Source organism: Mytilus edulis, chromosome 5 (genome assembly GCF_963676685.1).
Source record: "Mytilus edulis chromosome 5, xbMytEdul2.2, whole genome shotgun sequence".
Taxonomy (NCBI): Eukaryota; Metazoa; Mollusca; class Bivalvia; order Mytilida; family Mytilidae; genus Mytilus; species Mytilus edulis.
Genome location: NC_092348.1, coordinates 59,597,062 through 59,741,240, shown reverse-complemented (window position 1 = coordinate 59,741,240; position 144,179 = coordinate 59,597,062). Strand labels below are relative to the sequence as shown.

The following is a 144,179-nucleotide window of genomic DNA, read 5'->3' as shown; positions in this document are numbered from 1 at the left end:
TAAAATTAACGGTACCAATTTTCTTGCACCAGATGCGCATTTCGACAATACATGTCTCTTCAGTGATGCTCGTGGCCAAAATATTTGAAATCCAAATATAAGGTTTCTACAAAATATTTGTATTTCGTGCTTTTGCTCTGATTGGAAAAACAAACATTTTTTCTGTAAATAGTCTTTTTAAAGGGGCACTAGCTACGAGATATAAAAAAAGTATAACATATATATATTTTTTTGTTGAATCAATAACAAAAGTGAAATAGTGAAATCATATATAAAAAATATAAGCGATATATCGCTTTTAGCAGGCAGTATGGTTCAATTTAGTCAAAATAAGCTAAAAACATTGATGATGGATTATTCACCTGCAAGTGAATAATTCGATCTTATTGAATCCGCATTCATGTGAACTTTAATTTAACCCCTTAGCTAGAGATAAGCACCGCATGCATTGTGCGTGTTGAATTATTTAAAGGAAAATAATGTCAACAATGAAAGTGAGACAAAGGTAAATCATTTGATTGAATGATTCGATCCACAAAAGATCATTCTTATACAGGTAACAACGATGAATAAAATATATTTGTAATCTGTAATATGTAATAAATAAGAAAAAAGAAAAATTCAAATGTACGAGTCTGATATCTATTTATATCTATATTCATGTTTAAATTGCTAATATGGCAATCAAGTTAAAGGTTAACTTGATAGACAATTAGATGGCGTCTAGGCTTAAATACACACGAAACGAAGCTACATATTATCAAGCCCATGTCCGGTATATTGTTTATTTTAGACTTTTTATAATCTTGATAAATGTTTTACATTGTTTTAAATCAAATTTGAGAAATTGAGTCAAATCGTGAGCATAAATTTGACAGCTACTGCCCCTTTAATAAATATTTTCCAAAAGACAGTTCGTTTTAATTAAAACTAGAATACATGATTAAAAAAATAACGGATTTCATTTTTGCTTACTTTGATTTAAACTGCTATTTATTACATTCGAATCACTTATCAATTTATCAATAACGGAAATCTATATTTTATACTTGATATAAAGACGTAAACATTTTTATTTAACACAATTCATGGAATTCATTAAAGATCATTTACTATTATCTTTGTAACTAAAAATCGCAGATTATTAAGCATCCATAAGTAACTTATATTTTTTCTTCACATTTTTTCCTATGATTTGCAGATCCACCTGAACCTCTCCCATTAATTACACAGACACCAAGTGGACCAATTGTTGAAGACAACAAGGCTCTGTTAACATGTGAAATCATTGGAGGCAATCCTTTAGCTACTTTATTCTTGCAATGCGATGGGTTCACACCTGTTCCATCAACTGGAATCCTCCCTACAAATAAAGTAGTGTCTAGCATAGAGAAGATTGTTACCAAGGAAGATCGTGGTAAAATATGTACATGTTCAGGACAACATCAGCTCTGGATACCTACCCGAAAGAACTGGAGTTACGATTTGTTTGTCACAGGTATTTCTTTTAGAATAATAATAAGAAAATGCAGCAAATATGTTGCATTTCGTCTAAACTAGTGTATTGTAGCGATGCAAAAAAAATCTGAGGATTTTCTGGTTTCCTTCTTTATTTTTCATAGTGTTCATCATCAAATAAATATGATGCTGAATGTTTTGTATTTGTTTATTGATACATGTTCTGCATTGTGAATATATATGAACTGATAGAAAGTAAAATAAGAAAAATTACAGACAAAGTCAGAATACAACTTAACGCTATTGTTATGCCCCACCTACGATAGTAGAGGGGCATTATGTTTTCTGGTCTGTGGCTCTGTTCGTTCGTTCGTCCGTTCGTTCGTTCAGGTTAAAGTTTTTGGTCAAGGTAGTTTTTGATGAAGCTGAAGTCCAATCAACTTATAACTTGGTACACTTGTTGCTTATGATATGATCTTTCTAATTTTAAAGCCAAATTATACTTTTGACCCCAATTGCACGGTCCATTGGACATAGAAAATGAAAGAGGGAGTTTCAGGTTAAAGTTTTTGGTCAAGGTAGTTTTTGATGAAGCTGAAGTCCAATCAACTTATAACTTGGTACACTTGTTGCTTATGGTATGATCTTTCTAATTTTAAAGCCAAATTATACTTTTTACCACAATTTCACGGTCCATTGGACATAGAAAATGAAAGAGGGAGTTTTAAAGTTTTTGGTCAAGGTAGTTTTTGATGAAGCTGAAGTCCAATCAACTTATAACTTAGTACACTTGTTGCTTATGATATGATCTTTCTAATTTTAAAGCCAAATTAGACTTTTGACCCCAATTTCATGGTCCACTGCACATAGAAAATGAAAGTGGGAGTTTCAGGTTAAAGTTTTTGGTCAAGGTATTTTATAATAAGTTTTTGATGACACTGAAGAACAATCAACTTGAAACTTAGTACACTTGTTGCTTATGGTATGATCTTTCTAATTTTAAAGCCAAATTAGACTTTTGACCCCAATTTCACGCTCCACTTAACATAGAAAATGAAAATAGAAGTTTCAGGTTCAAGTTTATGGTCAAGGTAGTTTTTGATGAAATTGAAGTCAAATTAACTTGAAACTTAGTACACATGTTCCCTATAGTACAATCCTTCTAATCTTAATGCCAAATTAGATTTTTACCCTATTTCATGGTCCATGGAACATGGAAAATGATTGAGTGGGGCATCCGTGTACTTTGGACACATTCTTGTTTATTCTGACTTGACAATTTTACAGTAATGGCGGCCTAATAGCGAAAAGGTGAATGGATCAGTGGCAATATAATTACCAATTATAGAAAAGACACTATACAAAATCGTGAGATTAGATTACATTTACAAACCGCTTTGATTCAAATAGGCATAAAAGTAAACTATATACAAATATACGAAGCTAAATGATGGATAGAAGAAAGGAGTTCTTTTCTCGCAAATGTATTAAATAGATAAAGTAAAGGCTTAGAGAAAATTACGTGCAAAATTGTATATTCAAATTACTGTGCATTATGTAAATATTCATTCACTTTAAGACTCTTCAACCATTCAAATTGCGAATACACAGCCAATTATATTGGTGGAAAATAAGACCATCGTCTTGATTTGTACAGAAGTGGATGGAATTCCAATGAATGTCTCATTTGTATGGTATAAATCAAACACTATCGTTGGGACGGTGGCGAACTATTCCATAAGGGAAGCCAAGGCAACAGACGCTGGAAATTACACCTGTAAAGGATCAAGTGGTTTTGGAAGGAAAAGTGAAGCAATAATAGAGGTGTATGTTTTATGTGAGTATATTAAAGGATTTATTGTCATCCTGTTCACCATGCTACTATGGATGTAGCACCATAATAGGAAAGAGTCTCTTCGATTTGCATGACGGGTTATTGATGCATAGAAGTAGACGCTTTCAATTTCGTAGCATTTTGTCTCTCTCCTTTTGAGGAGAATATGATAAATGAGTTCTTGTTTTTTTAACTGGAGTTGTATCTGCAGTCAGTGCAAAAGCACTGCTGACACGCTTTGACAAGCTAGCTCTTATCAGAATATTCAATTGCCAATATTCGGATCAATCATTCAATTGCAAGACAAGACATGAAGAGAAAACTGATTACAAACAAAGCACACGTATGGTGCTACAAGAGGATAACATTATACATTTGCAATTACGTAATCATACACTTGAAAAAAACATACAAACAATGTCAAACTATAAACGATATTATTCAGATAATAGATAATAATTAGTGATAATTTCCCCCTATTTTATAGATTCACCAAAAGTTTCTGTATCATCTGTTACGAATCGAAACACGATAGCGGAGGATAATACAGCTGTGTTACAGTGTACTGTACAAAGTAACCCACCTCCAAATATAGTATGGACCAAACATGGAAGCAATGCAATATTACATAGGACAAACAATGTGTTTCATAGCAACTTAACTATTGATAATGCTAACTGTTTGGACACGGGTAACTACACGTGCAAGGCAATGAACATTATTAACAACGACGAATACACCAATATGAAAGATATTGAGTTGTTTGTCAAGTGTAAGTTTTGTTTTTAATTTGTTTAATTATTCAAATTTCATTGTTTACATTTATTAGTCAAACATTCATCAAACAATGCTTCAGAATTAAAAATGGAAACCGGGAATGTTCACAAAAACAACGACTTGACCAAAATGCGGAAAACAGGACAAGGACAGATAAACAATGAATCAAGAAATGAAAATCAAAACTAAATGTTGAAAGCTGGTATCGTTGCAACGCTTTTTTCAAGTTTTATGTCTTTATCCTATACATTCTGTCAGCTATGGGTAGGATCTCACCATCAACGGAATACCAATGCTAATAAATCCGTAAATGGTGAATGAGGAACTAATATAATGAGAAAATGCGATGTAATCGACCATGTGGAAACTATCCCCATGATCTATGATGAGTTTATTTAGTAGCAATTGATATCACTATAGTTCACCTTTTAGCCTTTAACAATTAGAAAAATCCACACCACATATATAGTATGCTGTAAAAGCTTCGAAATAACAAATGTAAAACAAAAATTTTAGTACATAACAATAATTGAAAAACAAATATGTCATGAACCATTAAACGACAACCATGTTGTTTTAACATGTGTTCATAATTAAAAAAAAAAAAAAAAAGGTATTTTCAAATTTCACATTTTGTACTTATTGTTTGAAAGCACTATACTTTCAATGTTTCGTCTTACCGAAGTCTCTATACGTTTTTTTTCTAAATAGTTGAAATAATGAAATTTTGCATGTTTCAGAATCCAATACATTTAAAAACCATTGATTCTTTCACTTTGTATATTGCAGGTTCCCCAAGGCGATACAATGGTGACGATCAATCCCAAAATCCGATAGTAATTGCAATCGGGGAAACCCTTACGATATCACAACACATTATTGCATTTCCGATAGCCATTACTTCATGGATATTTAAGCGTAATGAAAATTCACCAGAAACAACTGTGTCTTCGACTTCCAACTGCAGTACATATAATGTTATCGATCAGCATATTTGCTTTTCGAGACATAAGTTAACTGCAACTGATTTTGGGTTGTATTCAGTAGTAATTGTTAATGATGTAGGTAAAGCCAGATTTACTTATAATGTTATTCCAGAAGGTATGTTATATCAAATGAACTTTTATTGCTTTATTGAATGTGTGATGGACGCTTTTTGAAAATTGCAATTCCTTTTTTCACAGATAATCAAAACTACTGAACGAGCGTTGCACAATTAATCAATGTTTTGACATCATTTCATTTCTTTTAAAGACAAAATAATAACTTGAAAAGAGGAATCTGAAATATAAATAGAAGCGAATATGGTATATTGCAAAAAGACATTGATCCTTCAATAACGAGAAACAAAGACGTTTAATAATATAAGAATTAGTTATGACTCGTAACATAAAATGACAATAGCGTTGTAGCAATCGAACCTTTTTCATTACTTATATACTAAAATTACATTGTTTCAGCAGTTACGAAATGAGATTAGTAATACCTTCCAATTTTGTTTCACCTCGGTATCAAATATATATATTTTAAACAATAAAGTATGGTAGAAGTCGGGGAAAATGTATATACATTAGAAATTAACGTTTTTGTGTGTATCCAATCTAGAGGGTACTTTTTCTTTTAACTTATAAACGGCGGTTAAATTCAGAAAGTGTCTGTCACCCGTATGCATCATTGATTTACAAAAAAATGATACATTGGTGTAAATATGATTTTATAATCTCCAAATAGCCTCGATTGAATCAACATCATCATTTCTCAATGACAAAACCTTCAAAAAATAGTTTTGAGTAAGCAATTGATATTTTTAAAACATTCTCTTGAAAGAATGTAATATGTCTACGATACGTATTACTAGATTTATTTCACTCGACTTGGTGGAGTTTAACCAGTACGCTCATTGTAGAACAGTCATTTTAGAGACATCTGAGTGTTCAGTTATGGTCATTGATCCGGTAAAAATATGTAAACACTATATGTGTATTCGCAAAATAAATAATTGGACACAGCCGTTGATTTACCTGAAAGGCGAGGTTTAAAAACATGTAAAAATTGTCACAATTTGGAATTTGTGGATATGACAGTAAAACTATAGCGACTGCAGTTGCAAATTCTGCATTTGTCGTTTTTTCTATAATGTGTTGACGACACTGACAGGTCACTAGAAATAAGTTATAACAGAAGTCCATTACTAGTAATAATGGACGTCTGGTAATGATTATAACGACAATAATCCTTAGCACACACATCTTTAAATAGACTGGCCTTATGCAAATTGAAACATAAGCTCCGCCCGATCAGTTGAAAATCATTGGTAATATCCAGCTATCAAAATAACATTTTATACATAAAACATCTCTTTACTAGGTCAACCAATGCAACCAACAAACATTTTAGTGGCATGTGAAACAACATCAATGATTGTCTCATGGCGACCAGGATTCAACGGAGGGGTCAAACAATCATTTAATGTGGTATTGTTGAATAACAAGACACAACAAACACAATATTCATCTGATATTATGGATTCCAACCATGAATCAAGTAAACAGTATATAGTTAAGTTGTTGACGCCAGACACGACGTACATCATATATGTAGAGGCTACCAATAGTTATGGTACTGTCAGATCAACAGACAATGATAACTGTACGACCGGATCAAGTACGTAAAGTTGTCAAATTATTCCTTAAAAAAGATTTGTTGACAGACAAAATAAATCATCAAATAGTTATCAAAGGTACCAGGATTATAGTTTTGTACGCCAGACGCGGGTTTCGTCTACATAAGACTCATCAGTGACGCTCATATCAAAATTTTTATAAAGCCAAACAAGTACAAAGTTGAATAGCATTGAGGATTCAAAATTCCAAAAAGTGGTGCCAAATACTACGGCTAAGGTAATCTATGCCTGGGATAAGAAAATCCTTAGTTTTTCGTAAAATTCAAAGTTTTGTTAACCGGAAATTTACTAAAATGACCACATTCTTGATATTCATGTCAACACCGAAATATTGACTACTGGGCTGGTGATACCCTCGGGGACGAAACTTCCACCAGCAGTGGCATCGACCCAACTAGGTAACTGTTGATAGTATGGACTTTAATTCTATGTTAGTGTTGAAGCCATATGGTGCGGAGGTTTACCACAAAAATCACTGAACCAACATAACAAAAGGAGCTACGGAATGATTACCAATGAGGCAACTTTACAAAAAAAGAGTTCCAAAGTCGTAGATGTAAGCCACCACATGTCATCGTACGGCATAAACAATGAAAAACAAACACATACCGTATAGTTATCTATGAAGGCCTCGAAATGAAAAGTGCAACATATTTTGAACTAGAAAACCAGTAGCTTGATTTATTAATTGGCTTGACAAATGCTGGATAAAAATCTTTTCTAAAACTTTCCTAGGCCAACAAAGGTCTCTATACTACCAGCTTGAGCAATATCCTTCATCATAAATCAGTTCAATCGAAAATACCTCCATCTTGTAAGGATCAATTATTATTTTGCCTATACCAAACCAATCACAACTAAATTTTAACTTTGTTGCATGATGGCAACATTGACGACATTAAGTCTTCACCTCCTGATTGCACCTGTGGTAATTCCACTTTTCGCTAGCTACGCTATTACTGGTTACATAAACATTATCCATAATGTAATGTGCAAATAACACAACATAACTGCTTAAAAACGAATAAGGTATAAAAATTCACTTGGAAAGTAAACATAAACCCAAATGACAAGTAGGAAATCCTTCATAATAATATGTCTGTTTTATGTTCCCTTAGATTTTAAACAAAACTGGATCTTCCTTCACTTGATTTGATTACGGAACTACATTAGTGTCCTTACAAACAACATTATACTGCTAGGACTTTTAAGTACCACAAACACTTTCTATTTAAATTATCATCATCAATTGTATCAGCAATCAAAGCCGGGCTTCATAGTAATTGTGAAATTAACTCTTCTAGATGTGGCGTGAACCTGACGTGGATATTGAAAAAAAATCTTTTAAGAGTACATACAACCTTAGACTATTTTATCTTGCAATAGTATTAAACTAGTGGACTTTTCTACACATTATTCAAATGTGCCCTATTCCTAACTAAAAGATAAATTGAAAGAGTTAGTCATGCTTTATTTCATAAAAAATACTTACGTAGATATAAGTTTCTTGTATAAAAGTGGATGATATCGTACTTTGTAAAAAATCAACCCGTCTCTAATATGCTAAAAATATCTAAGCTTATTTGGTTTATTGATAATATATTTGTTACGTTTTGAGGACGTGTTTTTCAACAACTAATCGGCATTATAATGGTAACGAACTGGGCTCCTCTTCTTGTTACTTGTTTTTTTATTCATATGAGGCTTAGTTCATACAGGAACGTGTTAGAAAGAAAGAAAATATGTTAGCAGTATCCTTTAACTTAATTTACCGCTATATAGATGATGTACTCTCACTAAATAATTCCAAACTTAATGACAGCTACCTGCGTCTATTGAATCGAATTTGAGATAAAGGATACTAAAAGTGGGACGAGAGATACCAAAGGGACAGTCAAACTCATAAATCTAAAACAAACTGACAACGCCATGAAAAAATGAAAAAGACAAACAAACAACAGCACACATTACACCACATAGAAAACCAAAGAATAAAAAACACGAACCCCACCAAAAAACTAGGGGTTATCTCAGGTGCTCCGAAAGGGTAAGCAGATCCTACTCCCCATGTGGCATCCGTCGTGTTGCTTATGTGATAACAAATCCGGTAAATAGTCTAATTCGGTAGGTCACATTCATGAAGGGGAAGGGGATTGTTGTTGCGACGTAAGGAACATATCCGATATCATTTGTGAAACGGTTATTCCATAACGGTCAACCAACTCGTGATGGCGTCCGTAAAATTTACGAAGGGATGATTTCAACTTCACCATTTGGAACTCTTGGTTTAATAGCTTCCTTGTGAGCAGCAACCCTCTATCAAGAAAATCATGATAGGAAATGCAAGCACGGGAATATCGTATCAGTTGGGAGATATATACCCCGTATGCAGGTGCTGCTGGAATGATGCTACTTAGAAATGGAAAGTTCACAATTGGAAAGCTGAAATCATCTCTTTTGTCAGATACAGGTACAGTTATGTGAGCATCCTATTGTGGCTTACATCTATAAAATGATGGTCGATTGAAAACAAAACTATACAACATGCAAAAGGCTCAAAATTGTTAACTTTACCTTTCTATGAAGCAACATTCCAGCAATGTCTGCATACGGAAATGTATCTCCCAGATGATACGATATTTCAGAGCTTATATTACCTATCACGATTGTCTTGATAATGTTGATAGAGGGTTGCTTCTCAAACGATAGTTATAAAATCAAAAGTTCCAAGTCGTGAAGTTGAAATAATCCAAACGTAAATTTAACAGATGTCATGACAGGTTGTTAAACTGTTATTGAATATCTGTTTCAAATATGATGACGCACATGTTCTTATTTTCATAACGACAATCTCGTTGTTTTTCCTGTGAATGTGACCTACATAAGGAGAACTATAACCGGGTTTCTACGTCCTGTAGCAACACGACATATGCCACATTTAGAATAGAATCTGCTGACCCTTCCAGAGCACCTGAGATTACCCCTCAGATTTGGTGTGGTTTGTGTTGCTTAGTTTTTGGTTTCCTATGTTGTTTTGTATACTGTTGTTTGTCTGTTTTAAAAAAAATCTAAAACGATTGATAAAAACAAGAAGCATGATTGATACTACAGAAATAAAGAAAGAAAAACAGAAACCCCCACTTTTGTAAACAGACGTGAAAGGCACATACAGACAGGGAAACAAATTTTTGAATGCCAATACTAACACTGTGTGTTATACAATTATATAGAAAGAAGTGTTTCCAATGGCATTGACTCGGTATGCTATAAATTCTCATATTATATGCATTAGAGTTGCAAAATATTGACGGTAAAGGTGGTGGGTGATATGTGTTACATCAAAAGCAATAACGAATATAGCAATTTTTCAGGTTTATTTAACAGTCAAGCGAGCAATTCTTTGGGCACAAGTGTTGCTGCAGCCATAGGAACATCGGTATTCATACTTCTAGTCACAAGTCTTGTAGTTTTTGTTTTGAGGAGGAGGCGGATGAAAAATAAAAAAGGTAAATCTGCCTAAAAGATATAAAAGTACAATGATTTTTATTGGTAATTTTTCTCTATCTTCTCTAGTAAAACTTTTTTTTCTCATTTTGCATAATTTGTTTTGTTTGAATAATTAAGGGCCTATGCTACAACAACATGCTATTTTGATAATCATTTCTCTGCTTGAAAATGTATCAAACCTGTCAGAGATAGCAAACAATCAGAATTTATCATATCTTTGTTATTGTAAAGACTATGTTGGGAAGTTGACAAGGTGAGAACTTTTCCTTATGTATAGATTCCATAATGTTATGTATATAAATATTTTCTTTTGTTTCCTTCAACCTGAAATACATTTTATGTGCAGGTTCTTTTCCTGTTCTACAGTTTATAGGGTTTAAAACGATTAATGAGATATTATGTCTTTATCGAGCCATCAGGCTAAACATAATTCCCTTTAAAATTTGTTTTCGGATTTCAGAAGACAACAACCTGTATCAATCAACCCAACCTGGAACAAGGTATGCATACACTAATAAATCAAAATATATACATCAATTAAATACTTTTCCTTGAAGGACAATACATGATATTTTCATAAAATATGTTTGACGTCTTTATGTGCAATTTTCAAGTACATGTTCAATCGCCGATGTAATTTAATACATTGCGTTATTTCTTATCATGAGTTTTATTTTTTGGAATATATAAACTTGAGAGTGAAAATAATGAATATGCCAACGAGACAACAACCAGACCAAAGAGCAGGCAACAGCCGAAGACAACCAATTGGTCTTCAACGCAAGGTGGTCCTCAGCTGGTCTCTAAATAAAAAGTGTACTAGTTCAGTGAAAATGGACATCACACTTAATTTTAAAACAAATAGATGAACTAGAATTTAAAAAAAAAACCATTAATCATATATACTAGAAGATCAAGTGAGCTTTACTCGTCACTCTTCAGTCACTTTTACCAATTTAACGAAACTTGGCCACAATCATCATAAGTGTTTTTAGTTTTGAAAATGTGTCCGATGACCCTGATTGCCATCAAGCATATATCAAAACATTGAACATAAGGGTAAACTTAAAGTTTTGTCTGTTATATTTAAATCACTTTTAATATAGAACATCTGACAAGGCAAAATTGTTATGTAATATGAGATTTACATATTCTCTATGTATTTCAAATTATCAGAAGATGTCTTATTTTGGGTTATTGTTCTTAAATTCATGTCTCATATTTGAAAACACTATTACAGATCGGTAGAAATCATAAGCAAATGGAATCAGTAAGACGAGAACTACAAATAAATTAAAAGTCTTGAAATCATCTGAACACCCCTTTTTCGAGTTATTGCCTTTTTTTTTTACGAAATATGATAAACAGAACAATATCTACAAAGATGTTTACATCTTCGAAATCATCAGACGATACCTTTTTGTAATTATTGCCCTCAAAAACGACTTTGATAATTTTTTGCGTTTTTTGTCTAATGTCTGAAAAAATCAAAACTATTGTAGATAGATAGAAACATTATAAGCAAAAAAGATCACCAGAACAAAACTCTACCATTATTTCAACTATCCGAAATTATTTCGGAGAACTTGTTTTTTAATGACGATTTTTTATCTTTTTTGCCCACTATCTTGAAAAAGAGTGACGAATTATACCAGAGGGACAGTCATAAATCGAAAATAAACTGACAACGCCATGGTTAAAATGAAAAAGACAAACAGACAAACAATAGTACACATGACTCAACATAGAAAACTAAAGAATAAGCAACACGAACCCCACCAAAAACTAGGGGTGATCTCAGGTGCTCGGGAAGGGTAAGCAGATCCTGCTCCACATGTGGCACACGTCGTGTTACTTATGTGATACCAAATCCGGTAAATAATCTAATTCGGTTGGTAACATTCATGAAAGGGAAGGGGATTGTAGTTACAATGTAAGGAACATATCCGATATCATTTGTGAAACGGTTATTCAATAACGGTCAACCAACTCGTGATGGCGTCCGTAAAATTACGAAGGGATGATTTCAACTTCACCATTTGAAACTCTTGGTTTAATAGCTTCCTTGTGAGCAGCAACCCTCTCTCTATCAAGAAAATCATGATAGGAAATGCAAGCACGGGAATATCGTATCAATTAGGAGATATATACCCCGTGTGCAGGTGCTGCTGGAATGTTTCTACTTAGAAATGGAACGTTCACAATTGGAAAGCTTAAATCATCTCTTTTGTCATAAAGTTTTGTTTTCAACTGACCCTCATTGTCAATTTCTAGATGTTAGTCAAGATATGAGGCCGACTTAACTGTATCTGTAGTATCCTTTATCTCTAGTTTGATGGGATAGATACGTTCAACAAAGTCACCAAATTTTGAATTATTTAGTGAAAGAACATCTATATAGTGGAAAGTAGAGTTAAAGGATATTGCTAACTTCTTATCTTTATTCCTAAGAAGTTCCTAAAAACTACACACAAAAGAAAGATATGCAGTTAAAATAGCCAAAGTGATCTATAAATTAGTTAAATTTTGCACTAATTGTTGGTTTACTTTTTATAGGAAAGATTGCCTTAATTGTTAATTTTCTATTATTTAATGGTGTTTTGGGAAAAAACTATAGAAAATAGAGAAAAAAGTAAAATCACAAAAATACTGAACTCAGAGGAAAATTCAATCGGGAAGTCCCTTATCACATGGCAAAATCAAATGAGACAAAACACATAAAAAACGAATGGACAACGACTGTCATATTCCTGACTTGGCACAGGCATTTTCAAATGTAGAAAATGGTGGATTGAACCTGGTTTTATAGCGCTTTAAAAGCTCTAACTTGCATGACAGTCTCATCAAATTCCGTTATATTTACAACGACGCGTGAACAAAACAGACATAACAAAATAGAATAGTCAAAATATGGGTAGAGATACTGTAAACAGAAGTAATACAATATAAAAAAAAATCATTTTGTCGTGAATTCAAATCTAGTCCATAATGTTGGCGAAAGTCCATTATTGAAGATATGCTCATGGCCCTAGGTGGGCGACATAGGCCTTGAGTGCATGTTGCGTTGCCACTGGTTTTAAAACTCTTGTTTATGTTGCTGATAGACAGGTGTTTTTATAATACCTTTAAGATTTATTCCAAGCTCAGCGTAATGTAAAGAATATGTACCAATAATTTCGTATACCTATACCAAACCTATTGCAACTAAAATTTTCAATTACAAACGCGTTTTGCAGAATCTCGATATTGACGACTTCAAGTCTAAACCTCCTGATTGCACTTGTGCTAGTTCCCGATTCATATATAATCCTGCTGGCCACGTTATTACCGGTGACCCTAACATTGTTTGTAACACTTCTCTACGAAATGTGTTATCGAAAGGTCTGAAATATCGTGAATCTAAATCCATCAATTGGAAATACTTTAAAATTTTGATGGACTCAGTCGAGGATTATGCCAGGCAATGGGCTTAACGTGAAAAGGAAGACGTAGACACTCTATCCGAATGGATTTAGGCAGTGAGGTCGTTAATACAAATCAGAATCAAGAAACTGAATGGGTCCATCAATGCCCATGCTACGTCAATCTTTAAAGACCCAAATGTTGCTAAACACTTATCCGACCTCCATGATAAATATGTTGTTGTCCCCGCAGACAAAGCCCCAAATAACATCGTTTTTGTCTGTAAAAGTCACTACATTAATTGCTTGATAAACGAATTAGGTATAGACAATTCACTTGGAAACTCAACATATACCCTCACGACACTTACCAAAGAGGAAATCCTGGATAATCATAGGTCTGTTCTTTGTTACTTTGGTATTTCAACCAAAGATGAAGAAATGGATCTTCCATCACTGTATTGGATACCTAAACTACATAAGTGTCCGTACAAACAACGGTATATTGCTGGGTCTTCCAAGTGCTCCACGAAACCTCTTTCTAAATTATTAACATCTATTTTATCAGCAATCAAAGACGGGCTTCAAAGTTATTGTTGAAACTGCCTATTCTAGAGGTGGCGTGAATCAGATGTGGATACTTAAAAATTCCAAAGATCTTTTAGAGTACATACAATCTAACTCTCTTTCATCTTGTAACAGTATTAAAACATTTGACTTTTCTACTCTTTACACAAGTATTCCACATTCCAAACTAAAAGACAAATTTAAAGAGTTGGTATTACTTTCCTTCATAAAAAAGAATGGCCAACGTAGATACAAGTATCTTGTCTTAGGGAGGGATAAATCATACTTTGTAAAGAATCACTCTGATTCAAACAAAAAATTATCTGAAACCGATATTATCAAGATGCTTGATTTCTTGATTGACAACATATTTGTAACGTTCGGAGGACGTGTTTTTCAACAGACTGTCGGCATCCCAATGGAAACAAACTGTGCCCCTCTACTTGCCGACTTGTTTCTTTATTATTATGAGGCTGACTTCATGCAGGAACTTCTTAGGAAAAAAGATAAGAAGTTAGCAATATCCTTTAACTCTACTTTCCGCTATATAGATGACGTTCTTTCACTAAACAATTCAAAATTTGGTGACTATGTGGAACGCATCTATCCCATCGAATTGGAGATAATAAAATCAACGGTACCAATTTTGTTGCACCAGATGCGCATTTCGACAATACATGTCTCTTCAGAGATGCTCGTGGCCAAAATATTTGAAATCCAAAGCTTATATAAAACATGAAGAGCTATAATCCAAAAGGTCCAAAAAGTATAGCCAAATTCGTGAAAGGAATCAGAGCTTTGCATGAGGGAGATACATTCCTTAATTTATAATAATTTCTAATATTTTGTAACAGCAAATTTTAATAACACAAAAAATCCGTATTTTCATGCCAGTACCGAAGTTCTGGCTACTGGGCTGGTGATACCCTCGGGGACTAATAGTCCACCAGCAGAGGCATCGACCCAGTCGTAGTAATAAAATCAACGGTACCAATTTTGTTGCACCAGATGCGCCAGATAAAGGATACTACAGATACAGTTAAGTCGGCTTCATATCTTGACTTACATCTAAAAATTGACAATGAGGGTCGGTTGAAAACAAAACTTTCAGACAAAAGAGATGATTTCAGCTTTCCAATTGTGAACTTTCCATTTCTAAGTAGCAACATTCCAGCAGCACCTGCATACGGGGTATATATCTCCCAATTGATACGATATTCCCGTGCTTGCATTTCCTATCATGATTTTCTTGATAGAGGGTTACTGCTCACAAGGAAGCTATTAAACCACGAGTTCCAAATGGTGAAGTTGAAATCATCCCTTCGTAAATTTTACGGGCGCCATCACGAGTTGGTTGACCGTTATGGAATAACCGTTTCACAAATGATATCGGATATGTTCCTTACGTCGTAACTACAATCCCCTTCCCTTTCATGAATGTGACCTACCGAATTAGACTATTTACCGGATTTGTAATCACATAAGCAACACGACGGGTGCCACATGTGGAGCAGGATCTGCTTACCCTTTCGGAGCACCTGAGATCACCCCTAGTTTTTGGTGGGGTTCGTGTTGTTTATTCTTTAGTTTTCTATGTTGTGTCATGTGTACTATTGTTTTTCTGTTTGTCTTTTTCATTTTTAGCCATGGCGTTGTCAGTTTGTTTTAGATTAATGAGTTTGACTGTCCCTTTGGTATCTTTCGTCTCTCTTTTGTCTATAGTTTTGATTTTTTAATAATCCAATCATGATTACTTATTCCATGTCTAATTTTGCTTGATAATTGGTTTTGTAGTCGGCAAAGGGCAAATAACGATGAACATGATTATAGTGAACTCCAAACAAAAAGAATGGGTAAGTTATAACTGATACTTATTCGCTCGCCTGGCTCCACCACACAAAACAAGAGCATTGGACGCAGAATTTAAAACAACAGACGAGCTATCGGTTCGAAAAGTAATCTACTCAAGCAAGCGGATATTATAAAACCAATTGACTTTTTAACTAAAAAAAACCAAAATGTTCAAAATAATCGGAACGTCGTCAACATGTTAATAAGAAAAACAAACGGAACACATATCGACTCTTTCATCGAAAATATACTGTCAAACATCTTTAAAGAAGATACAAAATATGTTAAATATTTGCATAACAAAAATAAAGTAGTATAAACAACTTCGAAACATATTATACTATAACTATAATTAGTTATAATTAAGTTCGCCAGACGCGCGTTTCGTCTACATAAGACTGATCAGTGACGCTCATATCAAAATATTTATAAATATAAAAAAAGTACAAAGTTGAAGAGCATTGAGGATCCAAAAGTCCAAAAAAGTTGTGCCAAATACGGCTAAGGTAATCTTTTCCTGGGATAAATGTGTCTGTTTGTAACAAAACTTTACGACAGCGATCGATGTTAACTGTTAAAAGCTCGAATATTATAAAAGAAGTGCAAATTTAATACTGTCTGCCGAAATTAGTTTACTTCTATTGTAAATCCACAATTAAAAATTGTGAATGGAAATTGAGAATATGTCAAAGTGACAACAACCCAACCAAAAAGTAGAAAACAGACGAAGGACACACATAGGGTGTCAACACATCGAGAAAATCCCGCACATGGAAACGGGCTCCTATTAGCCCCATAACAAAAGAGGGACGAAAGATACCAAAGGGACAGTCAAACTCATAAATCTAAAACAAACTGACAACGCCATGGCTAAAAATGAAAAAGACAAACAGAAAAACAATAGAACACATGACACAACATAGAAAACTAAAGAATAAACAACACGAACCCCACCAAAAACTAGGGGTGATCTTAGGTGCTCCGGAAGGGTAAGCAAATCCTGCAATATGTACTAAGTCAATGAAAATGGACGTCATTCAAACTCAAAATATATCAATAAAATAAACATACATGAATAACAAAGGCCACAGCTCCTGGCTTTGGACAAGCGCAACAGTGCGGCGGGGTTAAACATTTTTTAGTAAGATCTCATGAACTCTTTTTAAAAATCGTTATGCGACCCATTCATTTATCTATTTTCTTGATCAACTAGATTTCCACGTTATTTGCACCATTGTCCATTCCAATCATTAATTCAATGCTTATACCAATTAACTTTTACAGACTGTAATCCCGATGGCATGCAAGCAAATAGGTAATTATGCTAAAGGAAAATCCAATAATATCTGAACAAAAGTTGTATGCTAGTACTATGAATGAATCCGTTTATATATAAGGAACATATAGATTTCATTACTTCAACACATGTGTGACGATATTTCACTTTTCTTGGCAATAAAATTGAAACATCTTCTTTTACTCATCGGTGACCTATATTTTTTATTATAGTTTACAAATAAGCTGTACTTAAACTAAACTTTTATAAAATTTGAGCGATTTCTGTAATTTTGTTCTTTTTTTATTTCGATATAACCTCTATTTCTCCGTTTAGTTCCACAGAAAAAAGTACCAAATACAAAAATTTATGCTTCTTTTGGAGGCAGATTGTGAGTCTAAATGAGTGGTGACCAAATTGTTTTATTTTTGTTTTCTATTTAGTATAAGATGAAGTTTGTTTGTAGAAAAGTATAGCAAAATCCTATATTAAAAGAACAATTTCATTCAGACCCGCGAGCCACTTTTAAGTATAGAAAGAGGAAACATGTCTAACATTATTTTTGAGACATTTATACCACGCATATAATTCGTATTTTATAATTATAGCATGTAATAAAATTTCGAATTTTTGTTTTATAGTCTTATTAACGTTCAAATATCAATGTATCAATTAATTTTTCTTCTGATAACCTTGTATTTTATCAATCTATAATCTAAACCAAGTTTTTGTAATTGATGTGTTTTCTCATTTTTAAGCTCAACTACTTATGAAGAAATTGGAAGAATAAACGACGGACAAATTTATCAAAATGTTAGCAAAAACAAAAAAGGTATAAACTTATTTTTATTTTGTGTAAAAACATGTAAGGGATTTGTGATTTTGAAACCTTTCAAGGATGATTTAGTATCCATCCACATTACATATATCTATTTTCATGCATTTGATTCGGAATCAGAGGTCATAAAAAGCTGCTTTTGCTTCAGCTTACTTATGCTGAATGTAAAGGACTTTCGTTTAGTATAGGCGTAAGATAAAACCATATTGATCACAGAAAATTTCCTAGTTCCTCGATTTCGATTGTAAATTTGGACGGTTTGCAAGTCTGAGCTATATGAAAGACATTATTGAAAGAGCCGCGATACAGGTTCGTAAACAACATGATACTATTTTCACGATAAAGGGCTCTCTAGATGACTTATAACAATTAAAGCTAATTAAACATCCCCTATTTTACATTGGCAATCCAATGAGGTGATCTCAGGTGCTTTGAAAGGCATGTTTAACAGGAGGCATACGACGTCTTGCTCATGTTAGTACACACGCAGTGATAAGCCTAATTAGGTAGGTATCACATGGGATTTTAGTTAAGACATTTGGAGAATTTCCGTTAAAATCTGTGAAATGGATATCTAAATGGGTCAGCAAATTTGTGATGGCGTCCCTAACATTTACAAACGTATCATTTCAAGGTCACCACCGGGAATTCTGTGTTTAGTAGCTTCATTGTGAGCAGAAACTCTCTATGAACGGAAACATGATAAAAATACAAGCCCTAGAATATCGTTGTTAACCATTTATCAAATGCATGAATTGTTAACCATTCATTGAGTTTCATCAAAGGTTTCTTAAATTGTCTCATCCATTTTGTTTATATTATAAGAAATAACGGAAGTAATCATAATACATAAACATTATGTTTTGGTGATAAGAACAGACACCAAATTCATGACAGTATAGTCTGATAGTTTCAGCAGTTGATTAACAAATAGATCTAAATCATTCGTATGCCTTTCTGGTCGTATATGTCAAATTCACAAAATGAGAATGTGTTTGTGTCTTGTGGAAATCTACATGTTAATTCAATTTTGTTTTATACTTGAAGAATTCCAATTAAAACTAATGTTAAATATGTTCTTTTGTATCTAAGTATAAGACAAAATTATTGTTTCAAAAGAGGACAGAAAGCCTAAATAAAGTAAATTAAAGAGAATTCTTGTTAACATTTCATGAAGCATTGCATGAAATATTTAACAGATGAGCAATATGAACACTGTGAAAATTGTCATCTCCACCGTTGGGGTTGTTTGTACCTGTTCCGATAGTTATTCATGTCGTGGTTATTATAGACAAGTGATTTTTCATTTTTTATACGAGTAAAAATGTTGCAAGAGAAAATACGAAAGGGTAACATTGATAACGGCAAAAAGGTAAAAAGTTTGAGATAAATATTCGATAGGCATATAATGTCGCAATGTTGGGTAAGATAGTTATCAAAAGTACCAGGATTATAATTGTATACGCCAGACGCGCGTTTCGTCTACATAAGACTCATCAGTGACGCTCAGATCAAAATAGTTAAAAATCCAAAGAAAGACAAAGTTGAAGAGCATTGAGGATCCAAAATTCCAAAAAATTGTGCCAAATACGGCTAAGGTAATCTACTCCTGGGGTAAGAAAATCCTTAGTATTTCGAAAAATTCAAAGTTTTGTAAACAGAAAATTTATAAAAATGACCATATAATTGATATTCATGTCAACACCGAAGTGCTGACTACTGGGCTGGTGATACCCTCGGGGACGAAACGTCCACCAGCAGTGGCATCGACCCAGTGGTGTAAAATAGTTTTGAATTATTCAAGTTTTAACATTTGAAACAGTAGTCCTGTTAAAATAGAAGAGAAAGATACCAGAGGGACATGCAGGTGGCAGTTAGGTCCGCTGCTGTATGCCATGAGGTAATCGGTGCCCTCAGGTAATCTTGGCAATAGTGCCCATTATGCGTAGTAATAACATGATCTAAAAATAGAATAAACTAAAAATACATCATTGTACTTTCTATTTCGACTGACAGTATATGTGCGAAAAATAGGAGAAAACAGGAACACATACAACTTTTGACAATAGGTTACGACAAATAATTCACGAAAAAAACCCAGATATTTGGTTAATTTGTGATCTTTGCAACGTGAACAGATATTTATTTAGTGAAACGTAAATGACTTAAAATAATTAAAAAGAAAACCCTTTTGAATGGCGATTTAAACTTTTATAATAATAGTTGTCAAAAACTGGTTTCATAAAGATTTATGTAAATAAATGTATACAATTATTTAAACTAACTATTAAAGAATAAAAGTTATCCACACATGCCTAAGGCAGCACACATTTGATATTCCGGGGGGAGGGGTGGAGGGGGGGATTGGGGGTCTATGGATTTTTTTCCTTCGGCAAAAGACAATATTTTTTGGAGACCAGTCGAAAACATTTTTTTCTTTCATTTCAATTTTAGCATTACATATAGTGGCAGCTGAGGGTGAAACAAACATTTTTGTTTCCTCAGGGTCAAAAACAAATTATTTGTTTCTCAAACAATTAGAAACAAACTTTTAAAAAAATCCACATCATGGGTTGTATTTGTTGTTATTATTAGGTTACCTGAGGTAACCCTGTCTCAGGTAACCCTGTAATGAATGAATTCTTCGTAGATACTTTGCTAGTGTTTACATTAATTGTAATAAACAAACTTCTTTATTTCAAATGTAGGACTTCATGAAAGTTGTATTGTTTATGTGATGTACATGTAAAGGTGACCTCAGTTAACTTCAGTTAGTTGTTAGTGGGTTATATTTGTAATTATGTCTGGGGTTACCTCAGGTACCCATGACATGAAGAATGCTTTTTAGATAGTTTGCTAGTGTATGCATTTATGGTGTAATAAACCAACTTCTTCATTATTAATGTAGGAATTCATTGAAGTTATATTGTTTATGTGATGTATATGTAAAGGTGATCTGAATTAACTTGAGTTAATTAAGTTTTATTTGTTGTTTTTGTATTGGTTACCTCAGGTAACCCTGCTATGAAAGAATTCTTAGTATATATTTTGTAAGTGTATACATTTATATTTTAATTACACAATTTCTTAATTTAAAAATGTAGGACTTCATAGATTTGTATTGTTTATGTGATGCATATATATTTAAAGGTGATACCTGAGTTAACTTGAGTTAAATGGGTTGTATTTGTTGTTATTATTGGGTTACCAGAGGTAACCCTGTAATGAATGAATTCTTCATAAATACTTTGCTAGGGTTTACATAAATTGTAATAAACAAACGTCTTTATTTCAAATGTAGGACTTCATGAAAGTTGTATTGTTTATGTGATGCACATGTAAAGGTGACCTCAGTTAACTTCAGTTAAGTGGGTTATATTTGTAATTATGTCGGGGGCTACCTCAGGTACCCATGTTATGAAGAATGCTTTTTAGATAGTTTGCTAGTGTAAACATTTATGTTGTAATCGGATAATTTCTTTATTTCAAATGTAGGACTTCATAGATGTGTATTGTTTGTGTGATATATTTAAAAGGCGACTTAAGTGAACTTGATATGAATGGATAATACTTGTTGCTATTTCATGGGTTACCTGAGGTAACCCTCTCATGACAGAATATTTAGTAGATACTTTGCTAGTATAAGCATTTATGGTGTAATAAAACAAACTTCGTCATTTATAATGTAGGAATTCATTGAAGTTATATTGTTTATGTGATGTATATGTAAAGGTGATCTGAATTAATTTGAGTTAAATAGGTTTTATTTGTTGTTTTTGTATTGGTTACCTCAGGTAACCCTGCTATGAAAGGATACTTTAGATCATTAATTGAACTTTTATAAAAAAAAAAGTTTATAATTTTACCAGCCATCCCCAACCTACACGTACATACGAAATGAATGATCGGTGAATACAAATAATAAAATCATTTGGGAAGATTGTTGACATCTTTGGTATTTTGTCACATTTAAATTTGGTATTAAGATCTATCTAAATAAGAACTATATTTTCGTGCGTATTTAATCAATGACGCATTACCACGATTACCTCAGGGCACCGATTACCTCAGGGCATACAGCAGCGGACCTAACTTCCACCTGCGAGGGACATTCAAACTCATAAATCGAAAATAAAAAAAAGGAAAGTAACAACAGACAAACAAAACACACCATAAAAAACTAAAGACTGAGCAACACGAACCACACCTTAAACTCGAGGTGATCTCAGGTGCTCCGGTAAGGTAAGCAAATCCTGCTCCAACATTTCCACATGCTGAACCCGTGATATGACATGGTAATTTAAAATATTTTACATTTTGTAGTTCTCATTCATATTAATAGTTAATATAAGATTACTTTCTTATCATTCTTTATAATCATGACGTATTTTATCTTTTTGTTGTAAATTTCAGATCCACTGGAGATACAAAATGTTTCAATGATATATGCAAATATGAACATTTGAATGGGAAAGGTGTTCTTTATTTAAAACAGGTTACTTGTCATATTAAATTGATTACTTACATTATGATTAACAAACTGATACCACTGTAAAGATATATTTGATTTGATATACATTTGTAATGCCAAAACAGTGAGGTATATGTTTTGTAAAAAGTAGATGATTTAGCTGGCTGTAGTACCAGAGAAAATAATATAACACATGACCATGTACACATTCGCAGTCAAAACAACTTAGGCTCAAATTGCAAATGCTTCGCTTTGTAAATACGCAAACACGAAAGAGAATTATTCATAAAAACACATCTCATATGTCACGATCAAAATTTCAAGTTTCTACAAGTTAATTGAATGTAAGTATAATTCAAAACTTTCCGTTAAACCATCCATCTGTAAATGATCTTGTTTATTACTGTATCCTTGTAAACGATATGTGCAATTAATTAATAAACTTGGTGTAAAATATTCTTAGAACATCTTTTATGTAAAAGAAAACAAAGTGAATAAGCAGTAAATGGAAACACCAAGGTTGCAATTTTTTGAAGGTCTTGTAAAAGTGTTGTGTAATAAAAAGACATAGAAAAGAGTGATTATAGACATGGATATGATAACTTGTATACTGTTCAGAGCGCTAGAAAGTTTTTTTATGAATCGTTTCGCAAATATAAGTCCATTTATAGATACTACATGTTTTGTATACTGCTTTAGCTAACACGTTATTATCACAATACATTGCGTTTTGTAAAAGTTATGTAATAGTCATTTGATCATACAACTATTTCGAAAATTTAAAGGACATCATAATGATTAGGTTGACGTAAACATGAATCTGTATAACAGATGACCACGTATATGTTCCTCTTATCTTAGCCACAATTCAATCTTACTTTCCTTTCCATTGTGACATTGTAATATCTAACTTGTTGCATTTCAGCTTCTTATAATTTATTTTCCATTTTAATGATGCAACATTCCAGTAGAGTTTGCATAAGGGGAATATGTTTCTAAGTTGATAAGATAATCTTGAGCTTACATTTCCTATAATGATAACAGATATGTGAAGTCTGACACCACAGTTTATCTTGAACAAAAGGAAAGCAGAAAACAATCGAAAACACGTTATTTTTCTAACCTCACACACGATGAACAATTATTTTGAGAATTTCATTTATTAAATGATAAGACTAGTAAACTTGGACAACCTTTCTATTTTATTGCATTTTGAGTGTTTAGTATATGAATTTACTATTTTAACAGTTAGAGAATATATCATGCACTGTTTGATAATTCAGCATGTGGGTATCTTCATTTTCACCTCCTCAATGTTTGATCTGCTTTGTAAGAATCCAGGAGGTCTGTTCTTTAGCAACTGAAAAGAACAGAAATACGATTGGCTTAATTGTATAGGTGTTTAAAGAAATAAATTCAGTTCTAAACTCCGTCAAGATTAGTTTTACTTACAGTGTTTGACCGGATCATAACTCGAATGTTAACTAAATTTTTCATGTACCATAACACTTTAATCCATTAAAGATTATACAAGTAAGTCCAATTGATTATACAAAAAAATAGACTATAAAAATGAGCTCGTATCAAAGCACGGATATGAAAATGGTTGCATGATGCCGTCAAAATGTGACGTATTTTTAGCCAGTTCTTGTCCATTTTTTTATGTGTTTTGTCATTTGATTTTGCCATGTGACTATGGACATTCCGATTGAATTTTCCTCTGAGTTCAGTATTTTTGTGAGCTTATTTTTTGATAAAACAAAACATGCAGTTCAACAATGTTCAATATAAACGTCTCTATCACACCCTTGCAATTGAATACCAGAACGTAACCTTCCGTTTCTCTGTCCTATATTTGCTCCTATTTATTTGTTTTGTAGTCCTGTTATGTAATGTTGTCATTTTAATGTTATATTTAACATTGCCATTAAAGCCGGAGGTTTGGCATGCCACAAAACCAGATTCAACCGATCATTTTTCTTCTTAAAATGTCCTGTTGCAAGGCAGGAGAGTGGCCATTGTTATATTTTAGTTCGTTTCTCTGTGTGTTACATTTAAATGTTGTGATTCTGTTGTGTCGTAGTTCTCCTCTTAAATTTCATGCGTTTCCCTTAATTTTAGTTTGTTACCCGCAGTTTGATAAATAATATTTGTAAATAAATAAATCAAACCAATCTTGACAAAAAGTCTGAATTTAAAAGAAAAATACGTCAAATATCAAAACAAACTTACATTGAAAAATGAGACTGGAAGATACACTCACCAAACACAAGTTCAATACTTTTAGTTAGCCTGTAGGGATATTTTGGGAAAGTTATATAGTAGTTGAAGAGAGAACGATTCGATGTTGTATTCAAATCTAAAGTGTCTGGTTTTGGAAAAATAGGATCAATACATACAAGTTTATTGTTCAATATGCATTTTTTCCAGCTGAGATAGAAATATTGACGATTTACCTGGAATAGTCCTCATCTGACCCTTCTGGACAATCAACAATACCATTACATAGGTTCTTTGGGGGAATACAGTGTATTCCATTCTTACATTTTATTTCCCCATCAGCACATTCTTTGGAGTTAGCTGTAATCGGATGTTATAACATTAAACAAAGTAATCTAACAATATAAAAAAGTCTAGTTGGCAGTTCTGTAATGTACCCTATAATTAGAAATTATTTATTGTTCTGGTTTGTCTCCCCTTAGAAGGACTTACATTTTAAGTGGGGACGGATAGCTAGATAAAAGAATAATTGTATCTGTGTGTAATGTTTGTTAAGGATGTTCACTCCTCTGTTTCAAAACAATTACCCTTTGAAAAGACTGTAATAAGTTGCATAGGTAGTATCAAAAAAAAGAAACTGAACAATCGAAAAAAATGTTCAAGATCTGGGTTCTTGCTCTGCAGATATAACCAATTGACAATTTGGCGGTAAATGAGTATCTGTTGATTTTTATATGCCTAACATTGTCATTGACATTGATTTAGTAAACCCTGAAGGTGGTATGGTAATCATGACATATAACGTCAAACAGATAAAGGAACAATGTCGAGAGCGCAATAGTTTTATATTGTAAAAACCTAAATGGTTATTAAAGATTATAAAGGTGTTTTTTTAGTTCAAATTTCCAAAAACGATAACCAACATAACTAGGTACACAAAAAAAAAAATAGATTTTTAATTTCTACATAAAGAGCCAATTACCTCTACAAAACTCAGGATTGATATCCGAACGATCTAAACAGAAGGCAGTGTCTGTTTCGGCACAAAGGTACTCAATGGGAAAACATTGCACGTTGTTTCTGCATTTGATATAACCACTTTGACACTTGAAATCTGAAATTCAGTATTCACAATATATTAATAAAAAAGTTTTATAATGGCTTAATACGAAGAAATTTTAAAGGAAAACGTTTTGCCTTTTTTATTGGTTTATATAAGCTAATTCTGAAATATATTTGTTTCCAAAAAGGTAATATCGATATATGTTTTATATGTATTGTCGACATAAAACATAAAACATAAGCCCTGAGCTTTAATGCGAATTACTAGATGACAGTGCAATGTTGTGTAATAATATATACATATAAAACTATGAACACATGGAAACAATCGGTTGAGGAATTAAAATACTGTTCATGATCTTATCTTATAATTTATAATAAAGGTGGTACCCAACACTTGCACTCAAATTAATTTGGCTCGTTTAATTTTCATAAAATTGTTGTCAAAGTACTTACTTTGACCCTTTAACAAAAATATAAAAAATTCTAAAATTTTGAACCAACCGTTTTGTTAGAAAAATTACACTGGTTATATAGCAGTTTGACAAACACCAATTTTGATCATTGAGAAGCTTAATAATCCTTTTACAACATAACGTAATTAAAACGTTTAGCTGACTTTACAGAGTTATCTCCCTGTAGTGTTAGGCACCACCTTAAGCAATATTTCATATTATATGAATCCTAAACTACAAATGCTCTTCGGATTAAACGAATGTTGATGGAACGAAGGGTCCATTGTTGTTAGAACTAACATGAATAAAAATTTTACAGGTCAAACAAACAGCAAAAATCTCAAAATATTTTTAAGTTGTATATCCAAATTTTTGAGTGCAAGATTTACCAAAAAAAATACTAAAAATTAAACTGCAATTTTTGTGTTTTTTGAATAAGACAATTGCAGTGTATTATATCATTTTGATATCTTCTAAATTTCTAATAAATGTTAGTATCTATGATGAGTTTATAATCTAGCCGTTTTCTATTAAACTAAACAAAATTCCATTTTGTAAACATTTCCAACTAGTAGTCTTGATGTCCCTATATATATTTTGACTACATTTTATTGTCCATATAAAAGATGGGCAAGTGCTGATAAGATAAATATGAGTACATATGGCTGAGAAGAGAAAGAAAATGGCATAAATCAGTTTTTTTTGTCAGTAATTACCACTACAGAATACTGAATCTTCATCAGATTTGTCGGTACACTGGTCATATACATCACAAAGATCATCTTGGTGTACACATTCTATGTTATTCTTACATTTTACATTATCACTTGAACATTTAAAATCTGTAATTCATTATTCATAAATAACGAAAAGAAAATTGATCCATGATTAACTTAAATGTAACATACTACTATCGAAGAAGATGAAAGGCAAGGTTTATTTCAAGTATGATTGGATAATAAGGGTTTGGTTGCTATCGCTATTTTATTACCGGTAATTTTTCACAAATGCACCAAACCTAAAGCATCAATGATATTAAACTGTTTGCTGATGATAGTCCGTCGGAAGGGGACGATAAATGGCTGACCCGTGTTAAAAGAGACACCCTTGTAGATTTCGAAAAAGAGTAGGCTAATGCCGCTACAAGGCAGCACTCGCAACTGCAAAGTGGAAAGGGATTTATATAATTTACAAAACTGTGTGCTAAACATTTTTATTATTACACTTTTTCTTATTTATTTGGATTAAGAAAAAATAATACATGCACTTTATAAGAACTTTGATGCAGAGTTATCTCATTGGAAATGTTACCATATCTCTATTTTTATATTCTCATGTTTAAAAAGACGGGTCAATATAAAGAGCCCAAACTATGCCGTTCATACAAAGTAATATTTTCCTTTTTGTCTTTCTGAATCATATTTTGTGGGCTCTGAGGGACATAATGCTTCAATTAAGAGTGGGAATGAATGTATCCTACTACATTTTATCACAATAAGATTGTCCATATCATTAGAACAGTACGAATATAAACACATAATCTCTGCAAAAAATCAGGGTCTTCATCAGAACGATCTTTACAACTGGTGCGTCCATTACATATTTCATTCCTTGGAATACATTGCATATTATCCTTACATTTTGTCCAACCGTTATTGCATTTAAATTCTGTAATTGAATATTGTTGAGTTGAAATGCCTGTCATAAAAAATCACGATGTTCATATATTTAAAACAAGTGAAACAAACACCTGATAAATGGTATTCGTCCATATCACTTGTCTGTGTTTGCTACACTGGTGACGCCCAAAGCTTAATATTTGAAAGCCAAGGTTGTATAAGAACCTAATCAACTGAATAGCTAAATAACCAAAAAAAAAAGACCCAAAAAAATGAGTCATATGTATCCAAGGTCGACTTGTCTGAAGGAGTATAAACTTTATAATTTCAAAATTTATAAACGAAACCAAATGTTTTCAAACTCAGATCTAATTTATTTTTCTGACTTAGTCTGTTACATGTATATATAATATCTTCTGCTGCATAATAGGTTTACAATCATTTCTGATAAGGTATATGTGTCCTCTTCATCAACGTTTATTTATTACCTGCACATGTGTCCTCTACGTCACCTTTTTTTATTACCTTTACATGTGTCTGATGCTGGCTCAACAGAACCGTCGTAACAGTCGATACTCCCATCATAATAATTTTCTTTGGGAAAACATTGAAGACCATCTGCACATTTTGCCATTTCAGAAGTACACTCATAAACTTTAAATCATAATAAAATGAAGCATTTTGGTTTGATATAAGAAGACATGTCTGTATATAAATATGGATACATATTATAAAGTATTACTTTTTTGAACGCTACAAGCTTAACAATAAAACGTGGAAAGTTTGGTTGACTTATCTTTTACTTTGTACTTTGATGTTATGGGATAAGACCTTGTATCGAAATACGCTTAGTCAATCAAAATGAGACTTTCAAAATGCGTTTCACCTATTTTGAAAACATTACCAAATATTGTATTGAAGCAATGTTTCTGTCTATTTTTTAAGTGTAGTTAACTCATAAACTGAAAGCTTCTTGTTAACATATTTTTAATAAATCTAACGTATTTAGATATAACATTTAAGTATACAGATAACACAAAAAATTGCTGCTTAGTTCTTTTAAATTTTTCTGTATCTGAGTGCATTTCAACGTGACATGTATCCAGATAGGACAATCGTCGATTTTTTTCCCAATGATGATCGCTGAACTAAATCATGTCAATTTCTTGAATCTAAACTATGGATTATTTCAATGCAATTTTTTTAAAGACATTAAAAGGATACTCTATATGTTTTTTGGACTGTAAAATTTCACAAACTAATGTGTTTTAATTTATTGAGAAACTCAAACGTTGTTTTCCTCGGCGGTTGATTTGTATTGCACACATTAATCCTTGATAGGAAGCTCAGGCTCTTGGAAATCATTTCAAATTTGAAATAGTTATTCCGTATAGTACAGCTTCTATTCTGCTAAAGAAGGCTATCAATTTTTATTATTTTCAATTTTAATTAACATGATTAAAATGAAACGTTGTCACCAAGGGGTTATATGAAAAGATATCATCTTGTGAACATTTGTCTAGCTGTATATATACTATATACATGTATAAACAATGCTTCAAAGTAACACATTATCGTTTGATGAAGTGTATTGAAACGATGTCAGTCTCCACTGCACATTAACTGATATAAAATATCACTTTCAATTTTAAGGATACAACCGCTTGACTTGTTTGTATAAAACACCAATCTCTACACATCGTGTGGTCTTCGTCGGACGCATCATGACAGTCGTTTACACCATCGCAAAAGTCATATTCCGAAATGCACTTTTCTTCGTTATAACATTTTAACATATTCAGACACTGTAGTGTTTCTAGATAAAATAAAGAAAACAAAATCAAATAAACCATAAATTGTGAAAGAGGTGCACATTTATAAAGACTGCAACTAAAATCAGCCAAAAAAAACTTTCCTCAAATTCTGAAATATTCTATGAGAGTCCATACTAGATTTAAAATTTTTGTTGAAAATTTTATGGACCTGCCCTGTTTTTTAAAAGAAGGACGAAAGATACCAGAGGGACAGTGAAACTCATAAATCGAAAATAAACATACAACGCCATGGCTAAAAATGAAAAAGACAAATAGACAAACAATAGTACACATGACACAAATTAGAAAACTAAAGAATAAGCAACACGAACCCCACCAAAAACTATGGGTGATCTCAGGTGCTACGGAAGGGTAAGCAGACCCTGCTCCACATTTGGCAACCGTCGTGTTGCTTATGTGATAACAAATCCGGTACATGGTCTAATTCGGTAGGTCACATTCCCGAAAGGGAAGGGGATTGTAGTTATGACGTAAGGAACATATCCGATATCATTTGTGAAACGTTTATTCCATAACGGTCAACCAACTTGTAATGGCTTCCGTAAAATTTACGCATTTGGAACTCTTGGTTTAATAGCTTCCTTGCGAGCAGCAATTATGATAGAAAACGCAAGCACGGGAATATCGTATCAATTAAAAGATATATACATCGTATGCAGGTGCTGCTTGAATGTTTCTGCTTAGAAATTGAAAGTTCACAATTGGAAAGCTATTAGCATCTCTTTTGTCTTAAAGTTTTGTTTTTCAACCGACCCTCATTGTCAATATCTAGATGTAAGTCAAGATATGGGGCCGACTTAACTGTATCTATTGTATCTGTTATCTCTAGTTCGATGGGATAGCTGCGTTCAACATAGTCACCAAATATTGTATTATTTAGTGAAAGAACATCATCTATATAGCGGAAAGTAGAGTTAAAGGATATTGCTAACTTCTTATCTTTCTTCCTAAAAAGGTCCTGTATAAAGTCAGCCTCATAATAATAAAGAAACAACTCGGCAAGAAGAGTGACACAATTTGTTCCCATTGGAATGTCGACAGTCTATTGAAAAACTCTCCACAAGAGACCAAAATGACACAGAGATTAACAACTATAGGTCACCGTACTGCCTTCAACAATGAACAAAGTCCATACTGCATAGTCAAATATAAAAGGCCCCGAAATGACAATGTAAAACAATTTAAACGAGAAAACTAACGGCATAATTTATGTAAAAATGAACAAAAAAAAATTGTGTCCAAAGTACACGGATGCCCCACTCGCACTATCATTTTCCATGTTCAATGGACCGTAAAACTGGTTATAAAATCTAATTTGGAATTAAAATTAGAAAGATCATACCAGAGGGAGCATGTGTACTAAGTTACAAGTTGATTGGACTTCAACTTCATCATAAACTACCTTGACCAAAAACTTTAACCTCAAACTCCCATTTTCATTTTATATGTTCAGTAGACTGTGAAATTTGGGTCAAAAGTCTAACTTAGCTTTAAAATTAGAGAGATCATATCATAAGCAACAAGTGTACTAAGTTTCAAGTTGATTGGACTTCAGCTTCATCAAAAACTACCTTGACCAAAAACTTTAACCTGAAGCGGGACGAACGGACGGACGAACGGACGGACGGACGCACAGACAAGAAAACACAATGCCCCTCTTCTATTGTAGGTGGGGCATAACAATTATGTAACATATAAACAAACGACATCCACTGAATTACAGGCTCCTGACTTGGGACAGGCGCATACATAGAGAATGTAACGGGTTTAACATGTAAGCTGGAAAACACAAACACACTTAATACCCTCCCCCTAACCTGGGACAGTGGTATTACAGTACAACATAAAAACGAACTAAAAAAAAATTCAGTTGAAAAAGGCTTAACTCATCAGATGGATAAAAATACAAATGAACGTGGAACATGTTTCTTTGAGATCACCACCCTCCCCTATACCTCTAGCCAATGTAGAAAAAACAAACTCAGAACAATACCCACAATAAACCTCAGTTCAAAAGAAGTCATTGTCCGATGTCAGAATAGATAACAAAAGAAACTAAAAAAAAAGGACAATGAAACATAAATTAACAAAGAACTACTAGCAGTTACAGACATGTCACCTCTACAGCTCAATTAAATGTGCCTGTCTTAAGGTAGCACAATACACAGATTTGTTTACTTCCAATCTCCGACCTTTAAAATGCTGCTACTTTCTTCGAACTGCATATAAATTAATAAAAGTGGTATTTAAAGATGGATAAACAATTAATCTTTTAAATTAATGCAATATTTTTGTTATGAAATCATTAAGTAATCAATTGTTATGCAATCAATTGCAACATCTTGGTCAGCTCACTTGAATGCATTTGGCTCCTTCATCTCTTTAGCTATACACGAAATCCTAATGAAATCTTAATCAACACAACAGGAGCTACAAAAGGGTGTCTCAAATTATCGCTATCGTATTCCATTCTCTCATATATCTCTAGTTAGTGTAAACATCTTTAACACAAAAAGTAGATAATATTTGATTAGGTGTCAAATTTGATCTATTCGTTCTATCCAAAATCTGAGACACCCATTTGTAAATAATGGCTCAAGGAACAACATGTAATAAAACCAACACTCTCGGAATATCCATGAAGAAGCTAATTTCAATTGAAAGTAGAAATTTCTTGTAATTTTTTTTAGACACAGTTAACATTATAATTAGTGTTGTCAAATCGTACACTTTTGCCTAACCGGTTACTCGGACAATCGTTCGACCGATTAACCGGTTAACCGGTATAGTTCAGATTGGGGTTTGAAAGCCTTATCAATAGTACCCTACACATAGATATAAGATGTAGTATGAGTGTCAATTTGACAACCTTTCATCCAAGTCATAAATTTACGCTTTTAAAATTTAATATTGTCCTTTTGGCATTATACGGCTTGCTTTGAGGATTCCTGGCGAAGTTTGATCTTTAATAATCAGATGCACCGTATCAACTATAGCGTCTGTACCAACTTAAGATTGAAAAATAAAATAAAACTTCTATATCTCGTAGGATTGAATATGTCTGAAACCGATTATTCTTTTCTTTTCACTTGTTGTCTCCAAAAATAATGTGGAGTGTTTCAATTTGAAATGATTAATTATAAAAAAGAAGATGTGGTATGATTGCCAATGAGACAATTTTCCACAAGAGACCAAAATGACACAGAAATTAACAACTATAAGTCACCGTACGACCTGTTTCTGAGCTTTGTTTGCTTGTTTCTTTAAGCATGTTTCCGTACTATCACGTATTCATTGAGAACATTCACATTGGTTTGCATTTCACAATTTTTGGTAAGCAATTCGTTTCAGCCTTGCACGACGGAGGTTGCACATTTAGATGTAGGTCTACACAAAAATAGATGAAAAACGAACTTATGAAGTAAATCATAAAATTTAATCGCATTACTGATTTAAAGTTACTGTTAAAAAAACATGTAAACTAATTATGTTTCTTTAAGATCCTGCCCCAAGCTGAGAGATAAGTATTTCTTCTTTTCTTCGTAAATTCCTCCGCAACGGAGCACCCGTGTCACACGGTAGTAAAATATAGTTCTTATATTTTTATATTAAAAGAGGAGTAGGTGAAGGGATATATTTACAGGCCATTATTTATCTTTATTAGTAAACAAGTTCTAATTAATTTTATGGTTTTAGGATTAACAATAACAATCAATATACTGGATAATTGATCTGTCTAATTAATTAACACAACGAAAATTTTTAAATAAAACATAACTATTTAATGATTTCTATACAAATATATCAAATCTTCCAACATTGAAAAAAGTCCGGTTAACCGGTTAGCAATTTTGGTATTCGGTATTCGGTCGTTCGAACGGTTAACCGGTTAACCGGTTAACCGTTGACAACACTAATTATAATTGATTACATAACTGTTTTGTACAATACTAACACTGCATTAATTTATAAGAGTAATCTGTTTGCTATCCATAAATACCCCTATTATAAATTTTCAAGCATTATGAAGAAAGTTACAGCATTTCAAAACTGGGGAATCGCGGTATAAAATCTTTGTATTGTGCTACCTTATGTAAAATCACATGCTTCCTGTTCCTGTCGACTACAGCAAGCTAAATACCAGTTGTTGAAATTGTTTGAAGTCGATTGGAATTGGTTGGTTTGTTTCTGTATCTCGATTATTATGTAGTAAACGTCATACCTTTGTCACGGTGGGTATGGTTGTCCTGCGAGAGAACGTTCTGTTCTGGTGATTCGGTCCTGACGGGTGCTGGTGATCAATGAAAAAATGTAAACAAAGACGAAAATGATGATTTTTGACGTTTTCACTCATAAAAAATGGAAGAAAACAGTTGAGATTTTCAATTTTGTTTCTTATGGGTTCATATGTAAACCAATAAAAAGTTGACCCTCTAAACTGTTTCAGTAACACAAAAATGCTCATTTTCAGAAAATCGAGAATTGAAAAAAATAAAACAAAAATGCTCATAGAGTCCGCTTTCTATACTGCAATCCACACGACAAAACTATTTTGTGAAAAAACATTGCAATTTATTAAAATTTAGCATTTTCTCAATTTATTCATGTCCTGATACTGTGCTGGTGGGGTCCTGTCATTGTGCTGGTGGGTCCTGATACGGTGCTGGTGATTTTGGATAAGAAGTTGGTCATATTTGAAACAAATGTTAAAAAATCAATAAAATTGGGCAGATAATTGTTGTCAATAGGATCTATGACTCCTATTTTAGCTCTTGTGCATCCATTTGGCTGTTTAATATGTGTTTTAAAATGATCGTAACTTGTATTACATAATTACATAAAAGGGCAACATCTTTTGTCCAATATCAGATAACAATATAAAGTATCTGAAATAAGAATAGTTTTATTAAGATATTAAATGTCCCTTACATTGATGCTTCAACAATGATCAAAGCCCATGCCGCATAGACATGCTTGTTAGCGCTCCGCATACCCCTCCCCACTTCCACCCAACCAACCCTCCTCATTTCCTCCTTCATTGTTACAGTGGTGTACCAACACAACAATTTATCACATAAAATAATAACACAAAGACACATTATTGAACAACGAATGCTCGCAGGTACTGAAAGCTAGTACAAAGCCGCATTTTCAACTAATAGATAAACCATGTTCTCATATACAAAAAATCCAATCGTGTCGATTAAAAAGTCTCAAGACTTAAGTTCGCATTTTAATGTTTGATGAAGCTGAACTTTAAAAGTGTGCAGTGAATCTTGTGCTCACATCAGTTATTGTCATAATTATGTTTATATAAGACTTATAAAGGAATTAAGTAGGTACCAAGAAATATTTTACAGTTCAATTTAATGATCATGAATGGAAGGAAATGGTACGGAAGTTTACATAGGACAAAAAGAAATTGATAGTATTTTTTGGCGAAAGACTTAAACGCTTCTTTGCATTATATAGTACAGCTCTTCTATAAAAGCATGCAAAAAAAAAAATTTGATTGACTTGCTTGCTATGTTTGCTTGGATGTTTTCAAACAATAGGTAGGCGGAGTTTCAATACATACTGGGATTTGATTGGACAAATACAAACTGACAGGAATTGAAGTTCATGTTTATTGTCCAAACAAATTCTATTATATAGTAAACAGACTACTTACCTGTCGTTTACAAACATCCAACTAAAAACTCGAAAACATTTTAACAGACAGTGGTCATGTTTGTTGATGAATATTGTTTTTCCTAGATTCACTCTTGAAAAATCATTTGGTAACATTTGGTCAAGTAATTTCAGAAAAGATCTTTTTGTAATTGCGGACGCCAAGACAATACATGAACATGTGTAGATTTGTATTGTTTTAAACTGGTATGACCTTTTAAAGTTAAATGTAGGTGTTTAATCTAAGAATTTCTTTTTTAAACTTATATACTTGTTTTATACTCAATTGGTAGTATGAAGCTACGAGATATTTTAATTTTTGAAATTGAAGGCACAATTAACAAAGCAAACGGTAGTTTCAAATACTTTTAAATAGATCTTTAAAGATAATGTACCCTTGTGTTGGTCCCATGCTAAACATAACAAAAATCTCTGTACAAAGGTTATCTCGTCTTCATTCTCTGACATATTCTAGTCTGTCCTTTCATAAAATAGTGATTTTTTTAGTGTTATATCGAAAAATACCTGATAACCGTTCAGACAAAAAAAAATATGTTGAAAAAATCTTACAGATACAGCAAGTGATTCTTAATAGCTATAAGATACATTTTTCTTTTCAAATACAACTTTTAAATCTGACGGGAAACTATTCCAAGCTTAAAACTTTCACTGTAAAATCCATATCATTGTGAAAGATACACGTAAGCTTTAATAAAAAAAATTGCTACTTTTGTAGTAGGATCTGCTTAAAATTCCGGAGCACACGAAATCATTCATGATTTTAAGTGGGATTTGTGATTCTCATGTCTTTAGTTTTCTAATTTGTCTTTAATTGGTCTTGTTGGTTTTTTTTTATTTTGTTTTTACAATGACATTGTCAGTTTGTTTTTCGACTTACACAAATAATTTATGAAAAGCTTATTGTTATCATCAGTAATTTTGTATCTTTCATAAAAGGACGAACACACGGATTTAAAAAAAAAATCCATATCATTGTGAAAGATACACGTAAGCTTTAATCCAAAAAATAAGCTGGTAGAGTTGTATTTCAATAACTGAATAGGATCACGTTATCTTGAGATTTTCGTTTAGGAATTATTTTACTCATGAGTCATTTGCCATTGTGCAGTTACTATTGACATTTATTTAAAAGATTATGAACATATTAAACTAGTTATATCAAGTATTTTGTCCTCCAACACTACTGAAGAGACATATTTATACATTAATTATCGAAAAACGCATCTGGTGCAGTAAATTTCTATTTTGTGTGTTACTTACGTAGCTGTTACAAAGACTATTGAACGATTTAAAAGACAGAACTCTTCTTAACCGAGCAAGGACAGCACTATGATCACAAAAGCATATACATAACTAGTGTATTATTATAATGATCGTTAGAAGCTTGAATCCTCGGAACTTAAACAATTTCAATTTCATATTAACTACCTAGCTTTGCAATTATATATTATTTGTAATATTCCTTTATTAGTGTTTAAAATAACTCCATTTGAAACTTTTTATCAAATAATGATAATCGTAAATACAATTTTAAAATGACCATCGAAAGAGATTCTTAAAATTATCTCATAAAAGTGAATTTTGACAAATTGAAAGATCGAGTTACTACATATATAGCGTTTGTATAGCAATCGAAAGGTATGGTATATAAAAAACTTATTATTTTAGTTTACAACTCCTTTTTTTTTTGATATTTTCATTGATAAGCAATTGTTGATACTACTGCTTCTGTCTATACATATTTAAACATTCAAAACACACATACAGTAACGTCAATTAGAACTATAAAGAAACTAAAATTCCAACTGCTTGACATTTTGGCAAATGATTAAGCTGTAGGAGCGTTTACCTATAGATCGGCATTCATATTTGAAAATAAAGTTCAGTGGAAACGTTTATTTTTCATTCAAAATATACATTGTTAAGACTGACTGGCTTAGTAAATAGATATTTAGACAAATAACAAAAAGAAAACACATATACTAGTATAATCAATTAATGCCAGATACATAAACCGTTGTTTAAAATACACAAACAAGATGATATACATAACTTATTACTTCTTATAGGAATAAACAATTAAGACATTTTATGAAACAAACTGAATCAATGAAATTTAAAATATATCTCATTTGATAAACAATTCCTGATTAAAACTGCTGAATCAATGTACAAAATGTTTGGTTGATGGCCATTCTGATAGGAGAAACATCACATTCTGCATTCGATTAAGAATTCTTTATTTTTTGTTTATGTTTTGAAAACTGGTATACATATCCACAATTTTATTTTCAGTTGTTGTGTTCGTCTCTGTAATAAATAAATAAGTCACACATGCAGTACATACTCAATTGATGGAAATAAATATGCTAAAAAGTTATATTTCTGGGGAGCCGACTTTTTCTCATAACTTTTTTTTACCTGATTTTTGGGTGTATATGACTATAAAAAAGTAATTAATGACGCAGACATCTTTCTCAGTTTCAAACTAGACAAATCTTTATAAATTAAACATTAAACAACTACAGGTAAGAGTAAATAAAAGAAAGTTTAGAAATATGTGTCGCTTTTTTTGTTATGTCAAATAGGTGATGCTGTAAATTCCGTGAATTTGTGAATTGTTTTTTGGCAGAACAAAAAGCATATTTTACCAACTTCTTTGTCATGAATGATTGAAAAAAACATGTCTAAGAAATTTGAAAAGAAAAAATTGATATGGGATGTACATAATTTTGGTAAAATCATTTCTTTGAACACTTCACTTATTGTCACAACATTACGATTGCATGATGGCACTGACCGGATTGCTTGAATAATTCCAAAAAAATAATAAAACTGAAACCAATTATTAATACATAGTTTTACAATAAGCGTTGCAATAATCGTTTGAAACAAAACTATGTATATTTTGCTTAGAGGGATTTATTAAAACAATGTCATGTCCAGTTTGTGTTGTTTTATTGGTTTTCTGTGTTTTTTAACTGATTTTAATAGAATTTGGAATGAAAACGGGGAATGAGGAAAGGAGACCACAATTCGGCCAAAGTGCAAAAATAACACACCATGACGTGTTTAAACTGACTCCTAAACAATAATGTTTACTGTTCGGCAAAATGGACGCAACACTAAATTTCAAAACATTTAGATATGCTTTGTTTTGAACCATCCCCCTATACTTCTTCACAGTGTCATGTGGAATAAATTAAACAAACACTCAGAAAAACGCAGTACAACTCAGTTTAAAAGATTATGCATTCGACATATGTAAATCAAGCCCAATCAATCCCATGAGGTGTTAGGTATCATGTCATTATAACTTATACAACAAGAACATAACTCATCACTCGACACCAGTATCATAATTATACTTTTCAACCAACGCACCGATACACATATTTGATCTCAAATTTATAGGAAAAAAGAACAAAAACGAAAAACTGTTAAAGTATCCAATGAAACATTCACTTGCAAAACAGATGTATATAATTGAAAGAATGTGACCAAAGTGGAAAGTGAGAAAATACCGTGTTATTTAACACAGTCAAACTCATTTTGCATTAATAGATGAAAAAAGTCGAAACTTCATATTTAAGATGAGAATTAAAGTACTATAATAACTGCAAAGGTTTTTAAAATTTTAAGCAGACCATGTTTAAGTTTAAAATTTTAATTTCCAATTTGTTCTTTTGAATACATAAATTGAACGACAACGTTCGATGAACTGTTGTCAAACAATAACGATTATCTCACCTTGTAAAGACTTCTTCACAGTTTCAGCGTGTTGATCTATACTTTCGGAGGAATTCTCAACTTTAATTTCCCTGTTCCAATGTACAATATTTATAAAAAGAATTCTAATATCAGTTTCAAATAATTCATTTTTCATGATACTATATTTTGTAAAATACACAAAATTTGTTTATTACAGATTTATATATGACAGACTCATTAATAAAACTTGATTTTCAAAACAAAATGATATATGCTCTCATACTTTCCATACATAACCCTAAATAATACGTAAACACTGATGGTGATACACTTGTTTTTTTTCTTTAAAACTTTTGTAAAATAAAAAAAAATAAAAAAAATGGAGTTTATTCATATTTACCTCCCTAGGTTTGACGTTTGTGTATTATCTGAAAATAAATTCTGATGATACACGTATGTATGTGCCTGTTCTTATAAAAAAAAATATTCAGTAGCTGTTGTTAGAAAAAGTAGTAGATGAAGAAAAAGAAGTAATTTTTTTGAATGATCGTTTAAAGCATTATTCGTGTAATTTATCTTATTCAGAAGTAATGCAATACATCCTATATCTATTTTTTATGTGTATGTTCTAATTAAAGTAATTCAGTGGCTGTCGTAAGTTAATTGCTATTTCCGTTATTTGCATTTTATCATTTATGCTTTAACCCCTCCTTGCTTTGGTTAACATTGTTGAGGACCTTTATTTGTCATTGTAGAAGGTCTTTCTGTAACTAATATCTACTAACATTAACGTCATTGTAACTCTGGCTAAAGTTGACTCATTTATAATTATATTATGTCTCCTTATTTTTATATTAATTGAATGTTTGACTCATCAGTGTGGTAATAAAGGCAAATGATATAGCAAATATACCTCACATATAAATTGCTCGTATCTATTTGTAAAAAAATGTCATTTTAGGTCAAGTATGTCAATGCCTGCACGTGAATGACATCATAATAAAACCACATTTGACAATTATGCACTAAAGTGTCCAGCTAATATTCAGCTGTTTATGATCATTTGTCAATTAAATGTAAAGGGCTTGAGAAATTTAACTTTTTTGCAATTTCAGGAGCCTTGTAATGACTTTGATTAAAAAATCTATCTTTATCCGAATTATTAAGATTTTCCAATTATGAATTTAGTTGGCAATTAAGTAGTATTACATGATGTGTACTTAGTTTTCTGTGTTATTTTATATGAGCTATTGTTTGTCTGTTGGTCTTTTTCCCTTTTATACATGGCGTTGTCAGTTTAATGTGTATGTCCCTCTGGCATCGTTCGCCTCTTTTTATACCTTTTTTTCTAGAACCGCGATGCCTTTTGAATTCTGAAATAAAATTCTATAACAAATATTGAAAGTAATACCCCATATACTATTGTCAAACATTGTATATTTTCTTACCTTGTGTAGACATCTTCATAGATTCGTAAAGTCCAGTCTTACTTTCTGCTGGATTTTTAAGTTGTATGTCCCTGCTGTTGAAAGATTAGCACAAAAACTCATGAAATAACAAATATCCACTTCTTTGAACGTTAGATTCTTCAATGACATGAAAAACGAATCATTTGAAGCAAAATACCACTAAGGATGTAAAAGCTTTCAATTTTAAACAAGTATTTGAAGTTCTCAAAAGAACCTTATATATAAGGACTGTTTTCGCTGATAAGTTATAAAACCGTTATTCATGAGCCTTTGTTTCTTTTCATGTTTGTGCAGTTATTTTCTTTTATGGACTGATATACCACATCTTTCTTCCGTTTTCCCCTAATATCGTTGTTTTCAATTCTATGTAATATGTAGTAAGTTACGTAAATCTAGTATGTATATAAAGTTATTTTTATGTCAGCATATGGATGGGGATACAAAATGTTGCAATTGACTGTTTTTGTTAAATCAGTAAATTAAACACCCGTAGTTTTTACTACTCCTTGTTAATTTGGCATATAATTACCTCAGTGGGTCTTCCATTGATGTATTTCCTGAAAATATAAACAAAAGACATTGATTATTTTGACATTTTTGTTGTTAATTTTAACTGTCAAGATATAGCTAGGGTGCCGATAAAATATATTTTAATGCAAGCTTTGAAAATAAATGGCCCTTTATATTGAACTACGGGAGGTTGATTTAGTATAAGAGTTGAAATACTAGAACAAAAATGGATTTGTTTTTAATCCCGTTGTACCAATTTCTTCACTACTATCAGCTACATCACAAGTTGCTATTAGATAATCGTCTGTTTTAATGTGTTCGTTGCACTATTTGGTATTATAGGTATTAATATTTGATTGTAAGTAAGACATTTAATTACGTTTGTTATGTTTAATGTGACAATTTACTTACCACATGCTTGTTCCTTCATCGATTCGTAAATATTAATATTACTGTCTATTACGTTTTTCTCTGTTGTTTTTCTGTTGAGGAAAAGAAATTATATTTACACAAAGAGAGGATTCATCATACATAATGTATTTCCAATTATGTTAAAAACTACATCATAGATTTAATCGACACGTTAAAGCATCAAAGAACCCAATCAAAAGTCTATTGGGTTGGAAATGCGTTTTTTTAAAACTTTTTTTGTTTAGCTGAATTATGTAGAAAATGGTGGATTAAACCTAGTTGTATACGTAGCTAAACCGTCTTTTGTATGGCAGTCGCATCAATTTTTTATTAGATTATTAACATGAACTTACTTATTTGATTCTTCAACTGAAAAGAAAACAAATATGTTAATGAAGAATACGACCCCAAACTAAAAATGAAAATTTGATACGTACAATACTGTGTACTTTTGAGTTGAAAAATTCTGTTTAACGTAGAAGATACATTGAATTCGTAGTTCGCCAATTTTAAAATGATAAGTCTTCTTAAAGGAATATAGTTAACTCAGATTGTAACAATACCATGGCGCATGTAAAACAAGAACATATTTAGGTAACTATTAGTTAGTATATAATATAAAATATAAAGTGTATTTCAATATAATTAATAAATTGTTTTACTTTCGAATAAACAAAAGTCTACTCCTTTGATTGCAATATCTATTTCTAGCATTTTCCAATATCCATTTACGTACTATGATAATACGTAGCTAGTAAGAAAATATTGTTTATGAGTGGCTTTTATTATAAATTCTAATATGACGTCCTTATTACGCTTTGTAAACAAAGCCGTGTTCTAATGAGCACAAGATATGTTTGACACATGCGCACAAACTTATTGTTTAAATTAACGTTATTTCCATCGGTATCCTTTAAAATATATACATTTAGGCAGCTAACATAAACTTTCATAATATATTTTTATGAAACAACATATATTTATCCTGCTCGTAGTTTTTAAACTTATCAAATATGAAATGCAATGCACAGACTCCTGGAGGAGGAAACGGGAACAGCCAAACATTTTTACGGTAATTTCGTACGCTTCGAACGCTCAGTGTAAAATATCGACAAATATAATACCTACCCATGTTAAAATGAGCATAGAGCATGACATGAAGGAATTATTTCTTAAATAAATTCATGTTCCTTTTCTTTTCAAGCCTTTATTTTTACAATGTAGTAAGTTAAGGTAGATGTCACAATATAAAGAAGAATAAACATAGTTACCTTTTAATTTCTTGTCCATATCTTCGTATGCATTTGTTTTAGAAAGGTGTATTGAATCTATACTGATAAAGAAAATGATATCATTTGATAATTTGAAAGATCTAGTTGGAAATATAACATGCATATTTTATCAATCATATGGAAGGAATTGTCAAAATTAATCGCCCGGAAATGAAATTGATAAACTTGAACATAATTGTAAAAAAAGGAACCAGAAACTTTACTTAAAACAGGTCACTACAAGGTTTTAAAAACATGTGCTACAGGACACTTTGTGTTCTACTAACACATGATTGTATTTTATAGACGGTATAGTTTCCGATATTTACGTCAAAGTATTATAAAATACCATTACAATAGCATACTTAGTTGAACTACTTGTTGTCTCTTATAATAGTCCATGTCTTTTTAAAAATTTAAATATTTCTACTACATAATAATATCAGAATTATTCATACATATATACTTATAATTTATTTGAAAAGATCTTTAATTATATAAATATCAGTATTATTCTGATAAGCAATTGTCATGTTGAATATGAGTATCGAATGACTCTTTAATGGACAATAATTTCACAGTATACTATTAATTTATCATCACAGCAAAGAAACAATTTTGTCTGTTTTACAATTTTATATCTAAATTGACAATTTAGAAGTTCATTTCAAGCCAAATATAAAATATCGCTGTAGATTTCAAGTAATTTTAAAAATAAAAGAGATTATCAGATCACTTACTCTATTAAACAATTATAGAGGTGAATATTTTGTGAAAAACAAAACATTTTTTACACCTTAAATTGATATCAATGATTATGCATGTCGTCCAGCTTTTTGTTATATTACGATAAGTATATTTGATGTTGCTAATTATTCATATAAAGTTTATTTTGTCATTTATATTTGTTTATTCGAACTTTACATTTGTTCGAGATTCATAATGTACAGGTACCGTATCCCGGCCGAATTAACGTTAGTATGTACAATATCAGTGGTAAGGTTAGTACTTGTTAGTGCAAAATATATGCCATATGTAATACCGCAGTCTCACTAGGCCACGATCACACTACGATCTGTGAAAAAATGAAAATTTTGATGATCGTAGTACGACCGTGTAGATAGCAGTAAGGTCGTATCACGGTCGTGATGAGGTCTTCAAGATCGTGATGAGCGTGGCCAACTTTGAACATGTTCAAAACAATCGTGGTGCGGTCGTGGCAATATCAGGTCGTAGTAGAATCGTAGTGAGAGCGAACTAAGATCGTAGTAAGATCGCAAAGGTCACTGTACCATCGTAGCGAGAGCTGTTTGTCTGTAGGTAATTATCCATTTGCTCTAACAGATCAACCACGCTTCTCGTTTGTTTTAGGCCCTTTATAGCTTGCTGTTCGATGCGAGGCAAGGCTCCGTGTTGAAGGCCGTACCTTGGCCTATAACGGTTTACTTTTTTAAATAGTTACTTGGATGGAAAGTTGTCTCATTGGCACTCATACTACAGCTTCCTATATATATTGACACATCTGTGTTATCTCTGCTATCGTTCACTAAAATATCGTCATTTGAGCTTTATGGATCAGCAATAGGTTGTAATTCAGGTTGGATTGGTCAGTCCGACATATCTGCTTATTCATGATTCGCAACTTTGTTCCCTCTGCCTCTACATCAATCCCTACCACCACGCCCACGTGTTCTAGTAGATGTTGGTGGCATGACTGTATTGTTTCCGAGATATCTACGTATTAATCAGAAATAGAAGGAATGGAACTGTATTGATATGGAACACGATGTTGACGTTATTGTTGAGAACGTAGTAAGGAATGACATCAAAAGTTCAATGAAGGATACAAAACTTAATTCACATAAGTTTTTTCACTCCCCCTCCCCAGCCCTTCTTATTTCAATTTGTGAAAAATTGATTGACCAATACGGATATATGTAAAAATCAATCTCGGATAAACAGAACTTGCAGCAGTTTAACCCCCCCCCCCCCCCAAAAAAAAAAAAAAAATGATTTAAGTTTTTTTTTGTTTATCCCACATAGATCTTTTGATGTCGTCCCTTTAAAGATCGCGGTATGAACGTAGTATAGTCGTGGTAAGAACGTGCTATGATCGCAGTAGAAACATGAGAAGATAGTGTTGCAATCGGATAACTCGGTATGGTCGTAGTGAGAACGTGAAGAGCGCAGAAAGATCTTGATAACCGTAGTAAGGTCGCAGAATAAGCGCGGTAAAAACGTGTAATAATCGTAGCGGGATCTTTGTAAAAGCGTAATGAGGACGTAGTAGCATCGTGAAGGCAACGAAAATTTACATTTTCATGCCGCTCATACCGCGACCTCTCCACGATCTGAATTTATTTTAGATCGCGGTGAGCGTGGTGCGATCGTGGTCTAGTGGGACTGGGGCTTAAGCTAAGGACATATATGCAACTTATTAAAAATAAGAAAACATGATATATTATCAATTCTAGTTCAAGAAACTTTTTATATAAACTTACTTAATTGGTTCCACATCTGAAATAAAATCCAATATTTCAATTTAACCTAAGACACACACTACACGCTGGGTGGATACTTTTTTTTTTAGATAAAAATGCTTAAGTGTTTGGATAGAACGAGTAGACATACAATTATGTTTTTTAAAGAGGATATTCAACAACAACAAAAGAACAACAACATAAATAACATTTATTAAATGACTTAAATGCAAGTGTCTTTGCTTATCAATTTACCTACAATTATAACATGAATACACAGTTGGAATTTTATGTTTTTTCTTTCATGAACATTGGATTAACTTATTTCTTGAAACTATTTATACCAACCAATAGAGGTCGGTCTATTAAAAATGTATGCAATCGCATCATAAACGCGGACGTATATGTATCTTGAGATGTACCCAAAAAACATATGATCCCAAGTTTGGAATCTTTATTGAACACTAATATTTTTTTTAGATGTCTCATTTGAAAAGTTAAAAAAAAGTCTTGTTCGGACGGTGGCGTTGATTTGTAAAAAGGAGGGCTCTTTCACTCAATAACTTGGGAAAATTATATTTGGCCAATATATTATATCTCAGAACGATTTCAGACGACTGAAAGGTAACGGGAGACAGTAGAAAAATAATCATCCAATGGAATTTAGAAACAAAACATACAAAGCATGCTTATATGTTTGTGCAATATGTGAAAAAAGGTCAAATGTACGTTTCACGTCAAACCTATGAAAAAAATTCAGTTAAGTTCTTATTACAAATAAATAATTATTTTTTTCAAAATATGAAATATGTTAATGTTTTATTTAAACTCAATTTTTTTTTTTTTATCTCCATTAGTTAGCAAAATGTATTCCAAATAGTCACTTATTTGTTACAACAATGCATGATTTCAATGATATGGTACTCAAAGATGCCGACACATACCATTTGAAGTTAAGAAATTCATGGCTGTGCTCTAAAATTAAGTGAGGGATTTAAGAAGTAGCAGATGCAAACTAATCTTCCACCAAAATTTTCATAAATGCAGAACATCAAGTTTTTTCTTTGGAGGGGATTCATAACATTTCAGTATATATCTCTTGATACGTATAGGCGGGCAACGTTTTTGATACGATTAAATAATTTTATATTGACTGACCTCTCACAGCTAGTAGCATTTTAAAATGATGTAAATGTTGATATAAAATATATTGATGCCGTTTCTTGAACTTCTTGATATTTCAAATTTGTATACTTCAAAGTAAAATGTATTTAATTACCTTTCGGGAACGTTGGCATTTCATCGTATGTATTTGCTTCAGTAATATTTTCTGAATCTATTCTATGTAGAAATGTAAAAAAAACAAGTTGTTTAAATACAATCTAGCAGTCCATTTTATATGCATATTCCATTAATCAAATGTTAAAGATTTCCTAAGTTGATAGATCGAAATTTATGTGGCGAAATTTGAACATCCCTGAAGATTGAGACACAGAACATTAACCTAAAAGACTTGTAATAATTCATACAAGAACTTCAGAGGCGCCAAACTTTTTAATCGTTTCTGTCATTTGGTCGTGCAGAAAAAATTGAATTCTCCCACCACGGTAACTTCTAATTACAGTCCCTATTTAGACATTTATCTCATGTTTATAATTCTTTGTAATATGTGACACTTACCGCAATTTTAACATCAATGCACATTAACAAAGGATCTGCCAACAAGTGGAAGCGATATCCTAGTGTCAATAACAATACATGTAACTCTTCATCCAGAAACAAAAACAGTTTCGATGCAAAGTAAGTGAATCAATATTAACGCCAAAATATGCAATCTTTAATGACCTGACAACAGTATCGTAACTATATCCCTTCTTAATAAGTCTATTTAAAGGTTTTGTTAGTATTGTTGATGATTTTAACTTAATGAACGTGTTTTGGTCTTCATTCAAACAATAACAAATGATGTCAATTAATTTGTTTTCTTATGAATATCCGATTGTGACGTCTTGAAATAAGGCGACCATGCCTGATCAAGTTACATAGCAAGAACACATCTTGTTGAAGATCATTGACAAAAGGAATGGTTTAATATGTTTTCATATTGTCTAAAAAAAACAAATCATCAGAAAAGCAAATTCTACTACCAAATCTAGTGAAATACTATATGTATAGGCAGTTTAATTTCAAACATGCAAGACGGTCCTTGCCTTTTTATTGAAATTTCGCTAAAAGAAAAATATCGTATGAAACTTGATAAGAAATTAGACTATTTATGTATTTATGTGTGTGTTTCACTTCAAATTTAATCTGTTATCATTACCCCCTCTCCACATAAAAATCTTTGTTTCAAGTTTCTAGATGATCAACCGAATGCGATAGCTTACGAAATATGCGTACACAACCTATACAAGTCGACCCAATTAGTAATTATAATACCTGAGCTTGAATTTAGATTTACGATGACTGAGTTAGTTTGCACACCCGTTTTTTGTAAGCACAATATAGTTTTTTACTTATATTGAAACAAATTTATAATGGTTCATATGTATCTTAGCTTTTATATATACCTTTGCTCTTGAGATGGTCTTGAATCTGAAAAAAAATATCATCTTTTTTAAAACAACTTGTTTCTTATTCTTTTTCACAATGCCTTAATCTTATCGCGGCAATTTGCTCCAATGAGAAATAAAAATCGACATTGATACATGTATCTAGGCTAGATTAAACAAAGAGACATAAGAAATCTATGAATTTTTAGATAATAACTAACAGACAAGCAATTTAAATTATCATGTTCTTAGTTTGAAAAATCATTTGTCACCTTTCCTCCGAAAACATGTGCATAGTTTTTCCGTTATAATTGTCGCATCTAATTTATGCATGAAGTTTTTGGGGCTTGTACCTGCACAATTTGATCTATCTTTTAATAAAATTGAGAATGGAAATGGGGAATATGTCAAAGCGACAACAACCGGACCATAGAGCAAACAAAAGGCCACAAATTGGTCTTCAATGTAAAGAGAAACTCTCTCACCCGGAGTCATCCTTCATACATGTTTAATCTTAATGCATTGTTGTTCTTCATTCATTACGCGAAAAAAACATAAAACACTTGCGGTTTTCCGCACTGTGTTATCGGTTTCGTCAAACGCAGCCGTAACAAATTTCTGGGATTGCAAGCAGTTGCGTGTGATAAACGTCACGAAAAATAATGGAAGGCCATGTGATACCATTCCAGAAGCAGTCAATAATGGTTCGTTTATCGGCCCGCCTAGGAAATTCTTAGGACACTGGTAAATAAATTTCATGTTATAAAACTTTGAACATTTTGTAAAACTAAGGATTTTTTGGTATCCCAGGAATAGATTACTTTAGCTGTATTTGGCACAACGTTTTGGTATTTTAGGTCTTCAATGCTTTTCAATTTTGTAATTGTTTGGTTTAATAACTTTTTTTTATCTGAGCGTCAAGCACGACGTGGCCTCAATGATTATCAACATCGTGCTTTATTTTATTATATTTTTTTTTATTTCGAGCATCACTGATGAGTCTTGTGTAGACGAAACGCGAGTCTTGCGTTATTAAATCATAATCCTGGTACTTTTGATAACTAAATAAACATAGTTATCCTTAAAGTTTCCTAACCTATTGATATTTTTAAATGTTGTTGAACTGTAAAATTTAAACAATATTTTATACAAATATATGATATAACAATTTACTGATAATATTGTAGGTACATACCAAACTCAGGCATGTTTTCTACACTTCTTAAGATAGTATTACTTGTCTGTTCATTATTATCATCAGATCTGAAAAAGTCATTTATTAACTTTCTCAAACGGTCATTAAAAAATGAATTTTGTAGAAAGAATCAATATATCTGATAAATTATCATATTATGTTGTTACCATATTTACTTGATTATTACAAATATTATATTTCAGGTCAATTTTTGTTATACGTGTAAAACGTGAATTTTTGTTTTATCATACTTGTTGCAAACAGGAATTTTAACTTTATTTTGAATATATGCTAATTTCTTGTGCTGAAGATTCTTTACCTGTTAATTTCTATACGTTCTTTTTTCCCTCAAAGATCTAATAAATGGTTTTCAATAACACAATTGTTATATTTTAATGAGTTATTCACAAAATAATGATACATGCTTTTAAACTATGGCATTTAATACATACGTAGGTGGTCCACTGTGCCTGAAACCTTAAATAAATGTGTAAATAAATATCAATTAGAATATCTAAGTGCAAAAGGTTTATTTTGATTTCTAGTCACATATTTGGAACAAGAAATAAATAATGTATCTGTTTTCGACTGTTGCACACATACATTTTTGTACCGAAAGATAAATATGAAAAAAATATCAAATAAAATATCTAAGTGTAAAAGGTTTATTCTGATTTCCAACCATATATTTTGAAGAAATAAAAAAATGAAAAATGTCTCTTTTCGACTGTTTTAAATTTACCAATAAACATATTATGAGCACATACTTGGATACACACAAATATAAAAAGTAAATCGTTACAATTTATGTCCGTGTATTGAAATTCAAGTAATAGAAACAGCCATTATCTAGAAAACAATCACGAAGAAGACAAAAACACTATCGAGGTTAAGATTCTTTTTATTTCAGTTAGAAAAAAGATCGGTTTAATCTATAACTCTGAATTTATTTCAATTCAGGATCATTTAAAAAAATCCATATCAGGAAATTTTCATTATCACATCGTATCCCTGCACTTTTAAGCAAATTATTAATGCTTTGCTACATTGAAGACCCATTGGTTGCCTTCGGCTGTTGTCTGCTCTATGGTCGAGTTGTTGTCGCTTTGACACATTCCCCATTCCCTTTCTCAATTTTATATTTGACATGCTTGAGTCAGATATTAGATTAAGGACCTTTTTATTCTTACACCTTAATTTAATGACCATTCTGATCTTTTTTTTAATTTGATGGATATATCTTATAGTGTTCTATCATTATTTACGTCTCATTGACATTCTTTAATTTCAGATTATAAAACTTTCATAAAAACAAGTGTTGGCAACCTTTATTATTTTTTTGTCCATGATGTCCATAGAAAAACTAAGATTTTTATTTTGAATAATGCTAGCATACTAGACACACGAAGTCGTAATGGAACTGCAAAGTCAGAACATGTAATAAAATTCTGAAAATAACTCTATTACATTGAGTAATAACTTCCTGAAACGTATGCAGTTAAACGTTTAACAAATATCGTTAGCAAAATAAAAAAGTAGATATATCACGAATATTTGTGAAATTCTTGTTTGTGGGATGTTCCATAGGCAAAGAAAACTCGCACATCTTTTTTTATCAACATACTACCGTAAAACGATATACTTACTGTTACAAACAACAAAAACTGTCACGAAAGTAAGGAACAACAATCCAACAACTAACATTGATAGTCCTACTTGAAACATTACAGGATGTTCTTTTACGGGATCGCACGTCTCTTTATTTGAGCATGCTACAAAACATTCACTGTATGTATATTCATAATACACAAAGTATATACATTATATCCCTTAATGCCATTTGACGTCATACATTCAGGACACGATTGATCTTCTTATATAATATGTGTGTTAAGCCATATCAGTGTATGTACTTCTTGCAATAATATTGAGTCACTCACAACAAAAACACATTGACAAACATTTTCAGCGTTAAAACGTTCACACTATCTGCAGCTGTCGAATTTACGTTTTGTAACCTGTACTTAATATTAAAATGACAAAAGCTTTAGATGTGCAGTTATGTCTGCACACAATCTTTTTGTGCATATACTCAAGCGTAATTAATAACCGTTAGTTAAGGTTTACGAGTGTTAAAATTGACCCTTAGATTTTAATGGGATCATGGTTGCCACTTTAAACTTTTGCTCATTTGTATTATTGTCATTCGGTGCCAATATTTTCGAAGCCTTAAAGTATGAGCATGGCTTAATATTCATGATATATATAATTGTGTTGTGCAAACATATTCTAAATGTGGACTTTGAAGCGTTTAAAATACTATTATGAAGAAATATGTTTTAATAATTAAAATGTCAATTGTTCTTGAACAATTGAGAGGTCTTTCCTTTTGTAATGTAAAATACATGTTCCAATAGAGGTAGAATGTATTGAAAAGTTCTTAAACACGCAAACAACTGTTAAAATATGATACAAATCAACAAATTTGCTTTTTAGGAGATGACATTGACTTTTGCCTTGTGACTTTTGTGAAGATCATCATTGCACAATGTGATTGCAAAAGACCCCATATCTCTAGGACCTTTGGTTCAAGAGTAAAAGCTAATTTTACCTTTTCAGAACCGTTAACGGGGGTTATGCCCCTTAAGAATATGTCGAATCTCTTCGGTCAAAATGTAAAAAAGTTGTTCCTCAGTCACCTAAACATTTTCCACTGTTTACTATTTCTATAAGATTAACCGTTTTTGAGATATCGACCAAAAAGTTGAAAGTTCAAAGGTCAAGGTCAACTTTAAAAACCTTTAAAACACTCTTTAAAATTCTTTAAATAAGTTCAAAAACACATAATTCGCTATCTGGTACATGACCTTGACCTTGGACCTTTTGACCTTTGTGAAAGTCATTAGTAACAATGTCATTGCTGAAGACCACATGGGTCTAGGACCTTTGGTTATATAGTAAAATCTGATTTTGTCTTTTCAGAAACCTAAAACAGGGATTATGCCCCTTAGAGAAAGGTCAAACCTCTTCGATCAAATGTAACGAAATTGCACATTAATGATCCAGACATTTTCCACTATTCAACACTTCTGTGAGTATTAAGGTTGCTGAAATTATCCCATAACAAGGTGTTAGGTCAAAGGTCAAGGTCAACATACACATTTGACCTTGAGGTATTTTTCAATGTCACATGAATTGATGATGAATGGTGGAGATCCTATGTGTCTACGACTTACAGTTTCTGAGCTTTTGTGGACAACCGACAACGGTTAATTTTCATAGGGGCATAACATTACCAATAAGTCGTTGAATCTATTTGATCCAAATGTAACGAAGAACCTGCTGGTTCTTAACACATTTCACCCTTCGGTTTTTTTCTTCCTATTACAGTTACGGTGTTGGAACGATAACAAGGTTTTTTGGTTTCGGAGGGATTACTCCGAACCGACACAATTTTCCGACTCAAAGGGTGAGTAGGTATTCATGACACCGATACAAAGTGTGAACATGAAAGCGACACGTCTTACGGTTAATGCGGATAACTTCATAGAATTTTGACTGAAAAGGAATAATAATTATTAAAAACCAATTCTTCAGGGAACAATTGAAGGTCTTTCCACCTCGACAATAAGAATGAAATTTAAAAAAACGATGTTAGAAAATGTCACTCCGTGTTGATGTAATATGATAAATCAAACTGATATAAACAAAAATAAGATTAATAAGTGTATGCAGTAGACTTAATTGTTTTATAATGAACTAGAAAGAAGTTTTAGCAACGGTCAAAATCTAGAACGTCAAATTGACCTTTGACCTTGACCTCAATTTTGAGGTCATAGGTCAGTGATCTCAAATCAAAAGACCCGAGGTCAATCACTTGTATGGCTGTGGAGAAATACTGATTTCAAATACATAAGGGGAGAAAACTCCTATAAGGGTTAACCAAAACTCTTTGACTTAAACAGGTTGAAGTTGCGCCTTATTGTAAACTGTTATTTGGCAAACACATTATATCATTTACTGTAACAGTTTCTTTTGAATAACGATAACAATCTAAATTTAAAATTCATAACATGACCTTGACCTTTGACATTGACCTCAATTTCCTTCAGGATGACCAAGGACTTCATATCAAAAGACTGTAGACCTCTCCTCTGGCGTATAAAATTATATACCTTTGATAACTAAATATATAAAGATGAAACGAAAAACCACATAAGAGAACCAAATCGTTTACCATTTATTTCTCGTATCAGCACTCACAATGAAAGACGGTGCAATTTACAATGCTGATAAAGAAAAGAGAGTGTCATTTGTTTTCAAATTCATGCCATGTAAAAAGAAAAATACTAAAAATTCCCACCTCAAATTCAAAACGGAAAGTCCATAATCAAATGCCAAAACCAAGAGCTCAACCTACCAAACGAATGAGGAACAACTGTAATATACCTGACCCGGTACAAGCATTTTCTATGTAGAAACCTAGTGTTATAGCTAGCCCAAACCTCTCACTTGTATGCCACTACATTGACAACAATGTGCGAAAAAATCACCATCACATTCTTGTTAATAATATAGGGTTATTGCATGAATATTGGGGAATATTTTCCCCGAGTAGAATTTTATATTGCACGAGCTTGCGAGTGCAATATATGTTTTACGAGGGACAATATTCCCCAATATTTGTGCAATAACCCTTTTATTGTATAGCAATTTAATAGTTGAACGTAACAATTGGTATAAACTAAGATTTTGTCGTTGATGACGTCATGAATTTTGAAGATTTATTGCACTAGTGCAATATTGGAATTTATTGCACGCTAATTTTTGGTTACTTTCTGTGGGAAATATTATATTGCTACATGTATATGCAATAATATATGTTTCAAGTAACAAGTACAACTTACCTACATCAGTTAAACATTCGACAGTTCGGGACTTAGACTCAGACAATAAATTAACAGCACGGATCGAGAATATATATTTTCTATTGGGATTTAAGCCATTCACTTTATATGTCATCAGTTGGTTTGTGTTACCGTGTTGTAATTTTTCTGATTTCATGTTTCGTCCATTTTCACCATACTGTACATAAAATTCCCAGGATCTATCTCCGTTTGAAATCTGTTTCCACATTACAATTGCTGTAGTGCTCTTGCATACAACATATTCTAATGAGGGTGGAATGACATTGTCTGTAAGAAAACCAGATATATATATTTTAACGAACTGTTATTATTTGATGTGAAATGTAGTTTGCAAATTTTAAAATATTATTATATACATTCTGTACACCGTGTTTATTTACTTTTGCTATATATATATATATACTATATATATAAATGTTTTTTTTTTTTATAAAAGACGCCATCTCTATTAAATTGTAATCTATTAGTATGATATTTATTCGTACAACACGGGATTTTAAATATTAAAAAAACAAATTTTCGTTCTACTGAACTACTGAAATTGAAAGCAATATCAATTTTAAAAATAAAAATAATTACTATAATGGTTGACTCTGACACTTCTAGCATCAGAATAAATTGAACTTAATTTGCCGTCGAAATGTCCTTATATACAATACCAATCTTTTGACCAGTCACTTTTATTCTATTTAAAAAAGAAGTTGTTGATGTTCGCTGACTTGCTCCAATAAAATTTAAGCAAAATATAACCAAAACTCAACATTGAAATATACTGCAAATTTAAAATCGAAAATATCCTATACTGTTAGATAGATTTTGTTTTCATTCTAATGAAGACAGAGTTTCACAATGCTAGGTAACATATACATGATATAATGGAAAAAACAAAAAAACACACGTACACGAACAACAACGAGAATTAAAAAAAATAAGATTATATAAAGTAAGAAAAATAAACAAATAAGTACCTAAAAAATATTTTGTTAAATAAGTTTTATATATATTCTAGTTAACAAAAAGTGTTGCTTTTTTTTTTCTTATCTATTCATTTTCTGATAATAAAAGAAGATAACACTAACCAGATATTACTTTCAAATTATTTAAATAATAAGAATTTCACGCGATGAGATAAAAATAGCTATTGTAGTACAATAAAGATATATAAATGACGATAAAAATTAAACATATACATTAAGTTACTAACCATAACTTACCTTCTTCCGTGACGAAAAATCTGCGAACGAAATTCCCAGCTAAATTTTTAGCTGTAAAAGTATAATCGCCAAAGTTGCTTATATGTACACTATCGAAGGCTGTGATTGATGAAGTACGGAATCCATTGGTTGTTGTGTTTGATAATAATGAGCTGAAATTGCAGGAACCAAACTCCGACTCAGCCTGGAATCTCCATTCTATATTTGGGGTAGGGTTAGCTGTGATTGTGACTGTTAAAAGAAGGGTACCGCCTTCTTTTGCAGTTATATGCAATGATGAATATTGACTGTTATAGTCAGCAAATGGTTTAACTAAAAGACACATGAAATCAAAGTTTTTTTTTTAATCAAACATAAAAGACTAAAAGAAATACACAACCTTTACTAAACTCAAAAGTAGAACACATTTATTCATTTGATGAACACTATTACTGGAAGATTTTGCCAAATCAATATATTTAATTGACAAACATTTTACTCGAGGCTATTTTTCTTTGTTGTACAGTTCCAATCTTAAATAAAAGTATTACGAAAAGGCAGTGCACAGATGTTGAGTTTTTGTATTTTTTTCGGTAAAAACGTACTACGAATGATGGTATCAATCGGAATCTTAAGAAATCATATAAGGGACTATAGAATGAAATTCAAAACAGTGTGGCTGTGGCCATTGATTGACACATTAAATTCATCCATTGACTGGGACAATTTACGTGAACGTTTGTCTGTAACGACCACTGTTCACGACGTACCTACGATAGACATTTAAACTGTGGGGCCACCAAGGTTTCTTAACGCCTTTAATTATAAAATAATTCGAAAAATTTATTAGAAATAACCTTTATGTTTTGATTTATATAATTGATATAAATCAAAACATCGTGTTATTTCTGATTAATTTTTTCGAATTACTTTAGTAAGGTGTTGAGAACCTTTGGTGGCCCCATAGTTTAAGTGTCTTTAAAAAGTACACAGTGAGCAATGGTCGTTACATACAAACGTTCACCTCAATTGTCCCAGTCAATGGATGAATTTAATATGTCAATCAATGGCCACAGCCACACTGTTTTGAATTTCATTCTATATCATAAACATGCTTACATCCGTCCAATCTAACGCATGTATCCTGTCGACATTGAGATATAGGATACAACAGGTACATTTGCCTCATATCCTGACTTACATCTAATTATTGACAAAAAAATTCGATTGAAAAAAAACTTTTCAACAAAAGAGATGACATTACCTTCTCAATTGTAAACTTTGAAACATATGTCTCCAAGTTGATACGATATTCCATGTCTTGACAGAGGGTTGCTGCTCAGAAGAAAATTTTAGCAAATGAGTACTTAGTTTAGCCATGGCGTTGTCTTTTTTTTCGACTTATGCCTAAGAATGTCCCTTTTCAATAATTAACATATAATTTCAATGTACATGTATCATAGGCAGTCAGTGGCAAAGCAAGGAATAAAAAAGAGACAAAAAATTCCTTAATTATTTTGAAGGAACACTTACATTGCACACTCACATAGAACGTCTTTTGAGTAGTTTTGTTCATTTCAGCCATCCCCGAAGGAGTTATAGTATTCATTACGTAACAGGTGTAGGTGTCACTTGATGTTCTATTTATTTGGTTGATTTTAAGTACAAAACTGTCATGTCTGAAGTTTGTATCATTCTGTCTTGTCCACCATGTCAATCCATGTACTGGCTTAGAATCTACCATTGGAGACACGATTAAGTTGTCTCCTTCTATAATATCATACTGGTTGACAATGTTTGATAGCTGTGGCCCATCTGAAAATATGTTATTATGAATAATATAAACAATTCAAATTTACTAGTACTATATGCAAAACATACATCAATCTACATATATTTTCAACTCACTTTTTTGGAACAAAAATTAACTTTTAGCTGATCTGTTGGTGCATTGAGCACATTGATTTAAATTTTTATTTAAGAACTCCAGGAAATCAGATAAATAAGCATGCTTAAATCGCGTCAAGGCATAAAAGTGAAAATCTTACCTAAACAGATCGGAACATACGATAAAATATATTACATTTGTATTATTGGGATATAATCGTTCGTCCTGTTGCCAGTGTTTTGGTTATGTTACATTTCTTTTTTAAAAGAGGGACGAAAGATACCAAAGGGACAGTCAAACTCATAAATCTAAAACAAACTGACAACGCCATGGCTAAAAATGAATAAGACAAACAGAAAAACAATAGTACACATGACACAACATAGAAAACTAAAGAATAAACAACACGAACCCCACCAAAAACTAGGGGTGATCTTAGGTGCTCCGGAAGGGTAAGCAGATCCTGCTCCACATGTGGCACCCGTCGTGTTAATTAAACATATTTTCTGAATAGTTTCTGTTATTTTTTTCAACAATCCTATTTATGAAGTTCTTAGTGTTTAGCCTATTTATCTATAAGTCCATGAAATTATAATATGCAACGGTAGTTATTGGTTTAATTAAAGGGGCACTAGCTACGAGATATATGAAAAACCTAATATATTATTGTTTTTTGCTCAATCAGTAATGAAATACAAATAGTGAAATAATAATTCCTTTTTAGCAGCTAATAAGGTTCAATTTTGTCAAAATAAGCATAAAACATTGATTATGAATAATTCGACCTCATTAAATCCGTACTCATGTGAACTTTAATGTAGCCCCTTAGCTTGAGATAGATAACACGTCAATTGTATGTGTATAGTTATTTAAGGGAAGAGAATGTCAACATTGAAAGTGAAACAAAGGTTAATCATTTGATTGACTGATTCGATCTACAAATAAACATTCTAATACAGGTAAAAACGATGATAAATAGACCTAAAATAATTCAACAGCACGTGTTTGCTTCATCTACATGTATTTATATCTATATTTACATCGCTTATATGGTCATCGGATGACTATAGAGGTCAACTCGATAAATAATTAGATAGTGTCTAGACTCAAATACACACGAAACGTAGCTTCGTGTTTTCATGTCTGTGCCTGTGCATGTGCCTGTGCCTGTGCATGTGCCTTGTTTATTGTTTTATTTAAACTTTTAATAGTTTGGATAAATGTTTTACATTGTTATATATCAAATATGAGAATTTGATTAGAATCGGTGAACATAAATTTGACAGCTAGTGCCCATCTAAGGCATACTTAGAATTATGCATTCAGTTTCTCTGTTTTCAGTTAAATACTATTGTGAACGCACAAGAACTAAATGTTCAACTCTGTAATGTAAGGTTAACATAAAATATGGTATATTTGGTGTTCTTTCCATTCTTATGCTACTCAAACGTTAGATTTCGAAAATATCTGATGAGTAATATAAATAACATATAACGAGAAGGCCTTTATGAATCAGTTGAGAATTTTGGCATATTTACATTCAACATATTGATTTATCAAGATGCTGTCAAAAGTTCAATTATATATAGTATATTGACTATTGTCAAATAAATAACTATTAGACCTAAAAACTGATACTATTTTCCGCTAACAAGCGTTTGTATCAGTACAGGTTTGGTCAATTTTTATGTAGCTATTACACTATTTTTGTCATTTGCGCTTGTTTAGGTAAATTTATATAGATGATTATATAGATGAAAGACATTTTTTCGTTTAAAACTTAGGCTTTCCCGATTTTGTCCGTTTTGGATCTTTTCATCTTTTGCTTTTAATAAACAATTTAATACTGTAAGTTCTCAAAACTTTTGAGCCAGATCGTACTTGATGAAGGTGATCTAACGGTACGTACCACACACATTGGTATTATATAATTTCTCATTGTGGGTGCAGTGTGGCTTTATCCTTTATAACTTTATCGTTTCAATGTTAGTTACTTACAATGCACTTCAATCTGCTTAGTCGAAACATTCGATGCTACTGCTTTATTTGTAGCAGTACATGAGTACTGTCCACTGTGTGATGTTTTTACAGTTGCTATAGTAATATTTTGACTTTGAATTTTTGACAAATTTAATTCAAGTTCCCTTACATTAATATCACAATGTACAAATGTATTCACTACATCTCTTTTTGATGACAATATCTCTCTTTGGCGTAATTACTTGTCGTGTATTTACTTACATTGTACCTTCAATAGCTTAGAGCTAACACTAGAATTGCCTACTTTATTCTCAGCTTTACATCTATATTCTCCGCTATGTTTGTTCGAAATATTTGCTAGTATAATGGTTTGATCAGATGAAATACCAACAAGATTAGTCCATTGAAAATTTATACTATCTGCAGGATTTGCATCATCTACTACGCATGCCAATGTTACGTTTTGTTGTCCTGCATACACAATATACGGGTTGAAACCAGGATCAATGTGTACTGTAGGAACATATGTAATACAAATCATCAAATAAATATAGTGAGAGAAAGTTTGGTGGTCAAAATGATTCCTCGAAAGATCAAAAGACAGACAGGCTATATATTTATGATGATTTTGTTCTTATTAATTGCAAAGGGTATTTATGCGGTTTTTGGAGAGTTGTAGGTATTAAAAAGAGGTAAAGACTAAAACAGTAGGTGTTTGAATACTATTAATTCATATTAAAATCAATGCGTTTCTATTCTACATAGTTTAATCATGCTTCTGTTTATCTTCTCATGGACACGAAATGCACACGCATTTAATTAGATGCGTCAAGCATAGAGAAATATCAAAATAGATATTTTCAGAGAATTAAAAATATATGCTTGTGTTTGGACGTTTAAAACGATACAAATTTTCATTTCAATATAGTTATTCTAACATATTTTTTTTTTATAAATTGTTATAAATCTTATAATTCACCAAAAGACCATGATGATTTAACAGAGGAAATGATCACTCAACTGCCTTAAAAGCATACCGCTATATATTGTATTTCAGGGAAATCTTCAATTTATTCACACAATACAGTTGAATATAATTGAGAATGGAAATGGAGATAGTGTACACAATTAGACAACAACCTGAACATAGAGCAGACAACAGCCTAAGGCCACCATTGGTCTTTAATGCAGCGAGAAACTCCTGCACCCATTAGGCGTCCTTCAGCTGGCCCCTAAACAAATATTTATTCTAGTTCAGTAATAATGGACGTCGTACTAGACTCTGAATTATACACAAGAAACTAAATTAAAAATCATACAAGACTAACAAAGGCCAGATGCTCCTGACTTGGGACAGGCGCAACAATGCGGCGGGATTCAATCACAACCCTCCCCCTGTACCTCTATCAAATGTAGAAAAAAACAGCACAGCTGTACGCACAGTAAAACTCAGTTTAAGAAAAGTCCGAGTCCGATGTCGGAATAGGAAACAAAAGAAAATAAACAAAATGACAGTAATACATTAATAACAACAGACTACTAGCAGCAACTGACATACCAGCTCCAGACCTCAATGAACATATATTACTTTACAAGTTAAAAGTTAACTGGAGATTAAAAAACGTACGAACTCAATATCCTCATTGTTCGAGTATCTCTTATACCGTATATCTATATCCATATCCTTGAATTTACTCTATGGTTAAACAATATATCCTTTAGATCTACTTACATTCAATGTTGAGAGTAGTAGACGAAGAGTTAATCGCTGTAAAGGAATCGTTCGCATTACAAAACAGAATCTCATTATTGTGTTCCTTCTTTGCCAGGTACATAATTGTAGAAACTACTGTATTTTCCGTTGCGTTAACTGTTGTAACAGTATCATTTAGCTTCGATCCACTTATATACCATTCTATCGATGATTTAGGAATGCTTTTAGCTGTACATTTGAAGCTTGAGACCGTCCCATCTTCAATAGTACTAACTCCTCTAGGATCTATTTCTGGCGAAGTTAGCATCTCTGAAAAATAATCTACTTTGAACAAATATTTTACCTACTGTTAAAAAGTTTAAAGACAATTTTCAGTATACTAGTTTATTTATTTGACAGAAATTATGATTCAGATTGTTATAAATGATCAGTTCATAAGTTTAAATGATAACATTTGATGTTGAACAAGATCTTTCAAATTGAAGATTTGATGAAATGATCGAAGTGTTAAAGAAATGCATAACATCGATGTTTATAAGCATTTTCATACGTCAAAATTCCACATATATAATGATGTCTGCAGTCATTGGAATCGTTTTAAACCATTCATTTTTTAAAGTAAAACGAACAAGCAAGCAAATAAGCTAATCGATATAGATAAATTAGAAAATATTATTAGAAAGTCCAACATAACAATAAGAAAACTAGAAATGGAAGAAAAAACATTCAACACAGCTTTTGTCATAGATATTTAATAATAGACTTTTTAACCTCTTTTTTACCACTGACCCAGAAACTGCATACACAGTAAACCGATTGCAAAGTACGTCTATTCAAAAATATTCAGAAAATAAGTTTGACTTTTTATGCTACCGGTAACTTTTCTACTTTCAAAATAAACATAACGCCAATGGTGCTCTTAGGTCTTGTGACATGTAGTGAATACGAAAAGAATGTCACCTATATGTAAAACTATTTCATATTTTTCTACAACTTGTTCAAAAAGAGGGACGAAAGATACCAGAGGCACAGTCAAACTCATAAATCGAAAATAAACTGACAACGCCTTGCTAAAAATTAAGGATGACAAACAATAGAACACATGACACAACATATAAAAAATTAGCAACACGAACCCCATCAAAAACTAGGGGTGATCTCAGGTGCTCCGGAAGGGTAAGCATATCCTGCTCCACATGTGGCACCTGTCGTGTTGCTTATGTTATAACAAATCCGGTAATTAGTCTTATTTGGTAGGTCCCATTCATGAAAGGGAAGTTGATTGTAGACGACGTAAGGAACATACCCGATATCATTTGTGAAACGGTTATTCCATAACGGTCAACCAACTCGTGATGGCGTCCGTAAAAATTACGCTGGGATGATTTCAACTTCACCATTTGGAACTCTTGGTTTAATAGCTTTCTTGTGAGCAGCAACCCTCTATCAAGAACATCATGATAGGAAATGCAAGCACGGGAATATTGTATAAATTGGGAGATATATACCCCGTATACAGGTGCTGCTGGAATATTGCTACTTAGAAATGAAAAGTGCTGAAATCATCTCTTTTGTCGTAAAGTTTTGTTTTCAACCGACACTCATTGTCAATTTCTAGATGTAAGTCAAGATATGGGACCGATTTAACTTTATCTGTTGTATCCTTTATCTCTAGTTTAATTGGATAGATGCGTTCAACATAGTCACCAAATTTTGAATTATTAATTGAAAGAACGGCATCTTTATAGCGAAAAGTAGAGTTAATGGACATTGCTAACTTCTTATCTTTCTTACTAAGAAGTTCCTGTATGAAGTCAGCCTCATAATAATAAAGAAACAAGTCGACAAGAAGAGGGGCACAATTGGTTCCCATTGGAATGCCGACAGTCTTTTGAAAAACACACCCTCCGAACGTAAAACAAATGTTGTCAATAAAACAATCAAGCATCTTGGCAATGTCAGTTTCAGAGATTTCTTTGTTTGAATCAGAGTGATCCTTTACAAAAAAGGATTTGTCCCTCCATAAGACAAGATACTTGTATCTACGTTAGCCATTCTTTTTTATGAAACAAAGCAATACTAACTCTTTCTATTCGTCTTTTAGTTTGGAATGTAGAATACTTGTGTGATGTGTAGAACAGTCAAATATTTTAATACCATTGACAGATGAAAGAGAGTTAGATTGTATGTACTCTAAAAGATCTTTGGAATTTTTAAGTATCCACATCTGATTCACGCCACCTCTAGAATAGGCAGTTTCACAATAACTTTGAAGCCCGTCTTTGATTGGTGATAACATAGATGTTTATAATTTAGAAAGAGGTTTCGTGGAGCACTTGTAAGACCCAGCAATACACCGTTGTTTGTAAGGACACTTATGTAGTATAGGTATCCAATTAAGTGATGGAAGATCCAATTCTTCATCTTTGGTTGAAATTCCTAGGAACATAGAACAGACCTATGATTATCCAGGATTTCCTCTTTGGTATGTGTCGTGAGGGTATATGTTGAATTTCCAAGTAAAGTGTCAATACCTAATTCGTTTATCAAGCAGTTAATGTAATGAGTTTTACACTAAAAAAACGATGATATTTGGGGCTTTATCTGCAGGGACAACAACATATTTGTCATGGAGGTAGGATAAGTGTTTTGCAACCTTTGGGTCTTTAAAGATTGACGTAGCATGGGCATTAATAGACCTATTCAGTTGCCTAATTCTGATTTGTATCACCGACCTCACCGCCTTAATCCATTCGGAAAGAGTGTATACGTCTTCCTTCTCGCGCTTAGCCCATTGCCTGGCATAATCCTCGACTGAATCCATCAAAATTGTAAAGTTGTATTTCCAATTGATGGATTTAGGCTAACGATATTTGAAACCTGTCAATAACAAATTTCGCAGGTAAGTGTTATCTACAATGTTGAGGTCACCGGTAATAACGTGGCCAGCCGGATTGTATGTGAATTGGGAACTAGCACAAGTGCAATCGGAAGGTTTTGACTTGAAGTCGTCATTATTGAGATCCTGCATCACGTGTTTGTAATTGAAAATTTAAGTTGCAATAGGTTTGGTATAGGTATGAGAAATGATTGGTATATACTGATCTTTGAAATAAAGAGGTATTTTCGATTGAACTGATTTATGATTAAGGATATTGCCTAAGTTGACGCCATCGAGACCTTTTTTTGCAAAGGAAAGATTAAGAAAAAATATTTTCTCTTTATCATCTTTTCCAGTGCGGACTCATCTTGGAACATATATTTAGTATATGTTGTATTACTTGTCCTTATCACAGTAATCCAAAACACTGACCTACATGTAAGTATAGGAATATAATTAGTTACATATTGTGATGGTGACCTAATACGATATTCATACTTACCCCTTATGGAATATACTGACCACATTAGGTTACTAGCACACTATGTAACGAGTTTATCTTACCGACTGTCTTAACATGTCGTATTTAGACAGGTAGTTTATTAAAGGGATCAAGCCCTTAATTCCGTTTGTATTACGAATCTACTTTACACAAAAAAGCAAATGCCAACAATAACAACTTGTTAGCTTTAAATGTATTTATTTGATTCATTCATCAAAGTTTTGTACGTCTGTTGAAAACTTTCAGATTTTCACTCAACACTGTGTTGTTTTATTTTGAAGGGACGTCACACCATTACTAACCGTTTATTGATATGGAATATACACGGTCTCCACGCGTTTGTTTTTAGCCAATCATATTCATAGAAATGCATAGGAAATAAGTTGAAAAAGAATGACCTAGGTCACGGACAGTAAATACAATTAAGCTACTTTAAACACGATTTAACCTGTGTAGTTAATAAGAACATGTGTATGGTTGTGATAAGTTATATATGATCCCTAAAATGAGGTACTTGTGGGTCTTCCTCGAAATATATTAGTAGATGTGCTTGTGGTAAGGGTGGAGGGTAATTTAGGGCTGGTGTACAAGATATATGTTTGAGAAGTAACAAAAGTACATGTTTTTGGCTTTATGCAACGGATAACGCATTTAATTAACTCGAACATTTTTTATGCTTACTTCTTGTAAATGTAATCAACCAATTACGTTAGCCTAGCATTACTTGCCACACCCTTTACCCATATAAAGAGTAATAATAAGCAATTAATTATAGTCAATAACGCTTGGTTTGCCCGCAGTCTAAAAGTTTGTCGTATTTTCAACGGAATAGGAAAGCAGTGTTAGACAAGTAACATTATACAAATGTGAAAGTAATACGTAATATCAATGAAAAGAACCCGGCCTTTTACGAGCTTGGTTCGTCTTAAGTTTTTTTTTTTTTTAAATTATTTCACCTTTACCAGAACACTCCAACCCAAACGACTTTAAACTATGAATGTATAGCACTTACCTCGAATTTTGACAGTTGTAGTTATCAGTTTTCCTTGGTCAGGTCTACAAGCTATAGTTTTATTATGATATGATGAATTAATGTATCGAATTGTAATGCTGACTGACTGACCAACAGAGCATGGTAAAGCAGTATATTTGTCTTCACCGATATGAGTGTCTATAAACAATGGCCTGCAAATTGTACTGTTTCTCTGATATATAACTCTTGCAAAGTTTTCTTCCATAAGTCCATAATCATAGAAGTACGTTAAATTCCAATCATTACTAGTGATACACGTGAATGTTACATTACTGCCACTTATTAAATATGCTATAGGTCCTGGCGACAAAGAATCCTGAGCTAAAATAGCTGAAAAATAAGTACATAATGAAGATTCAAGCCTTTTTGATATGACCCTGTTGTGAAAATTCTTTGTTGTTTTACTAGAACTAATACAATCCGAAACTGTTATGGTAGTAACCTAACGTTAAATAACATGCTGGGACAAAAATATCATTTCAAACAAAGGAAAAAATTATTGTCAACTTGGACAATCTGTTTAAGGTAGCACAATACAAAAGCAACTAAATTTTATAAAAAAATCATGTTCAGTTGATTTTGTTACTCCTTGATATTCAAAACTACAGAAGAAAAATGTATTTATATATTTTGCACTGTTAATGAGTTTTGATAACAATTAGTTTTATTAACAAATACACTTATCTGACTATTACAAGATAAGAACATGTGGGCAGTACTTTGTGGTTAATCAATAGAATCATTTGATAGCTTTGTTACCACTGACCAGCAATAAAAATAACATTTATGAAAAAGGGGTAGATTAGGGATTAATAGAATAATGCAGAAAATGATTTCAAATAAAAATACATTTTTATATTAGAGAAAAAACAAAACAAAAATTTGGAGATATAGTCGGAATCAAAATATAAATATACATCTATTAAACAAATGTAGTTATACAACAACTAATGTTTCTGTTTTTTTTTTTAAACTAGAATTGTTTTCTGAGAATATTTAAACATGAATTATTTTTAATAGAAAATACACAAATATAATATTTCATTTTCAAGCTTCAGAAAAGAAAAACACCTCTACTTCGTGTAGAACACCATATTGTCATTGTATACAATTATTCCCAAATGGTCCTCTAGACTGACCAACTGCTCATTTTGTGAACACATGCATAACTTACTTTTTGTAACAATAAAAAACACAATATGTTATTTTATGAACTAAATGAATTAAATCAATATTGAAAAAAAGTAAACAATAAAGGCGTATCATTGTGGCCTGAGTTTTTATCATATCAGTAGCAACTGACTTACAACAAGGTCAATAATGATATAACATCTCTCGCCGCCTAATCTGATTTTTGATGCATAGGGTGTGTATTTTCTTAATATATTTGGAATTGCTGAAATGGCATGAAAAATGAAATGTGATAAAAGGCTTATACTGAAGTATCCTCATGATACATGTCTCAATTATGTTGCGGTAAATGGTGTAGAAGTACGCAATCCTTATTTATTCAATTGTGACACATTAATTTTTGCCATGCAAATGTAGTTTTAAATAAATTCAGCTCCTAGATGGGTGCCCCTATATGCCTGATTTTCAATATGTTGTTCATTGAACAGTCATCTCCAAAAGAGTGTCTCAGATTTTCACAAATTTTCAATAAAACATAAAAAATATACCCATTTAAATTGAGTGATCTCCTATGAATTTAGGTTGAAAACTTCATTAAAGGTTTACAAGAGAATGAAATACAATAGAACAATCTGAGAGACTGTTTTTGAGGTCAAATAGTGACCAGGCTTATAATTTGATTCGCCAGACGCGTGGTTCGTCTACATTAGACTCATCAGTGACGCTCAGATCAAAACAGTTTGAAAGTCAAAAATAGTACAAAGTTGAAGAGCATTGATGACACAAAATTCCAAATCATTGTGCCAAATAGGCTAAGGTTATCTCTGCATGTATTATACAAGAATCGATAAAATATTTCGGAATGTTATAATAACTTAGAAGCTATTTTCATTCAGGAGTGGACATCACAATATAGTAACTAATTACATAATATTTAAGTATGTAATAATTATGTCAAAATAAAATGATCACCATTTGAAAGTGTGGACGTCACAATATAGTAACTAATTACACCATACTTAATCATGTATGTCATAACAAAATTATCACCATTTGAAAGTGTGGACGTCACAATATAGTAACTAATTACACCATAGTTAATCAAGTATGGCATAACAAAATTATTACCATTTGAATCATCTTTCTTTTGTTACCCCATTCTTTAAATTTTAAGCTATATGAAAGCAAGTACATCAATTTCAAGTTGTCTAGTATGGAGAGAAAAAAAGTTTTGTATTGTGCTATCTTAACAATGGAAAAGTTTTTTACGATGTCAGAGAAATTGCAATATGTCGATACAACCACGAAAATGCCGCGTGAACACGTTTTTTCCCTTTACAAGATGTCTAACTGACTTATGCATTATGCTGTTTTCTAAATCTCTATTTAGAATGTATGTGCATTCCATTAGGAGATCAGATACGTATTTTTGTATGCTTACCTTTTATGAAGACATTTAAAAGAAAACATATATTAACCAGATTTGTCTTTGTTTGAAATACTATTGTATATTTCCATCAATGTATCATGTGTATATATAACTTTTAACTTATACAATCATTCTCGAAGAATTTCGTTTTTAGACGACGTTTACCAATGAATTAACATAATCTATCTTATATTAATTGAAACACAAAGTTACAGTAAAGAAAAATGTGTACTAACATTAAAGAAATATATCAACTTCAATAAAATGAACAGCTTATAATGTTTATTTACAAAACACACTTTATTTTTTTTTTTATGTAAGAGCACATACTTTTGCTATTACATTTATATGTTTTAGAATTTACTGGTCGTGTACATTTAAACGATATGTTGACAATTACTCTATTCTTAAATAAATCTTGACTTGTTTCTGGATTAAATGGACATCTGCACTCGATTATTTTCCTGTAACACGACCTTGAAAGGCAGTTAAATATTAATTTCACACTTAGTTATTATCAATACCTTATAATTTCCTGTTGAAGAGTGAAAACCTTCTAAAATTAATGTATTCATATTAAAAACAAAATTTATTTCCAAATCATCTTTTTCCTCATGCAAAAAGCACTGTTACCGAAATACCAAACTCTAAGAAAAATTTTAAACCGAAAAGTCTTTTTATCAAATGGCGAAATTAAAAGTTTAAAAATATTAAACAAATTAAAATCAACTGTCATATTCCAGCCTTGGCACAATCATTTACGTATGTAGCAAATGGCGGATGAAATCTGTTTTTATAACTAGTTACACTCCTCGTTTGTATTACAGTCTCAAATAATTCAATTAGCAAATCACGGATGAACTCTGGTTTTATAACTAGCTACACCCCTCGTTTGTATTATAGTCTCAAATAATTCAATTATCAAATGGCGGATGCAATCTAGTTTTATAACTAGCTACACTCCTCGTTTGTATTACAGTCTCAAATAATTCAATTAGCAAATGGCAGATGAAATCTGGTTTTATAACTAGCTACACTCCTCGTTTGTATTACAGTCTCAAATAATTCAATTATCAAGTGGCGGATGCAATCTGGTTTTATAACTAGCTACATTCCTCGTTTGTATTACAGTCTCAAATAATTCAATTATCAAATGGCGGATGAAATCTGGTTTTATAACTAGCTACACTTCTCGTTTGTATTACAGTCTCAAATAATTCAATTATATTGACTAAATGTATCAGCGAAACGTCATTCGTAATATGGAGCGTCTTCATATAAACAATTTCATATTAAAAAATAACACTGCTAAATATAAGACACTGTTTTCTCGATTCGTACTTTCCATAGACTCTACTTAGGTTTTGTATTTTTTTGCAGTTTAAAATTATAACCTTTATAATGAAGGGGATTGTTATGTATTTATTCTGTTTTGATGTGTGTTTGTTTTTATCGATAACGGTGGTGACAAGAGTTTTTCCTGACAAAACAGCGTTTTCATTTCATATATTCACATTCGGTTAGGTTTTAGGTTGATACAATTTCAACAGACCTTTGATTTATTAATTTGTTCAAATCCAAGGTAAAGATACGCGTAAAAGAAAAAAAAGACAACGTAGATTCTCTTGCTGAATAGATGAACATGTGATGTTTAAGATTAATATGAAATTTCAAACACATATCATTTAGTTTATGAGCCTTCATTCGCCATCTTCAAAGACGTTAAATCTTGTTTATGATAATCGATATTAAAACAAGGATTGGTTTTCAAGTGGTAGAAAAATAATATCCGCATTTTACGAGAGAAAACAAATGCTAAATCATTTTTAAGTCCCAAGCAAGTATTCAGACATATCCCCATAAACAAAAGAAAAAAACACACAAATGGTATGCCTTAATAATACCTAACTTATAATCATAATACAAATATATATATCTACATACCAGTTAAAAACGAATACAACAAAAAACAATGCAATGAATTGCAAGTCCAAATTACTTCCATTATAGCGGCAATAAACCTGTTAAAACTTCCTTGTAGTAATATAGCGGGAAACGACCTCAATAATATAGAAATTATGGGTGGCAATGTATAGAATATAGATGTATATCATAATGAAAAAGGAGATACTATTAAGTGTGAATTATGTCAGTGAAACAGTAACAGTTGAAAAGAGGAGGAGGGGGACTCTAAATACTATATTCAAGATACAATTATTGTAAGACATGGATTATGGTTACATCAATAATGGGTTTTAAATTTTCGGCCAATGATGTTTTTCTTTTTATTTAATTTGTTCACTAAAAACGACTTGTTAGTCTAAATTACAAAAGGTATTTCTGTTTTCCCTTCTTTCAACAAAATTATCCCACCTTCATTCAGTGAGGCATTTGCGATAAATATCAGTCACATATTGTCGATAAAATATAAATGGTATTGTAGATACTAATTTTTGTTTTATTATCGAACAATTCATGTTCTGATTCTAATATAATGTTATATTACTGAAATTGACATCTGAATTTTGATTTGCATTACCAATATATTCGAAACGTTAAATACTTGCTCGAATCAACTATGATCCTATTATCATCGACATAATCGTTAAGTAATTTGATAAATAAAAAAAAAAAGATATTTAAAGCCTCCATAAGTTGATGCACATTTCCTAAGCCAAGATCCTGGTCTGTTGTTTGTCTGAATTTATATCTTCTTACGAGTTTTCATTGGTAGAGAATTTTGATAGTATTTTTTTTTAATCAACTCGTAACTTTGTCGATACTAAGAAATTACCTCCTAATGACAACATTAATGTATCGTTTATCTGTAGTTATTTTGTTTGTTTAAGTTTACTCTTCAATTATATTTTATTCATTATAACACATCATAATCCATTATCTTATTTTCATTCAAGAAGCAGTCATTTTTCATTTTCAAACGTTATATGTATACAAATAAACACAATACAAATGAAATAAAACGTGTGTGTAGAAAAATTTAGCGTGCTTAGAACATTTAGAAATTGTCTAAGGTATATATTTTCGGTGATACGATCATTTAAATGAAGGTTGATTGTTTTTTTTTTTTATATTGTTTTTTTTTAAAGTATCCAAAAGAATACACCTTAGGATTTCATGTTATAACATTTCAGTAATTAGATTTCTATAATTTTGTGTATCATACCAAACGCACTGTCATAAAATCTAATAGTTTAAATCTAAATAAATTTTGAAATTAGATTAGTATATCGGTTCGCAAATGTATGACCTCCAAATAAGACATTTAAATGCGATATTCCACGAAATGATAATTTAAATTTTCGTGGAAAAAAGATAAAGGAAAACAAGATTAAATGTCAAGAAAGTTATTTATACTTAGAACTACCAATCTTCGTTATTAATAGTTCAGAGAAAGTTAAAATGTCTCTTTACATAAATACAAAAAATATATCTATTTATATACTAGATGTCTGCTTTTCGATTATTTCAGGTTTTATTGGTCCTCAAGCGGCATTTTCTTATATCTATTGTAAAATATCTATACAGAATTAAAAAAACCAACATTTACTTAATGCTAGTAATAAATTGGTACGATTATCTAAGTAGTATTTTTCTTTTCTATAAAACCTAAATGCGATATTGAATTCTTTTATTTAAAGGTCATTCTGTATTTTGTTATTCAAAATATACAATTCATCTTTGTTCAGCATACCACACAAAGAAACATACAAAAACATTCGCTCATATTACATAGTATTTCAGAATTTCAACATTATGTCACTGCGCGCGCAGGTGTGTGATCTCCGTTTACGTTATGAATACTAGTAAACAAACTATATATAAAGGATATTTTATGAAAAGAAAACCAGATTTCTATGAACATAAAAGGTAAATGTATTTATATTTTATTCAAAAGTTTGATAAGTTCAAATTAAATGCAGTAAGATGTTGATAAAAATGTAATAATTAATGAAATTTGTGCAACGATACTAATAAGATATATACATGTACAAAAACGATAAAAATATTAGATATAGAACAACAACTATTTCGGCACGCTTATTGCCCGTATGCAGAGTCGTTCCTCCTAAACATGAAAATGATTTATGGATCGTAACTTGAGTGTTTTTATGAACTAGATTACCAAAAAAAAAAAATACAGATGATAGATATAAAAAAGAAAGAAAATAATATTGATTTCGAGATCAATAGGTCAAAAGTATTAACGGTTACTTAAAAACATTGTGAAAGCACAAAAAGAAAAACAATATTTTCGATAAGTAACTAGTTTTAGATCCATGATTGCACTCATACAGATAAACGATGTATTGAAGGTATGAGAATCCCTGTTGACTATGTATGGGGTATGTCAAAAGTTAAGGTGACTGTTTCTGAAAAAAAACCTGTTAAAATTGATTGCCGGATGGTTACTTAATTTTCCTTTGCTGGATTAAAACAAAACCTATGTGGATAGAAAATGAAAAAGGGAAAGACACATATCGAGTTTGAGGTCAATGGTCAAGGTCACTGTAATTAAATAAGTAGGAACAATTTAAACAAATAATTTTCTAAAAATTTACCATGCCCTTGTTTTATTAGCATGATACCTATAAATATGTTGAATATCAAGAAGATAAAGAAGCATTTCAATTTAAGGGTCAACAGTTCAAAGATCAATATTTTTCTTTCAATAATGTGCAGTCCAGGAAACATCAATGGTAAATCCAGCTTTTAACTTGTTTAACAAATATTTGATTTATTCAAATCAATACCTGTTTAAGTTTAAATCTTGACCAAGAACTAGCTGTTTGCACGAATTTCTAACAGGATACAGAATAACGTGAACCGAATCAATGTAAATGTACATGTATTTAGTTATGGTGTAATACCACCATTGACTTTTCCCTATTAGTCATTGTTATGTTTGCACTTTTCAAAAAATGTGTAGAATTCATCATTGTTAATAATAAAGAAATACTTGTCTTGAGTAAAGTGTTTTCCAGTCCAGTAATATAGAAAAAAAAAAAGGCACATAATGTTTCATTGCGTATAAAAATTAAATAACCATCACTGGAAGTTAACCTATCAAATGTTAACCCTCTTCAACTTTGTACTTGTTTTGCTTTATAACTATTTTGATCTGAGCGTCACTGATGAGTCTTATGTAGACGAAACTCGCGTCTGGCGTATTGAATTATATTCCTGGTACCTTTGATAACTACTTCCTTAGTACAAGTTTAAGTAACTCTGTTACCCCAAGTTTCCAAAATATTCTATAGAATGACCAAACAAGAAAATAATGGTGCTTTGAAACACACAGAATAAATGTCTATGGCACAGATGTTTTTACTGCAATGAAATGTAAGATAAATTTCCTACAACTGTCGATTTCAAGGGAATCATTTTCTTACCGGATGTTGGTATTATACCTAAATGGGGTAAAAAGTTTGTAAAGCCTAAGATTATGTCATATCCTATCAATATAACAGATGTATAAATTATAAAAGAATAATAACATAATATCAGAATATTTTGCAGGTAATATGCATTTCTGGGTTTCGACAGCCATTGTAACACTGTATGTGTTTGAAGTGTCTTCAGTTTATGGTAAGATTTTATTTTATGTTTTTATGTTCACGTCTTATGTCGCTCTGTTATGATTTTCCAAACTAGTTTATTGCTGAAATACATGTTGGAAGATTTTAGAATTTTTTTTATTTTTTTGTATAATTGATACATGTTATAGTCACTGTGATAATACTTTAGACAAATTGAAGATAACAAATTTGGGGCCGTAGAATTGCACAGATCTGAAAGGTAATATTACAATCATGTTACATACTAATGAAACTAATACGAGTAAAAGGCAAGAAGGTACGACACAACGAAGTATTGTAGTAGTGAAAACTAGAATATTATATGTTATCTACTTTCATATCCTTAGATATTTATATTTCAACACCATGGAGTATCTAGTATGTACAACATGAGGCAAAGCTGAAGGGTATACATTGTAAATAATGGTATTAAAATATCCACATCTACGAATATGAACGTAAATAACGAATTTATCTCCAGTCCGAATGTAGAAATGTTTAGAGATATTCGACAACAAAGTGAAAGGTGAAAGCAACATTTTTTTTCTAAAAATCTTTAATTGAAATTAGTGAATTTGGGATATATTTTACTGAGTGTAGGGTAATACCTTTGGTAGAACCCTGCAGGTAGTCAAATATAATTTGTTCTTTTGCCGTAGACAGAGAATTTGGAATGAGTCGAATTTGGCGCCAAATGTTTTGAGAGTTACATCATAGACGGTAGCACGTCAACATAGGTTATTTTCATAGCTAAGTCAGTAGTTCCGTTCATTGACAAAGTGGCAGCCAAGTGATGCATTTACTAAAATGGATGCAAATAATCGACATAATAAGATCAAATCGTTAGTGGATTAAATATCTAATCAGAGACATCATGGATAATCTACAGAGTTCCTTATTTCACAAGGAACAGCCATGGTATTAAGAAAAACGCGCGTGACGTCCCCCGGGATATGGATAGCGACGTCCTGGTATATGGGTTAGCAACACCCAAGGGATATGGGTTTTGTGACGACGTTCGTTAACCAATAATAATCACAAGAGAATAATTAGTCCTGAAAAATAGTCAATATTTAACTCTTTAGTTATAATTTTTAGATTTTCACTGCCGTCCTTGATAGTATCATTCCCAATTAATAGTTGTCAAATCTTATCAACATCCTGTGATTTGTGGCTTTTATGAAACTGTAAAAACAGGTTTTATCCCTGACTATAAGATTTGTCCAAGAAGTGTCTCGATTCAACCACACCCACTTACATTCGTCCTGATAATCTCCTACTTAATCCGATTATTATCCGATTTGTATCTTTTGTATTTTGAAAGAGCAACTACAATACGTGTTCCTACGTCTTCTCAATTCTTCCGAAAACAATCCGACAGAGAGAGCATGCAGTGAACAAATATTGTCTCGACATCTACCAACTTCTTCCAAATGGTATCAGACATGGAGCAGACATTGATCAAATAATGAACCTTCGCATTTAGTAGGTGCCAAACATCGGCATTGTGTGAACGCTACCTATACAGGACAGTTTTAACTAATGATATTATTAGGTCAACTGATTTATTATTGAAGTTAATCACTAGAAATTTACCAGTCTTTTTAAATACACAATGTTTAATATGGGTTTAATTTTACACAGCTTGATTGATTGAAAGTTGACATTTTAATTACTTTAGTGTATCAAAACTATGTGGTTGTAGGTTCTCTTACGGTTTCATACAATGGAAGTAATGAAGTTGGTTCTACAACATACAGTCTGATATGTGATATTCCTGGATTTTCTACTCAAGCAGTTTGGAGTAAAGCTGGGAAATCTATGTCAGTTTGTTTGATATCTGGCTGTTTGGTGACATCGACTCCACCATATACATTTCGGATCAGTACGTCTGCAATATATGTAGATTTCAGTGTTTTGACGGAAAATGAAACTGGCATACAATGGACGTGTTCACACATAGGAGACACATCAGTCAATTTCAAAGTTCAAGTTGATTTGAGTATGTAATTATGATTATTATTATCGCTGGTGAAAACACAAAATTTTAATCCTGGTATCTATGAAATGTTTATTACGACTGTTATTATCACATGTATCATAAGCATTGCCCTTTGTATTTATATTGCTTAATGGAACCCCTGGATATTGTTCGGGGTGACATGTTTTGTTTTGTTTTTGTTGCAAATAAAATGCGATATATATTTTAATACCTGGTATGATGTCTCCATATTTAATGTAGCAATACAAAATAAAAAGTTAAAACATCAATGTTACAGTGTAACAATATTTAGGAGATAACTGTATTGTATTTTAAGCTTGGCCTTCGTAAAACGTAGATTTTACTGTTGCAAATTTAGGTTACCAAGCGACGCGTAGTGAACCTATGTAAACGGATATGTGCGCCAGTACAATCAAGTTTTAAAAAGGCCAAGCTAAAAGTACAATACAGTTGTCTCCATTCTTATGCACCAAATTAAAAAATATTTCATTAAATAAATATTTTGGCGTTAAGTGAAAAAGTCCACGAAAGCGTTGCATTGTCGTGAGCAACGAAACAATTTGATGTCATATGTATACTCACGATGTCAAACATAAACACTTGACGTATTCATACCTTTCGTACGCTTCAGAATGGTTTCAATGTTGAAAAAAAGGAGATTTTGTGTATCAAAATGTGACTTTCATGTTTTTTTTTTAAAGAAATACATACCACAAAAAAAAATCAAAATGGTTGTTTGTTTTAGGTTACGCACTTGTAGAACGTGACATTTGCCCCTTCAAAATTTGTCAACGTCCAATGAAAATTATCGTTACAAACATATTGCATTAGAATAATGTTTTACGGCTTTGAGTTATGAAGTAGAGTAATATTTTTTTAATCTGCAGCCGACTCATCCCCCCTTTCTCAACACCAATTTAAAATCTTCTAGCCTTTTGATTGGTCATCACATTAAAACAATTGGTTATAGTTTGGTTTTATTTGCGTTGTTGAACTATTCAGTTTTTATACTGCTAGCCGTTTTTACCACTTTCGGTCAAGCTTACTTTGTATCGACCAATCCTTAGTGAAAGACTATTCTTTTAAAATTGGTTCGACAACAAAAAAAGTCAGAAATGAACACATTGGATATGCTTTCAATTAAAATTCGAGATATTGTTCAAAATGAGTTCGACATATCATGATAACATAAATCCTATTCCGATATGAATTAAGCTTGATTGTATTAATTTCATCGTCACGATTATATCAAATCGCCTCTTTGCGGTGACTTTTGTCATTCGGTTTCTTGTGGAGAGTTGTCTAAATGGCAATCATACTTCATCTTCTATTTTATATTTATTTTCAAGTGCTTTTTTAAGGTCTTTTTATATACAGCTATATCCTTGGCTTCAATGTATTTAACTTTTAATGTTCCTGACGAAAATCGCTTTGGTAACAACAACTTATCTATTAGGTAAAAATATTTTCTTTCTCCATTTAAACTGTATACCTGACAACAAATTTATTTTCATTTACCTGTGTATATTTTTGCAATTGTCGGATTTTTATTCAAGGTAATTATAGTTTTTCTGAAATTGTTTAACATCTCACAGTGGTATACAACTGTTGTCTTCATTTATTCATCCCTTATTTTATTAATGTTGTATTTGCATTTTATCTTAGATCAAAGGAGTACACTGTCATGTAGGTCAAGTAATGGCCGATTTTGGCATCAAATGTCATGTTCATCCGATGAAAGATGTTGGACACTTTTAAAACACTTAAGTGTCTACTTCAGTCGATTCAATTATCTTATGTAATAGATTTTAACTAATGTAATCATTTATGACGCTCAAATTCAAACTAAAGTCTATCAAATATGCCATAATATGTCACTTTTCTGATGGTTTTTGTCAAAAATGAAACTGGCCGCAACTGTGTTCACTCTCAACCTTTATATATGTTATGTATTATCACAAAATACAACTTACATTTAAATATTAAGAATGATCACAAATGCGGGCACTTTCATTTAAGACTGAAACCGTCTAAAATTTAATTCATATACTTAGATTATGAAGATTTTAGTAGTTTTGCTTGAGACCTAAGGATTCTAGTATCCGATATATGTGCATTGTATTGTCAAAAACAGCCCATATTTATGTAGCAGAAGTATTCTTTTTTTCCAATAATTGGCTAAAAGATTACATTTTGATGACTTTGTAAAACTGCTATATTTTGGGTCCAAAAAGAGGTCTTACTGAATAAACTCCTTTATTCGTTTAGTGTATATTCACTGTTGTTGATATGTTTTTTGATTGAGTTAAGCCATTTCAGTTGATATTTTATAGTGTGTCTTTTTATGATGTGATGTTACACTTTGTTTCAGATAATGGTAACGGTCGGTACCCATTTAAACGTTTAAACCCACTGCATGTGTTTGCACCTGTCCTTATTAAGGAATCTGATGTTCAGAAGTTGTCGTTTGTTGATGTGTTTCATAAGAGTCTCTCGTTTCTCGTTTTCTGTATAGAATAAAACGTTGGTTTTCCCGTTTGAATATTTAAACGCTAGTCATTTTTAGGGGTCTTTATAGCTTGCTGTTTGATGGAGCCATGGTTCCGTGCTGACATCCGTACTTGGTCTATAATACTTTAATTTGATGAATTGTGACTTTGATGGAGGGTTGTCTCAATGCAACTCATACCACATCTTCCTTTATCCATTTGAGCATTATCCATCATTGGATGAAAAATCAATGATGAGGTTAGTTTCGTATTGAACAATAAATCCCCCTCCATAAGTTCAGTTCCTGATGAAGATATATCAATAAAAGCGCTTCAGACGCATGTAATTTTTAACGTTTTTTTTTCTTTTCTTTTTTTATTAAGGACATGAATGTGGTTCCATTTATTTAATCCTTAACATTTGATTTGAATTGTAGTTTCGCAAATTCAAACTTTATATTCACGTTCTTTATCATACTTTCACATATGAGGTTAAAAGTTATTGATTTAAACACAAGTGTTTGTTTGAGTAATATGGAATTAAATCATCGTTATCCAAATAACATTTCGTTTTGCTTTCATTTTCAAAATATGCATGCTTGTTTGTTGTAGCTCCTGAAAGTGACAAAGAAGGATTATTAGTTGGTGAGTTTGTTTGTTCATGTTCTGGATATATATTTACGATTATGCAGTGCTATGTAAAAGTCTACTTTTATAGTTGGTCTTGACCTCGCACATCTTTATATAAACATTTATTTGTTTCCTAACTTCTACGTCAATTGTTCTTTCGTGAAATGTTGTCTCGTGACATCTATGTGATTTTCAAACTGGAACCTACTCAATCCAATAGCTAGATAGTTACTTGTATACAATATACTGATCCTAATGAAGGTTTCTGTGTTATTTGTTTTGTAGATCCTAAAGATGACAAAGGGGGATTATCGGGTGGTAAGTATGTCTGTACCTGTACCATAACCGTTTGTTATGTGTTATATTTTGAACAACCGATAAATAACATTGAAGTCTAATATTAAATATGCTATCAAGTTAATCAATCATTCTTATTTTAGACAAACTTTGTAAACGGAAGTAAAACCAAAATACCAACAGCGTGATTTCGTTCGTGTTGTATTAACAAATGGCAAAATTAAAATCTCAAACAAATCAAACGAATGGATGATTTTCCTTTCCATTTTATCACAGTGGATGAACTTGTTTATCTGCTAAATAAAATATTCATTAAACGTACCACATAAGAACATGTTTTATATTCTTAACAAAAGATCTTGTGAATGACTTTGGATATTTTATTGGAGTATGTTTCAAACTATAAGAATATTGATATGTCAATTACTTCATATTTATGTCATTCCGTCTCTTTTACTTCTTTGTGAGTCTTCTAAGTGCGATACATGAGAATATAAAAGTTTACCCATGCTATATATCTTTTAATCTATACGTAATTTTTGTTTATCGTATATAGGTACAGAAATATACGAGCAATAACAAAATGATGTCATTCTGAGTCTGTTCGTGTATTTTGTTTTCTTTTTCGAACAATTTATCGTCTTGTACCAGTTAAAAAAGGGGATGCATTCTTATCGTGAATAGTAACGGAAAAAACTTTCTGTCAGCGAACGACCCATATGATTTTGCTTTTTAAATTTATAATAAGTATAAAACTTGGTTTAGACATATACAAAAAAAAAACAAGCTTATGAGGTTAAAATCTTCACCTTTCACAATAACAGTAGACGCTAATGATTTTTAGGAAGAAATCTAAAGTCAATTAAAAAAAAATCATCTACAAGAAAACTTCTTTTCTAAACAATAATTAAGTATTCCTACTATGGAATATTTTTCAAAGACTACATCTTATAAAATCGTTTATACATTTACCAATGTGTATCATCAATTCAACTTTGCATTCCAATAGAGATGGATTGAACTACATTAATGAATTTTAAGTACACACTATCCGTCTTTTTTTCCAAAAGATTTAACACTTAGCACAAACAAAATGTACATGTGTGTAAACTTCATGATAACAGCTGTTCAATTATAAAAAATAAAAAAAATAAACAAGCAGGAAATGTTTTGGAAAAGTGGTTATGATAAACTCATCATAGATACCAGGACTAAATTTAGTATATACGTCAGACCTGATATCTAATTGTTCTGCCTAACTATGTAATAGATAATTGAAAACTTATGAAAATGGTGTTTTTAAAATTAAACACTTCGTAATTGAGCATAAAATTGTCATTTTTTTGTTTCTATTAACTTAAATTTTTTTTTTACTATAGTAAACATTACAGTAAGCATTTATCGCCTTCTCTAACAAAGAGCTTCGATTCTTTTGTTCTATTTCAACCGGGTTTCCGCCTGTTTAGTCATGCATTAATTGTATCATCTTTAAACAGTGTTATGGCCAGAATCACCTTTAAATTGTAATCAACAAAAGACATAAATCAATAATTAAATTTATCAATATTTATTATACACAAGTTTACAAGAAGTATTACACAAAAAGAAATGTCAACCTAACTGTCAACATATATGTCCAATCCTTAATCTTTTCTTTATCCGGAAATCTTATATGGAATTCAATCAGAATATTACGTCCAATAGGTCACAATCTAGTATGATGTAGTTTGTAAAATAAAAGTGTCCATCAAACTGCTGATAATTTTAATGTCTATCGATGTCTATGTCTGAAAGTTTAACTTTAGTGTCTGTATATATATAGTTGTCACGGAAATCTCTAGAACACTGTTGAAAGGAAAGTCCTAGAAAACTGTAGAACGGAAGTGTCTAGAACAATATAAGAAGTTTGAATAACGCATCTTTTATTATGATCATTCTGGAATCGTTATGTAAGTCAAATTGAAAGTTCCGGTCATTCCATCAGTATCTATGATTGTTCCAGTGATTTCTAAACTGCACAGTTATAAGATTATTTTCTTAACAACTATCAGGCCACACTAAACAAATTAGGCCAACATAAACTTATATAATAATAACAATATCATGACAACAAAAAAGTCTTAATTGTAGATGTTTATACAGATGGGTGCGGTCCTAACCTTGACAAAAGTTAACTTAGAGTTAACTTGTTGACTGCTTTTTAAGTTAACTAGAGAATTTTTAAGCAGACCAGCAAGTTAACTTCGTCTACGGTGGACCAGACCTACGGTCCGCTTTTTTATGACAGCTGCAGACCTATCGACGGGTCTGTTCCAGACCAGACCTGTGGACAAGTCTGCTTTTGACCAGTCCTGAGGACAGGTCTGCCCTAGACCAGACCAGACCTGTGGACAGGTCTGCTCCTGACCAGACCTGTGGCCAGGTCTGCTTTTGACCAGACCTGTGGACAGGTCTGCTTCTGACCAGACCTGTGGACAAGTCTGCTATTGACCAGACCTGGGGACATGTCTGCTTATGAAATGTTATCGTTTTTGCGACTTTTCATATCAGACTTGAGCTTTATTAAAATATGTATAAACAACATTCGCATTGTTCTTCCCAAGAAGGCCTCTGATAGCAAATTTCTTTACTCGCTATACTCTACTAGACATTTTTAATAACAACACAATTCTTTTTTTTTTTATTTTTATATATTCTTATAAACATTAGTCAATTACATAGAGCTATCATATTTTTTTAATTGGAAGGCGGATAGAAATTATGGTTATCCAACGCATCGGAACAACATTCATATATCATGGGATATCAACATCTTTGTCGACGTTACTTCGTTCCCCATGTTTTACCTGTCCCTTCATATACTAATATAAAATTCACAATCTCTTTCTTCCTCACAAATGTTTCATTTCTTCGTCTATCTATATAATAAAACATTTTAATTAGACATATCTGCTCGTATATTTAAAAAAAAACATTAAATACAAATTTCTTTATATCTAATAAAAAAAAATGTTTTCTTGTCGCTAAATAGTCTTCTTGTCGCTTGTTGTCGCTAAAATAATTCTTGTTGTCGCTTCTTGTCGCTTGTTGACGCTTGTTGTCGCTTCTTGACGCTTGTTGTCGCTCATTAGTGAGACCCATAATTTTTACTTTACGCATTTATACATGCATGGATATTTCATTGTTATTCTACTTATTTGGATTGGATTTACTTTTACTTTCTTTTTCCGCAGAATATTCTAACGAAAATTGTACAGTTGTACAGTGTCCGGATATGTACGATGTGGTAAAACTACCAACAATCTCGTCAAATTCGTCAGATTTGTCGAGAGATTTGTACACATGAATGAAATAGTTGTCACTTGACGTTTAACTACAAACAAAATCAATCAACCGACATAATAGATTAACAGTATACTATTACCAGAAGAGAACCTCAAATACATTTTTTATTAAATATCAAATGAATTCAGACATGTCAGTGTTGGTACATGTACTTGGATGATGCGGCCTAATAGTTTCGTTTTACACACCCTAGTGACTGTTCAATATTATGAATACAGAGATGAAACGCTGATATTCTCAATGTATGCGGAAAAAAATTGCATTAATTGTTTTCCTTATTGCTTACATTTGCCGTCCTACTAATATGTTCACAGGAGTGCCAGGAGAAGACATAATTAGGCACCATCCCAACAGCGGTCATTTATTTTATACATTGAATCCAGAAATCAAAAATATGGCTGATTTACTATGCGGATATATATAGATTTTTAAATTAAAGTGCACATATGCAGGTCAGTTTTTGGTCGATGCAGTCAAATAATTTTGTTGTATAAGTCAGCATGAGGTATCAAATCTACTGAAATTTTGTTACGTATCAATATTTTGAATAAAAGGAGGACATGCTGACATCCAAAATTAATGCGAACAAAAATTTGTTGTTATTATATTGCAATATTACTGTCCATTGTATTATACATTGAATCCTGGCATAAAAAATATGGCTTATTTACTATGCGGGTATACATGGTATATAGATTTACAAATTAAAGTGCACATATGGTCAGTTTTGGTCAATGCGGTCAAATCATTTTGTTGTACAAGTCAGCATGAGGTATCAAAACTACTGAAATTTTGTTACGTATCAATATTTTGAATAAAAGGAGGACATGCTGGCACCCTAAATTTATGCGAACAAAAATTTGTTGTTCATGTTGTTATTGTATTGCAATATAGCTGTCCGTTGTATTATACATTGAATCGTGACGTAAAAAAATATGGCTGATTTACTATGCTGGCATATAGATTTACAAATTAGAGTGCACATATGGTCAGTTTTGGTCTTGGTCAATGCGGTCAAATTATTTCATTGTACAAGTCAGCATGAGGTATCAAAACTATTGAAATTTTGTTATGTATCAATATTTTGAATATAAGGAGGACATGCTGGCACTCAAATTTATGCGAAACAAAAATTTGTTGTTATCAGCTGGTTATTGTATTGCAATATTGCAATCCATTGTATTATACATTGAATCCTGACATAAAAAATATGGCTGAATTACTATGCGGGTATATATGGTATATAGATTTACAAATTTAAGTGCACATATGGTCAGTTTTGGTGGAAGCGCTCAAAATATTTTGTTGTACAAGTCAGCATGAGGTATCAAAACACTAATTTTGATACGTATCAATATTTTGAATAAAAAGAGGTCATTCTAGCACCCTAAATGTATGCGAACACAAATTTGTTGTTATTGTATTGCAATATTGCTGTCCATTGTATTGTACATTGAATCCTAACACAAAAAAATATGGCTGATTTACTATACAGGTATATAACTTTACAAATTAAAGTGTACATATGGTCAGTTTTAGTTGATGCGGTCAAATAATTTTGTTGTACAAGTCAGCATGGTCAGCATGAGGTATCAAAACTACTGAAATTTTGTTACGTATCAATATTTTGAATTAAAGGAGGACATGCTGGCACCCTAAATTTATGCGAACACAAATTTGTTGTTATTGTATTGCAATATTGCTGTCCATTGTATTATACATTGAATCCTGACATAAAATATATGGCTGATTTACTATGCGGGTATATAGATTTACAAATTAAAGTGCACATATGGTTAGTTTAAGTTGATGCGGTCAAATAATTTTGCCGGACAAGTCAGCATGAGGTATCAAAACTACTGTAATTTTGTTACGTATTAAAATTTTTGAATAAAAGGATGACATGCTGTCACCCTTAATTTATGCGAACAAAAATTTGTTGTTATTGTATTACAATATTGCTGTCCATTGTATTATACATTGAATCCTGACATAAAAAATATGGCTGAATAACAATGCTGGTATATAGATTTAGAAATTAAAGTGCACAAATTGTCAGTTTTAGTTGATGCAGTCAAATAATTTTGTTGTACAAGTCAGCATGAGGTATCAACACTACTGAAATTTTGTTACGTATCAAAATTTTGAATAAAAGGAGGACATGAAGGCACCCTAAATTTATGCAAACAAAAATTTGAAAAAATTTGCTGATTTAGTATGCTGGTATATAGATTTATGAATAAAAGTGCTCACATGGTCAGTTTTGGTCAACACGGTCAAATAATTTTGTTGAACAAGTCAGCAAGAGGTATCAAAAGTACTGAAATTTTGTTACGTATCAATATTTTGAATAAAAGGAGGACATGCTGACATCCAAAATTAATGCGAACAAAAATTTGTTGTTATTATATTGCAATATTACTGTCCATTGTATTATACATTGAATCCTGGCATAAAAAATATGGCTTATTTACTATGCGGGTATACATGGTATATAGATTTACAAATTAAAGTGCACATATGGTCAGTTTTGGTCAATGCGGTCAAATCATTTTGTTGTACAAGTCAGCATGAGGTATCAAAACTACTGAAATTTTGTTACGTATCAATATTTTGAATAAAAGGAGGACATGCTGGCACCCTAAATTTATGCGAACAAAAATTTGTTGTTCATGTTGTTATTGTATTGCAATATAGCTGTCCGTTGTATTATACATTGAATCGTGACGTAAAAAAATATGGCTGATTTACTATGCTGGTATATAGATTTACAAATTAGAGTGCACATATGGTCAGTTTTGGTCTTGGTCAATGCGGTCAAATTATTTCATTGTACAAGTCAGCATGAGGTATCAAAACTATTGAAATTTTGTTATGTATCAATATTTTGAATATAAGGAGGACATGCTGGCACTCAAATTTATGCGAAACAAAAATTTGTTGTTATCAGCTGGTTATTGTATTGCAACATTGCAATCCATTGTATTATACATTGAATCCTGACATAAAAAATATGGCTGAATTACTATGCGGGTATATATGGTATATAGATTTACAAATTTAAGTGCACATATGGTCAGTTTTGGTGGAAGCGCTCAAAATATTTTGTTGTACAAGTCAGCATGAGGTATCAAAACACTAATTTTGATACGTATCAATATTTTGAATAAAAAGAGGTCATTCTAGCACCCTAAATGTATGCGAACACAAATTTGTTGTTATTGTATTGCAATATTGCTGTCCATTGTATTGTACATTGAATCCTAACACAAAAAAATATGGCTGATTTACTATACAGGTATATAACTTTACAAATTAAAGTGTACATATGGTCAGTTTTAGTTGATGCGGTCAAATAATTTTGTTGTACAAGTCAGCATGGTCAGCATGAGGTATCAAAACTACTGAAATTTTGTTACGTATCAATATTTTGAATTAAAGGAGGACATGCTGGCACCCTAAATTTATGCGAACACAAATTTGTTGTTATTGTATTGCAATATTGCTGTCCATTGTATTATACATTGAATCCTGACATAAAATATATGGCTGATTTACTATGCGGGTATATAGATTTACAAATTAAAGTGCACATATGGTCAGTTTAAGTTGATGCGGTCAAATAATTTTGCCGGACAAGTCAGCATGAGGTATCAAAACTACTGTAATTTTGTTACGTATTAAAATTTTGAATAAAAGGATGACATGCTGTCACCCTTAATTTATGCGAACAAAAATTTGTTGTTATTGTATTACAATATTGCTGTCCATTTTATTATACATTGAATCCTGACATAAAAAATATGGCTGAATAACTATGCTGGTATATAGATTTAGAAATTAAAGTGCACAAATTGTCAGTTTTAGTTGATGCAGTCAAATAATTTTGTTGTACAAGTCAGCATGAGGTATCAAAACTACTGAAATTTTGTTACGTATCAAAATTTTGAATAAAAGGAGGACATGAAGGCACCCTAAATTTATGCAAACAAAAATTTGAAAAAATTTGCTGATTTAGTATGCTGGTATATAGATTTATGAATAAAAGTGCTCACATGGTCAGTTTTGGTCAACACGGTCAAATAATTTTGTTGAACAAGTCAGCAAGAGGTATCAAAAGTACTGAAATTTTGTTACGTATCAATATTTTGAATAAAAGGAGGACATGCTGACATCCAAAATTAATGCGAACAAAAATTTGTTGTTATTATATTGCAATATTACTGTCCATTGTATTATACATTGAATCCTGGCATAAAAAATATGGCTTATTTACTATGCGGGTATACATGGTATATAGATTTACAAATTAAAGTGCACATATGGTCAGTTTTAGTTGATGCAGTCAAATAATTTTGTTGTACAAGTCAATATGAGGTATCAAAACTACTGAAATTTTGTTACGTATAAAAAATTTTGAATAAAAGGAGGACATGCTGGCACCCTAAATTTATGCGAACAAAAATTTGAAAAAATATGGCTGATTTACTATGTGGGTATATAGATTTATAAAAAAAAGTGTACACATGGTCAGTTTTGGTCAACACGGTCAAATAATTTTGTTGCACAAGTCAGCAAGAGGTATCAAAACTACTGAAATTTTGTTACGTATCAATATTTTGAATAAAAGGAGGACATATGCTGGCACCCTAAATTTATGCAAACAAAAAATTGTTGTTATTGTATAGCAATATTGCTGTCCATTGTAATATACATTGAATCCTAAATTTATGCGAACAAAAATTTGTAGTCATGTGTTAAAATGATGCTTTCCTCTAAAATACGTCCTTTCATAGATATACATATAAATAAAGTGCAAATATGGTTGAATTTGATAGGTATTGGAATATATATTCAGTGCCCGTTATCATTGTAACCAAGATCGTTTTTTAATTTATAGATTGGCAGATCACAGATAAATTTGTGTTTCAAGCAACGTTTTATGCGAACTTTATTTTCAAATATTTGTATTAAATTCTGTTTATATAACGGAAGTAATAGTTTTACTTTATTTTCGATGTTTATACTACGAAACAAAGATATTAAAAAATATTTTTAAAAAATCGATGTAGAGCGGTCCTGGTTACAAGTTAACTTAGTGTTGAGCAGACCAGTCAAAAGTTAACTTAGGAACAGGTCTGGTTTCGATAGGATTTGTCAAAGCAAAAGTTAACTTTGTGGCAGGACTGGTCTCGAAGTTAACTTATGTTAACTTTATGGCAGGACTGGTTTCGAAGTTAACTTATGTTAACTTTACGGCAGGACTGGTTAGAAGTTAACTTATATCAATAGCGGACCTGTTTCGAAGTTAACTTTTTGGCAGACATAAAAACAGTCCTAGGACCAAGTCCGCTTTTCAAGTTAACTAGATTTTGGTTCTAGGACTGGTCAGAGCAGTCCTAAATTTGGTCACAGGTTAACTTTGACCAGTCCAAATGACTGGTTATCAAGTTAACTTGCTGTACAGGTTAGGACTGCACCCATCTGTAGATTACAGTACATATTATGAACCAGATGTCCATGCATTAAATCGATACTCGATTAAATGCATTCATGGAAAGCATAATGACTGTTTAATGTTTTTGTTCCTCATACAGATTTACTTAATATTTAGTTTGTACTCTGTAACATCGTCTTTTATACATGTTATTTTTTATGTCGAGCGTGACAATAATCTTTCAATACTACAGGAGTTAAAGCAGGTATCAGTGTTGGTGCAATAGCTGGTATCAGTTTGGTTTTGATTGTTGTTTTACTTGTCATACGAAGAAAAACAAAGCGTAAGTAATATGAAACGTAGAATTTTTTTTTACTGTTTTTTTAGGAAATATCCAAGACTTCAAACAATATCAAAAACGCAACCAGGAGGAGCGTGTAATTCATTTAAAAATTGAATGCTCCTTTTTGTTACTTCATTGGGGTGTAAAAGTGTTGAACGAAGTACATTTTGTATAAAGCGCGGAAGAGCTTCATTCTAATAATGCGCTCACGGTCAACACCTTTACACCCATATGAAGTTACAAAAATAAGCATTCAATACTTATGATTACAATTTAAGCTAGAATCATGAAACACGATTTTTATCAAGTTTTGATTTAATTTAACTGTGCACTTTATTGTGGGATCTCGTGTCATCTTCATTGTGTAATGAATGTTAATTTCAGAAGGACACGAAACTGCTGTTACCCAATCAAAATAACTGTATCATAATAAAAGATATTTCTAATGTAATTATTGGTTGTTGTAAATCTTATATATTTTTCGTTTATTACTTTGTATCAAAAATGTGTCAAACAGTACGTTTAGTTTCTGTGAATTCTTTTTCATTTCATTTCTCGTAGCCTTTCAGCTTGCTATGTAATATTCTGTTTTGCTTATCGTTAAAGGCAAAACATTAGTCAATGTAAGCGTTATATCAATATTTTTTTGTCACATGTATTAATTTACTTTAAGCATAGCAACTGATAAAACAAACAAAAAAAACGGAAATGAAATAAACATAATACAGTAAAAAAAGGTTAAGCATTGTTCGGCGGTTGCTTCTTTTTTACAAAATGAGTTTTTGACGTCATTGATAATTTGCCCATCATATGTGTATTTTGAAACTGAAATTATTATTATTTGGTGGTATTCTATTGTGAAAGGTATACAGTTACTATATTGGTAACTATTGTATTACTGTCATAGATACTTAATGATTATACGTTTTACTTCATTTCATAAAAACTTCAGATTCGGACAAATTGTAAATTTAAATCATCGTACATTTCCTTTCAACAGCTTTTCTACTACTCACGACTTAGTATACCTTTTTTTTCCAATACGGACATTGCTTAAATTGAAAATATTTGATTCTCAAACAATTGAAAAATTACAAAAGATAAGACACAAGTTTTAAAATTACGAAGTCATCTGTTTTGTTATTTAGTACAAAAAAGAAGATATTGTATGATTGCCAATGAGACAACTATCCACAAAAGACCAAAATGACACAGACATTAACAACTATAGGTCACCGTACGGCCTTCAACAATGAGCAAAGCCCATACCGCATAGTCAGCTATAAAAGGCCCCGCTAAAACAATGTAAAACAATTCAAACGAGAAAACTAACGGCCTTATTTATGTAAAAAAATGAACAAAAAAAATTATGTAAAACATAAACAAACGACAACCACTGAATTACAGGCTCCTGACTTGGTACAGGCACATACATAAATAATGTGGCGGGGTTAAACATGTTAGCGGGATCCCAACCCTCCCCCTAACCTGGGACAGTGGTATAACAGTACAACATAAGAACAAACTATAAAAATCAGTTGAAAAAGGCTTCACTCATCAGATGGACAAACATAAAAGTGAACAAGCTATTTTCCGCATATATATATACTTATATTGAAATATGGATTTGTGGTATGATTGCCAACTGTCCATCAAAATTCAAATAAGGCGAGTGTTTCTTATGAAACAACAATAAAACATAAAACAAACTAATAATATCCTTAAACTTATCACATCTTCATGTACATGTATATATACACATGAAAAAAAGTATTGCAACACCTAATTTTTTAAAACATGACAAATCAGCCTCTTTTATGATAAAATATTTGTAAAATGATATTGAAACATAGTTTATGATAATATTGGCATTTAAAAGTATTATCTAACCACAATTTTTATAACAAAATGAAGTGTTTTTTGTACAAAAAAATTTAAAACTTTTACTGTAGTCGAACTTTACAATGTCTGACATTTCAAAATAAATCTTAAGATGATTGTTCACATCATGGTTGATCGTTTAATTCCAAATAATTAGTACTTTGTGCGCAGCCTCAATTCAATCGGATAACCGCCTCTTGACGTCTTCTGATTCCTGCCATAAATCGACTAATTTGTTGCTAAGGTAGCAGTAACCATTTCTTATGAAGGGCATTGTTTATTTCATGACGTGTTTGAACTGGGGTGTCCTTCCGCGCACTTTACGCCCAATAGTGTCCCATATATGCTCGATCATATGGTTTAAATCCGGGCTACGATCGGGCCAACAAAGATGAACCGAATTCCATTGGAACAATGGATCTTCCTCCACGATGCTAATTTCCAATTTTGGCGAGCTCCGCACTACATTGGATACGGACAACTGTGTGTCTGTTCGTAAGCAATGGTCCCCGAAATGGTCTGATCGCACGATAACCAGTAGCGATGAGTCGATCTCGAACAGTTCTTGTTAAAAGCTTATGTATGCCCACCACTCTCTGTTTAGGATTGTATTGTATGCAATGGGTTTTCTTCTGACCAACCTTCATTATGCTTGATTTTCCCTAGCAGATGGTATAGGGGTCTTCTTGATCTCGGAAGGTCTTTAACACCGTTTATTGCCTGATTTTTATTCTCAAAACGACTTATAGTGGGATGGTGATGACCAACAATACGTGTGGTTTTCTCAGCGACATTCCTGCTTCTCTCATGCTGTTTGTCTGCCTTATTTCTGCAGTTAAGACTTGTGGAGGACCCATTACATGGTGTCAATCACATAACTTTATAAACTTGGTTATTTAAAGTATTGAAAACAATGAAGATAAACACATCTGTTTTGCTGTTTACGGGTACAGTAGCTGTATGTGCAGAGAAGAACTTATCAAGTCAACATTTATTGATTAAACTCAGGTGATATTTCAATAATGTTTAAATAGGTCTATTTTAACAAATTATATCACAAAAAAATAAAAAGTGTTATTTTAATTTTAATTTCAATTTGGTGTTGCAATACTTTTTTCCATGTGTATATATACTTATGCAAGATTTTATGTGTGTACATGTTGGATATGCAAGGAAGTTCTTTCTTGTTGTCAAGCGCAAAGCATTTGTTCCCGTTTACGATCTCTATGGGTACAAAGCTCACTTCATCCTTTTCATTGTAAAGATGCTAACAAGTAAAATGAAAACAATTCAAACGTGAGAAATATTGAAGTATTATTACTGTGAACTTGCTTGTACACATTCCTTTTGTTGATAAACTATTTGCATATATTTTTGTAGGTTCTCAAGATGATGAAAACAAGTTATCTGACAGTTAGTATTTTTGTGTAATGTAGTTAGCATTGTATTTTTGTTCGATGCCTCACCATGCCTGTCTGTTGAAAGATACGAATTAGAACATTTTGAATTATATGAGTTCAAAACTTTAAAATCTGTCACAATTATCTATTATCAAATTGTTAAGACCCTAAGCATACTTGTTTTATTATACATCTATACTTCCAATTTTGTTTTCTTATAGATGAGGATGTCAATGAAGATGAAAAAAATGAAAACAAGCACGGTTAGTATGTTAAGTATAACCTCTGTGTTTTAATTGGTCTGACGTTATACATTTTAAAGGTGGTCTTAAAATTAAATTTAATTCTGTTGGGAAACAAATCAACAGACAGAAAAACACAATTGTTGAAAGAACTAAACTGTATAAAAAAGATAAGACAGAAGGATTACTTGTAAAATACCAACATTTTGTAGTGAGCTGTTTTCCGCTCGTTGGTCGGGTTGTTGTCTCTTTCACGCGTTCACCATTTCCATTCTCAATTTTTATCAATGACCCTACTGAGCTAAACAGGGAACCAACGACCCTATCTTTTTGATAACTTTTTTTTATCTTTATTAAAAGAGGTAGAAAATCTAGACAATCCGGGAACACTCAAAACTAACGAGTCATTTTCAAGTTCTAACGTTTGAAAACATAGAATTTAACAATATCTTTTTGTTATTGTCTTGCATATTTCTATCAAAAGCTAGTTTTAACCATTTTGTGTTATTTACGCACGGAGAATATTGTTTAATATATAGAAAAGAAATGATTAGTGTTATCATCGATCCATGACTCAAAGTTCGTTTGTACATAGCAAGAAAAAACCAAAAAAACCCAAACAAGTGAAAAGAGTTTTTATTGCTGTTCTTCATCTGAAAGTCAAGGTGAGTCCTTTAACACGGGCAATAAAATTTTACCTCACATGCGGATACATTCTCGGTTTTGTTACAAAATCCTTTTTTGGGTTGTCCTCATTTTCTGAAAGTTTCCACAATCTCACCATTTTTCCAAAGAAAAGCACCAGAATGACGGTGAGGCTCATTAGAAGACGGAACTCTGATGCGTTTTATCGCCGACTTATAGTATTGTTCCAAATTATCATTTAACCTTTCATCACTGCATCAAGTTTAACTATCATTTATCAGTTCTGCTAACTTATAAGACTGAAACTATTAAAAAATTATTTTCCTTGCAGCGCTTATTGTTTGTATCTTTTTATTTGGTTTGTTTTAAAACTTTAACAGTCTTGGTTAAGCTATCGACGTATGAGGGTCAAATTGTCTTTGTTATCAGTCATGACTTCTTTACTTTGTATATTCCGATATAGCGCAATTTTAAAGGGGCATTAGCTGTCAAATTCATGTTCACCGATTAGACTCAAATTCTCATATTTGATTTATTATATACTAAAAAGAATCGATGTAAGGCTTCAGCATATTGTACAGGTATATACGTATACTTAATATTATCAGAGAAACTTACATTGATCAGATGAACTACGTCATATGGACATGTACCTTACTAAATACTAGGAATATCGTACATATTATTATGATATGACTTATTGTGTATCTTTTCAGTATTGAATCATGAAGAACCGAATCCAGGAAAAAGGAACAATGGATACACGGAATTTCAATAATAATTTAGAATACCACTGCATTTTACTACTTAAGGAGTAGGACGTTATTGCTTCCTTTAGGCTTACAGCATAGAGCAAATGTTAAGCATTGTAAAAAAGAACTCCCAGATTAAAACCTGAGACAAAATTAGATATTTTAGCAATTTTATTAAAAAGGCGAATTCCACTTGGCAGGTTGTGAACATTTTCGAAATGCTACATTTTTTATTTATTTAGAATTGTAAAATAAAATATATGAAAAAACATACAAAACCACTTCATGTTTAGTAAAAAATCACAACCTTTTTTTTAGTGTGGAGTGTTTGCTTGTGTTCATTATTTTTGTTAATCTCTTAATTCAACATAATGTGTAAGTCATTTACGACTTTAACCTTAGTTTCAGTACGAAGATTTCATTTTCTAAATATTTGGTATTGCAAAATATTATTCAAATTCGTTTTAAACACAAGAAGTTTTTTTCCTAGAAATAGAATTTTGGAATATTTGTATTCTTAAAATTTGTATCTTGTCTTAACTTGAGAATCCAGCTGATATGCAGTGCTTTTATGTATGCATCAATTTCTGTCATCTTAAAGTCCCATCCCAAATAAAATCGTTTAAAAGAGTCGATCTTATTTTGTCTCTTACCTTTCAAAATAAAATTGTGAATACTATTGTAAATTAGAGTTAAAATCTTGCAACATTTCTTTAGGAGTATTAGTGTTTGGTGCAATATATGTTAAGTTTGGCAAAACATTTGATGATAACATGTTTTTCCTGAAAAGTGAGACCTTTTTTTCTGCAATCATATATTATTTTTTTTACATTATAAAATTATTTGTTTCATGTGTAAATTTTTATCTTTTTGTTTATTGTAACCAAAGTATATTCAGGCTTTTGATAGGTACAATACACCAATTTATAATTTCAAATTTACCTTTACTGTGTCTCAAATGACCTAGCCAATTCCCTTCAGTTTTTGTTTTTGTTTTATTCAACTTTAAACCTGAGAAAGTACCAACTATTTTTATTTAATTGATTATTAGAGAGACATCTCTCTTTATTGAAGAGTAGGCAGATTTTAAAAGTATTCCGTTTAGTGTTCAATTGTATTTCTATTTTTTTACATTTTTATTTTCCCCTATCGTCATTGCCAAAATTTCTACGGTAAAATCAAATAGTATAGATGAAAACGGACATCCTTGTAGAATTCCAAGAGATGCCCTGCAGCAGGCTAAAAACCACCAATAATTGATAATGCATCCTTTGATATCAGTGTACTTTGTCTAAACAAACTTTATAAAATTATTTTTAAAGCCAAATTTCCTTATAGTCACATATATGAACTCCCATTACAATGAGTCAAATGCTTTTTGAAAATAAAGTAATATAATTGCCCCACCTATTTCAAGAGTTTTTGAGTAATCTACAAAAATGTAAATAAAAGCTGGAAAACCTTATAGTTTCAGAACCCGTGTTGATATTTCTTTTGAAAGACGAAAAAAATATATGAAATTAAAATAGGAGGGCATATTTGCATTGTGATTCTTTACAGCAGTACATGTTTTGATACTACCAAACCTCCGGGAACTAGTGTGCTTTTATATGCAATAAAAGATATGTTGAATTTTGTATTGATAATGTATTCGAATGCAATAGGAAAACTTGAGGTAAAATAAACCCTTACCCTGTACGATCACAAAACAAAATATGATATATAATGTTATTTGTATGAAAATGTGAATGTAGAAATTTGAACTGTGTTGAATATGTCAGTTTATTATTATTTATACTCGTTTCCCTTGTTTTTTGTTCTTTTAACTCAAAATTGAATATATTCTTATATTATTTTCTTTACCTAGAACTTTACCATTTTCAAAGTCATCTACATGCACATTGTTCCTATTTATGATATTGTTTACACATATAGTATGTATTTGTTCAACCAATCAATGCATTATAATCATAGGTCATCCCTATCGTATGTCAGTCGTTATTTTGGAATGTTTCCTGACATAGACAAAAACATATGGTTTTTGACCAAAAAAAAACACTCTATTTTCAAATTTAGTCTTTAAATATCAATATTGAAAAAAGTATAAATGGTCTTTGCAAGCTTTTATTTAAGCTGAAAATTAAAACAAAATTTAAATGTTTGTTCAGATTTACAATTTTAATAATTTGTTCTATAAAACATAGTTAACTGTTTTCGAGTTCGTGATCGATTTAAAAGAAATTATGTTGGTTGTCGAATTAAGGTTAAGGTTAAATAAAAGTTGTAATGAATTGACAAAAAGTAAGATCTAACCGACTTATTAGACGTGTGTGTCATGAATGATAGGAAGATTATGAGTGCCTGTTTAAAAGTCCTACAACAGGAACTTTAATTAATTGTACATAATTTGTCAGTACAAAAAAAAAACAATTTGTATTTTATTTTTTGGCGTTTCATTTATGTACAGAATTTGTTCCTGATAGTTACAATCTTATGCATTTGTGTCAATAAATAATGTGCTCAAGATATTTTGTATGTAAATACTTACTTAAAATAACATTTATAAAGCTCGAACATCCGCTTAATGAAATAATTTGTTGAATAAAAAACTGACATAATCTTGTTCGTACTTTGTGGTTTTGAACAATCAAAAGATGTATATTGTTGTCTTTAAAAGATAGGTATATTTAAATGATGATTGTTAGCCTTGTTGTTCTTCAATTACGTTACTGTCTGTTGACTCAATAAATGTTCAACAGATTTTTAAAGTTGTTTTTCTTATATTTCGTGCAGTTAAAACCATTGTCCCGGGTTATGGGGAAGCTTGGGGGCTCCAAAACTAGTTTTACCTCATTACAATTTGTATATGTCTATCCTTATTCTGGAGTTTCAGTAGTTGTTACTTGTTATTGTCTGTTATATCCGGGGTATTTTTTTTACCCCGTTTCAAAGGAAGGGCGTACCTTGTATGTCTGCTTATCCGTCCGTCAGTTCGATGAAATTGTGTTGCAATGTTTCTAAGTAACTACAAGTAAGATGTTTGGTTCTAGTCTTCCAGTTGACACGCTGTGCAGTATATAAATAAACTCCTCAAATTTACCAGGATTACAGTTTTGTACGTGAGACGCGCCTTTCGTATACCAAAAACTCATTCATGACGCTGTGTGATGCAGTTGCAGATACATCGATTGAAAATGCTGATATATTTTAGCACATAATAGCTATGTATAAAATTGATGTCAATTTTTTTCTTTAGAACTACAAATGAAAATTCATAAATTGTTTTACAATGTTTAAATTTTGAATTAAGAGACCATTTCGGTCACGTTGACAAATGTGTAATACTTGTGAGGCAAATAATTTTGTTATCAATTTCAATTTTCTATTTATCCATTATAGTACGAAAGATTACAATCAAACTTTGGAAAAAACTAAAACATTTGCTATTTCAATGCTATAGTCGGCTCATGAATTCGAACATTTCATATATTTGTTAGTCTTTTGCTCCTTTTTTATTTACGATTTTTTACCTTTTCTGGATTTTCAAATTTGGCAAAATAAAACAAAGAGAAACAGGTCAAACATGAAATAGCTTAGGCATAACATGACAGACAATGGATCTCAACATTCAAAATATTTTTTGTGTGTCAGAATTTCTTTATCAATAGTCATTCAAGATGACACAGTTTTTGTAAAAGAATTAGGACAACGACGGACGCCAAGCGATAATAATAGCTTAACTAACCCTTTTGTTAACGTGATTTTAAATTAAAAAAAAAAATACAACAAAGAAACATAGAGAAATTAAGAAAGAGGCAGAGCACTTTGTTGGAGAAATAAAATCTTTTGACGGAGTAATAAATCTTATTCGAAAAAAAAAGTCCAATAAGTTGCATAATTATATGCAACATTAAAAAGTAATAAAATTCCAATACAAATAAAAATAATTGTAATCATGCGGATCATCATTACAGCTTTTCTATAAAAGCGTGCAAAGCAAACCTTTCATCAACTTGCTTGCTATGTTTGTTTTGGATGTGTGTAAACAAAAGGTAGGTAGTCTGTTTCAGTCTGTTTACTATATACTGGAATTAGATTGGACAATAAACCTTATTTGAATTTTGAGATTCTCATCGTATGTAAATTTTTATTGTCCAATCACATACCAGTATATATTAAATCGACTTCAACTCTGCCTACCTATTTTTTGCAAACGTAAAAGCAAACATAGCAAACAAGTCGATTAAAGTTTTGTTTTGCGTGCTTTTATAGAAAAAGCTGTAATTCAACTTTACAGTTGTATTAGTTAACATGTATAATGTAAAATTTTCTAAACCCATTATTTTTTTATGCAGGAGAGACAAACGATACCAGAGGACTATTAAAAGTAATAAGTCGAAAAGAGAATGACAATGCCATGGCTATAAAAGCAACAAAAAAAAAAACCACTCAGACAACAATAGTACACAAAATACAACATATAAAACGAAAGACGGAGTGAAACAAGAACATGAAATGAGGCTGATCTTAACCCGTCGAAAAAGGAAAATATTATTGATATCATTATCTATCCATCTGTCAATCCGTTCGTCCGTCCGTTCGTCCGTCTATCCGCCCTTCGGTCTGTCCGTCCATCTGTCTCTTAACAATTCGTTTGATAACTCAAATTTTCTTCACCAATCCTCATGTTATTTCAAGACAACATGTGTATTGATCAAAGAAAGCAGTCTTTGATTTTGATTTTGTTTAAGGCTTTGCCGTTCCAGAATTACAGAACTGCCATCTTTTGATTAATGGTATTTTTCCGCCACTATGCTTATATGAATATCATGAAAACTTAACCTTTTTGTCGGGATCGATACATAGAAGCTTACAGAAGTTTATGGCATTCATTGTATCATGTGTATCGCGAATGACCAATACCAATATACATACACTACACGAAAAGGCAGATTTACAACAATTTGGGCAATCATGTAAATGTTTGACAAATGTAACTACTTTTCTGCCAGATATATTTGCGGACCTACTAATGTATATGTAAATGCATTATTCCTTTAGCATTATTTAGGACGTTCTCAAAGATATGCTAAAGATAATTATTTTATTTCCATATCTTTATTCATATTCTAAAGATATGCAAAGATAAACCTTAGATTTGCATGCACTTTCCAGGATAGGAGATGTATGCAAAGTTTAAAATTTACAGAAATGTTTTACAGAGGTGTGGGCAGTTTTGAGAGACCGCGGTTTATAAAACATTTACAACCAATGTAAATGCTGTCAAATGTTTATGTTACATTTGCAAACGTTTTTCGATATCGTTCATGCATGTAAAGAAATGTATTTTATTTACTAATACTTTCCAGTATTATAGTTATTTTGATAAATATCGATATTTGCAACATATCTTTACAGACGTATGCAAAGTTTTGAGAGACCGCGGTTTATAAAACATTTACAACCAATGTAAATGCTGTCAACTGTTTGTGTTATATTTGAAAACGTTTGTCGACTCGATATCGTTTATGTATGTAAATGAGTGCATTCTATTTGCTTATACTTTCCATTATCATAAATATTTTGATAAATATCGATATTTGCAACATATCTTTACAGACGTATGCAAAGTTTTGACAGACCGCGGTTTATAAAACATTTACAGCCAAAGTAAATGCTGTCAAATGTTTCTGTTATATTTGCAAACATTTGTTGATATAGTTTATGTATGTAAAGACATGTATTTTATTTACTAATACTTTCCACTATCATAGTTATTTTGATAAATATTAATAGTTGCAACATATCTTTATAGACGTATGCAAAGTTTTGAGAGACCGCGGTTTATAAAACATTTACAACCAAAGTAAATGCTGACAAATATTTGCTTATTTTTGCAAACATTTGTCGGATGTATTTATGTAAGTAAAGAAATGCATTTTATTTACTTCATAGTTAGTATATGAAACATTGATACTGTTCAGTTGTCTTCACACAGGTATAGCTTTGCGAGACTGCAGTGTATATCTCGCATGCACAACAAACGTAAATGAGGGTCGTGATTAGAGCTTAAAGACGAAATAAAGAAAATAATTTACTCCCAAAAATTTAGATAAAAAGGGTCTAATATATACAGAATAGAAAATAATCATAACAATGGGCATAAAATATAAAAGAAATAGAGAAATATGATCTAAATTATCATAGAATACAGATATGAAAGACCCCATCCAGACCCTAGTAAATGCTGTAAGATGTGTCGATTATTTCGCATTTACGGAAAAAAATAAATCCATATATTGTATAGTACAGCAAAGTTCACGTATTGATGGTTTCAGAGAGTCACACCGAGCGAATATTTGAATTGAAGTAGATATTGTTCTTCCCGATTCAAAACAGAACTGATTGAAGATATAATTAATGATATCAAAAAATGGCAAGGTGCTTTTTATATGTCGGACCGATAATATTTTTGTTCTATTTGAATAAATAAGGAAATCTCCAAAGCTTGACTCCAGAACCATGGAATTTTTTTTAAACAGTAATGAGAAATTTTTTTTTAAGATCTTGCTTGTATAACAAAACACTGCTTTAAAATGTTCATAACTTTCCTTACAGCAGATTTTACAATTCGATATGCTTGTATCAGAACGGAAACTTTAACTAAGACGATGAATTGTAACAGTAAGCTGATATATTTTTTACATCTTATAGCCACATAATAAATGGGTAGATGGATTGATTTTTGTAAACGTCCAGTTGCAAATACTACATGAATCTCAGGTGTAGGGAGAAATGCACTATTATAATAACACTGTACTAAATTGTAAGCAGCTTTTCCTTTTGTACAAAATATGAAAACAACGATGTCATTAAGAATGAACTCTAAACTAGAATAAATAAGATCAAATCGATAAACACGGTACGTTTTCTCAACCCAAGCTTAAGTCTACCAATCTTGATGTGGACTTAGAAAAAAGTTTGTTTAGCTTCTGCTTATTTGTGATTTTTTTTTCATTTTAAACAAGAGAATACAAAATAATTATTTCAATATAACTTGAGCCAAGGCGTGTGTTTTGCATGATCCTATAATTTGAAAATACACGAGTATGCACATATATGTATTTTATCAGGATGTTGTCATAATGTTTATGCATGAAAGTATTATATTAATATAATAAATTAATCAATATAATACTTCCATGGTTTATGTTTACAATTGAAAATGTCTAATAATACAATGAAGAAAGAGATGATGATGATGATGGGAGTTTTTAACGACCTCGACTGGCTATTCAATTTCTGTGAAGAAAGAGCATGCATTAATTATCCCTTAATAGGTGGTAAATGTGTCACTTGTATGTAAATGAAGGGATTTTCCTGACTGTGAAATGGTTCATCTTTTAACACTACAGGGTACTTTAAAAGGAAAACCGTATGTGTTAATTACCAAAATTGATCAAATACAATGTAACGCTAATTGTGTATAACAAAATCCAGACGTTGTAAACAGATTAAATCAATTACGCAAGCCAAGAGTTGCCAGAAAACAGGCAGTTTGTATTCGTGAAAACGTGTTACTACGTTGAAAAACTCCTCGTGTGGAAGAAAATCGGACACGGAAAGGGCTTGAATTATTCGAGTTAATAATTTAAGAGTTTATATTCTAGAAAATTGAAAGAGAAATAAGGTTACTGTAACATTGTATATCTAAAAATATGTTGAAATTATATACAGTAAAACTGTTTGTAAACAATTATCTTTTGTATATAAAAAAAAAGAACATTCTCGTTTCCCCGCTTCTCATACATGTAGCAGATATAATAGATTCGATGCAAAGCAAGTAATTTAATTTTTGAATCGGGCATAATCTCTGTATTTCGTGTTTTAACAAGAATAATCAAAGTACTGAAGTACTGAACATCGGATGACCGCAGGTTCTTGTGGATGGTCAAAAGCACATGTCACAGAAACAGATCACATCTCTATACCTGAAACTTGGGTTAATTTACAGAGATATTTTTTTCTGATACAAGTTCGTGCTTGGATGATGAATAAATGACAGGAAATTCAACCTCACCGTAATAACTATTATATTGTAGTGCAAGAAATCAGTATACCTTGGACTATTATAGATATATGAAGATGTGGTGTGAGTGCCAATGAGACAACTCTCCATACAAATAACAATTTAAAAAGTAAACCATTATTATAGGTTAAAGTACGGCCTTCAACACGGAGCCTTGGCTCACACCGAACAACAAGCTATAAAGGGCCCCAAAATTACTAGTGTAAAACCATTCAAACGGGAAAACCAACGGTCTAATCTATATAAACAAAACGAGAAACGAGAAACACGTATATATTACATAAACAAACGACAACTACTGTACATCAGATTCCTGACTTAGGACAGGTGCAAACATTTGCAGCGGGATTAAACGTTTTAATGGATCCAAACCTTCTCCCTTTTTCTGAAACAATAGCATAACATCACAACAAAGAAAAACATATAATAATAGTCGTAGAGAATACACTGGTTTGTTGTTATATATATTATTAATATTACGATTGCATGTATGTACCGATTATCAGGTTGTCTGCATGTTGATATCGTAAAATATCAGCTGCGAGACATAATATTAAGCTTTTTGTCGAGTTAGCGCAGCGAACGAGATCAAAAAGCCTTCATATTATGTCGAGCAGCTGATATTTTACAATATTAATATGCCGATAACCTGATAATCGATTTATCGGGCTGCATTTGCGTCTTTTGGAAGTATTGTCTTAGTTTCACCAGCAACCGGAAGTTGACTTGATAAGTTCGGGTCAAACTTATCAACGTCGGTTCAAACATTATGACGTCGCTGATATGTCCGGGTCAAAGTTATTAAAGGGAAAATTCGCCATTTTTTACTTATGGTTTAAATATGTTCATTATGACATAATATATGTATTCACAAAGTTTTATCGCTATATGTGCAGTAATAAAGGAGAAATTCAATAATTAATGAAAAAATATTAACAACTTCCTGTAGGTCGTGACGTTTTTTCCTGGTTTTTGCATGCCGGGATTTAAAATACAATCATTAAAAGTCTTGGTTTTTAATCATATTTTAACGTAATCGTAAGCGCGCCGGTGACTTATGCTTTATCTAATAACCAGCCGATAATAAGAAGATAAAACGCACAGACGTGCAATTGTACACATTCATGAGATAAATTTTCTATGTTAAACGTATATATATGTTCGAATTTTTTTTTTAGATAACACAAAAAGTTATAAATTTATTCTTAATTAATGCATTTTCGGACTGATAAGGTGAACAAATTAAGTACAATAATCTGGAAAGACAATATGTTGGTGTACTCTTTAATATTGACCTTTTACTGTCTCGACTATGACTAGGTTTATACGATGTGTGTATTCACGGTTGTGTGGCAATACTCGTAGATGGCTTGTTGAAAGGTAAATTGTTATTTGCACTTCGGTATTTAACCACGCCTCTAGGGCACACCTTGCCAGGTGTGACTGTCTATTCGGATCAGTGGATTATAAAACAAGGGAGCAGAAATACACACATTTAAAATACATATTTAAGTTGGTGACAAACGAAAATAGATCGCCGTGGAATTATTTAATTATATTTGGTGCTATTATTTATTTGAATTCAAATAAATTAATTTATTAAGAAATAAAAAAAAATCGGTTAAAGACGGGAAACTTAATTCATGTGTCAGAATGAAATGATATACACCTCTTGTTCTTGATTTATGTCTCATAAAAAAGGGGAACTTAGAAATTAGAAATAGCTTTACCAAAGCATTTTGATTGTCTTGATAAGACAAAAAAGTGTACGAGAACACTTTAATACATTTAGACTTTTGAAACCCATGTATTATTAATATCTGAAACTATCTGAAGATAACTCTACCGAAGCGGAATATAATATGTACGAATAAAGACATTTTTTTTTTTAAATCTTTGCACATTTATGATTAATTATTGTTATCTATTGTTCATTTAATTACTTAATTAGTACCTTAAATGTGTCTAACGCTTGGCATTAAATCTCGGTGTGGTAGGAAACAATAATTACATATAGATGGATGAGGATTTGAGCTAGCCTATAAAAACACATTAATTAGTTAACATACATTCGAGACCAAAGAATATTAACTTTGATAATTCAATTAACTTTTACTCGCATATTTTTCTCTTATGATTTGTGCGTGCTTGTTTCTATAGGACAGTGTATATATGGTCCAAAAATTAATCATAAAATCATAACTAAAAATGTCTTGTTCGGAGAATGATAGTACTAACAGTGGTTCCATCGAATTCGTTGATTACATAATGTTGGCCTACGTGGACTAGTCTATTTACAAAACTTTTACCCCAATTTAAACAAAATGTATGTTTCTTTCTTATGTTCAATGTATACATGTATATATTTTAAATTGCGCTATAGTTCCGTAACTTTCTATCCAGGCGTATAAACGAATCGTCGACAAGTGCGTGCATTTTTTAAATCAATATTTCTGGTATGTTCCAATCTGTCCTTTACTATTGACAACGAGTATATATTACATTTTCCCAAATTAAACCTTTGGAAAAAATATGTAAATAGATTTTTATTTCTTCAAATCTTTTTTTTTTGGGGTATAATTTATATTTTTATAAATAATATTCTTTACACCAGAAATGTTATTTATAAACAAGCGTATGAGTTAAGTAATGACTAGTATATTATATCACTTTTGGACACGCAAGACAGATGTATATTATACACCTGATAGTTCAAAATTGAAAGTTATAAGTTATCGGCCGTGTACACGCTTCAATACCTACAGAAGTGAAACGATGCATGAACTTGCAAGCCCGACAGGAAATCGCTTGAATACCTGGACGTGTCACCTCACACCCCTCACAATACCTTTAGCCATGCTGGTGATCAGATGAGGGAAGATCCGAATTTATTTGAATAAAGTTTATTACTTTAAAGAATTATGAACGAATTAGATTTTCGAAAACAATTTTCACGGAAAACTTATTTAAGATTTGAACTTTGACTTTTTAACTAATTCCAATATTAACAGTTTAAAAATAACAGATTATGGTTATTTAAAAAAATAAGAACATTTTCCGTATCAAGTTAGTTAGTCAAATAAAACAACCGTACGATTGACAAGATATCGACACGCAATTACGACTACATCGGTTACTGTAGTTTTGGTCCTTTGTGGTTTATAGACATATCGTGATTTTTAATCGTAGAAGATGACAAAATGGCGGTACGCAGAGAATTGATAATCAAATTTTAAAATCGATGGTGATCTCTTATCTAGCGGAATAAAACTTTAATATCTATAAATTTGAGAATTTCTATACAGAATGGACATAATATCAATTTTTGATTTTTTTGCGAAGTTTCCCTTTAAGGCCAGGTCAACGTATTTGACGTCACAAAGCCGTGATATGGAGTTTTATTAAGAGCTGAGCAGATTGATATAGACAGTTGGACGACCGATAAATATCATTTTCATCTATTTGTATATATGATAATTCTATTCTACTATTATTATTGTGCAGTGCAAGTGCATGGTGGACACTCTTCTGTAAAAAAAAATCAAAGCCTTAAAGGCTGTAAAAGCAATTGCTGCCATGTTAATGTTTTGGGATGCTTTTATTTTTCATCTACATATATAAGAATTAAACCTGACAGGACATGGTTGTCTAGTGAAAAGCAAGAAGGTTTTGACTTTATATCAATAAAAGACTTAAGCAGGAAATCATTTTTAATATGTTTTATATTTCACAAGGAGACAACAAGTTTACCAGGCTAAAGTTGGGGGTAATTATGGATTATCCCCTGGTAGTGTTTTTAACTGGGCAATAATTACTTTTATTTATTTAATTTTAACAATTTTCATAATTAATTTAAATTAACCATTCAGTAAAAACATTTCACCTTTCGAGACGCTAATGTTGAAAAATGGGACAGAAATAAAATAACTTACAAGACATAAACATGTAAAAAATAAATATATATTTCAGCTTACTAAAAATATTTTCATAGTGTTACTTTGACATCATTTCTTAAAACTAAGTCCCACAGATAATTGTTCATTTGATATGTGTCATCCTCATGCGGTACGAGAAGTTTTCATGTCGCTAAATAGTCTTCTTGTCGCTTAATTTATTCTTCTTGTCCGTTCTTGACGCTTCTTGTCGCTAAAAGTTCTTCTTGTCGTTATTAGTGAGACCGCTATTTTTAGATTACAGGTGGTCATTTACACTACACGTATAACCTGCCGTGTAGTGATTTTTATTTTACGATAAATTTATGAATGAACGATAATTTTATGAATGAACAAGAGCAGCTGACCTCTTTCTGAAACACCAATTAAACATATAAAATTGTATTTATTAAGATATAATTCAGTCAAATTTTCACCACTAAATCAACAACTGAAATGATTCCGTATTTTGTTGAAACATCGTACAACCGGAGAACAGAAATCGCAGGTATGAAAATGCACTTTTTTCACTGGTGTTGAAAACCCAAAACTAATTTGACTAGAATTTATGAATGACGGAAATTTAAGCGATAACAATACATCGGAGTGACCTCAAGGTCAATGCATCCTCTGTAAAAATGACCAACATTAATGAGAAAAAAAACCCCAGCAATTTCAATAACCTTCCTGCTCATGTATCAGTTTTATTCTAAAGATATATATGGTAGTATTCAATCAATTCAAATTTTAATAAAATATCTTGGTGCCCTTTGGTTTCCCGATCTTGACTTTATCCTGTTTAAAGGTATAATGATATAAAAAAAATCACAGTACATGTATTTGTTCTAATCGAAGGCTCAAAATTTTTAAAACATTTCTTAGCAATAGCATTTCATTTCAAATCAAAATAATGTTGTTGCTGAATGATGTAAAGTTAATCGTCAATATCGAACTCTACCTCCATTTTCTCACCAGTTACAACATCTTAAAATTTGAAAACCTTTGGATGAAAGGTTCATAAGTCATCGCACGGAAACGACTGGAGCAGTCCGCCTGCTCGTCCGCAGTACAACAATAAACCAATAACGGGACTGTAAATCCAGTAATAAATATATAAGGTCATTAATAAATGTAAAATAAATCCGGTTTACTGTCTCATGTTTATGTCGTATACTTGTAAACTGGTGTTTGTCTTTGAGTCGCTTTTTGTTTTTACTCAATGCAATAAGCAGTTTGTCGGCACTGATTTTTGAAACTTGTCAGCAACAAGGCTGATATATACCTGATATATAAGTTTTATAAAAATCTGGCAAGAATTGTACACGTTAGAGAGCTAACAAGACCGGACGGAAGGACGGACGCCCGATATTTCAATGTCCCCATCAACGCGTCGCGCGGGGGACAAATCATTTTGAATTTAGATTCATATTAATTTGCACTTTGGTCTTCGGAGATGGATGTGTCACGTTTTGGTGTTTTGAGTTAGATATGATATACAGGCCTTTTACAGCTGGTAAAAAACGCACCTTTTCACAAAGTACGGAGACAAAACGACTCACATGCGATTAGCAAAGGTGCCTTTTGTGGGGGCATATTGGTCACATGGGCGTCGGGAAAAGCCCGAGAGTATTCACAGTCTTATAAGGACTTTTTCCAATAAGTATACAAGTGTTTATGTAAATTAAAAGGGTTGCTATTTCTTTATTTGCAAAAATGGAAATGTGGGATATACACAGCAACCGGCCAATTAACGACAATCAAAACCAAAGACATATAGATAACATGTGACTAATGCAGAATGGACAAGTATTTTTCTACTGCTAATCTGTTACGGTAGTTTTAGTAAAGATTTGTTTGTTTCTTGAATATGAAAGTTAATAATTAAAAAAAAAAAAAAAGAAGATGTGGTATGATTGCCAATGAGACAACTCTCCACAAGAGACCAAAATGACACAGAAATTAACAACTATAGGTCACCGTACGGCCTTCAACAATGAGCAAAGCCCATACCGCATAGTCAGCTATAAAAGGCCCCGAAATAAGTATATATTTAGTATAGCAAGTATTAAATCTATCAAATTTTAACATCACATGTTCACAGCAATAGTAAGATTTAAGCTATAACAGCAACATAGTTTATTCTCCTAGTACGTATTTGTTAGTCTTGAAAAAGCTCAAACCATTATGACATAAGGAGATGTGATATGATTGCCAATTAAACAACTTTCCATCAAAGTCAAAATGACGTACATGTTAGCTTGCTATATTTGATATCTCCCAATTACCATCCCACTATGAACTGCTTATACAAAAAGATATTTTGTCACCGAATGATTTATAATAATTTATAAAATAGAACATCATTATATATGCTAATATAAATGGTGTGCCCTTGGCTAAATACTGGGATCATATTGTTTTACCAGTGTCCTTTCGACAGTCCCGCACTTGGTATACTAGTATAGGATTATACGGCTGATGTCGTAGGATTATGTACAGTTTTTGAGCTTAAACTTTTAAATGGTGTACCTGGTGTTAGTACATATACTAACAATTCGCATCTTGTCAATTTTTTCTTTTTTTTATGACAGGTTGCTAAATTTGGCATTTTTAAATATATGATATTGCGCCGATATATTTTTTTACCTATATTGAGGGTGCATATATATTCTCAGGATCATTTTTTCTTAAACAATTAAACGACAGACTGTTGAACGTGGTGTATTTGAGTAAAATTTTGCATACAGTTTGCAAGGTTTGTCCGACCATGGTCCGACTAACTACGCACACAACCCACACGTTTACATCATACAAAGTATGCTATATTAAGATTGTGTATTGTATCAGGATGTTGATTTTCTTTTTAATTTTCACAAATAACAGAATTTTAACCTTTCTTGACTGCTGCACCAAATGTGTTTTTCAGACACATCAATTCAAATTGCAGTGTATCGTCCTGTAAATGCATGAAATATTTGCCACCGGACGTTGAGCAACCATCAATCAATCAATTCAAATTGTACCTCAATATCACTGTTAACCAAATTACTTTATTCTGTAACGTCACACGTTTTCTGTCAAATTCTAAGCGTATCGGTCAACTTTGAAGCAATGTATATAAAACACAAGGATGATGACATATGTGTTTCTATATATATATAAAAAAAATAAGAGGATCTGGTATGATTGCCAATGATACAACTCTCCGCAAGAGACCAAATGACACTGAAATTTACATCTATAGGTCACTGTACTGCCTTCAACAATGAGCAAAGCAATACCGCATAGACGGCGTGCACAAAGTTGACGACAACTGTAAAATGCGCGTGTTAAAAAGTTTTATACAACCGTGTTTAAAATAAGAATAAAAATAAGAAAATTTTTATGATAAAATGATGAATACATGCCATTACAATCCACATTACTAGTAAGGTAAATCAAAATTTAATCTATACAGCATTAAACGGACAGTCATATAGAAAACGGCAAAAATACGGTGTAACTTGTAACATTAAATAAGCATAAATAAGAGTTTTTGACCTAAAACTTATACAAATTCAACATATTTTCCTGCATTTTCGTATAATAGAACTGTTCGGATTCGGACTCGGACATCACACTGAATTCATCGCAAAAAAAGTTAAAAAAAATCATGGTAGATAAGTCTGGAATGATCTTCGTTATTAGTAAGAAGTAGTAATTTGGAAGGACTAATAATCGCAATGGAAGAATCGGCAAGAAAAATATGTAATTGCAATCTTTATATTTTCAAAATAACTTGGTATTCCAAATGTGCATAACCAGAGGTTTAAAATTATCTGCAAAATATGAATGATTCGATAGTCCAGACTGAAAACCTGATTTTTATTAATGTCCAGCTATTATATTACAATCTAAAGAAATGACGTTTTAACTCTATTTTCTGAAAGGGGTCCACGACATAGTCGCTAATCATTTCCATTTCTCTGCTCTGAGCTCATATTTATCTATATTTCCAGAATGTGCCTTTGCTGCACTTTTTTTGTTCGAAAGAAAAAAGAAATATGTTGAACGTAAATATACGTAGTTATGTGATAAACTAAGTGTCCAGTGTTTTTGTTACGCGCTTTTTTTCTGGGGCGAAATGCCGACGTCGTAAATGATTTTAGTACTTTGAAGACGAACTACGTTTGTGGACTCAGCTTTGTGCACGCCGTCATAGTCAGCTATAAAAGGCCCCGAAATGACATATGTAAAACAATTCAAACGAGAAAACAAACGACCTGATTTATGTACAAAATAATGAACGAAAAACAAATATGTTACATAGCAACAAACTAAATTACAGACTACTTGACTCGGGACAGGAACATACATAATGTGGTCAGGTTAAACTCATTTAAAGGCGCCAACCCTCCCTCCCCTAACCTGGGACATAAACTGGACCCCAGTTGTGTTCCCTTATCGCTACACTAACGGTGCGAAGCTTAAGATGGAATGACGGGCCAGTTTAACTTGGGACAGTGGTGTAACAGTACAACATGAGATAAACTGTAGAAATCAGTTTAAAAAGTCATAACTCATCAGATGGATACAAATAGAATACATCTACCAAAACAGAGTGGACGTGGAAGGGTACTTATACATCCCAACAACCAAAAGACTTTAAGTACAGAGTACTCGCAGTTACTGACAGCTAGTTGAAAGCTAATAACAACTAATACAAAAAGCTTGCATCTTAGTCACGATTTACAAAAAAGTTACGTATATATTAAGTTTGATTATCATTGTTTACCATGAAAAAGATTTATATTTGGGTAGTTCATTTTATGACTTTCATTTATCCTAGTTCTAGTCTTAGGTTATTTTTTTACTTTTGTGGACCATTTCGTTCATTGTATTCATCCGCTAGCATATTTCATTTCTGTACTTTTGTCTTTGTGTTGTAAAGATTCACACTTAATTTTTTGTGTAAATGCCTAATGAAACTTGGTTGATAAAAACGAAGCACTCAGTCTGTCATATATTAGTTTTGGCACAATCTTAATGCTAAAGATTAATCTCATCTGCTAAGAGTGTATCTAGCAGCTGCTATCTTAGAAGGATTGACAGCCTTTAAACTCATGTTGCGCTTGCAACCCTTAGTACTATTTACCCTTCTCGGAACGATCGGTTAATTTTTATTTGCTCTACTTAAATCGTCTTTGAATTCTCATAGCATATGATATTTGTCAACATTCTTTTTTTACTTAAAACTTTACAGAAAGTTGTAAGAGTGGTCAGGGGCACCCCAATCTTTATCTTAGTTAATGAAAATAGCAACTGTTTATAGTTTTTTTTCCAGCGCATAACTGTTGTCCTAACAAACAAGAAACTAAGTTCGCGAAACATAACAAGTAGATGCATCAAAGGAAAGCAGTATTTCACATACCCCCCCACCCCCCACCTCCCATAAAAAACAGTAAAAAAAATCACTGTTGCTAGTACCTGGACTATGACCTGCGACCCCCAATGCTAGTCTATACGGGAGCAGTTCTAGTCCATAACTTATGTGAATTGACTTTAGTAGATACAATCATGAAATGAGTGTACGTCTCTTGCCAAAAGCAATTCATTTTAACATTTCTTTTTACATTTGAGCCACCTGTGATTTTTTTTATTTTTGAAGCATTTTTTACAATGACTATATATATATTAATTTATAAACTAACCTCACATTTTGAATAGTAATTTGAATATATGGGCATTTGCATTGATAGATTCTGCTAGATTTGCACTTTGCATAATTAACTAATTACAAATTAATTTATTTAAAAAGGTCACGTTTGGTACCCAAAGAACTAAAACTTCAATTATAGATAAACCTTTAAATTGAAGTTCAACCTGCATAGGTATTACAACATCGTGAACGGAGGAGTTGTATGTAAAATAAAAGATGTCGTATGATAGCCAATGGGACGAATACTTTTATCCGCCAGGGACCAAATGAATTGATATTAACAGCTTCAAAGATAAGCATGATGCGAGTTAAAGATTGTAAAATCAGAAATGTGCCTTGATATATATATATAGACACAGGGGCTTGTCACCTTTTTTGTTTTATTCTTTATTGGAAAATATTTCAACTTATTTAGAGTTTTAAACACTTATCAATGCGATTTAACAATAATGGTAGTTAATGTATGTTGCCCCTCTTTACTTTTTGTCCGCCTGTGTGGAAAGCAAGTACAATGATACATGTGTTAGACTCGGCTGTTAAAGGACGAATGATACCTGTAGTTATTTTAAGACTTTTCGTAAATATGTATAAGAAAGAAGTGCAAGATATTCCATTAATCAAACACGAATCATATACATTGCCGCTAAAACTATAAGTCTAGACTTCGTCTTGTTGTACAGGGTAGAATTGCCTTATTTTTTTTTAAAGATAGGTTTTCCATGATACGATCTCCTATCAACAATAGTGTAATATGTATTTGTCGTTTACAAATCTTCTTGAACTATGTTAAAACTTTTTGAGACTTATATAACCTTCAATCTTGTTTCAATTTTATTTCAATTGAAATGTGTGCAAAGACTATGTTAAATGCAATTATTGCAACAACAAAAAACACAAAAAAAACTTATTTGATCATGATAGAAAATATAAACAGCTGCGCCATGAGCGCATGATACGCCCGTCACTATTTCAAAGAATAAAGTTCAATCACTTCTCAATGTCATATCAGAAAGTCATGAAAAACTAAAGGGAGGTTATCTTAATAGATATAAACCAGTCACCAAAGTTTTATAATAACTGCTCAAAGCATTGTCCGAAAACTGGAAAGTCCTCCCTTTTTTATGAATAAAATCACGTAACTCTGAAACTTTAAAACATCTAAAATTTATAAAATTAAAAAGGAAGCTTACGTCAATAGATATAAACAATTCACCAAAGTTTCATAAAAAACTGCTGAAAGCATTTTTGAGTTATTGTCCGAAAACTGGAAAATCACCCCTTTTTATATAAATAAAACCCCATAGCTCGGAAACTTAAAATCTAAAATTTATAAAAAACGAAAGGGAGCTCACGTCAATAGATATTAACAATTCACCAAAGTTTCATGCGAATTGGGTCATAAAATCTAAAATTTATAAAAAATCGAAAGGGAGCTCACGTCAATAGATATTAACAATTCACCAAAGTTTCATGCGAATTGGGTCAAGCGTTTTTGAGTTATTGTCCGACATGTTGACGACGGACGGACGGACAGACGGACAACGGTATATACCATAATACGTCCCATAAACGGGCGTATAAAAAAACGATTCCTGTCAAATTACATATGAACGCTGTAAAATTTTAGGATAAAATAGGCGGTAAATGAGATTTCGAATGACTGATAGTTCGATAACTTGTTTTAAGTTTTGCGTATTTAAAACAACAGTCAAATGACAACGGGAGCATTGTTTTAAGACTATTTATAAATCATAAAGAAATGATAGTTATTTTTGCCTTATTATATTGATGGATATTGATACTAGCGGTTGTCTTCTATTGATCTTTTCGGACCAGATCTTTCTGTAAAAGGTGATAATTGTCACACTTAAATGCTGATAAACCCCATTGTTTGGAGGAAGGGCGACATCTCGTCGATGGAATTATATTATCTATCGATTTTGTTTGATTTCATTGGTAAATTGTGTGTCAATTATGACACGTGACTCACTGGTTCTTTGTTTGTAATTTTTAACTTTAACAAGAAAGTTTTTGCAGAGGACGCTTCATGAAGCACACGGAGTTCAACATCTCGTGACAGGACTTAATGGATAAGGAAAATATTCGTCAATAGATTTAACGTTTATGTAATTATGTGTGCAAACTAGCCGATTCTTTAAAAAAAAAAAAGCATTCTCTCAAGATGTGTTTTGTGTCAAATATTATGTGGCAACTTTACTACAGATGAAGGAATATTTCTAGACTATTTCAGAAACTTGGACTTTTTATAAAAACTTGATAAATCGCTCGATAACCTTCCGAATGCTACCGATCTTAAATTTGTTACTATCTAGTATTGTTTTGGCTTAATTTGTATATGTGTATTATTTCTAACAGTAACAAGAGACACATATATATAGTATATATGTCTCTTTTAAAAAAAGTAAATTCTATGTTTTATAAACAGAGTGAATTATGACTCGTGCAATTCCAGAAGTTTCAAAGAGATACTCAAAGGAAACGATCGTGTTATGCTACGCAAATGGATCATCATAACTTCCCGAGAGTATAAGTTTTTGATGGATAAAGAAATTCACGCAGTACACCAAGAGATCAAGAACCGATTTTGTAGACCCGATTTTTTTTTTTTATTAAAACGAAATTATTAAAATACATGTATAATAAATGATATTACCAATATGCCAAAACCAAAGAGGTTATATAACCTCCTTGCCAAAACCAATCCCAAAGCAGCTATATTTGTCATATCATAGCTTTACCAGTAAAGCTATGGCAATATTTGTCCATATAATCTGCACCTTTCAAATATATCAGCAAACTAAAAGCAAATATAACTATTTACCATACATTTCTAGCTGTCTTAAATATCTTTCTTTATAATATCTTTGCATACATATTCAAAGTTTCATATGCCCAATATATTTACACATACATTTATAGCTGTCTAAAATATCTTTCTTTATCATTTCTTTGCATATGTATTCAAAGTTACATATGCCCAATATATTTACGCATGTCATTGATATTATCATTTGGCCACATTTCTTGATTAAACAAATTGTCTGCAAATCTATGTATTTACCATACATTTAGGAATATGCTCAAAGGCTTTTGATATGTTCTGATTTGACATACATTTCAGCCGACTATAAAACTAACAAAAATATTCCTTTACAAATACATTTGACAGGTCTCTGCAGATTAAGGGAAATGATGCTTTACACCCCTCTATAAAGTTCTCGTTTTCAATTGGTTTAATACCAGGCAAATGTAGATGCACCTTACACTTTATAACCCCTATAAAATTATTTGAATGATGATGCTTTGCTACCTAGACAAAGAAACACATTTGCGGATAAATTTACATCATAGAAAAATACATGACAAAGATTTCCATTTGCAGAGGTATACAAATACATAAGTTTGCGGAAGTTTTGAGATAGTTATAAATATATGCAAATTCTAAACTTTAAAATGGTTTGATTAGGTGTTAATATATTTTATAAACCGCGGTCTCTCATAACCGCCCATATATAGGAGGGTATAGCACAAGAAATGTTGATATTTACTACATGTAAAGACAAGATAAACTAAATGCAGCGGTTTGTAAATATATGTAAATGTCGGTCTCTGAATACATTTACATAACATTTGCATACCTCTTCAAATCCGGGATTTCGTGTAGTGATAAATGTATAAGAGTTAACCAACACATGTTGTTCCTATATTACTTACGACGGTAATCTATTTTTAGTACCTATAAACATTGATTTTTTAATAAACTCCCTCAAAAGGATTGCATATAAAAAGAGGAAGATGTTGTACAATTACGGATGAGAGAATAACCAACCAGAGACATTTCACACGTGTCGTCAAATAGTATGATGTTTTAATTGATTTGCAATATTATGTTAATTTCCAAGCATTATTTGCCCCTGTTTGATTTTACAGATTACATTATATAAGGAAATGAAACACTAAAAACGATTAATGACAAGACCATGTGGTTGCAAACGATTTTCTGGCATCAGAGGTAAAGACCTAATTCCCAATGGGAGGCGGAAAAAATATTGTATTTAAGGATGTAAACTAGTGCCACCTCAAACCAAAAACCAAATAAGTTTTACGAGAAGGATAATATTTTTTATTCAATATGAAATTTTCTTGTATTATGTGCGTATAATTTTTTATAAATACGTTTTACTGGTGTATAATGTTCAATTAGAAATATCGAAAACTGGCTAAAATTACAGGCATAGTTAAAGGCATCAATATCTAGATATCTTCAGTTTGACTTCTTTAGTCCACGCGCTGCTCTGTGATAGTCCATTAAACTATTTATATTTCTTTTTGCGTCTGAAAAAATAAATAAAACATTATCCTATAAGTCATAGTGTTAAAAAAAAATGCATTTTTTCTTACTTGATAATTACGATGAAAGATCTCACAGAAAATGCATGACTCTTAGATTGGTAACTTGTGTCTGTTGTTTTTATGGACATGGAAGTGAAGGATTGAGCCCTCATATGTAAACATTAAACATAGCCACACTCTTTATATATCTGTCTAAATGCAAAGGCTACTAATGCATTTTGTGGGTGTCATTGGTTGCTGACATTAGATTTCGTTTTATTTTTTTGGTTTTGAATCTTACTATACTGCATGAGGATTTATTTATTGTTAAAGGAAATGGTGCTGTGTCCTACATTTATTTACAATATTTCATATCAGTTCTGGTAAAATAGTTATCTCATATGCAATCATTGATTAATATTCTTCTTGTATATTTACCGTTGCAGTTTTCTTCATCAGATCCATCGTCACAATCCGTGTCATTGTCACACAAGTAAGACTTTAAAATGCATTGTAATCCACTTTTACATTTTACCTCATAACTAAGACATTGCTTTGCTACATTAAAATAAATAATAACAATAAATGATAAACAAATTAATTAGAAACGTAATTAAAATCTCTTAATAGCATTATCTGCAAAACGGGAAGCATAGCTACAAATTTCGTGTTTTCGATCATTGAGAATCACACTTCCAAAGACACATCAACTGGATAAGACGTCATTGAATTACTGAAGTATTTGATCGACAACATAGTTTTTCGGTGGATTAATATTTTAGCATACAATAGGGATAGAAATGGGTATCAAGTGTGCACCACTACTTGCCGCCTTGTTTTTGTACTTGGAAGTACAATTCCTACAGAACTTTCGGAACGCTCAAAGCCAAACATTTGAAATCCGAATATGTATAAGTACCGAAACCGTTGAAGAGCTATATGTCAAAAATACCTAAAATAATTAGCCGAATTCATCTAAAGCCAACTTTGTCTGAGGAAGTTGAAACCTTAGTTTCTTAATAATTTTTAAATTTATAAACGGACAATTTTAGTAAAGTTTGTTGAATCATGTTAATACCGAAGCACCGACTACTGAACTGATGATACCCTCGGGGACTGATAGTCCACCAGCACAGGTATCGACCCAGTGATGTAAAAAATTGAAAACACCACTTTCAATAATTTCTTGCGTCCGCAGCGGTTTTCCGGATATATCTTCATCTTAAGTTTTATTTAAATAGTCATATATTTGTGTCGTTTAAACTGTGTCAAACCGACACAGTTTAAACGACACAAATATATGACTATTTAAATAAAACTTAAGATGAAGATATATCCGGAAAACCGCTGCGGACGCAAGAAATTATTGAAAGTGGTGTTTTCAATTTTTTACATCACTGGGTCGATACCTGTGCTGGTGGACTATCAGTCCCCGAGGGTATCATCAGTTCAGTAGTCGGTGCTTCGGTATTAACATGATTCAACAAACTTTACTAAAATTGTCCGTTAGGTTTATATTATAGTGTCGTTATTACATTTGACATCCACCGTGAACAATTCAATACACTAGTATTATCTGTGTTACTCATATAATAAAATTGAGAATGGAAATGGGGAATGTGTCAAAGAGACAACAACCCGACCAAATAAAAAACAACAGCAGAGGGTCACCAACAGGTCTTCAATGTAGCGAGAAATTCCCGCACCCGGAGGCGTCCTTCAGCTGGCCCCTAAACAAATATATACTAGTCCAGTGATAATGAACGCCATACTAATTTCCAAATTGTACACAAGAAACTAAAATTAAAATGATACAAGACTAACAAGGCCAGAGGCTCCTGACTTGGGACAGGCGCAAAAATGCGGCGGTGTTAAACATGTTTGTGAGATCTCAACCCTCCCCCTATACCTCTAACTAATGTAGAAAAGTAAACGCATAACAATACGCACATTAAAATTCAGTTCAAGAGAAGTCCGAGTCTGATGTCAGAAGATGTAACCATGTTATACATTTATAATCAAGCTGTTTATAGCTGTTTTCGTTTAGTCATTGATAATGAATAACATAATGTTAATATTAACAGTACGAAGTTCAAACCTTGTACCCAAAATAAAAATGTTCTCATTGTATTTTTTTTTCTCGACCAAAATATTGTTTTAATCTAAGAGGTACTTTTAGTATTACATATTTCATTTTCATATAATGACGATTATTTTGTTTTATCTACCGCTGACTTTAATCAAACATGGCTTGCAAGACATTAGTGATGCAATGTCACAATAATGTTACGTTTTATTTTGCTTTCAACCTTTTGCATTGATCATTCATGTGGACATTTATATTGCGAACTGAAATTGGCAAATAAAAGTTTTCTTTCCATTCGTTGGGAAACATATGGAATATTAATATATGTTTAAAAAAGAAATTTTCAATTACGACAATAAAGGTTAAGGATTACCCGCACACATGTTTACGTCTTCATCTGAGTTGTCTGGACAATGTTTAAGACCATCACATTGGAACCTAGGATTTACACAGTGTACTCCATTCTTGCATCTTACTTCCCCTTTAGGACATTCCGGTGCGTTCGCTGTAACAACAGTAATGCATTATGTAAGATAAGCAAAATCTAAATCCAGCTTCACTGATAACTGATATATTGTCTCTCTCTCTTTCTCTCCCGCTCACGCACATTAACATTATATTTAAAAAAAAACCAACATAAACATCTCATATTATCGTGCTTAAGCATTTTTAAAGTGCATCATTTACTTCCAAAGTACTTAGAACTACCAATAGGATTTCATTGTTGAGCATCAGTAAGACCTTTCATGAAAGTCCGTTTTATATTACAAGTTTCAATTTATGTTTGTCTGTAATAAAAAGTTATTGACATATCAATTGGTTCATGGATCATTTGATGACGAATTTCAAAGATCAATAACAAAGACGTGTACAGAAAACATAAACATGATCGTAAATTGTTAATACTATGAAATATGAATTACCTCTACAAAACTCTGGGTCAATATTGGACCCATCTAAACAAAAGGCATCATCTGTTGCCACACAAAGGAGCCTAGTGGGAAAACATTGCAAGTTGTTTCTACATTTCATAAAACCGCTGGTACACTGGAAATCTGTAATTCATCTTTCGAAATGTATCAAATTAAAAAAAAACAACATAAAAGCACTGATGTTCAGTTATTTTTCGGGTTACTGACTTGTAAAGAAATATCTATGGTTAATTTAAGCTCCATTGAGAAATAAAATTATAGAAATAACACAGCATTTTTTTATATATCAGCAATGTCGTCTGATCTATAATTTTACCGATGTCGTACTATACTTGATTGTGACATTTTGACAAAGCGAGTGCCCCGTGCATAGCAGAAAATAATTAACCTATCAACGCAACTGGTCTGGTTCCTTTTGGTTGTTATGAGATTCTGTAATTTTTTTATTGCAACCTTGATTCCACTTTAAATCGATTAACGAAATTTGCCTCTTTTTTAAACCGAATGACGAGATTTGTCTCTTTTAAATTGATTGACGAGATTTGTCTCGTTTTAAATTAATTGACGAGATTTGTCTCTTTGAAATCAATTGACAAGATTTGTGTTTTTTAAAATTTATTGACGAGATTTGTCTCTAACACAGGTAATGTTATTTGTTCTTATATTCCTATTCATTATTTGTTTACTTACCTTTAAGTAGAAAAAAATATATATATGATAAGTTCCGTTTAAAATCATTAAAAAATGCTTTTAAAGAATTTACTCATTAAGTACCTTTGCACATTTCTTGATCTTCATCAGATTCATCATTACACTTTGTGTAACCATCGCATAAATAATGTTGATGGACACATTCTATGTTATTTTTACATTTTACAGTCCCACTTGGACAGCTGAAATCTGTAATTGCATATATTACACAAAGAACATTAAATACATGACATGTAAGCATCCTTGGGGTTACGATGAAAATTGTCGAAATTAAAATGTTAACGTTGAGTAAATAGTCAGCCTGAACAAAGATGCATTTTCTTTTTTTTAAATACAGCCCTTGGATGGTGTAAACTTCCCAAAAAACGTGTATGGTGTAATGGTGTAAGGTGTATGGTGCAATGGTGTAAGGTGTATGGTGCTATGGTGTATGGTGTAAGGGGAATGGTGTTATGGTGTATGAGGAATGGTGTGATTGTGTAACGTGTGATCGGGAATGGTGTGAATGATGGTGTACGACATTTCATAAGTTGAAAAGGAAGTTCTTTTTATTTTGTTTTTTTTTTTCAAATTGTAAAACATCAACAATAATAATAATCTTAATATTTGAAATTTAATTGCATTATGGGTAATTTTGAATCGTGTAGATAGAATGGGTAATGGTGTATGGTGTAATGTGTAAGGTGTATGGTGCAAAGGTGTAACGTGTATGGTGTAATGGTGTATGGTGTATGATGTTATGGTGTATGGTGTTAGTGGGAAGTTTACACCATCCAAGGACTGTAGAAAAAGCGTTATAAAAAGTAAATAATTGTTCACCTGTTCGACGTTAAAGTCATTAGGGAGTTTCGATCATATTTGTATTATATTTTATCGTATATTGCTATTGTTATATGTATTTTCTGGTTTCCTTCAATCTATTAAAGTTTCAACAAGTTTCGGGTCTCTCTCTCTCTCTCTCTCTCTCTCTCTCTCTCTCTCTCTCTCGGTAAAAGTTTGATTTTTTTCTTTTGATAGACATTTTCCTAACTTCCAAATATTGTGTACAGAAAGCTATGTTGATGATTCCGATCGAAAGTGTGTATAGCCATTTCATACCGAGTATGCATGATAGCAAAATGAAGAACAGGATACTTGATATAATAAAGAGTTGATTCTACAATAAGCAAAAAAAAAAAACATAAACATATTGTCGTGTTCAAGAATTTTTTTTTAATTGCTTCATTAACTTTCAGAGTACTTATAACATGTATAACGCCAGACAGGACTTCATCGTTGAGCACCTGCAGTAAGACCAATGCTGAATGAAAGTCCGTTTTATATTACAAATATTCAATTTATTATTGTATTGTAATAAAAAGTTACCGACATATTTCATTACAGATTTAATTAGTTTGTGGCGCGTCCTGGCGTATAAAATTATAATCCTGGTACTTTAGATACTATTTACACCACTGGGTCGATTCCACTGCTGGTGGACGTTTCGTCCCCAAGGGTATCACCAGCCCAGTAGTCAGCACTTCGGTGTTGACATGAATATCAATTATATGGTCATTTTTATAAATTTTCTGTTTACAAAACTTTGAATTTTTCGAAAAACTAAGGATTTTCTTACCCCAGGAATAGATTACCTTTGCCTTATTTGGCACAACTTTTTTGAATTTTGAGTCCTTAATGCTCTTCAACTTTGTATTTGTTTGGCTTTTTAACTATTTTGATCTGAGCGTCACTGATGAGTCTTGTGTAGACGAAACGCGCGTCCTGGCGTATAAAATTATAATCCTGGTACTTTTGATAACTATTGATTACGAATTGAAAGATTAACAAACAATACGTGTACAGAAAACATAAACATAATCGCAAGTTATGAATACTATGAAATATGGATTACCTCTACAAAACTCTGGGTCAATATCGGACCGATCGTTACAGAAGGCATTCTCTGTTCCAGCACAAAGGAACTCAATTGGAAAACATTCCAAGTTGTTTCTACATTTCATAAAACCACTTGGACACTGGAAATCTGTAATTCATAACTCGAAATATATCATGTAAAAAGAAACGGTTTGAAGAATTTTTGTTCAAAGATTGTCTTTATTATTACCATACTTATTTTGGTTTCAGATTTGTAACTAAAATTCTACGGTTACTTATCGCTCCTTTGAAAAAGAAAATCATAGCAATGAAAAAGCCTGAACTCAACTTAAAGTTTAATCTAGCACATGTTTCAACTTTGTCAGGTCTTTATAATGACATAGCTACATGTATTACATACATTTATTTATTCGTAGACCTAATAAAAATCATTTTAAGAGCTTGATAAGGGTAAAAAGAAGCGTACCGTATATTTTCATTTGATGCAATTACAAAAAATTCTTTTCAAACAATGTACTTGTATTGTTTAAATTGCAATTTGAAAAAAAAGATACTTAAAAGAGAAGAAACATCCATAACAAATATACATATATATATCAAGAAATCCTTCGTTTCAATTTTGCACGTTTGGTCTTAATGACTGGTGTCACTAGTGCAGACGGCGCTGTCGAATTTTCCAAAGTTCAAACTCGGTTTTGGGTTAGGTTCGTGTAGCTCATTCTTCAGTTTTCTTTGCAGTGTATTGTTTGTCTTTTATCGTTTATCTTATTTTCATGCTGTGGTCTTTTTTGTTTGTGTGTGATTGCTTCTGATTGTCCCAATGCTATCGTCTCTCTCGCTTTAAATGTTGAATTTAAAATTTAAAGCTGTAACGTTTTATTCGAAAAGAATACACGTGTATTTTCATTTGATGCAATTACAAAACATTCTTTTCAAACAATGTACTTGTATTGTTTAAATTGCAAATTGAAAAAAGACACTTTAAAGAGAAGAAACATCCATAACAAATATATATATATCAAGAAATCCTTCGTTTCAATTTTGCACGTTTGGTCTTAATGACTGGTGTCACTAGTGCAGACGGCGCTGTCGAATTTTCCAAAGTTCAAACTCGGTTTTGGGTTAGGTTCGTGTAGCTCATTCTTCAGTTTTCTTTGCAGTGTATTGTTTGTCTTTTATCGTTTATCTTATTTTCATGCTGTGGTCTTTTTTGTTTGTGTGTGATTGCTTCTGATTGTCCCGATGCTATCTTCGCTCTCGCTTTAAATGTTGAATTTGAAATTTAAAGCTGTAACGTTTTATTCGAAAAGAATACACGTGTATTTTCATTTGATGCAATTACAAAACATTCTTTTCAAACAATGTACTTGTATTGTTTAAATTGCAATTTGAAAAAAGACACTTTTAAAGAGAAGAAACATCCATAACAAATATATATATATAAAAAAAAATCCTTCGTTTCAATTTTGCACGTTTGGTCTTAATGACTGGTGTCACTAGTGCAGACGGCGCTGTCGAATTTTCCAAAGTTCAAACTCGGTTTTGGGTTAGGTTCGTGTATTTCCGCTGAAAATGTTTGATTTTAAGATTTCAAAACATCACTAGCTACACTAGCGACATGAGTTTGTGTTATAACTTTGCAGATATCAGTAAAGTAGTTTGATCTGTAAGTCTACAGATTGCGTCCTATTTCTAATTGTGACATTTTGACGGAATTGGCATTCATATGGCGGGTGAATCATGCATAGCAGAAAATGGTAAACCTGTCAACGCACCCGGTCTGGTTCCTTTGGATGTCATGGAATTCTTTCAATTTTTGTTTGCGACCTTGGTTCGTCTTTTAAATCGATTGACGAGATTTGTTTCTTTTAAATTGATTGAAAAGATTTGTCTCTGTTAAATCGATTGTAGAGATATGTCTCTGTTAAATCGATTGACGAGATTTGTCTCTTTTAAATTGATTGACGAGATTTGTCTCCTTTAAATGGATTCACGAGATTTGAACATCGGTAATCTACTTCCGCCTTAATTTCATATACATTTTTTGTTAACTTAGTTCTAAGTAGAATAATATATTTATGATAAGTTCCGTATAAAGTTTTCAAAAAGTGCATGTCAAGAACTTACTGATTTTTACTCATGAATTACCTTTGCACATTTCTGGATCTTCGTCTGATTCATCGTTACAGTCTTTATATCCATCGCATAGATAACCTCGACGTACACATTCTATGTTATTTTTACATTTTACAGCCCCACTTGAACAGCTGAACTCTGTAATTGATTAACATATAAGACCCAAAAATGGAATACGGAAATTCAATACATTACATATTTACACACGAATGCATCCCTGTGGTAACGAGGCAAATTGTCGAAATCAAAATGTTAACTGAAAGTAAATAGCTTTTATGTTTATCAACATTGCATTTTTTTAAAGGAAAAAGACGTCATAAAAAGTAAAGAATTGTCGTTCGAAGTTAGAGCCATTCAGTAGTTTAAATCATATTTGTATTTTAGTCTATCGTGTATTGTCATTGTTACATGTATTTTCTAGTTTCCTTCAATCTTTTATAGCTTCAGCACGTTGAAGCTAATAGAAAAAGGTTTTCCTAGAGATCAATAAATAATATGAAAGAACAATAACTTCATCTAATATTTTTGATAGAAAGTGAATGTACCAAAGATTTATTTCATGAAATCTGCTGATTGAACAATAATATTTCTAAAGACAAGATAGGTTTTCAATCGTATCCAATCATTTCACTTATTGGACAATAATTGAAGCTTCGGTGCATAAACAATGTGTGTTTGTTAAGGTTATACATGAAAAGTTATTCATTGATTGTGAAATCAAATCTAAAATAACCTGGCGCCAGTTTGTTTTTGCAAAAGACGTACCATAATTGTTCTGTTCGTGATTTATTACAGAAATCATTTGCTGGAGTTTATCTTCAAATCAGAGATACATTAGTATACTGTGTCTATATGTCATTGCAAGGTACTGCTTTTAAACATATGGAGTGATAAAATGTATATATCAATGTTAAGTATAAAAAATTCAAAGCAATTTCAAGAAAATGACGTGAATGAGTATGATTCACAGTAAAGATACTTGCTATTTCAACAATATTTTGTGCTTCAAAACGCGCTGCTGTAATTTAGTTTTACAACGATACAACCTTAAATCATCCTTGCTTGACGACCTGTTAAATGATAGTATTATAACGTAATATTTCAGCAGTTTCTAAACGAAGAACTTCAATGTTTCAAATGATAGGACCCGTTGAAATCGTTTAATGTTGTAAGAAAAAGAAAAAAAGAAGATTAAAAAAAAAAATTCTCCGTCTACCTTTAATAATGTGTTCCTATCGTTTTTTTTATATTATTTTGCTACGTTTTCCTTGATGATTGAAATGAGTGAGACATTGGACATTAACCTCTGGGCCATTTCCATTCAACAATAAAGAATATCCATGTCAGTATATGAGATATTACCTCTGCAGAATTCAGGATCTTCGTCAGATTGATCGTCACAATGGACATGTCCATTACATAGTCCTCCCCATGGAATACATTGCACATTATCCTTACATTTCTCACAATTGTTTTCTGCAACTGAGAGTCAATTAGGCCATTTTAAATGGAGATACATTACACATTGTTTGTAAAATCTTAAAATTGTTTAAATTTTTAAATGAATAAATTGAATTGCAATTTACCTTTGAAGACATATCATTTGTAATCGACCAAACCCTATTATTAAGTTGATTATGTTATTGATAATTCATAGTATTAAACTGTTATGTCGAACAACGCACTGAGGGGGGTCAGAGTTGATCCAATGAAATGTCTAATTTGCTTTAAAATGTTAAGGTTGGTGTGTTCCTGATGAAGGTTAACATAGAAACGCGCTTCCAAATCACTCAATGTTCATACTCGTTCATATTACAAGTATATTCTAATTAAAAGCTTTCATTTAGCATGTTGAATAAAAATAACCGTATATTATTATATATACTTCCAAATATATAAAAACATTTACGCTTAATCAATTCAAATGCTTACCTGACAATGAAAGGTTTGTGCAGAATCCAATCACAAATATTGTCAACGGAAGATAATTCATTTTTTCCTGTCTAAAAAAAAATAAAAAACACTTACAACTGTGATACAGACCAATGTTTCAGTGTTATAGCATCAGTTCTCTTATAAAACTTGAATAAAAACAGTTGAAACTTTAAAGAAATAGTACTACGTAAAGAAGATCAAGCGAATGAAACAGAAGAAAACATTTCCTAGTTTATAATCAAGCGTGGTTAGAAATTGGTTGGAAAAAGAGAAATTAAGTAGCAAAAGACATTTATAGAAATTATGTTCAAACCTGACATTTACATGATATACCTTCGCAATGCATTGCGCGTTATTACTGCAAACCAAGATGGGATAACCGTATAAAATTAAGACTTTACCTCGTCAAAATTATCTTTCCATAACATTACGTCACTTGAATTTTTAAGTCAGTGTAGGGATGACGCGCTATCAGTTTAACTCTTGAAAAGCGATAAATGTTTCCCCCATAGAATCATTGTGATCCTTTTATATAAGTTGTATTTGAACAAATCTTAATATTCCCCTCTGAGTATTATATTCACCTCTTAAATGTCTAAGTATATGATAATACTTTTTATCAACCTGTAGTCTAATGTTAAAAAAATATAGATTATGAAGCAAGATGATGTATCAAATAGTTTTGCTTTATACGCTTTCAAAAAAAAAAATAAAGTCAACTCAAACACGCAATAACTTAAAAGATGAACACTCCTTTTAAAGATTTTTGTTCACCTACCTTATAAAGAGTTTCATTTCTATTGTTTCATTTCAACAGGGAATTTATTTATTTATTTATTTAATATCTTTATTTATTTTTATTTAATTTTTATACTTTTATAGATTTAATCTATTAATTCTTATTTTTTTTTATTTATTTATTCATTTTTTATAACCTTCTTTGATTAATCATTTTATTCAAGTAAGAGCACTTTACTTAATCTTTATCTGTATATCAGATACTGCACCTTTATATTTATAGTCCGATGGGACTATGTAATAGGTCAAAGAAATGTAAATAATTTATTGATTCTCAATAACGTTTCCCATTTACATTTGTAAGTCGATATTGTTATTAATTTATATTCACCGTGTAGAACGCCTCATGTGGGGTGTCAGCTATATATCTGATACCATAAAAAATCGTCAAAAGTAGATTTTTATCCAGAAACTTGTTTATGAAGCCTTAAAATCTGCAACACAGAAAACTAGAGAGAGGTGTGTGAAAAAAAACAGAGCACTGAAAACGTCTGCTTCTTCTTGTTGGAAATAGACTATGGTTCGGTTCCTTCCGTGTAATACTTTTTTTTGTCCTAACAATTCTCAAAAAAGAATGGTTGATCCTTGAACTTACTTTGATCGTTTTTCTCCGCTTCAAAACCGCCATCCTGATTCAAACAAAGCCGACATCCCGCATGTGGCGTTCTACACGGTAATATTTCTTATTCATTTTAACAATTTCCATAACAATAACAGGTCTTAATAAATGGATGAATTTAAAACATTTTTCTGGACTCTCGTCTGATTCAAGATACTGTTATAAAAAGTTAAATTAAAAAAAAAATCTAATAAAGTAATATTCTTACCCGAGACAAATATGTTCATGTAATAGCTATGATAGACCAGAATCCTAAGGAATTATAAGCTTTTATAGTACCTATAACATTTGTCGTTTATTTATTGTGTCAGGCTCACTGTTTAAATCGCTAACAAACCTAATTTCAGACAATTATCAAATAATCGTGTATAATTTTCTTATGTATTTCTACAAATGGCCAATTTAGTACAAGATATTACAGTTGTAAAGTTCAATCTTTTAAAAGGCTCAATAATTGACTAGTCATCAAATTATAACGCACTCATGAATACAATTTGAAAACTATTACCCCAAAAATTCATTATAACAATTACACAGCTGATAGTACTTAGTACGTTTGAACATTTAAAAATACTTTGAATCCTAGGTTTAATTCCATTTATGAGGGTTCAGCAATAATACATCCACGTCATTATGTCCTGCTTTAATTTAAATCATATTTTTTATTCACCCACGCAACAAAATTGTGGAGCGTATAATGTTTTTGACACGTGCGTCCGTCTGTCTGTTTGTCTGTCCGTCCGTCAGTCCTGTTCTTGTCATCGCAACTCCTCTGAAAGCGCACAACAGAATTGCATGAAACTTTGAAGCTAATAAGGACATAATACGGAGATGTACATATCAACAGGAAATTACGATTCCATTTTTTCCAGGAGTTATGCCCCTTTGAACTTAGAATTGAAGCCTAATTATACTACTGCAACTGTTGATACTTTGTAGTTAATGAGGACATAATGTGAAAGTGTGCATATCCACAAGATTTTTTTTATCAGATGACATTTGTAGAGTTCTGAGCCTTTGAACTTAGGAATCTGGTGAGATTTTGTTTGTCAAGTGACAATGTGAGGGCGAGAAGTATGTGAGCGTGCTCAAAAAGGTTCTTTAATAGATAACTTTGAAGTAATATAAAAACTTTAGACTTTTCGTTGGAAAGGTTGTTTAATAAAAGGCCCGATGCAAGATGTTGTTCATGCAATGGTACGATACAACAATAGCTTATTGGAATATTTAAATTTTTCGAAATGAAAGCAAAAATAAGTACTTGTTTTATGGTATAAGATTTGCAATATTTTTTTTTAGTTTTAGAAGCATGATGTTCTTAATTTTTGTAGTTATAAAGACGAGTCTTCAAATAGATTTGATTTAATTTCAAAGTTTCGCATATGACTTCAGAGACGTAATGCTTTTGGAAAGTGAACAAAAAAGGACACACTTTAATGAGATATAAATGTTCCATATATCTTCCATACAAGAGTGACGAAATATACCAATGGGATATTCAAACTCATGAGTCGAAATCAAACTGACAAACACATGGCAAAAAACGAAAAAAGAAACAGTTCAATTTTGAAATTATCAGAAACCAAGGTTTTAACTCCCTCAGGCAAAGTTGACCGTAGATGAATTTGGCTATTTTTTAGGACCTTTATTGTTATAAAACCCCTCAACTGTTTAGGTTATTATACATTCTTGGCTTTCAAATAAACGGCTTTGAGAGTTTCCGATGTAGGTAACTACAGAAAAAGCGCTTCGGACGCATGGAATTTTTGCGTCTGAAATAAATTTGAACACGATAATGATTTTTTCTACGGCTATTTGAAAAAAACTTATGTACAATAACTGCGCGTAACATTGCACGATGTTGTCCCGACATTTCAGAGGAGGTGAATATAATACTCAGAGGGGAATTTTAAGGTTTGTTCAATGACACGTGGAATAGTCTCAACCAAGCAATTTGATTTTTAGTTTTTTAAACGACCCTTTTAAGCACCGCAGTTAAGCTATTTCGGGGCTGCCGTTTTTTTTTTGGTTTTGGTGGAGGAAGCCGGAGTGCCTAGAGAAAACCACCGACTTTCGATAGGAAACTGACAATCCTAGTCTATTAAGATTGAGAGTCGAGTGCCTCTGCACGAGCGGGGTTAAAACTCACAACCTCAGTGTTGACTGGCTAGTGATAACAGTAGTAATTACTTAGACCACTCGGCCACAGAGGCCCTCTCAATAATCAAACATTGATTAAACTTCATTGAAAATTATTCTCACCAGAACATAACAGTTAAGTAAAACTGAGCATATAAACTAAAAAAAATAAAAAATCAGTAAGTAAAACTGTCAAAAAAGTCATCAGACTTATACCCTGTTGAAATAAAACAATAGAAATGGAACTTTTCATAAGGGAAGGTAAAGAAAAATCTTCAAAAAGTAGCGTACATCTTTTAAAGTTAAGGCGTGTTTGAGTTGACTATTTTTTTAAACGTATAAAGCAAAACTATTTGATACACCATCTTTCTTCATAATCTATTTTTTTAACATTAGGCTACAGGTTAATAAAAAGTATTATCATATACTTAGACTAAATAACATATGATTTTTATTGTATGAAAATAGCATTAAATTAACCTATATTCCATATTTTTCGAATTGGTGTTTAGCGGGCTGATATGAAAAGTTTATCACATGCTTCGATTGTTATCACATGCCTTTACGTAATTTTATCACATGGCATTCCGGTGATACTCGGCAAATTCCGGAAAATACACCTCAATGCTACGTTTTCAGTGAAAAACATTACGAAATAGTGTACAAAACAATTATTTAGATACTGGAAAGTATATTGTGTAAAATAATAAAAAAAATAAAATACATATTGATAGTTCAACCAATCAAATATTGATTAAACTACCAATATGTTTAAATAGTGGAAGAATATCAGATCATTACATGGCATTTTTCATATCGCATGTATTATCAGCCCTTGGTTAAATATCAGCCAAAGAGCCGCATTGCTCGAGGGCTGATATTGACCGACGGCTGATAATACATGCGATATAGAAAATGACATGTTATGATCTTTTTATCATATGCTTCAACAATGGAGAAAAATAACAGATTAATATATTGATCCTTTTACGTGGTTCTCAAATAGGAGTTCAAAGAGGGAAAAAATCACGGACGTCGGACCCCAAATGTAGAACACTCGATATGAAATCTTTCTATCATATGCCTCAACAGAGAAGAAAAACAGCAGTATGATATATTTTAATATGGACGATAAAAAAATAATTCAACAATTTACATAATGAACACTGTTTTGAAGAGTCAACATGTTTAAAGTAACTTTCTAACTTTTGATTGAAATTTTTAAAATGCATTTATTTTATCATATGTTTGTTGTTGTTTTCTTTTTTTGTCATTTTACACAATATACTTTCCAGTATCTAAATAATTGTTTGTACCCTACTTTGTAATGATTTTCGCTGAAAACGTACCATTGAGGTGTATTTTCCGGAATTTCCCGAGTATCACCGGAATGCCATGCAATAACGTTACGGAAAGGCATGTGATAAAAGTCGAAGCATATGATAAACTTTTCATATCAGCCCGCTAAGCAATTTACGTAATTTTTGATGCTATCATACAGTAAAAATCATATGTTATTTAGTCTAAGTATATAATAATACTTTTTATCAACCTGTAGCCTAATGTTAAAAAATATAGATTATGAAGCAAGATGATGTATCAATAGTTTTGCTTTATACGCTTTCAAAAAAAATAAAGTCAACTCAAACACGCCTTAACTTTAAAAGATGAACTCTACTTTTTGAAGATTTTTGTTCACATACCTTATAAAGAGTTTCATTTCTATTGTTTCATTTCAACAGGGAATTTATTTATTTATTTATTTATTAATTTTTATTTAATTTTTTATATTTTCATAGATTTAATCTATTAATTCTTATTTTTTTTTTATTTATTTATTCATTTTTTAGACTCTTCTTTGATTAATCATTTTATTCAAATAAGAGCACTTTACTTAATCTTTATCTGCATATCAGATACTGCACCTTTATATTTATAGTCCGATGGGACTGTGTAATAGGTCAAAGAAATGTAGATAATTCATTGATTCTCAATAACGTTTCCCATTTACATTTGTAAGTCGATATTGTTATTAATTCATATTCACCGTGTAGAACGCCTCATGTGGGGTGTCAGCTATATATCTGATACCGGAAAAAATCGTCAAAAATAGATTTTTATCCAGTAACTTGTTTATGAAGCCTTAAAATCTGCAACACGGAAAACTAGACAGAGGTGTGTGAGAAAACAGAGCACTGAAAACGTCTGCTTCCTCTTGTTGGAAATAGATTATGGTTCGGTTCCTTCCGTGTAATACTTTTTTTGGTCCTAACAATTCTCAAAACAAAATTGTTGATACTTGAACTTACTTTGATCGTTTTTCTCCGCTTCAAAACCGCCACCCTGTTTCAAACAAAGCCGACATCCCGCATGTGGCGTTCTACACGGTAATATTTCTTATTCATTTTAACAATTTCCATAACAATAACAGGTCTTAATAAATGGATGAATTTTCAACATTTTTCTGGACTCTCGTCTGATTCAAGATACTGTTATAAAAAGTTAAATTAAAAAAAAATCTAATAAAGTAATATTCTTACCCGAGACAAATATGTTCATGTAATAGCTATGATAGACCAGAATCCTAAGGAATTATAAGCTTTTATAGTACCTATAACATTTGTTGTTTAATTATTGTGTCAGGCTCACTGTTTAAATCGCTAACAAACCTAATTTCAGACCATTATCAAATAATCGTGTATAATTTTCTTATGTATTTCTACAAATGGCCAATTTAGTACAAGATATTACAGTTGTAAAGTTCAATCTTTTAAAAGGCTCAATACCTGACTAATCATCAAATTATAACGCACTCATGAATACAATTTGAAAACTATTACCCCAAAAATTCATTATAACAATTACACAGCTGATAGTACTTAGTACGTTTGAACATTTAAAAATACTTTGAATCCTAGGTTTAATTCCATTTATGAGGGTAGTTCAGCAATAATACATCCACGTCATTATGTCCTGCTTTAATTTAAATCATATTTTTTTATTCACCCACGCAACAAAGTTGTGGAGCGTATAATGTTTTTGACACGTGCGTCCGTCTGTCTGTTTGTCTGTCCGTCCGTCAGTCCTGTTCTTGTCATCGCAACTCCTCTGAAAGCGCACAACGGAAATGCATGAAACTTTGAAGCTAATAAGGACATAATACGGAGATGTACATATCAACAGGAAATTACGATTCCATTTTTTCCAGGAGTTATGCCCCTTTGAACTTAGAATTGAAGCCTAATTATACTACTGCAACTGTTGATACTTTGTAGTTACTGAGGACATAATGTGTAAGTGTGCTTATCCACAAGATTTTTTTTATCAGATGACTTTTGTAGAGTTCTGAGCCTTTGAACTTAGGAATCTGGTGAGATTTTGTTTGTCATGTGACAATGTGAGGGCGAGAAGTATGTGAGCGTGCTCAAAAAGGTTCTTTAATAGATAACTTTGAAGTAATATAAAAACTTTAGACTTTTCGTTGGAAAGGTTGTTTAATAAAAGGCCCGATGCAAGATGTTGTTCATGCAATGGTACGATACAACAATAGCTTATTGGAATATTTAAATTTTTCGAATTGAAAGCAAAAATAAGTACTTGTTTTATGGTATAAGATTTGCAATATTTTTTTTTAGTTTCAGAAGCATGATGTTCTTAATTTTTGTAGTTATAAAGACGAGTCTTCAAATAGATTTGATTTAATTTCAAAGTTTCGCATATGACTTCAGAGACGTAATGCTTTTGGAAAGTGAACAAAAAAGGACACACTTTAATGAGATATAAATGTTCCATATATCTTCCATACAAGACGGACGAAAGATACCAATGGGATATTCAAACTCATGAGTCGAAATCAAACTGACAAACACATGGCAAAAAACGAAAAAAGAAACAGTTCAATTTTGAAATTATAAGAAACCAAGGTTTTAACTCCCTCAGGCAAAGTTGACCGTAGATGAATTTGGCTATTTTTTAGGACACTTATTGTTATAAAACCCCTCAACTGTTTAGGTTATTATACATTCTTGGCTTTCAAATAAACGGCTTTGAGAGTTTCCGATGTAGGTAACTACAGAAAAAGCGCTTCGGACGCATGGAATTTTTGCGTCTGAAATAAATTTGAACACGATAATGATTTTATCTACGGCTATTTGAAAAAAACTTATGTACAATAACTGCGCGTAACATTGCACGATGTTTTCCCGACATTTCAGAGGAGGTGAATATAATACTCAGAGGGGAATTTTAAGGTTTGTTCAATGACACGTGGAGTAGTCTCAACCAAGCAATTTGATTTTTAGTTTTTTAAACGACCCTTTTAAGCACCGCAGTTAAGCTATTTCGGGGCTGCCGTTTTTTTTTTGGTTTTGGTGGAGGAAGTCGGAGTGCCTAGAGAAAACCACCGACTTTCGATAGGAAACTGACAATCCTAGTCTATTAAGATTGAGAGTCGAGTGCCTCTGCACGAGCGGGGTTCGAACTCACAACCTCAGTGTTGACTGGCTAGTGATAACAGTAGTAATTACTTAGACCATTCGGCCACAGAGGCCCTCTCAATAATCAAACATTGATTAAACTTCATTGAAAATTATTCTCACCAGAACATAACAGTTAAGTAAAACTGAGCATATAAACTAAAAAAAATAAAAAAAATCAGTAAGTAAAACTGTCAAAAAAGTCATCAGACTTATAAATAAAACAATAGAAATGGAACTTTTCATAAGGGAAGGTAAAGAAAAATCTTCAAAAAGTAGCGTACATCTTTTAAAGTTAAGGCGTGTTTGAGTTGACTATTTTTTTAAACGTATAAAGCAAAACTATTTGATACACCATTTTTCTTCATAATCTATTTTTTTTAACATTAGGCTACAAGTTAATAAAAAGTATTATCATATACTTAGACTAAATAACATATGATTTTTATTGTATGAAAATAGCATTAAATTAACCTATATTCCATATTTTTCGAATTGGTGTTTAGCGGGCTGATATGAAAAGTTTATCACATGCTTCGATTGTTATCACATGCCTTTCCGTAATTTTATCACATGGCATTCCGGTGATACTCGGCAAATTCCGGAAAATACACCCCAATGCTACGTTTTCAGTGAAAAACATTACGAAATAGTGTACAAAACAATTATTTAGATACTGAAAAGTATATTGTGTAAAATAATAAAAAAAAATACATATTGATAGTTCAACCAATCAAATATTGATTAAACTACCAATATGTTTAAATAGTGGAAGAATATCAGATCATTACATGGCATTTTTCATATCGCATTTATTATCAGCCCTTGGTTAAATATCAGCCAAAGAGCCGCATTGCTCGAGAGCTGATATTGACCGAAGGCTGATAATACATGCGATATAAAAAATGACATGTTATGATCTTTTTATCATATGCTTCAACAATGGAGAAAAATAACAGATTAATATATTGATCCTTTTACGTGATTCTCAAATAGGAGTTCAAAGAGGGAAAAGTTCACGGACGTCGGACCCCAAATGTAGTACACTAGATATGAAATCTTTCTATCATATGCCTCAACAGAGAAGAAAAACAGTAATATGATATATTTTAATATAGACGATAAAAAAATAATTCAACAATTTACATAATGAACACTGTTTGGAAGAGTCAACATGTTTAAAGTAACTTTCTAACTTTTGATTGAAATTTTTAAAATGCATTTATTTTATCATATGTTTGTTGTTGTTTTCTTTTTTTGTTATTTTATACAATATGCTTTCCAGTATCTAAATAATTGTTTGTACCCTACTTTGTAATGATTTTCGCTGAAAACGTACCATTGAGGTGTATTTTCCGGAATTTGCCGAGTATCACCGGAATGCCATGCAATAACGTTACGGAAAGGCATGTGATAAAAGTCGAGGCATATGATAAACTTTTCATATCAGCCCGCTAAGCAATTTACGTAATTTTTGATGCTATTATCATACAGTAAAAATCATATGTTATTTAGTCTAAGTATATCATGTATATGATAATACTTTTTATGTTAAAAAATATAGATTATGAAGCAAGATGATGTATCAAATAGTTTTGCTTTATACGCTTTCAAAAATAATAAAGTCAACTCAAACACGCCTTAACTTTAAAAGATGAACTCTACTTTTTGAAGATTTTTGTTCACATACCTTATAAAGAGTTTCATTTCTATTGTTTCATTTCAACAGGGAATTTATTTATTTATTTATTTATTTATTTTTATTTAATTTTTATATTTTTATAGATTTAATCTATTAATTCTTCTTTTTTTTAATTTATTTATTTATTCATTTTTTAGACCCTTCTTTGATTAATCATTTTATTCAAATAAGAGTACTTTACTTAATCTGTATCTGCATATCAGATACTGCACCTTTATATTTATAGTCCGATGGGACTATGTAATAGGTCAAAGAAATGTAAATAATTCATTGATTCTCAATAACGTTTCCCATTTACATTTGTAATTCGATATTGTTATTAATTTATATTCACCGTGTAGAACGCCTCATGTGGGGTGTCAGCTATATATCTGATACCGGAAAAAATCGTCAAAAGTAGATTTTTATCCAGAAACTTGTTTATGAAGCCTTAAAATCTGCAACACGGAAAACTAGAGAGAGGTGTGTGAGAAAACAGAGCACTGAAAACGTCTGCTTCTTCTTGATGGAAATAGACTATGGTTCGGTTCCTTCCGTGTAATACTTTTTTTGGTCCTAACAATTCTCAAAAAAGAATTGTTGATACTTGAACTTACTTTGATCGTTTTTCTCCGCTTCAAAACCGCCATCCTGATTCAAACAAAGCCGACATCCCGCATGTGGCGTTCTACACGGTAATATTTCTTATTCATTTTAACAATTTCCATAACAATAACAGGTCTTAATAAATGGATGAATTTAAAACATTTTTCTGAACTCTCGTCTGATTCAAGATACTGTTATAAAAAGTTAAATTAAAAAAAAATCTAATAAAGTAATATTCTTACCCGAGACAAATATGTTCATGTAATAGCTATGATAGACCATAATCCTAAGGAGTTATAAGCTTTTTATAGTACCTATAACATTTGTCGTTTAATTATTGTGTCAGGCTCATTGTTTAAATCGCTAACAAACCTAATTTCAGACCATTATCAAATAATCGTGTATAATTTTCTTATGTATTTCTACAAATGGCCAATTTAGTACAAGATATTACAGTTGTAAAGTTCAATCTTTTAAAAGGCTCAATACCTGACTAATCATCAAATTATAACGCACTCATGAATACAATTTGAAAACTATTACCCCAAAAATTCATTATAACAATTACACAGCTGATAGTACTTAGTACGTTTGAACATTTAAAAATACTTTGAATCCTAGGTTTAATTCCATTTATGAGGGTAGTTCAGCAATAATACATCCACGTCATTATGTCCTGCTTTAATTTAAATCATTTTTTTTTATTTACCCACGCAACAAAGTTGTGGAGCGTATAATGTTTTTGACACGTGCGTCCGTCTGTCTGTTTGTCTGTCCGTCCGTCTGTCCTGTTCTTGTCATCGCAACTCCTCTGAAAGCGCACAACGGAATTGCATGAAACTTTGAAGCTAATAAGGACATAATACGGAGATGTACATATCAACAGGAAATTACGATTCCATTTTTTTCCAGGAGTTATGCCCCTTTGAACTTAGAATTGAAGCCTAATTATACTACTGCAACTGTTGATACTTTGTAGTTAATGAGGACATAATGTGTAAGTGTGCTTATCCACAAGATTTTTTTATCAGATGACTTTTGTAGAGTTCTGAGCCTTTGAACTTAGGAATCGGGTGAGATTTTGTTTGTCAAGTGACAATGTGAGGGCGAGAAGTATGTGAGCGTGCTGAAAAAGGTTCTTTAATAGATAACTTTGAAGTAATATAAAAACTTTAGACTTTTCGTTGGAAAGGTTGTTTAATAAAAGGCCCGATGCAAGATGTTGTTCATGCAATGGTACGATACAACAATAGCTTATTGAAATATTTAAATTTTTCGAATTGAAAGCAAAAATAAGTACTAGTTTTATGGTATAAGATTTGCAATATTTTTTTTTAGTTTCAGAAGCATGATGTTCTTAATTTTTGTAGTTATAAAGACGAGTCTTCAAATAGATTTGATTTAATTTCAAAGTTTCGCATATGACTTCAGAGACGTAATGCTTTTGGAAAGTGAACAAAAAAGGATACACTTTAATGAGATATAAATGTTCCATATATCTTCCATACAAGACGGACGAAAGATACCAATGGGATATTCAAACTCATGAGTCGAAATCAAACTGACAAACACATGGCAAAAAACGAAAAAAGAAACAGTTCAATTTTGAAATTATAAGAAACCAAGGTTTTAACTCCCTCAGGCAAAGTTGACCGTAGATGAATTTGGCTATTTTTTAGGACCTTTATTGTTATAAAACCCCTCAAATGTTTAGGTTATTATACATTCTTGGCTTTCAAATAAACGGCTTTGAGAGTTTCCGATGTAGGTAACTACAGAAAAAGCGCTTCGGACGCACGGAATTTTTGCGTCTGAAATAAATTTGAACACGATACTGATTTTTTCTACGGCTATTTGAAAAAAACTTATGTACAATAACTGCGCGTAACATTGCACGATGTTGTCCCGACATTTCAGAGGAGGTGAATATAATACTCAGAGGGGAATTTTAAGGTTTGTTCAATGACACGTGGAATAGTCTCAACCAAGCAATTTGATTTTTAGTTTTTTAAACGACCCTTTTAAGCACCGCAGTTAAGCTATTTCGGGGCTGCCGTTTTTTTGGTTTTTGTGGAGGAAGCCGGAGTGCCTAGAGAAAACCACCGACTTTCGATTGGGAACTGACAATCCTAGTCTATTAAGATTGAGAGTCGAGTGCCTCTGCACGAGTGGGGTTCGAACTCACAACCTCAGTGTTGACTGGCTAGTGATAACAGTAGTAATTACTTAGACCACTCGGCCACAGAGGCCCTCTCAATAATCAAACATTGATTAAACTTCATTGAAAATTATTCTCACCAGAACATAACAGTTAAGTAAAACTGAGCATATAAACTAAAAAAAATAAAAAATCAGTAAGTAAAACTGTCAAAAAAGTCATCAGACTTATACCCTGTTGAAATAAAACAATAGAAATGGAACTTTTCATAAGGGAAGGTAAAGAAAAATATTCAAAAAGTAGCGTACATCTTTTAAAGTTAAGGCGTGTTTGAGTTGACTATTTTTTTAAACGCATAAAGCAAAACTATTTGATACACCATCTTTCTTCATAATCTATTTTTTTTAACATAAGGCTACAGGTTAATAAAAAGTATTATCATATACTTAGACTAAATAACATATGATTTTTATTGTATGAAAATAGCATTAAATTAACCTATATTCCATATTTTTCGAATTGGTGTTTAGCGGGCTGATATAAAAAGTTTATCACATGCTTCGATTGTTATCACATGCCTTTCCGTAATTTTATCACATGGCATTCCGGTGATACTCGGCAAATTCCGGAAAATACACCTCAATGCTACGTTTTCAGTGAAAAACATTACGAAATAGTGTACAAAACAATTATTTAGATACTGAAAAGTATATTGTGTAAAATAATAAAAAAAAAATACATATTGATAGTTCAACCAATCAAATATTGATTAAACTACCAATATGTTTAAATAGTGGAAGAATATCAGATCATTACATGGCATTTTTCATATCGCATGTATTATCAGCCCTTGGTTAAATATCAGCCAAAGAGCCGCATTGCTCGAGGGCTGATATTGACCGAAGGCTGATAAAACATGCGATATGAAAAATGACATGTTATGATCTTTTTATCATATGCTTCAACAATGGAGAAAAATAACAGATTAATATATTGATCTTTTTACGTGGTTCTCAAATAGGAGTTCAAAGAGGGAAAAGATCACGGACGTCGGACCCCAAATGTAGAACACTCGATATGAAATCTTTCTATCATATGCCTCAACAGAGAAGAAAAACAGCAGTATGATATATTTTAATATGGACGATAAAAAAATAATTCAACAATTAACATAATGAACACTGTTTGGAAGAGTCAACATGTTTAAAGTAACTTTCTAACTTTTGATTGAAATTTTTAAAATGCATTTATTTTATCATATGTTTGTTGTTGTTTTCTTTTTTTGTTATTTTATACAATATACTTTCCAGTATCTAAATAATTGTTTGTACCCTACTTTGTAATGATTTTCGCTGAAAACGTACCATTGAGGTGTATTTTCCGGAATTTGCCGAGTATCACCGGAATGCCAGGCAATAACGTTACGGAAAGGCATGTGATAAAAGTCGAAGCATATGATAAACTTTTCATATCAGCCCGCTAAGCAATTTACGTATTTTTTGATGCTATTATCATACAGTAAAAATCATATGTTATTTAGTCTAAGTATATCATGTATATGATAATACTTTTTATCAACCTGTAGCCTAATGTTAAAAAATATAGATTATGAAGCAAGATGATGTATCAAATAGTTTTGCTTTATACGCTTTCAAAAAAAAATAAAGTTAACTCAAACACGCCTTAACTTTAAAAGATGAACTCTACTTTTGGAAGATTTTTGTTCACATACCTTATAAAGAGTTTCATTTCTATTGTTTCATTTCAACAGGGAATTAATTTATTTATTTATTTATTTATTTTTATTTAATATTTATATTTTTATAGATTTAATCTATTAATTCTTCTTTTTTTAAATTTATTTATTCATTTTTTAGACCCTTCTTTGATTAATCATTTTATTCAAATAAGAGTACTTTACTTAATCTTTATCTGCATATCAGATACTGCACTTTTATATTTATAGTCCGATGGGACTATGTAATAGGTCAAATAAATGCAAATAATTCATTGATTCTCAATAACGTTTCCCATTTACATTAATTTGTAATTCGATATTGTTATTAATTTATATTCACCGTGTAGAACGCCTCATGTGGGGTGTCAGCTATATATCTGATACCGGAAAAAATCGTCAAAAGTAGATTTTTATCCAGAAACTTGTTTATGAAGCCTTAAAATCTGCAACACGGAAAACTAGAGAGAGGTGTGTGAGAAAACATAGCACTGAAAATGTCTGCTTCTTCTTGTTGGAAATAGATTATGGTTCGGTTCCTTCCGTGTAATACTTTTTTTTTTATCCTAACAATTGTCAAAAAAGAATTGTTGATCCTTAAACTTACTTTGATCGTTTTTCTCCGCTTCAAAACCGCCACCCTGATTCAAACAAAGCCGACATCCCGCATGTGGCGTTCTACACGGTGATATTTCTTATTAATTTTAACAATTTCCATAAAAATAACAGGTCTTAATAAATGGATGAATTAAAACATTTGTTTGGACTCTCGTCCATTTCAAGATACTGTTATAAAAAATTCTAATAAACTTATATTCTTACCCGAGACAAATATGTTCATGTAATAGCTATGATAGACCAGAATCCTAAGGAGTTATAAGCTTTTTATAGTACCTATAACATTTGTCGTTTAATTATTGTGTCAGGCTCACTGTTTAAATCGCTAACAAACCTAATTTCAGACAATTATTAAGTAATCGTGTATAATTTTCTTATATATTTCCACAAAATGGCCAATTTAGTACAATGTATTACAGTTGTAACAAGTTCAATCTTTTAAAAGGCTCAATACCTGACTAGTCATCAAATTATAAGGCAGTCATGAATACAATTTGAAAACTATTACCCCAAAAATTCATTATAACAATTATACAGCTGATAGTACTTAGAACGTTTGAACATTTAAAAATACTTTGAATCCTAGGTTAAATTCCATTTATGAGGGTAGTTCACCAATAATACATTCACTACATTTTGTCCTGCTTTAATTTAAATCATATCTTATTATTCCCCCACGCAACAAAGTTGTGGAGCGTATACTGTTTTTGACACGTGCGTCCGTCCGTCTGTCTGTCTGTCTGTCCATCCGTCAGTCCTATTCTTGTCATCGCAACTCCTCTGAAAACGCACAACGGAGTTGCATGAAACTTCGAAGCGAATAAGGACATAATACGGAGATGTGCATATCAATAGGAAATTACGATTCCATTTTTTCCCATGAGTTATGCCCTTTGAGCTTAGAGTTGAAGCCTAATTATACTACTGCAACTGTTGATACTTTTTAGTTAGTGAGGACATAATGTGTAAGTGTGCCTCTCTACAAGAATTTTTTTATCAGATGACTTTTGTAGAGTTATGAGTCTTTGAACTTAGGAATCTGGTGAGATTTTGTTTGTCAAGTGACAATGTGAGGGCGAGAAGTATGTGAGCGTGCTCAAAAAGGTTCTTAGATAGATAACTTTGAAGTAATATAAAAATTTTAGACTTTTCGTTGGAAAGGTTGTTTAATAAAAGGCCCGATGCAAGATGTTGTTCATGCAATGGTACGATGCAACAATAGCTTATTGGAATATTTAAATTTTTCGAATTGAAAGCAAAAATAAGTACTAGTTTTATGGTATAAGATTTGCAATATTTTTTTTTATTTTCAGAAGCATGATGTTCTTAATTTTTGTAGTTATAAAGACGAGTCTTCAAATAGATTTGATTTAATTTCAAAGTTTCGCATAAGACTTCAGAGACGTAATGCTTTTGGAAAGTGAACAAAAAAGGACACACTTTAATGAAATATAAATGTTCCATATACCTTCCATACAAGACGGACGAAAGATACCAATGGGATATTCAAACTCATGAGTCGAAATCAAACTGACAAACACATGGCAAAAAACGAAAAAAGAAACAGTTCAATTTTGAAATTATAAGAAACCAAGGTTTTAACTCCCTCAGGCAAAGTTGACCGTAGATGAATTTAGCTATTTTCTAGGACCTTTATTGTTATAAAACCCTTCAACTGTTAAGTTATTATACATTCTTGGCTTTTAAATAAACGACTTTGAGAGTTTCCGATGTAGGTAACTACAGAAAAAGCGCTTCGGACGCATGGTATTTTTGCGTCTGAAATAAATTTGAACACGATAATTATTTTTTGTACGGCTGTTTGAAAAAAAACTTATGTACAATAACTGCGCGTAACATTGCACGATGTTGTCCCGACATTTCAGAGGTGAATATAATACTCAGAGGGGAATATTAAGGTTTGTTCAATGACACGTGGAATAGTCTCAGTCAAGCAATTTGATTTTTAGTTTTTTAAACGACCCTTTTAAGCACCGCAGTTAAGCTATTTCGGGGCTGCCGTTTTTTTTGTGTGGAGGAAGCCGGAGTGCCTAGAGAAAACCACCGACTTTCGATAGGAAACTGACAATCCTAGTCTATTAAGATTGAGATTCGAGTGCCTCTGCACGAGCGGGGTTCGATCTCACAACCTCAGTGTTGACTAGCTAGTGATAACAGTAGTAATTACTTAGACCACTCGGCCACAGAGGCCCTCTCAATAATCAAACATTGATTAAACTTTATTGAAAATTATTCTCACCAGAACATAACAGTTAAGGTAGATCATAAGTAAATATTTTTTGAGACAGAATTTTCTTATACTTAGCCAAAATGAAGATTTTACTATGCTCTTTTGAAAAATATAATAAAAGGTATGGGTCACCGTGCTATTTTTTAAGCTATGAGTCTTTGAAAATGCCTAAATTTGGTTAGATTGTTCATGGAAAAACACATTTTTGTGCATAAATGTTTTGTATTATACAATAAATTACCAAGTTTTCTGTATATTATTAAACAATCTAACCTTTAAATTGCAAATCTGTTTCCAAATTTGCATATTTAGTCAAATAACTAGACCGATTTTTTACTGTGATTGTACAATCCAAGATGGCGGTATACCATGTATCTACCTTAAGTAAAACTGAGCATATAAACTAAAAAAAATAAAAAATCAGTAAGTAAAACTGTCAAAAAAGTCATCAGACTTATACCCTGTTGAATTAAAACAATAGAAATGGAACTTTTCATAAGGGAAGGTAAAGAAAAATCTTCAAAAAGTAGCGTACATCTTTTAAAGTTAAGGCGTGTTTGAGTTGACTATTTTTTTAAACGTATAAAGCAAAACTATTTGATACACCATCTTTCTTCATAATCTATTTTTTTTTAACATTAGGCTACAGGTTAATAAAAAGTATTATCATATACTTAGACTAAATAACATATGATTTTTATTGTATGAAAATAGCATTAAATTAACCTATATTCCATATTTTTCGAATTGGTGTTTAGCGGGCTGATATGAAAAGTTTATCACATGCTTCGATTGTTATCACATGCCTTTCCGTAATTTTATCACATGGCATTCCGGTGATACTCGGCAAATTCCGGAAAATACACCTCAATGCTACGTTTTCAGTGAAAAACATTACGAAATAGTGTACAAAACAATTATTTAGATACTGAAAAGTATATTGTGTAAAATAATAAAAAAAAATACACATTGATAGTTCAACCAATCAAATATTGATTAAACTACCAATATGTTTAAATAGTGGAAGAATATCAGATCATTACATGGCATTTTTCATATCGCATGTATTATCAGCCCTTGGTTAAATATCAACCAAAGAGCCGCATTGCTCGAGGGCTGATATTGACCGAAGGCTGATAATACATGCGATATGAAAAATGCCATGTTATTATCTTTTTATCATAATGCTTCAACAATGGAGAAAAATAACAGCTAGATTCATATATTGATACTTTTACGTTGTTCGAATTCCCAAATAAAAGTCCAAAGCGTGAAAAGTTCACGTACGTCGGACTCCAAATTTAGTTCATTCGATATGAACCTCTATCGTATGCCACAACAGAGAAGAAGAATATATCTAAATACGGGACGAATCGCCAAAAAAATAATTCAACGATATACATAATGAACACTGTTTGGTACGGAGCCCCTCTAGGGACATGCAAAGAAAAAAAAATATATTGTGCGCACAAAATAATATATTGTGCGCACAACTTAAATATATTGTGCGCACAAAATAATATATTGTGCGCACAACTTAATTATATTATGCGCACAAAATAATATCGTGTGCGCACAAAATGATATCTTGTGCGCACAACTTAAATATATTGTGCGCTCAATTTAAATATATTGTGCGCACAACATAATATATTGTGCGCACAACTTAAATATATTGTGCGCACAAAATAATATCGTGTGCGCACAGTTACAACTGCTTGTCTACACTTCATAAACATCCAGCGATAACCATGAAGCCTTCCAGATCCTTTAATGTTGTCTTTGATAAAAGCAACGGCATCTTCAAGTGGCGTGTAGTGTTTTCGGCGAAATAAACGTAGCTTCTTCAATATTCGTTTCAGGTGTCGATAAGAAATAATGTGATGATGTTTTGCTAAAAGTGACAGTATTTCCATATAATCGAGTCCCATTTCGAAATAAACCCTTATGTATTTCACCATTCTTTCACTTTTAAGAGAAGATATTAGTCGCCGTACCATCAGCGCTGAATGAATTTGAATAACATTTTTTGCGCACATTATATTATATTGTGCGCACAGTATATTATGTTGTGCGCACAATATATTTAAATTGAGCGCACAATATATTATGTTGTGTGCACAAGATATTATTTTGTGCGCACACGATATTATTTTGTGCGCACAATATATTTAAGTTGTGCGCATAGTATATTATTTTGTGCGCACAATATATTTAAGTTGTGCGCACAATATATTATTTTGTGCGCACAATATATTATTTCGTGCGCACAATATATTTTTTTTTCTTTGCATGTCCCTAGCGGGGCTCCGTAGTAATCCATATACCTTAATAAATATTAAAATAACCTTCATACTGAAGCTTTAAATTTTTCTTTTGGACAACATATATGTACGTTTATACGGCATGTCCCTAGAGGGGCTCCGTACGTTTATTATTATAATTTTTGTTAAGAGGAATTTAACTTTA

The 144,179-nt window shown here is 31.8% G+C and overlaps 5 protein-coding genes across 5 annotated transcripts; 2 read left to right on the top strand and 3 right to left on the bottom strand.

Moving 5' to 3' along the window:
• The first annotated feature begins 349 nt into the window (after window positions 1-349).
• LOC139522604 (neural cell adhesion molecule 1-B-like) lies at window positions 350-23,110 on the top strand. Its single transcript, XM_071316068.1, has 12 exons — window positions 350-368; window positions 1,202-1,498; window positions 3,038-3,295; window positions 3,780-4,064; window positions 4,859-5,170; window positions 6,437-6,733; window positions 10,124-10,258; window positions 10,720-10,759; window positions 16,022-16,080; window positions 17,363-17,393; window positions 18,113-18,186; window positions 22,606-23,110. Exons 1-12 carry the CDS (start codon window positions 350-352, stop codon window positions 22,656-22,658), a joined length of 1,860 nt encoding a protein of 619 aa, XP_071172169.1. The 3' UTR covers window positions 22,659-23,110.
• Window positions 23,111-37,536: 14,426 nt separating this feature from the next.
• On the bottom strand, window positions 37,537-45,499 carry LOC139524090 (uncharacterized). The gene is made up of 9 exons (XM_071318651.1): window positions 45,419-45,499; window positions 42,918-42,979; window positions 42,000-42,015; window positions 41,647-41,717; window positions 41,255-41,282; window positions 40,705-40,778; window positions 39,657-39,684; window positions 39,296-39,366; window positions 37,537-37,855 (listed from the first exon to the last, which is right to left on the bottom strand). The coding sequence occupies exons 2-9, from the start codon at window positions 42,934-42,936 to the stop codon at window positions 37,785-37,787; spliced, it is 378 nt and encodes a 125-aa protein (XP_071174752.1). The 5' UTR covers window positions 42,937-42,979; window positions 45,419-45,499; the 3' UTR covers window positions 37,537-37,784.
• A 630-nt stretch (window positions 45,500-46,129) lies between these two features.
• Window positions 46,130-69,838, bottom strand: LOC139522602 (neural cell adhesion molecule 2-like). Its single transcript, XM_071316067.1, has 13 exons — window positions 69,768-69,838; window positions 65,243-65,593; window positions 60,866-61,156; window positions 59,395-59,742; window positions 56,799-57,080; window positions 55,287-55,598; window positions 54,052-54,339; window positions 50,791-50,916; window positions 49,597-49,621; window positions 49,145-49,212; window positions 47,968-47,992; window positions 46,677-46,738; window positions 46,130-46,140 (listed from the first exon to the last, which is right to left on the bottom strand). Exons 1-13 carry the CDS (start codon window positions 69,826-69,828, stop codon window positions 46,130-46,132), a joined length of 2,250 nt encoding a protein of 749 aa, XP_071172168.1. The 5' UTR covers window positions 69,829-69,838.
• A 1,786-nt stretch (window positions 69,839-71,624) lies between these two features.
• Window positions 71,625-95,607, top strand: LOC139524085 (cell adhesion molecule CEACAM1-like). The gene is made up of 9 exons (XM_071318647.1): window positions 71,625-71,711; window positions 73,362-73,430; window positions 75,126-75,422; window positions 78,524-78,556; window positions 78,827-78,859; window positions 87,874-87,963; window positions 91,225-91,257; window positions 91,466-91,507; window positions 92,848-95,607. Exons 1-9 carry the CDS (start codon window positions 71,699-71,701, stop codon window positions 92,907-92,909), a joined length of 672 nt encoding a protein of 223 aa, XP_071174748.1. The 5' UTR covers window positions 71,625-71,698; the 3' UTR covers window positions 92,910-95,607.
• Window positions 95,608-114,723: 19,116 nt separating this feature from the next.
• LOC139524084 (very low-density lipoprotein receptor-like) lies at window positions 114,724-126,360 on the bottom strand. The gene is made up of 10 exons (XM_071318646.1): window positions 126,256-126,360; window positions 124,628-124,698; window positions 124,058-124,177; window positions 122,708-122,833; window positions 120,576-120,707; window positions 118,748-118,873; window positions 117,965-118,096; window positions 117,415-117,546; window positions 115,394-115,513; window positions 114,724-114,958 (listed from the first exon to the last, which is right to left on the bottom strand). Exons 2-10 carry the CDS (start codon window positions 124,686-124,688, stop codon window positions 114,888-114,890), a joined length of 1,020 nt encoding a protein of 339 aa, XP_071174747.1. The 5' UTR covers window positions 124,689-124,698; window positions 126,256-126,360; the 3' UTR covers window positions 114,724-114,887.
• Between the last annotated feature and the right edge of the window lie 17,819 nt (window positions 126,361-144,179).

Coding starts and splice junctions, on each gene's coding strand:
- LOC139522604 (XM_071316068.1), top strand. Junction 4,065..4,858: donor TATTGAGTTGTTTGTCAAGT/GTAAGTTTTGTT, acceptor TGTATATTGCAG/GTTCCCCAAGGCGATACAAT. Junction 16,081..17,362: donor ACTCCAAACAAAAAGAATGG/GTAAGTTATAAC, acceptor TAACTTTTACAG/ACTGTAATCCCGATGGCATG.
- LOC139524090 (XM_071318651.1), bottom strand. Junction 39,367..39,656: donor CAAACGTCAAACCTAGGGAG/GTAAATATGAAT, acceptor ACATTGGAACAG/GGAAATTAAAGTTGAGAATT. Junction 37,856..39,295: donor TGTGAAGAAGTCTTTACAAG/GTGAGATAATCG, acceptor TATTTATTACAG/AGACGAACACAACAACTGAA.
- LOC139522602 (XM_071316067.1), bottom strand. CDS start 69,828: ATGGAAGTAATTTGGACTTGCAATTCATTGCATTGTTTTTTGTTGTAT. Junction 59,743..60,865: donor TACTACTCTCAACATTGAAT/GTAAGTAGATCT, acceptor ATAAATATATAG/CCTGTCTGTCTTTTGATCTT. Junction 57,081..59,394: donor TAAGCTATTGAAGGTACAAT/GTAAGTAAATAC, acceptor ACATATTTTCAG/ATGGGCCACAGCTATCAAAC.
- LOC139524085 (XM_071318647.1), top strand. Junction 75,423..78,523: donor CAAAGTTCAAGTTGATTTGA/GTATGTAATTAT, acceptor TGTTTGTTGTAG/CTCCTGAAAGTGACAAAGAA. Junction 91,508..92,847: donor AAAAAATGAAAACAAGCACG/GTTAGTATGTTA, acceptor GTATCTTTTCAG/TATTGAATCATGAAGAACCG.
- LOC139524084 (XM_071318646.1), bottom strand. CDS start 124,688: ATGAATTATCTTCCGTTGACAATATTTGTGATTGGATTCTGCACAAAC. Junction 122,834..124,057: donor AGATCCTGAATTCTGCAGAG/GTAATATCTCAT, acceptor AATCAATTACAG/AGTTCAGCTGTTCAAGTGGG. Junction 118,097..118,747: donor AGATCAAGAAATGTGCAAAG/GTACTTAATGAG, acceptor GATGAATTACAG/ATTTCCAGTGTACCAGCGGT.